Consider the following 144,179-nt stretch of genomic DNA (forward strand, 5'->3'; position numbering starts at 1 on the left):
AAACAATCATCCCTATTCAGTCAACTGTAAACGAAGAAGTCAAGTCTGGGATTTTTTTTATGACCCTCTAAAAATAAGCAACAACATAAAATGTCCGCCCTGTGAACATGAGCTGAAATCGAATCTCAAACCAAATACATGTGAAAGCAAAAAAAATCGAAATATATCAATTTAGAATTCAAAGAACGTCGTGTCCCCATCACACTTTTTAATTGTCTTTTTTCTTTTTTCTTTTTTTTTTGCATCGACACGCCTCAAAATCCTTCTGATGTGAGCGTTTTTAAAAAATCTTGGCTCTTTTGACTTTTTTGGGGGGTTCTTGGGACGGAAAAAATTGACGATGAATTGACAATATTTGCTGCTCAGAGCTGATGCCACGTTGTGTCACTCTTGTGCTTTCTGAAATGCGAGAGCCCTATTTGTCCATGCACGGCCAGCACTTTACGATAGCCTCTGCTGGTGAGAGTTGGCCATTGCAGCCTTCCATATGATTTCTTGTGACCCTCTAAAAATAATGAGATAAAATGTGCGTTGTGTGAACATGAGCTGCGCTTGAAACTACACCCAAATACAAGGAAAAGCAAAAAACAAAAATCTAAACGCACCAATTCAAAAGATAAATGAATGCCACGCCACCATCACACTTTTTCATGATTATTATTACAATTATTATTAATATCACTGCATAGGCAAGGCTCAAAATCCGCCTCATGTGAGCGTTTTTTCAAAAGATTTTCTTAATCTTGCTACTTCGGACTGGGCTTTTTTTTTTGGATATTGGGACAGAGAAACTTTATTATGTATTGACAGTGTTTGCTCTTCATCTCTTTTTCAACCTGGTGGACGCCCTCTCTTTGGCCGAGCATGACCTGATTTGTAGTCAGACGCCTCATGCATTGCGCCACGAACTCCACGAAATCAAACCACTATTTCTCTGTTCTCCTGTGGGGGAATTTGCCGCTCCCAAAAAGTTATTGTTACCTTTTTCAGTGTGGGATGGGCGCTTCTCTAATCAGTGCACCTGCCTCCCCGACACACCTGCGAGTCATTATCTCATCTGCCACTTGCAGCATAAAAGCCAGCCTGAAGAGCCACCCATTGTCACTTCGTCAGAGATCCTTCCTGCCGTGTCGACGACGCCGTACCGCTCCAGGATTCCTGCACTCCTCGAATTGATCATTTTGACTACCTTTCAGTTGTGACCACCTCGGCCTGTCTCGCTTACTGGCAATAAAACCCTTCTGTGCTTTTTGTGTCTGCGCGTGGTTCCTCTCTTCATCTCTCACGAAGCCGAACACTTTGCTTAACACCCGCGGTTCTCCCAGCGCTCCGCCCCAACATCCTCGTCGGAACAGCCTGAGCGCCGCAGCGGAGCAACTCCGGCTCGGCCGTGGGCAAAAACGGCTCTGTCCGAAATTTCTCACGGGCGGGCGTGAGCTGTTCCTCCGCTTCGCTTATCACACACACCACTCTCGGCCCTACCTGCCCCGCGCAACTCCGGCAGGGCCAAGCGGGTGGCATCGGTTCGGTCCCGGACCTTCGCGCGGTTTGATTCCCAAGTTTTTCTTCCCTTTGATTGCACACCGCGCCCCCTGTCCCTCAAAGCGAGGTGCATCTCTGGCGGAGCCGAGCGGGCAGCAGCTTTGCTCCCGGCAGGTCGTGTTGGTGTGCGCGAGGTCTTCCACCTCTTCGCTTGCAACACTCGCCTTTGCCGGCCCGCCAGGCACGGCGCAGCTCTGGCGGGGCCAAGCGACAGCGTCGGTTAGGTCCCGGGCGCAAAATCAAAAGGGAGGGTCGACACTGTGGACAAACAATGGACCCTAACACAAAGGGCAGAAAACTTCGACGCACACCCGCGCGACATTCTGTGAAGGAAAATACGCCACCCGCCTGACCTCGCCGGAGTTCCGCCGCGCCCGTCGGTCCAACGTGGCCCGGGTTGCAAGCGAAGTGGGTGAAAAGCTCACGGCCATCCTCGCGAAATATCGTACAATGCCGCTGCAAAACACGGCCCGGGCGCGGCTGCTCCTAGCGGATCGCAATGCAGCTCTGATCAGGGGGATCTTGCGGGAAGCCGGGAGGGGCGCGGGTGTCAAGCAACGGGCTAATAAACCTCGTCGAATACGCCCGCGACGGGCCGGTATAGAAGCGATGCCGCCAGTTTGTCCCCGCCGGAGCTCCTCCAAGCCAGGCAGGCCGAAAGTGGCGCGGGTTGACAACACAGGGTCCAAAACTTCAACGCACAACCAAGCGATCGTCCAGCTTTATGCAGCCTTGTACAAATTGTGTTTTCAAATTGTTCGCCCGAAACAGTTTTGTCACTCCCACAAGACAAACAAGCTATTTTTTTTCAGATGGCAGTGGAACTGATGAAGGCCTTCCCCAGACATTCCGTGCATCAATTTTAGAACATTATGCGGCGATGGAAAATAAGAGAACAAGACAATCGTCAGAAATACTGACCACAGCAGGTTTATTGGATGATGATCACCCATGCAAAAATGTTTAATTGTGGCATCCAGAAATGATGCCAAAGATATATTTTGTTTCAAACTACTTCATGAAGAGGAAGTGTTGATACCAGGGATGAATTCTGAAAGCTTATGAGAAAGTCATTTTTTATGACTTGTACCACAACGAAAAATCTCGTGTTATTCACTGCTCCGATGAAAATAAAATGTCAAGATAAAATTTCAATCCCATATTTACACACTGTGAATTTTAAGTTTAATGTTCACTGATATTCCGTCATGTTGTCGTATTTGTTCTCGCCATGCACTGTGGCATGCTCTAAATGGCAAAACCACCTGGAAAAGGTCCTCTGACAAAACGAGTGATTTTTACAATGGAAGAACACACAATTTATCTTGCATCGACATTGTCTTCATGATGCTTTGCATGCATCATTGAAATTGGGTTGGTTCAAGTAAAAGAAAAAATTTGAATTTTAAAAGCAACTTAGAGTTATCCTGATTGAAATTTCCGAACATATAATCTTGCGATGTTAGGGTTCTCTCCCCCCGGCCCCCTTTTGACGAGACCCAGTGCGAAAGGTGGTACCATGAGCAGTGTCTTGAGAAGAATTTGCATGAATTGAGCGGCCGAAGACTGGTATTGCTGCTGTGAGTGCACATCACAATGTTGGAAGTCATGTAGACCTATATCTAATTTTGTGAGTGTTGTTCTGGAAAAAAATTAATTCTCACAAGAAAATGACAGACATGTCAGCTGCTCAACCCGTATTGTTTTGTGTTTTTTGTTATTGTAAAGTGTCCTTGGGTGTCTTGAAAGGCGCTTATCAATAAAATGTATTATTAGTATTATTATTATTATTAAGTTGCCTACACTGGTAAAGTTTTTTAAAATTTGAGTTTTTATTGCTTTAAACGCATTTTCAGCCCGAGTTGAGCACGTTTTGTGAGTTTGAATGTATCTTCATAGGAATGAGTTGTGTGGTCAAATTAATGCTCATTTAGGCTTCAGGTGGTCATCCTGAACAAAATACATGTTGAAGTGTGTGCATAAGTCCTTTGGTTTAGGCGTGACACTCAATTTGAGTTTTTATTGCTTTAAATGCATTTTCAGCCCGAGCTGAGCACGTTTTGTGAGTTTGAATGTATCTTCATAGGAATCAGTTGTGTGGTCAAATTAATGCTCATTTAGGCTTCAGGTGGTCATCCTGAACAAAATACATGTTGAAGTGTGTGCATAAGTCCTTTGGTTTAGGCGTGACACTCAATTTGAGTTTTTATTGCTTTAAATGCATTTTCAGCCCGAGCTGAGCACGTTTTGTGAGTTTGAATGTATCTTCATAGGAATGAGTTGTGTGGTCAAATTAATGCTCATTTAGGCTTCAGGTGGTCATCCTGAACAAAATACATGTTGAAGTGTGTGCATAAGTCCTTTGGTTTAGGCGTGACACTCAATTTGAGTTTTTATTGCTTTAAATGCATTTTCAGCCCGAGCTGAGCACGTTTTGTGAGTTTGAATGTATCTTCATAGGAATCAGTTGTGTGGTCAAATTAATGCTCATTTAGGCTTCAGGTGGTCATCCTGAACAAAATACATGTTGAAGTGTGTGCATAAGTCCTTTGGTTTAGGCGTGACACTCAATTTGAGTTTTTATTGCTTTAAATGCATTTTCAGCCCGAGCTGAGCACGTTTTGTGAGTTTGAATGTAGCTTCATAGGAATTAGTTGTGTGGTCAAATTAATGCTCATTTAGGCTTCAGGTGGTCATCCTGAACTAAATAAATATTGAAGGTTGTGCATAAGTTCTTTGGTTTGGGCGTGACACTCAATTTGAGTTTTTATTGCTTTAATTGCATTTTCAGCCCGAGCTGAGCACTTTTTGTGAGTTTGAATGTATCTTCAGAGGAATGAGTTGTGTGGTCAAATTAATGCTCATTTAGGCTTCAGGAGGACATCCTGAACTAAATACATGTTGAAGTGTGTGCATAAGTCCTTTGGTTTCGGCGTGACACTCAATTTGAGTTTTTATTGCTTTAAATGCATTTTCAGCCCGAGTTGAGCACGTTTTGTGAGTTTGAATGTATCTTCATAGGAATGAGTTGTGTGGTCAAATTAATGCTCATTTAGGCTTCAGGTGGTCATCCTGAACAAAATACATGTTGAAGTGTGTGCATAAGTCCTTTGGTTTAGGCGTGACACTCAATTTGAGTTTTTATTGCTTTAAATGCATTTTCAGCCCGAGCTGAGCACGTTTTGTGAGTTTGAATGTATCTTCATAGGAATCAGTTGTGTGGTCAAATTAATGCTCATTTAGGCTTCAGGTGGTCATCCTGAACAAAATACATGTTGAAGTGTGTGCATAAGTCCTTTGGTTTAGGCGTGACACTCAATTTGAGTTTTTATTGCTTTAAATGCATTTTCAGCCCGAGCTGAGCACGTTTTGTGAGTTTGAATGTAGCTTCATAGGAATTAGTTGTGTGGTCAAATTAATGCTCATTTAGGCTTCAGGTGGTCATCCTGAACTAAATAAATATTGAAGGTTGTGCATAAGTTCTTTGGTTTGGGCGTGACACTCAATTTGAGTTTTTATTGCTTTAAATGCATTTTCAGCCCGAGCTGAGCACTTTTTGTGAGTTTGAATGTATCTTCAGAGGAATGAGTTGTGTGGTCAAATTAATGCTCATTTAGGCTTCAGGAGGACATCCTGAACTAAATACATGTTGAAGTGTGTGCATAAGTCCTTTGGTTTAGGCGTGACACTCAATTTGAGTTTTTATTGCTTTAAATGCATTTTCAGCCCGAGTTGAGCACGTTTTGTGAGTTTGAATGTATCTTCATAGGAATGAGTTGTGTGGTCAAATTAATGCTCATTTAGGCTTCAGGTGGTCATCCTGAACAAAATACATGTTGAAGTGTGTGCATAAGTCCTTTGGTTTAGGCGTGACACTCAATTTGAGTTTTTATTGCTTTAAATGCATTTTCAGCCCGAGCTGAGCACGTTTTGTGAGTTTGAATGTATCTTCATAGGAATGAGTTGTGTGGTCAAATTAATGCTCATTTAGGCTTCAGGAGGACATTCTGAACTAAATACATGTTGAAGTGTATGCATAAGTCCTTTGGTTTAGGCGTGACACTCAATTTGAGTTTTTATTGCTTTAAATGCATTTTTAGCCCGAGCTGAGCATGTTTTGTGAGTTTGAATGTATCTTCATAAGAATGAGTTGTGTGGTCAAATTAATGCTCATTTCGGCTTCAGGTGGTCATCCTGAACTAAATACATGTTGAAGTGTGTGCATAAGTCCTTTGGTTTAGGCGTGACACTCCATTTGAGTTTTTATTGCTTTAAATGCATTTTCAGCCCGAGCTGAGCACGTTTTGTGAGTTTGAATGTATCTTCATAAGAATGAGTTGTGTGGTCAAATTAATGCTCATTTCGGCTTCAGGTGGTCATCCTGAACTAAATACATGTTGAAGTGTGTGCATAAGTCCTTTGGTTTAGGCGTGACACTCCATTTGAGTTTTTATTGCTTTAAATGCATTTTCAGCCCGAGCTGAGCACGTTTTGTGAGTTTGAATGCATCTTCATAGGCATGAATTGTGTGGTCAAATTAAAGCTCATATAGGCTTCAGGAGGTCATCCTGAACAAAATACATGTTGAATGTGTGCATAAGTCCTTCAGTTTAGGTGTGACACTCAATTTGAGTTTTTATTGCTTTAAATGCATTTTCAGCCCGAGCTTGAGCGCGCTTTCTGACTTTGAATGTATCTTCATAGGAATGAGTTGTGTAGTCAAATTAATGCTCATTTAGGCTTCAGGAGGACATCCTGAACAAAATACATGTTGAAGTGTGTGCATAAATCCTCTGGTTTAGGCGTGACACTCAATTTGAGTTTTTATTGCTTTAAATGCATTTTCAGCCCGAGCTGAGCACGTTTTGTGAGTTTGAATGTATCTTCATAGGCATGAGTTGTGTGATCAAATTAATGCTCATTTAGGCTTCAGGAGGTCATCCTGAACAAAATACAAGTTGAAGTGTGTGCATAAGTCCTTTGGTAATCAAACAGCACGAAGGTCCGGGACCGAACGGATGCCACCCGCTTGGCCCCGCCGGAGCAGAAGTAAGATCGGGCGGCCCGAGCCCGAGCCCGAGCCCTACCCCTACCCGAACCCGACCGCCCTAAAATGTCCCTCATTGCTTCGGGTTCGGGGCGCACGGCACCCGTACGGCGGAGAGTATCCAGGGTTACCAGTGAAGCGGAGGAACATCTCACGCCCACCCGCGCGAAATGTCTTACCGAGTTGTTTATGCCCACGGCACCGCCGATGCTGCACCGTTTTGGCGCGAGGGACGCTCCAAACGAGGAGTTTGGGTCGAATGTGAATTAAAGTGTTAGGTTTCGTGAGAGATCAATACAAGAACCACACACAGACACCAAAAACGAAGAGGGGTTTTATTGCCAGAAAGTTGGTCAGGTCGAGGTGTAAACAACTGAAAGCTAGTCAAAATGATCACGTTGAGGAGTGCAGAAATGCTGGAGCGTAACGGCGTGGCAGCAGCTAGCTCGGCAGGAAGGATCGCTGACGAACTGGCAACGGGTGGCTGTTCACGCTGTCTTTTATGGTGCAAGTGGCAGATGAGATGAAGACTCGCACGTGTGTAGGGGAGGCAGGTGCACTGATTCGAGAGGCGCCCAGCCCACACTGAAAAAGAGACAAAAAAAGGGAGGGGCGGCACCGTGGACACACAATGGTTTCGAACGCAAAGGGCAGAAAACGTCGGCTTCCAGCCGCGCGACGTTCCGCGAACGAATACTGAATCGTATTGAGACACGTTATCCGTGGCATCATAAACTCCGCGAATTTAAGTCAACATCTCTCTGCTCCCAAATAAAACAATCATCCCTATTCAGTCAACTGTAAACGAAGAAGTCAAGTCTGGGATTTTTTTTATGACCCTCTAAAAATAAGCAACAACATAAAATGTCCGCCCTGTGAACATGAGCTGAAATCGAATCTCAAACCAAATACATGTGAAAGCAAAAAAAAATCGAAATATATCAATTTAGAATTCAAAGAACGTCGTGTCCCCATCACACTTTTTAATTGTCTTTTTTCTTTTTTCTTTTTTTTTGCATCGACACGCCTCAAAATCCTTCTGATGTGAGCGTTTTTAAAAAATCTTGGCTCTTTTGACTTTTTTGGGGGGTTCTTGGGACGGAAAAAATTGACGATGAATTGACAATATTTGCTGCTCAGAGCTGATGCCACGTCGTGTCACTCTTGTGCTTTCTGAAATGCGAGAGCCCTATTTGTCCATGCACGGCCAGCACTTTACGATAGCCTCTGCTGGTGAGAGTTGGCCATTGCAGCCTTCCATATGATTTCCTGTGACCCTCTAAAAATAATGAGATAAAATGTGCGTTGTGTGAACATGAGCTGCGCTTGAAACTACACCCAAATACAAGGAAAAGCAAAAAACAAAAATCTAAACGCACCAATTCAAAAGATAAATGAATGCCACGCCACCATCACACTTTTTCATGATTATTATTACAATTATTATTAATATCACTGCATAGGCAAGGCTCAAAATCCGCCTCATGTGAGCGTTTTTTCAAAAGATTTTCTTAATCTTGCTACTTCGGACTGGGCTTTTTTTTTTGGATATTGGGACAGAGAAACTTTATTATGTATTGACAGTGTTTGCTCTTCATCTCTTTTTCAACCTGGTGGACGCCCTCTCTTTGGCCGAGCATGACCTGATTTGTAGTCAGACGCCTCATGCATTGCGCCACGAACTCCACGAAATCAAACCACTATTTCTCTGTTCTCCTGTGGGGGAATTTGCCGCTCCCAAAAAGTTATTGTTACCTTTTTCAGTGTGGGATGGGCGCTTCTCTAATCAGTGCACCTGCCTCCCCGACACACCTGCGAGTCATTATCTCATCTGCCACTTGCAGCATAAAAGCCAGCCTGAAGAGCCACCCATTGTCACTTCGTCAGAGATCCTTCCTGCCGTGTCGACGACGCCGTACCGCTCCAGGATTCCTGCACTCCTCGAATTGATCATTTTGACTACCTTTCAGTTGTGACCACCTCGGCCTGTCTCGCTTACTGGCAATAAAACCCTTCTGTGCTTTTTGTGTCTGCGCGTGGTTCCTCTCTTCATCTCTCACGAAGCCGAACACTTTGCTTAACACCCGCGGTTCTCCCAGCGCTCCGCCCCAACATCCTCGTCGGAACAGCCTGAGCGCCGCAGCGGAGCAACTCCGGCTCGGCCGTGGGCAAAAACGGCTCTGTCCGAAATTTCTCACGGGCGGGCGCGAGCTGTTCCTCCGCTTCGCTTATCACACACACCACTCTCGGCCCTACCTGCCCCGCGCAACTCCGGCAGGGCCAAGCGGGTGGCATCGGTTCGGTCCCGGACCTTCGCGCGGTTTGATTCCCAAGTTTTTCTTCCCTTTGATTGCACACCGCGCCCCCTGTCCCTCAAAGCGAGGTGCATCTCTGGCGGAGCCGAGCGGGCAGCAGCTTTGCTCCCGGCAGGTCGTGTTGGTGTGCGCGAGGTCTTCCACCTCTTCGCTTGCAACACTCGCCTTTGCCGGCCCGCCAGGCACGGCGCAGCTCTGGCGGGGCCAAGCGACAGCGTCGGTTAGGTCCCGGGCGCAAAATCAAAAGGGAGGGTCGACACTGTGGACAAACAATGGACCCTAACACAAAGGGCAGAAAACTTCGACGCACACCCGCGCGACATTCTGTGAAGGAAAATACGCCACCCGCCTGACCTCGCCGGAGTTCCGCCGCGCCCGTCGGTCCAACGTGGCCCGGGTTGCAAGCGAAGTGGGTGAAAAGCTCACGGCCATCCTCGCGAAATATCGTACAATGCCGCTGCAAAACACGGCCCGGGCGCGGCTGCTCCTAGCGGATCGCAATGCAGCTCTGATCAGGGGGATCTTGCGGGAAGCCGGGAGGGGCGCGGGTGTCAAGCAACGGGCTAATAAACCTCGTCGAATACGCCCGCGACGGGCCGGTATAGAAGCGATGCCGCCAGTTTGTCCCCGCCGGAGCTCCTCCAAGCCAGGCAGGCCGAAAGTGGCGCGGGTTGACAACACAGGGTCCAAAACTTCAACGCACAACCAAGCGATCGTCCAGCTTTATGCAGCCTTGTACAAATTGTGTTTTCAAATTGTTCGCCCGAAACAGTTTTGTCACTCCCACAAGACAAACAAGCTATTTTTTTTCAGATGGCAGTGGAACTGATGAAGGCCTTCCCCAGACATTCCGTGCATCAATTTTAGAACATTATGTGGCGATGGAAAATAAGAGAACAAGACAATCGTCAGAAATACTGACCACAGCAGGTTTATTGGATGATGATCACCCATGCAAAAAAATGTTTAATTGTGGCATCCAGAAATGATGCCAAAGATATATTTTGTTTCAAACTACTTCATGAAGAGGAAGTGTTGATACCAGGGATGAATTCTGAAAGCTTATGAGAAAGTCATTTTTTATGACTTGTACCACAACGAAAAATCTCGTGTTATTCACTGCTCCGATGAAAATAAAATGTCAAGATAAAATTTCAATCCCATATTTACACACTGTGAATTTTAAGTTTAATGTTCACTGATATTCCGTCATGTTGTCGTATTTGTTCTCGCCATGCACTGTGGCATGCTCTAAATGGCAAAACCACCTGGAAAAGGTCCTCTGACAAAACGAGTGATTTTTACAATGGAAGAACACACAATTTATCTTGCATCGACATTGTCTTCATGATGCTTTGCATGCATCATTGAAATTGGGTTGGTTCAAGTAAAAGAAAAAATTTGAATTTTAAAAGCAACTTAGAGTTATCCTGATTGAAATTTCCGAACATATAATCTTGCGATGTTAGGGTTCTCTCCCCCCGGCCCCCTTTTGACGAGACCCAGTGCGAAAGGTGGTACCATGAGCAGTGTCTTGAGAAGAATTTGCATGAATTGAGCGGCCGAAGACTGGTATTGCTGCTGTGAGTGCACATCACAATGTTGGAAGTCATGTAGACCTATATCTAATTTTGTGAGTGTTGTTCTGGAAAAAAATTAATTTTCACAAGAAAATGACAGACATGTCAGCTGCTCAACCCGTATTGTTTTGTGTTTTTTGTTATTGTAAAGTGTCCTTGGGTGTCTTGAAAGGCGCTTATCAATAAAATGTATTATTAGTATTATTATTATTATTAAGTTGCCTACACTGGTAAAGTTTTTTAAAATTTGAGTTTTTATTGCTTTAAATGCATTTTCAGCCCGAGTTGAGCACGTTTTGTGAGTTTGAATGTATCTTCATAGGAATGAGTTGTGTGGTCAAATTAATGCTCATTTAGGCTTCAGGTGGTCATCCTGAACAAAATACATGTTGAAGTGTGTGCATAAGTCCTTTGGTTTAGGCGTGACACTCAATTTGAGTTTTTATTGCTTTAAATGCATTTTCAGCCCGAGCTGAGCACGTTTTGTGAGTTTGAATGTATCTTCATAGGAATCAGTTGTGTGGTCAAATTAATGCTCATTTAGGCTTCAGGTGGTCATCCTGAACAAAATACATGTTGAAGTGTGTGCATAAGTCCTTTGGTTTAGGCGTGACACTCAATTTGAGTTTTTATTGCTTTAAATGCATTTTCAGCCCGAGCTGAGCACGTTTTGTGAGTTTGAATGTAGCTTCATAGGAATTAGTTGTGTGGTCAAATTAATGCTCATTTAGGCTTCAGGTGGTCATCCTGAACAAAATACATGTTGAAGTGTGTGCATAAGTCCTTTGGTTTAGGCGTGACACTCAATTTGAGTTTTTATTGCTTTAAATGCATTTTCAGCCCGAGCTGAGCATGTTTTGTGAGTTTGAATGTATCTTCATAAGAATGAGTTGTGTGGTCAAATTAATGCTCATTTCGGCTTCAGGTGGTCATCCTGAACTAAATACATGTTGAAGTGTGTGCATAAGTCCTTTGGTTTAGGCGTGACACTCCATTTGAGTTTTTATTGCTTTAAATGCATTTTCAGTCCGAGCTGAGCGCGCTTTCTGACTTTGAATGTATCTTCATAGGAATGAGTTGTGTGGTCAAATTATTGCTCATTTAGGCTTCAGGAGGTCATCCTGAACAAAATACATCTTGAAGTGTGTGCATAAGTCCTTCGGTTTAGGCGTGACACTCAATTTGAGTTTTTATTGCTTTAAATGCATTTTCAGCCCGAGCTGAGCACGTTTTGTGAGTTTGAATGTATCTTCATAGGAATGAGTTGTGTGGTCAAATTAATGCTCATTTAGGCTTCAGGTGGTCATCCTGAACAAAATACATGTTGAAGTGTGTGCATAAGTCCTTTGGTTTAGGCGTGACACTCAATTTGAGTTTTTATTGCTTTAAATGCATTTTCAGCCCGAGCTGAGCACGTTTTGTGAGTTTGAATGTATCTTCATAGGAATGAGTTGTGTGGTCAAATTAATGCTCATTTAGGCTTCAGGTGGTCATCCTGAACAAAATACATGTTGAAGTGTGTGCATAAGTCCTTTGGTTTAGGCGTGACACTCAATTTGAGTTTTTATTGCTTTAAATGCATTTTCAGCCCGAGCTGAGCACTTTTTGTGAGTTTGAATGTATCTTCAGAGGAATGAGTTGTGTGGTCAAATTAATGCTCATTTAGGCTTCAGGAGGACATCCTGAACTAAATACATGTTGAAGTGTGTGCATAAGTCCTTTGGTTTAGGCGTGACACTCAATTTGAGTTTTTATTGCTTTAAATGCATTTTCAGCCCGAGTTGAGCACGTTTTGTGAGTTTGAATGTATCTTCATAGGCATGAATTGTGTGATCAAATTAATGCTCATTTAGGCTTCAGGTGGTCCTTCTGAACAAAATACATGTTAAAGTGTGTGCATAAATCCTTTGGTTTAGGCGTGACACTCAATTTGAGTTTTTATTGCTTTAAATGCATTTTCAGCCCGAGCTGAGCACGTTTTGTGAGTTTGAATGTATCTTCATAGGAATGAGTTGTGTGGTCAAATTATTGCTCATATAGGCTTCAGGAGGTCATCCTGAACAAAATACATGTTGAATGTGTGCATAAGTCCTTTGGTTTAGGTGTGACACTCAATTTGAGTTTTTATTGCTTTAAATGCATTTTCAGCCCGAGCTTGAGCGCGCTTTCTGACTTTGAATGTATCTTCATAGGAATGAGTTGTGTAGTCAAATTAATGCTCATTTAGGCTTCAGGAGGACATCCTGAACAAAATACATGTTGAAGTGTGTGCATAAATCCTCTGGTTTAGGCGTGACACTCAATTTGAGTTTTTATTGCTTTAAATGCATTTGTAGCCTGAGCTGAGCGCGCTTTCTGACTTTGAATGTATCTTCATAGGAATGAGTTGTGTGGTCAAATGAATGCTCATTTAGGCTTCAGGTGGTCATCCTGAACAAAATACATGTTGAAGTGTGTGCATAAGTCCTTTGGTTGAGGCGTGACACTCAATTTGAGTTTTTATTGCTTTAAATGCATTTTCAGCCCGAGTTGAGCACGTTTTGTGAGTTTGAATGTATCTTCATAGGAATGAGTTGTGTGGTCAAATTAATGCTCATTTAGGCTTCAGGAGGTCATCCTGAACTAAATACATGTTGAAGTGTATGCATAAGTCCTTTGGTTTAGGCGTGACACTCAATTTGAGTTTTTATTGCTTTAAATGCATTTTCAGCCCGAGCTGAGCATGTTTTGTGAGTTTGAATGTATCTTCATAGGAATGAGTTGTGTGGTCAAATTAATGCTCATTTAGGCTTCAGGAGGACATCCTGAACTAAATACATGTTGAAGTGTATGCATAAGTCCTTTGGTTTAGGCGTGACACTCAATTTGAGTTTTTATTGCTTTAAATGCATTTTCAGCCCGAGCTGAGCACGTTTTGTGAGTTTGAATGTATCTTCATAGGAATGAGTTGTGTGGTCAAATTAATGCTCATTTAGGCTTCAGGAGGACATCCTGAACTAAATACATGTTGAAGTGTATGCATAAGTCCTTTGGTTTAGGCGTGACACTCAATTTGAGTTTTTATTGCTTTAAATGCATTTTCAGCCCGAGCTGAGCATGTTTTGTGAGTTTGAATGTATCTTCATAAGAATGAGTTGTGTGGTCAAATTAATGCTCATTTCGGCTTCAGGTGGTCATCCTGAACTAAATACATGTTGAAGTGTGTGCATAAGTCCTTTGGTTTAGGCGTGACACTCCATTTGAGTTTTTATTGCTTTAAATGCATTTTCAGTCCGAGCTGAGCGCGCTTTCTGACTTTGAATGTATCTTCATAGGAATGATTTGTTTAGTCAAATTAATGCTCTTTTAGGCTTCAGGAGGCCATCCTGAACAAAATACATGATGAAGTGTGTGCATAAATCCTTTGGTTTAGGCGTGACACTCAATTTGAGTTTTTATTGCTTTAAATGCATTTTCAGCCCGAGCTGAGCACGTTTTGTGAGTTTGAATGTATCTTCATAGGAATGAGTTGTGTGGTCAAATTAAAGCTCATATAGGCTTCAGGAGGTCATCCTGAACAAAATACATGTTGAATGTGTGCATAAGTCCTTTGGTTTAGGTGTGACACTCAATTTGAGTTTTTATTGCTTTAAATGCATTTTCAGCCCGAGCTGAGCACGTTTTGTGAGTTTGAATGTATCTTCATAGGCATGAGTTGTGTGATCAAATTAATGCTCATTTAGGCTTCAGGAGGTCATCCTGAACAAAATACAAGTTGAAGTGTGTGCATAAGTCCTTTGGTAATCAAACAGCACGAAGGTCCGGGACCGAACGGATGCCACCCGCTTGGCCCCGCCGGAGCAGAAGTAAGATCGGGCGGCCCGAGCCCGAGCCCGAGCCCTACCCCTACCCGAACCCGACCGCCCTAAAATGTCCCTCATTGCTTCGGTTTCGGGGCGCACGGCACCCGTACGGCGGAGAGTATCCAGGGTTACCAGTGAAGCGGAGGAACATCTCACGCCCACCCGCGCGAAATGTCGTACCGAGTTGTTTATGCCCACGGCACCGCCGATGCTGCACCGTTTCGGCGCGAGGGACGCTCCAAACGAGGAGTTTGGGTCGAATGTGAATTAAAGTGTTAGGTTTCGTGAGAGATCAATACAAGAACCACACACAGACACCAAAAACGAAGAGGGGTTTTATTGCCAGAAAGTTGGTCAGGTCGAGGTGTAAACAACTGAAAGCTAGTCAAAATGATCACGTTGAGGAGTGCAGAAATGCTGGAGCGTAACGGCGTGGCAGCAGCTAGCTCGGCAGGAAGGATCGCTGACGAACTGGCAACGGGTGGCTGTTCACGCTGTCTTTTATGGTGCAAGTGGCAGATGAGATGAAGACTCGCACGTGTGTAGGGGAGGCAGGTGCACTGATTCGAGAGGCGCCCAGCCCACACTGAAAAAGAGACAAAAAAAGGGAGGGGCGGCACCGTGGACACACAATGGTTTCGAACGCAAAGGGCAGAAAACGTCGGCTTCCAGCCGCGCGACGTTCCGCGAACGAATACTGAATCGTATTGAGACACGTTATCCGTGGCATCATAAACTCCGCGAATTTAAGTCAACATCTCTCTGCTCCCAAATAAAACAATCATCCCTATTCAGTCAACTGTAAACGAAGAAGTCAAGTCTGGGATTTTTTTTATGACCCTCTAAAAATAAGCAACAACATAAAATGTCCGCCCTGTGAACATGAGCTGAAATCGAATCTCAAACCAAATACACGTGAAAGCAAAAAAAAATCGAAATATATCAATTTAGAATTCAAAGAACGTCGTGTCCCCATCACACTTTTTAATTGTCTTTTTTCTTTTTTCTTTTTTTTTTTGCATCGACACGCCTCAAAATCCTTCTGATGTGAGCGTTTTTAAAAAATCTTGGCTCTTTTGACTTTTTTGGGGGGTTCTTGGGACGGAAAAAATTGACGATGAATTGACAATATTTGCTGCTCAGAGCTGATGCCACGTTATGTCACTCTTGTGCTTTCTGAAATGCGAGAGCCCTATTTGTCCATGCACGGCCAGCACTTTACGATAGCCTCTGCTGGTGAGAGTTGGCCATTGCAGCCTTCCATATGATTTCCTGTGACCCTCTAAAAATAATGAGATAAAATGTGCGTTGTGTGAACATGAGCTGCGCTTGAAACTACACCCAAATACAAGGAAATGCAAAAAACAAAAATCTAAACGCACCAATTCAAAAGATAAATGAATGCCACGCCACCATCACACTTTTTCATGATTATTATTACAATTATTATTAATATCACTGCATAGGCAAGGCTCAAAATCCGCCTCATGTGAGCGTTTTTTCAAAAGATTTTCTTAATCTTGCTACTTCGGACTGGGCTTTTTTTTTGGATATTGGGACAGAGAAACTTTATTATGTATTGACAGTGTTTGCTCTTCATCTCTTTTTCAACCTGGTGGACGCCCTCTCTTTGGCCGAGCATGACCTGATTTGTAGTCAGACGCCTCATGCATTGCGCCACGAACTCCACGAAATCAAACCACTATTTCTCTGTTCTCCTGTGGGGGAATTTGCCGCTCCCAAAAAGTTATTGTTACCTTTTTCAGTGTGGGATGGGCGCTTCTCTAATCAGTGCACCTGCCTCCCCGACACACCTGCGAGTCATTATCTCATCTGCCACTTGCAGCATAAAAGCCAGCCTGAAGAGCCACCCATTGTCACTTCGTCAGAGATCCTTCCTGCCGTGTCGACGACGCCGTACCGCTCCAGGATTCCTGCACTCCTCGAATTGATCATTTTGACTACCTTTCAGTTGTGACCACCTCGGCCTGTCTCGCTTACTGGCAATAAAACCCTTCTGTGCTTTTTGTGTCTGCGCGTGGTTCCTCTCTTCATCTCTCACGAAGCCGAACACTTTGCTTAACACCCGCGGTTCTCCCAGCGCTCCGCCCCAACATCCTCGTCGGAACAGCCTGAGCGCCGCAGCGGAGCAACTCCGGCTCGGCCGTGGGCAAAAACGGCTCTGTCCGAAATTTCTCACGGGCGGGCGTGAGCTGTTCCTCCGCTTCGCTTATCACACACACCACTCTCGGCCCTACCTGCCCCGCGCAACTCCGGCAGGGCCAAGCGGGTGGCATCGGTTCGGTCCCGGACCTTCGCGCGGTTTGATTCCCAAGTTTTTCTTCCCTTTGATTGCACACCGCGCCCCCTGTCCCTCAAAGCGAGGTGCATCTCTGGCGGAGCCGAGCGGGCAGCAGCTTTGCTCCCGGCAGGTCGTGTTGGTGTGCGCGAGGTCTTCCACCTCTTCGCTTGCAACACTCGCCTTTGCCGGCCCGCCAGGCACGGCGCAGCTCTGGCGGGGCCAAGCGACAGCGTCGGTTAGGTCCCGGGCGCAAAATCAAAAGGGAGGGTCGACACTGTGGACAAACAATGGACCCTAACACAAAGGGCAGAAAACTTCGACGCACACCCGCGCGACATTCTGTGAAGGAAAATACGCCACCCGCCTGACCTCGCCGGAGTTTCGCCGCGCCCGTCGGTCCAACGTGGCCCGGGTTGCAAGCGAAGTGGGTGAAAAGCTCACGGCCATCCTCGCGAAATATCGTACAATGCCGCTGCAAAACACGGCCCGGGCGCGGCTGCTCCTAGCGGATCGCAATGCAGCTCTGATCAGGGGGATCTTGCGGGAAGCCGGGAGGGGCGCGGGTGTCAAGCAACGGGCTAATAAACCTCGTCGAATACGCCCGCGACGGGCCGGTATAGAAGCGATGCCGCCAGTTTGTCCCCGCCGGAGCTCCTCCAAGCCAGGCAGGCCGAAAGTGGCGCGGGTTGACAACACAGGGTCCAAAACTTCAACGCACAACCAAGCGATCGTCCAGCTTTATGCAGCCTTGTACAAATTGTGTTTTCAAATTGTTCGCCCGAAACAGTTTTGTCACTCCCACAAGACAAACAAGCTATTTTTTTTCAGATGGCAGTGGAACTGATGAAGGCCTTCCCCAGACATTCCGTGCATCAATTTTAGAACATTATGTGGCGATGGAAAATAAGAGAACAAGACAATCGTCAGAAATACTGACCACAGCAGGTTTATTGGATGATGATCACCCATGCAAAAAATGTTTAATTGTGGCATCCAGAAATGATGCCAAAGATATATTTTGTTTCAAACTACTTCATGAAGAGGAAGTGTTGATACCAGGGATGAATTCTGAAAGCTTATGAGAAAGTCATTTTTTATGACTTGTACCACAACGAAAAATCTCGTGTTATTCACTGCTCCGATGAAAATAAAATGTCAAGATAAAATTTCAATCCCATATTTACACACTGTGAATTTTAAGTTTAATGTTCACTGATATTCCGTCATGTTGTCGTATTTGTTCTCGCCATGCACTGTGGCATGCTCTAAATGGCAAAACCACCTGGAAAAGGTCCTCTGACAAAACGAGTGATTTTTACAATGGAAGAACACACAATTTATCTTGCATCGACATTGTCTTCATGATGCTTTGCATGCATCATTGAAATTGGGTTGGTTCAAGTAAAAGAAAAAATTTGAATTTTAAAAGCAACTTAGAGCTATCCTGATTGAAATTTCCGAACATATGATCTTGCGATGTTAGGGTTCTCTCCCCCCGGCCCCCTTTTGACGAGACCCAGTGCGAAAGGTGGTACCATGAGCAGTGTCTTGAGAAGAATTTGCATGAATTGAGCGGCCGAAGACTGGTATTGCTGCTGTGAGTGCACATCACAATGTTGGAAGTCATGTAGACCTATATCTAATTTTGTGAGTGTTGTTCTGGAAAAAAATTAATTCTCACAAGAAAATGACAGACATGTCAGCTGCTCAACCCGTATTGTTTTGTGTTTTTTGTTATTGTAAAGTGTCCTTGGGTGTCTTGAAAGGCGCTTATCAATAAAATGTATTATTAGTATTATTATTATTATTAAGTTGCCTACACTGGTAAAGTTTTTTAAAATTTGAGTTTTTATTGCTTTAAATGCATTTTCAGCCCGAGTTGAGCACGTTTTGTGAGTTTGAATGTATCTTCATAGGAATGAGTTGTGTGGTCAAATTAATGCTCATTTAGGCTTCAGGTGGTCATCCTGAACAAAATACATGTTGAAGTGTGTGCATAAGTCCTTTGGTTTAGGCGTGACACTCAATTTGAGTTTTTATTGCTTTAAATGCATTTTCAGTCCGAGCTGAGCGCGCTTTCTGACTTTGAATGTATCTTCATAGGAATGAGTTGTGTGGTCAAATTATTGCTCATTTAGGCTTCAGGAGGTCATCCTGAACAAAATACATCTTGAAGTGTGTGCATAAGTCCTTCGGTTTAGGCGTGACACTCAATTTGAGTTTTTATTGCTTTAAATGCATTTTCAGCCCGAGCTGAGCACGTTTTGTGAGTTTGAATGTATCTTCATAAGAATGAGTTGTGTGGTCAAATTAATGCTCATTTCGGCTTCAGGTGGTCATCCTGAACTAAATACATGTTGAAGTGTGTGCATAAGTCCTTTGGTTTAGGCGTGACACTCCATTTGAGTTTTTATTGCTTTAAATGCATTTTCAGCCCGAGCTGAGCACGTTTTGTGAGTTTGAATGCATCTTCATAGGCATGAATTGTGTGATCAAATTAATGCTCATTTAGGCTTCAGGTGGTCATCCTGAACAAAATACATGTTGAAGTGTGTGCATAATAAGTCCTTTGGTTTAGGCGTGACACTCAATTTGAGTTTTTATTGCTTTAAATGCATTTTCAGCCCGAGCTGAGCATGTTTTGTGAGTTTGAATGTATCTTCATAAGAATGAGTTGTGTGGTCAAATTAATGCTCATTTCGGCTTCAGGTGGTCATCCTGAACTAAATACATGTTGAAGTGTGTGCATAAGTCCTTTGGTTTAGGCGTGACACTCCATTTGAGTTTTTATTGCTTTAAATGCATTTTCAGCCCGAGCTGAGCATGTTTTGTGAGTTTGAATGTATCTTCATAGGAATGAGTTGTGTGGTCAAATTAATGCTCATTTCGGCTTCAGGTGGTCATCCTGAACTAAATACATGTTGAAGTGTCTGCATAAGTCCTTTGGTTTAGGTGTGACACTCCATTTGAGTTTTTATTGCTTTAAATGCATTTTCAGCCCGAGCTGAGCATGTTTTGTGAGTTTGAATGTATCTTCATAGGAATGAGTTGTGTGGTCAAATTAATGCTCATTTCGGCTTCAGGTGGTCATCCTGAACTAAATACATGTTGAAGTGTGTGCATAAGTCCTTTGGTTTAGGCGTGACACTCCATTTGAGTTTTTATTGCTTTAAATGCATTTTCAGCCCGAGCTGAGCACGTTTTGTGAGTTTGAATGCATCTTCATAGGCATGAATTGTGTGATCAAATTAATGCTCATTTAGGCTTCAGGTGGTCCTTCTGAACAAAATACATGTTAAAGTGTGTGCATAAATCCTTTGGTTTAGGCGTGACACTCAATTTGAGTTTTTATTGCTTTAAATGCATTTTCAGCCCGAGCTGAGCACGTTTTGTGAGTTTGAATGTATCTTCATAGGAATGAGTTGTGTGGTCAAATTAAAGCTCATATAGGCTTCAGGAGGTCATCCTGAACAAAATACATGTTGAATGTGTGCATAAGTCCTTTGGTTTAGGTGTGACACTCAATTTGAGTTTTTATTGCTTTAAATGCATTTTCAGCCCGAGCTTGAGCGCGCTTTCTGACTTTGAATGTATCTTCATAGGAATGAGTTGTGTAGTCAAATTAATGCTCATTTAGGCTTCAGGAGGACATCCTGAACAAAATACATGTTGAAGTGTGTGCATAAATCCTCTGGTTTAGGCGTGACACTCAATTTGAGTTTTTATTGCTTTAAATGCATTTGTAGCTTGAGCTGAGCGCGCTTTCTGACTTTGAATGTATCTTCATAGGAATGAGTTGTGTGGTCAAATGAATGCTCATTTAGGCTTCAGGTGGTCATCCTGAACAAAATACATGTTGAAGTGTGTCCATAAGTCCTTTGGTTTAGGTGTGACACTCAATTTGAGTTTTTATTGCTTTAAATGCATTTTCAGCCCGAGCTGAGCACGTTTTGTGAGTTTGAATGTATCTTCATAGGCATGAGTTGTGTGATCAAATTAATGCTCATTTAGGCTTCAGGAGGTCATCCTGAACAAAATACAAGTTGAAGTGTGTGCATAAGTCCTTTGGTAATCAAACAGCACGAAGGTCCGGGACCGAACGGATGCCACCCGCTTGGCCCCGCCGGAGCAGAAGTAAGATCGGGCGGCCCGAGCCCGAGCCCGAGCCCTACCCCTACCCGAACCCGACCGCCCTAAAATGTCCCTCATTGCTTCGGGTTCGGGGCGCACGGCACCCGTACGGCGGAGAGTATCCAGGGTTACCAGTGAAGCGGAGGAACATCTCACGCCCACCCGCGCGAAATGTCGTACCGAGTTGTTTATGCCCACGGCACCGCCGATGCTGCACCGTTTCGGCGCGAGGGACGCTCCAAACGAGGAGTTTGGGTCGAATGTGAATTAAAGTGTTAGGTTTCGTGAGAGATCAATACAAGAACCACACACAGACACCAAAAACGAAGAGGGGTTTTATTGCCAGAAAGTTGGTCAGGTCGAGGTGTAAACAACTGAAAGCTAGTCAAAATGATCACGTTGAGGAGTGCAGAAATGCTGGAGCGTAACGGCGTGGCAGCAGCTAGCTCGGCAGGAAGGATCGCTGACGAACTGGCAACGGGTGGCTGTTCACGCTGTCTTTTATGGTGCAAGTGGCAGATGAGATGAAGACTCGCACGTGTGTAGGGGAGGCAGGTGCACTGATTCGAGAGGCGCCCAGCCCACACTGAAAAAGAGACAAAAAAAGGGAGGGGCGGCACCGTGGACACACAATGGTTTCGAACGCAAAGGGCAGAAAACGTCGGCTTCCAGCCGCGCGACGTTCCGCGAACGAATACTGAATCGTATTGAGACACGTTATCCGTGGCATCATAAACTCCGCGAATTTAAGTCAACATCTCTCTGCTCCCAAATAAAACAATCATCCCTATTCAGTCAACTGTAAACGAAGAAGTCAAGTCTGGGATTTTTTTTATGACCCTCTAAAAATAAGCAACAACATAAAATGTCCGCCCTGTGAACATGAGCTGAAATCGAATCTCAAACCAAATACATGTGAAAGCAAAAAAAATCGAAATATATCAATTTAGAATTCAAAGAACGTCGTGTCCCCATCACACTTTTTAATTGTCTTTTTTCTTTTTTCTTTTTTTTTTGCATCGACACGCCTCAAAATCCTTCTGATGTGAGCGTTTTTAAAAAAATCTTGGCTCTTTTGACTTTTTTGGGGGGTTCTTGGGACGGAAAAAATTGACGATGAATTGACAATATTTGCTGCTCAGAGCTGATGCCACGTTATGTCACTCTTGTGCTTTCTGAAATGCGAGAGCCCTATTTGTCCATGCACGGCCAGCACTTTACGATAGCCTCTGCTGGTGAGAGTTGGCCATTGCAGCCTTCCATATGATTTCCTGTGACCCTCTAAAAATAATGAGATAAAATGTGCGTTGTGTGAACATGAGCTGCGCTTGAAACTACACCCAAATACAAGGAAATGCAAAAAACAAAAATCTAAACGCACCAATTCAAAAGATAAATGAATGCCACGCCACCATCACACTTTTTCATGATTATTATTACAATTATTATTAATATCACTGCATAGGCAAGGCTCAAAATCCGCCTCATGTGAGCGTTTTTTCAAAAGATTTTCTTAATCTTGCTACTTCGGACTGGGCTTTTTTTTTGGATATTGGGACAGAGAAACTTTATTATGTATTGACAGTGTTTGCTCTTCATCTCTTTTTCAACCTGGTGGACGCCCTCTCTTTGGCCGAGCATGACCTGATTTGTAGTCAGACGCCTCATGCATTGCGCCACGAACTCCACGAAATCAAACCACTATTTCTCTGTTCTCCTGTGGGGGAATTTGCCGCTCCCAAAAAGTTATTGTTACCTTTTTCAGTGTGGGATGGGCGCTTCTCTAATCAGTGCACCTGCCTCCCCGACACACCTGCGAGTCATTATCTCATCTGCCACTTGCAGCATAAAAGCCAGCCTGAAGAGCCACCCATTGTCACTTCGTCAGAGATCCTTCCTGCCGTGTCGACGACGCCGTACCGCTCCAGGATTCCTGCACTCCTCGAATTGATCATTTTGACTACCTTTCAGTTGTGACCACCTCGGCCTGTCTCGCTTACTGGCAATAAAACCCTTCTGTGCTTTTTGTGTCTGCGCGTGGTTCCTCTCTTCATCTCTCACGAAGCCGAACACTTTGCTTAACACCCGCGGTTCTCCCAGCGCTCCGCCCCAACATCCTCGTCGGAACAGCCTGAGCGCCGCAGCGGAGCAACTCCGGCTCGGCCGTGGGCAAAAACGGCTCTGTCCGAAATTTCTCACGGGCGGGCGCGAGCTGTTCCTCCGCTTCGCTTATCACACACACCACTCTCGGCCCTACCTGCCCCGCGCAACTCCGGCAGGGCCAAGCGGGTGGCATCGGTTCGGTCCCGGACCTTCGCGCGGTTTGATTCCCAAGTTTTTCTTCCCTTTGATTGCACACCGCGCCCCCTGTCCCTCAAAGCGAGGTGCATCTCTGGCGGAGCCGAGCGGGCAGCAGCTTTGCTCCCGGCAGGTCGTGTTGGTGTGCGCGAGGTCTTCCACCTCTTCGCTTGCAACACTCGCCTTTGCCGGCCCGCCAGGCACGGCGCAGCTCTGGCGGGGCCAAGCGACAGCGTCGGTTAGGTCCCGGGCGCAAAATCAAAAGGGAGGGTCGACACTGTGGACAAACAATGGACCCTAACACAAAGGGCAGAAAACTTCGACGCACACCCGCGCGACATTCTGTGAAGGAAAATACGCCACCCGCCTGACCTCGCCGGAGTTCCGCCGCGCCCGTCGGTCCAACGTGGCCCGGGTTGCAAGCGAAGTGGGTGAAAAGCTCACGGCCATCCTCGCGAAATATCGTACAATGCCGCTGCAAAACACGGCCCGGGCGCGGCTGCTCCTAGCGGATCGCAATGCAGCTCTGATCAGGGGGATCTTGCGGGAAGCCGGGAGGGGCGCGGGTGTCAAGCAACGGGCTAATAAACCTCGTCGAATACGCCCGCGACGGGCCGGTATAGAAGCGATGCCGCCAGTTTGTCCCCGCCGGAGCTCCTCCAAGCCAGGCAGGCCGAAAGTGGCGCGGGTTGACAACACAGGGTCCAAAACTTCAACGCACAACCAAGCGATCGTCCAGCTTTATGCAGCCTTGTACAAATTGTGTTTTCAAATTGTTCGCCCGAAACAGTTTTGTCACTCCCACAAGACAAACAAGCTATTTTTTTTCAGATGGCAGTGGAACTGATGAAGGCCTTCCCCAGACATTCCGTGCATCAATTTTAGAACATTATGTGGCGATGGAAAATAAGAGAACAAGACAATCGTCAGAAATACTGACCACAGCAGGTTTATTGGATGATGATCACCCATGCAAAAAATGTTTAATTGTGGCATCCAGAAATGATGCCAAAGATATATTTTGTTTCAAACTACTTCATGAAGAGGAAGTGTTGATACCAGGGATGAATTCTGAAAGCTTATGAGAAAGTCATTTTTTATGACTTGTACCACAACGAAAAATCTCGTGTTATTCACTGCTCCGATGAAAATAAAATGTCAAGATAAAATTTCAATCCCATATTTACACACTGTGAATTTTAAGTTTAATGTTCACTGATATTCCGTCATGTTGTCGTATTTGTTCTCGCCATGCACTGTGGCATGCTCTAAATGGCAAAACCACCTGGAAAAGGTCCTCTGACAAAACGAGTGATTTTTACAATGGAAGAACACACAATTTATCTTGCATCGACATTGTCTTCATGATGCTTTGCATGCATCATTGAAATTGGGTTGGTTCAAGTAAAAGAAAAAATTTGAATTTTAAAAGCAACTTAGAGTTATCCTGATTGAAATTTCCGAACATATAATCTTGCGATGTTAGGGTTCTCTCCCCCCGGCCCCCTTTTGACGAGACCCAGTGCGAAAGGTGGTACCATGAGCAGTGTCTTGAGAAGAATTTGCATGAATTGAGCGGCCGAAGACTGGTATTGCTGCTGTGAGTGCACATCACAATGTTGGAAGTCATGTAGACCTATATCTAATTTTGTGAGTGTTGTTCTGGAAAAAAATTAATTCTCACAAGAAAATGACAGACATGTCAGCTGCTCAACCCGTATTGTTTTGTGTTTTTTGTTATTGTAAAGTGTCCTTGGGTGTCTTGAAAGGCGCTTATCAATAAAATGTATTATTAGTATTATTATTATTATTAAGTTGCCTACACTGGTAAAGTTTTTTAAAATTTGAGTTTTTATTGCTTTAAATGCATTTTCAGCCCGAGTTGAGCACGTTTTGTGAGTTTGAATGTATCTTCATAGGAATGAGTTGTGTGGTCAAATTAATGCTCATTTAGGCTTCAGGTGGTCATCCTGAACAAAATACATGTTGAAGTGTGTGCATAAGTCCTTTGGTTTAGGCGTGACACTCAATTTGAGTTTTTATTGCTTTAAATGCATTTTCAGCCCGAGCTGAGCACGTTTTGTGAGTTTGAATGTATCTTCATAGGAATGAGTTGTGTGGTCAAATTAATGCTCATTTAGGCTTCAGGTGGTCATCCTGAACAAAATACATGTTGAAGTGTGTGCATAAGTCCTTTGGTTTAGGCGTGACACTCAATTTGAGTTTTGATTGCTTTAAATGCATTTTCAGCCCGAGCTGAGCACGTTTTGTGAGTTTGAATGTATCTTCATAGGAATGAGTTGTGTGGTCAAATAAATGCTCATTTAGGCTTCAGGTGGTCATCCTGAACAAAATACATGTTGAAGTGTATGCATAAGTCCTTTGGTTTAGGCGTGACACTCAATTTGAGTTTTTATTGCTTTAAATGCATTTTCAGCCCGAGTTGAGCACGTTTTGTGAGTTTGAATGTATCTTCATAGGAATGAGTTGTGTGGTCAAATTAATGCTCATTTAGGCTTCAGGTGGTCATCCTGAACAAAGTACATGTTGAAGTGTGTGCATAAGTCCTTTGGTTTAGGCGTGACACTCAATTTGAGTTTTTATTGCTTTAAATGCATTTTCAGCCCGAGCTGAGCACGTTTTGTGAGTTTGAATGTATCTTCATAGGAATGAGTTGTGTGGTCAAATTAATTCTCATATGGGCTTCAGGAGGTCATCCTGAACAAAATACATGTTGAAGTGTGTGCATAAGTCCTTTGGTTTAGGCCTTACACTCAATTTGAGTTTTGATTGCTTTAAATGCATTTTCAGCCCGAGCTGAGCACGTTTTGTGAGTTTGAATGTATCTTCATAGGAATGAGTTGTGTGGTCAAATTAATGCTCATTTAGGCTTCAGGTGGTCATCCTGAACAAAATACATGTTGAAGTGTATGCATAAGTCCTTTGGTTTAGGCGTGACACTCCATTTGAGTTTTTATTGCTTTAAATGCATTTTCAGCCCGAGCTGAGCACGTTTTGTGAGTTTGAATGCATCTTCATAGGCATGAATTGTGTGATCAAATTAATGCTCATTTAGGCTTCAGGTGGTCCTTCTGAACAAAATACATGTTAAAGTGTGTGCATAAATCCTTTGGTTTAGGCGTGACACTCAATTTGAGTTTTTATTGCTTTAAATGCATTTTCAGCCCGAGCTGAGCACGTTTTGTGAGTTTGAATGTATCTTCATAGGAATGAGTTGTGTGGTCAAATTAAAGCTCATATAGGCTTCAGGAGGTCATCCTGAACAAAATACATGTTGAATGTGTGCATAAGTCCTTTGGTTTAGGTGTGACACTCAATTTGAGTTTTTATTGCTTTAAATGCATTTTCAGCCCGAGCTTGAGCGCGCTTTCTGACTTTGAATGTATATTCATAGGAATGAGTTGTGTAGTCAAATTAATGCTCATTTAGGCTTCAGGAGGACATCCTGAACAAAATACATGTTGAAGTGTGTGCATAAATCCTCTGGTTTAGGCGTGACACTCAATTTGAGTTTTTATTGCTTTAAATGCATTTGTAGCCTGAGCTGAGCGCGCTTTCTGACTTTGAATGTATCTTCATAGGAATGAGTTGTGTGGTCAAATGAATGCTCATTTAGGCTTCAGGTGGTCATCCTGAACAAAATACATGTTGAAGTGTGTCCATAAGTCCTTTGGTTTAGGTGTGACACTCAATTTGAGTTTTTATTGCTTTAAATGCATTTTCAGCCCGAGCTGAGCACGTTTTGTGAGTTTGAATGTATCTTCATAGGCATGAGTTGTGTGATCAAATTAATGCTCATTTAGGCTTCAGGAGGTCATCCTGAACAAAATACAAGTTGAAGTGTGTGCATAAGTCCTTTGGTAATCAAACAGCACGAAGGTCCGGGACCGAACGGATGCCACCCGCTTGGCCCTGCCGGAGCAGAAGTAAGATCGGGCGGCCCGAGCCCGAGCCCGAGCCCTACCCCTACCCGAACCCGACCGCCCTAAAATGTCCCTCATTGCTTCGGGTTCGGGGCGCACGGCACCCGTACGGCGGAGAGTATCCAGGGTTACCAGTGAAGCGGAGGAACATCTCACGCCCACCCGCGCGAAATGTCGTACCGAGTTGTTTATGCCCACGGCACCGCCGATGCTGCACCGTTTCGGCGCGAGGGACGCTCCAAACGAGGAGTTTGGGTCGAATGTGAATTAAAGTGTTAGGTTTCGTGAGAGATCAATACAAGAACCACACACAGACACCAAAAACGAAGAGGGGTTTTATTGCCAGAAAGTTGGTCAGGTCGAGGTGTAAACAACTGAAAGCTAGTCAAAATGATCACGTTGAGGAGTGCAGAAATGCTGGAGCGTAACGGCGTGGCAGCAGCTAGCTCGGCAGGAAGGATCGCTGACGAACTGGCAACGGGTGGCTGTTCACGCTGTCTTTTATGGTGCAAGTGGCAGATGAGATGAAGACTCGCACGTGTGTAGGGGAGGCAGGTGCACTGATTCGAGAGGCGCCCAGCCCACACTGAAAAAGAGACAAAAAAAGGGAGGGGCGGCACCGTGGACACACAATGGTTTCGAACGCAAAGGGCAGAAAACGTCGGCTTCCAGCCGCGCGACGTTCCGCGAACGAATACTGAATCGTATTGAGACACGTTATCCGTGGCATCATAAACTCCGCGAATTTAAGTCAACATCTCTCTGCTCCCAAATAAAACAATCATCCCTATTCAGTCAACTGTAAACGAAGAAGTCAAGTCTGGGATTTTTTTTATGACCCTCTAAAAATAAGCAACAACATAAAATGTCCGCTCTGTGAACATGAGCTGAAATCGAATCTCAAACCAAATACATGTGAAAGCAAAAAAAATCGAAATATATCAATTTAGAATTCAAAGAACGTCGTGTCCCCATCACACTTTTTAATTGTCTTTTTTCTTTTTTCTTTTTTTTTTTGCATCGACACGCCTCAAAATCCTTCTGATGTGAGCGTTTTTAAAAAATCTTGGCTCTTTTGACTTTTTTGGGGGGTTCTTGGGACGGAAAAAATTGACGATGAATTGACAATATTTGCTGCTCAGAGCTGATGCCACGTTGTGTCACTCTTGTGCTTTCTGAAATGCGAGAGCCCTATTTGTCCATGCACGGCCAGCACTTTACGATAGCCTCTGCTGGTGAGAGTTGGCCATTGCAGCCTTCCATATGATTTCCTGTGACCCTCTAAAAATAATGAGATAAAATGTGCGTTGTGTGAACATGAGCTGCGCTTGAAACTACACCCAAATACAAGGAAAAGCAAAAAACAAAAATCTAAACGCACCAATTCAAAAGATAAATGAATGCCACGCCACCATCACACTTTTTCATGATTATTATTACAATTATTATTAATATCACTGCATAGGCAAGGCTCAAAATCCGCCTCATGTGAGCGTTTTTTCAAAAGATTTTCTTAATCTTGCTACTTCGGACTGGGCTTTTTTTTTTGGATATTGGGACAGAGAAACTTTATTATGTATTGACAGTGTTTGCTCTTCATCTCTTTTTCAACCTGGTGGACGCCCTCTCTTTGGCCGAGCATGACCTGATTTGTAGTCAGACGCCTCATGCATTGCGCCACGAACTCCACGAAATCAAACCACTATTTCTCTGTTCTCCTGTGGGGGAATTTGCCGCTCCCAAAAAGTTATTGTTACCTTTTTCAGTGTGGGATGGACGCTTCTCTAATCAGTGCACCTGCCTCCCCGACACACCTGCGAGTCATTATCTCATCTGCCACTTGCAGCATAAAAGCCAGCCTGAAGAGCCACCCATTGTCACTTCGTCAGAGATCCTTCCTGCCGTGTCGACGACGCCGTACCGCTCCAGGATTCCTGCACTCCTCGAATTGATCATTTTGACTACCTTTCAGTTGTGACCACCTCGGCCTGTCTCGCTTACTGGCAATAAAACCCTTCTGTGCTTTTTGTGTCTGCGCGTGGTTCCTCTCTTCATCTCTCACGAAGCCGAACACTTTGCTTAACACCCGCGGTTCTCCCAGCGCTCCGCCCCAACATCCTCGTCGGAACAGCCTGAGCGCCGCAGCGGAGCAACTCCGGCTCGGCCGTGGGCAAAAACGGCTCTGTCCGAAATTTCTCACGGGCGGGCGTGAGCTGTTCCTCCGCTTCGCTTATCACACACACCACTCTCGGCCCTACCTGCCCCGCGCAACTCCGGCAGGGCCAAGCGGGTGGCATCGGTTCGGTCCCGGACCTTCGCGCGGTTTGATTCCCAAGTTTTTCTTCCCTTTGATTGCACACCGCGCCCCCTGTCCCTCAAAGCGAGGTGCATCTCTGGCGGAGCCGAGCGGGCAGCAGCTTTGCTCCCGGCAGGTCGTGTTGGTGTGCGCGAGGTCTTCCACCTCTTCGCTTGCAACACTCGCCTTTGCCGGCCCGCCAGGCACGGCGCAGCTCTGGCGGGGCCAAGCGACAGCGTCGGTTAGGTCCCGGGCGCAAAATCAAAAGGGAGGGTCGACACTGTGGACAAACAATGGACCCTAACACAAAGGGCAGAAAACTTCGACGCACACCCGCGCGACATTCTGTGAAGGAAAATACGCCACCCGCCTGACCTCGCCGGAGTTTCGCCGCGCCCGTCGGTCCAACGTGGCCCGGGTTGCAAGCGAAGTGGGTGAAAAGCTCACGGCCATCCTCGCGAAATATCGTACAATGCCGCTGCAAAACACGGCCCGGGCGCGGCTGCTCCTAGCGGATCGCAATGCAGCTCTGATCAGGGGGATCTTGCGGGAAGCCGGGAGGGGCGCGGGTGTCAAGCAACGGGCTAATAAACCTCGTCGAATACGCCCGCGACGGGCCGGTATAGAAGCGATGCCGCCAGTTTGTCCCCGCCGGAGCTCCTCCAAGCCAGGCAGGCCGAAAGTGGCGCGGGTTGACAACACAGGGTCCAAAACTTCAACGCACAACCAAGCGATCGTCCAGCTTTATGCAGCCTTGTACAAATTGTGTTTTCAAATTGTTCGCCCGAAACAGTTTTGTCACTCCCACAAGACAAACAAGCTATTTTTTTTCAGATGGCAGTGGAACTGATGAAGGCCTTCCCCAGACATTCCGTGCATCAATTTTAGAACATTATGTGGCGATGGAAAATAAGAGAACAAGACAATCGTCAGAAATACTGACCACAGCAGGTTTATTGGATGATGATCACCCATGCAAAAAATGTTTAATTGTGGCATCCAGAAATGATGCCAAAGATATATTTTGTTTCAAACTACTTCATGAAGAGGAAGTGTTGATACCAGGGATGAATTCTGAAAGCTTATGAGAAAGTCATTTTTTATGACTTGTACCACAACGAAAAATCTCGTGTTATTCACTGCTCCGATGAAAATAAAATGTCAAGATAAAATTTCAATCCCATATTTACACACTGTGAATTTTAAGTTTAATGTTCACTGATATTCCGTCATGTTGTCGTATTTGTTCTCGCCATGCACTGTGGCATGCTCTAAATGGCAAAACCACCTGGAAAAGGTCCTCTGACAAAACGAGTGATTTTTACAATGGAAGAACACACAATTTATCTTGCATCGACATTGTCTTCATGATGCTTTGCATGCATCATTGAAATTGGGTTGGTTCAAGTAAAAGAAAAAATTTGAATTTTAAAAGCAACTTAGAGTTATCCTGATTGAAATTTCCGAACATATAATCTTGCGATGTTAGGGTTCTCTCCCCCCGGCCCCCTTTTGACGAGACCCAGTGCGAAAGGTGGTACCATGAGCAGTGTCTTGAGAAGAATTTGCATGAATTGAGCGGCCGAAGACTGGTATTGCTGCTGTGAGTGCACATCACAATGTTGGAAGTCATGTAGACCTATATCTAATTTTGTGAGTGTTGTTCTGGAAAAAAATTAATTCTCACAAGAAAATGACAGACATGTCAGCTGCTCAACCCGTATTGTTTTGTGTTTTTTGTTATTGTAAAGTGTCCTTGGGTGTCTTGAAAGGCGCTTATCAATAAAATGTATTATTAGTATTATTATTATTATTAAGTTGCCTACACTGGTAAAGTTTTTTAAAATTTGAGTTTTTATTGCTTTAAATGCATTTTCAGCCCGAGTTGAGCACGTTTTGTGAGTTTGAATGTATCTTCATAGGAATGAGTTGTGTGGTCAAATTAATGCTCATTTCGGCTTCAGGTGGTCATCCTGAACTAAATACATGTTGAAGTGTGTGCATAAGTCCTTTGGTTTAGGCGTGACACTCCATTTGAGTTTTTATTGCTTTAAATGCATTTTCAGTCCGAGCTGAGCGCGCTTTCTGACTTTGAATGTATCTTCATAGGAATGAGTTGTGTGGTCAAATTATTGCTCATTTAGGCTTCAGGAGGTCATCCTGAACAAAATACATCTTGAAGTGTGTGCATAAGTCCTTCGGTTTAGGCGTGACACTCAATTTGAGTTTTTATTGCTTTAAATGCATTTTCAGCCCGAGCTGAGCACGTTTTGTGAGTTTGAATGTATCTTCATAGGAATGAGTTGTGTGGTCAAATTAATGCTCATTTAGGCTTCAGGTGGTCATCCTGAACAAAATACATGTTGAAGTGTGTGCATAAGTCCTTTGGTTTAGGCGTGACACTCAATTTGAGTTTTTATTGCTTTAAATGCATTTGTAGCCTGAGCTGAGCGCGCTTTCTGACTTTGAATGTATCTTCATAGGAATGAGTTGTGTGGTCAAATGAATGCTCATTTAGGCTTCAGGTGGTCATCCTGAACAAAATACATGTTGAAGTGTGTGCATAAGTCCTTTGGTTTAGGCGTGACACTCCATTTGAGTTTTTATTGCTTTAAATGCATTTTCAGCCCGAGCTGAGCACGTTTTGTGAGTTTGAATGCATCTTCATAGGCATGAATTGTGTGATCAAATTAATGCTCATTTAGGCTTCAGGTGGTCCTTCTGAACAAAATACATGTTAAAGTGTGTGCATAAATCCTTTGGTTTAGGCGTGACACTCAATTTGAGTTTTTATTGCTTTAAATGCATTTTCAGCCCGAGCTGAGCACGTTTTGTGAGTTTGAATGTATCTTCATAGGAATGAGTTGTGTGGTCAAATTAAAGCTCATATAGGCTTCAGGAGGTCATCCTGAACAAAATACATGTTGAATGTGTGCATAAGTCCTTTGGTTTAGGTGTGACACTCAATTTGAGTTTTTATTGCTTTAAATGCATTTTCAGCCCGAGCTTGAGCGCGCTTTCTGACTTTGAATGTATCTTCATAGGAATGAGTTGTGTAGTCAAATTAATGCTCATTTAGGCTTCAGGTGGTCATCCTGAACAAAATACATGTTGAAGTGTGTGCATAATAAGTCCTTTGGTTTAGGCGTGACACTCAATTTGAGTTTTTATTGCTTTAAATGCATTTTCAGCCCGAGCTGAGCATGTTTTGTGAGTTTGAATGTATCTTCATAAGAATGAGTTGTGTGGTCAAATTAATGCTCATTTCGGCTTCAGGTGGTCATCCTGAACTAAATACATGTTGAAGTGTGTGCAGAAGTCCTTTGGTTTAGGCGTGACACTCCATTTGAGTTTTTATTGCTTTAAATGCATTTTCAGCCCGAGCTGAGCACGTTTTGTGAGTTTGAATGTAGCTTCATAGGAATTAGTTGTGTGGTCAAACTATTGCTCATTTAGGCTTCAGGAGGTCATCCTGAACAAAATACATGTTGAAGTGTGTGCATAAGTCCTTTGGTTGAGGCGTGACACTCAATTTGAGTTTTTATTGCTTTAAATGCATTTTCAGCCCGAGTTGAGCACGTTTTGTGAGTTTGAATGTATCTTCATAGGAATGAGTTGTGTGGTCAAATTAATGCTCATTTAGGCTTCAGGTGGTCATCCTGAACAAAATACACGTTGAAGTGTGTGCATAAGTCCTTTGGTTTAGGCGTGACACTCAATTTGAGTTTTTATTGCTTTAAATGCATTTTCAGCCCGAGCTGAGCACGTTTTGTGAGTTTGAATGTATCTTCATAGGAATGAGTTGTGTGGTCAAATTAATTCTCATATGGGCTTCAGGAGGTCATCCTGAACAAAATACATGTTGAAGTGTGTGCATAAGTCCTTTGGTTTAGGCCTTACACTCAATTTGAGTTTTGATTGCTTTAAATGCATTTTCAGCCCGAGCTGAGCACGTTTTGTGAGTTTGAATGTATCTTCATAGGAATGAGTTGTGTGGTCAAATTAATGCTCATTTAGGCTTCAGGTGGTCATCCTGAACAAAATACATGTTGAAGTGTATGCATAAGTCCTTTGGTTTAGGCGTGACACTCAATTTGAGTTTTTATTGCTTTAAATGCATTTTCAGCCCGAGTTGAGCACGTTTTGTGAGTTTGAATGTATCTTCATAGGAATGAGTTGTGTGGTCAAATTAATGCTCATTTAGGCTTCAGGTGGTCATCCTGAACAAAATACATGTTGAAGTGTGTGCATAAGTCCTTTGGTTTAGGCGTGACACTCAATTTGAGTTTTTATTGCTTTAAATGCATTTTCAGCCCGAGCTGAGCATGTTTTGTGAGTTTGAATGTATCTTCATAAGAATGAGTTGTGTGGTCAAATTAATGCTCATTTCGGCTTCAGGTGGTCATCCTGAACTAAATACATGTTGAAGTGTGTGCATAAGTCCTTTGGTTTAGGCGTGACACTCCATTTGAGTTTTTATCGCTTTAAATGCATTTTCAGCCCGAGCTGAGCACGTTTTGTGAGTTTGAATGCATCTTCATAGGCATGAATTGTGTGATCAAATTAATGCTCATTTAGGCTTCAGGTGGTCCTTCTGAACAAAATACATGTTAAAGTGTGTGCATAAATCCTTTGGTTTAGGCGTGACACTCAATTTGAGTTTTTATTGCTTTAAATGCATTTTCAGCCCGAGCTGAGCACGTTTTGTGAGTTTGAATGTATCTTCATAGGAATGAGTTGTGTGGTCAAATTAAAGCTCATATAGGCTTCAGGAGGTCATCCTGAACAAAATACATGTTGAATGTGTGCATAAGTCCTTTGGTTTAGGTGTGACACTCAATTTGAGTTTTTATTGCTTTAAATGCATTTTCAGCCCGAGCTTGAGCGCGCTTTCTGACTTTGAATGTATCTTCATAGGAATGAGTTGTGTAGTCAAATTAATGCTCATTTAGGCTTCAGGAGGACATCCTGAACAAAATACATGTTGAAGTGTGTGCATAAGTCCTTTGGTTTAGGTGTGACACTCAATTTGAGTTTTTATTGCTTTAAATGCATTTTCAGCCCGAGCTGAGCACGTTTTGTGAGTTTGAATGTATCTTCATAGGCATGAGTTGTGTGATCAAATTAATGCTCATTTAGGCTTCAGGAGGTCATCCTGAACAAAATACAAGTTGAAGTGTGTGCATAAGTCCTTTGGTAATCAAACAGCACGAAGGTCCGGGACCGAACGGATGCCACCCGCTTGGCCCCGCCGGAGCAGAAGTAAGATCGGGCGGCCCGAGCCCGAGCCCGAGCCCTACCCCTACCCGAACCCGAACCCGACCGCCCTAAAATGTCCCTCATTGCTTCGGGTTCGGGGCGCACGGCACCCGTTCGGCGGAGAGTATCCAGGGTTACCAGTGAAGCGGAGGAACATCTCACGCCCACCCGCGCGAAATGTCGTACCGAGTTGTTTATGCCCACGGCACCGCCGATGCTGCACCGTTTCGGCGCGAGGGACGCTCCAAACGAGGAGTTTGGGTCGAATGTGAATTAAAGTGTTAGGTTTCGTGAGAGATCAATACAAGAACCACACACAGACACCAAAAACGAAGAGGGGTTTTATTGCCGGAAAGTTGGTCAGGTCGAGGTGTAAACAACTGAAAGCTAGTCAAAATGATCACGTTGAGGAGTGCAGAAATGCTGGAGCGTAACGGCGTGGCAGCAGCTAGCTCGGCAGGAAGGATCGCTGACGAACTGGCAACGGGTGGCTGTTCACGCTGTCTTTTATGGTGCAAGTGGCAGATGAGATGAAGACTCGCACGTGTGTAGGGGAGGCAGGTGCACTGATTCGAGAGGCGCCCAGCCCACACTGAAAAAGAGACAAAAAAAGGGAGGGGCGGCACCGTGGACACACAATGGTTTCGAACGCAAAGGGCAGAAAACGTCGGCTTCCAGCCGCGCGACGTTCCGCGAACGAATACTGAATCGTATTGAGACACGTTATCCGTGGCATCATAAACTCCGCGAATTTAAGTCAACATCTCTCTGCTCCCAAATAAAACAATCATCCCTATTCAGTCAACTGTAAACGAAGAAGTCAAGTCTGGGATTTTTTTTATGACCCTCTAAAAATAAGCAACAACATAAAATGTCCGCCCTGTGAACATGAGCTGAAATCGAATCTCAAACCAAATACATGTGAAAGCAAAAAAAAATCGAAATATATCAATTTAGAATTCAAAGAACGTCGTGTCCCCATCACACTTTTTAATTGTCTTTTTTCTTTTTTTTTTTGCATCGACACGCCTCAAAATCCTTCTGATGTGAGCGTTTTTAAAAAATCTTGGCTCTTTTGACTTTTTTGGGGGGTTCTTGGGACGGAAAAAATTGACGATGAATTGACAATATTTGCTGCTCAGAGCTGATGCCACGTTGTGTCACTCTTGTGCTTTCTGAAATGCGAGAGCCCTATTTGTCCATGCACGGCCAGCACTTTACGATAGCCTCTGCTGGTGAGAGTTGGCCATTGCAGCCTTCCATATGATTTCCTGTGACCCTCTAAAAATAATGAGATAAAATGTGCGTTGTGTGAACATGAGCTGCGCTTGAAACTACACCCAAATACAAGGAAAAGCAAAAAACAAAAATCTAAACGCACCAATTCAAAAGATAAATGAATGCCACGCCACCATCACACTTTTTCATGATTATTATTACAATTATTATTAATATCACTGCATAGGCAAGGCTCAAAATCCGCCTCATGTGAGCGTTTTTTCAAAAGATTTTCTTAATCTTGCTACTTCGGACTGGGCTTTTTTTTTTGGATATTGGGACAGAGAAACTTTATTATGTATTGACAGTGTTTGCTCTTCATCTCTTTTTCAACCTGGTGGACGCCCTCTCTTTGGCCGAGCATGACCTGATTTGTAGTCAGACGCCTCATGCATTGCGCCACGAACTCCACGAAATCAAACCACTATTTCTCTGTTCTCCTGTGGGGGAATTTGCCGCTCCCAAAAAGTTATTGTTACCTTTTTCAGTGTGGGATGGGCGCTTCTCTAATCAGTGCACCTGCCTCCCCGACACACCTGCGAGTCATTATCTCATCTGCCACTTGCAGCATAAAAGCCAGCCTGAAGAGCCACCCATTGTCACTTCGTCAGAGATCCTTCCTGCCGTGTCGACGACGCCGTACCGCTCCAGGATTCCTGCACTCCTCGAATTGATCATTTTGACTACCTTTCAGTTGTGACCACCTCGGCCTGTCTCGCTTACTGGCAATAAAACCCTTCTGTGCTTTTTGTGTCTGCGCGTGGTTCCTCTCTTCATCTCTCACGAAGCCGAACACTTTGCTTAACACCCGCGGTTCTCCCAGCGCTCCGCCCCAACATCCTCGTCGGAACAGCCTGAGCGCCGCAGCGGAGCAACTCCGGCTCGGCCGTGGGCAAAAACGGCTCTGTCCGAAATTTCTCACGGGCGGGCGTGAGCTGTTCCTCCGCTTCGCTTATCACACACACCACTCTCGGCCCTACCTGCCCCGCGCAACTCCGGCAGGGCCAAGCGGGTGGCATCGGTTCGGTCCCGGACCTTCGCGCGGTTTGATTCCCAAGTTTTTCTTCCCTTTGATTGCACACCGCGCCCCCTGTCCCTCAAAGCGAGGTGCATCTCTGGCGGAGCCGAGCGGGCAGCAGCTTTGCTCCCGGCAGGTCGTGTTGGTGTGCGCGGGGTCTTCCACCTCTTCGCTTGCAACACTCGCCTTTGCCGGCCCGCCAGGCACGGCGCAGCTCTGGCGGGGCCAAGCGACAGCGTCGGTTAGGTCCCGGGCGCAAAATCAAAAGGGAGGGTCGACACTGTGGACAAACAATGGACCCTAACACAAAGGGCAGAAAACTTCGACGCACACCCGCGCGACATTCTGTGAAGGAAAATACGCCACCCGCCTGACCTCGCCGGAGTTTCGCCGCGCCCGTCGGTCCAACGTGGCCCGGGTTGCAAGCGAAGTGGGTGAAAAGCTCACGGCCATCCTCGCGAAATATCGTACAATGCCGCTGCAAAACACGGCCCGGGCGCGGCTGCTCCTAGCGGATCGCAATGCAGCTCTGATCAGGGGGATCTTGCGGGAAGCCGGGAGGGGCGCGGGTGTCAAGCAACGGGCTAATAAACCTCGTCGAATACGCCCGCGACGGGCCGGTATAGAAGCGATGCCGCCAGTTTGTCCCCGCCGGAGCTCCTCCAAGCCAGGCAGGCCGAAAGTGGCGCGGGTTGACAACACAGGGTCCAAAACTTCAACGCACAACCAAGCGATCGTCCAGCTTTATGCAGCCTTGTACAAATTGTGTTTTCAAATTGTTCGCCCGAAACAGTTTTGTCACTCCCACAAGACAAACAAGCTATTTTTTTTCAGATGGCAGTGGAACTGATGAAGGCCTTCCGCAGACATTCCGTGCATCAATTTTAGAACATTATGTGGCGATGGAAAATAAGAGAACAAGACAATCGTCAGAAATACTGACCACAGCAGGTTTATTGGATGATGATCACCCATGCAAAAAATGTTTAATTGTGGCATCCAGAAATGATGCCAAAGATATATTTTGTTTCAAACTACTTCATGAAGAGGAAGTGTTGATACCAGGGATGAATTCTGAAAGCTTATGAGAAAGTCATTTTTTATGACTTGTACCACAACGAAAAATCTCGTGTTATTCACTGCTCCGATGAAAATAAAATGTCAAGATAAAATTTCAATCCCATATTTACACACTGTGAATTTTAAGTTTAATGTTCACTGATATTCCGTCATGTTGTCGTATTTGTTCTCGCCATGCACTGTGGCATGCTCTAAATGGCAAAACCACCTGGAAAAGGTCCTCTGACAAAACGAGTGATTTTTACAATGGAAGAACACACAATTTATCTTGCATCGACATTGTCTTCATGATGCTTTGCATGCATCATTGAAATTGGGTTGGTTCAAGTAAAAGAAAAAATTTGAATTTTAAAAGCAACTTAGAGTTATCCTGATTGAAATTTCCGAACATATAATCTTGCGATGTTAGGGTTCTCTCCCCCCGGCCCCCTTTTGACGAGACCCAGTGCGAAAGGTGGTACCATGAGCAGTGTCTTGAGAAGAATTTGCATGAATTGAGCGGCCGAAGACTGGTATTGCTGCTGTGAGTGCACATCACAATGTTGGAAGTCATGTAGACCTATATCTAATTTTGTGAGTGTTGTTCTGGAAAAAAATTAATTCTCACAAGAAAATGACAGACATGTCAGCTGCTCAACCCGTATTGTTTTGTGTTTTTTGTTATTGTAAAGTGTCCTTGGGTGTCTTGAAAGGCGCTTATCAATAAAATGTATTATTAGTATTATTATTATTATTAAGTTGCCTACACTGGTAAAGTTTTTTAAAATTTGAGTTTTTATTGCTTTAAATGCATTTTCAGCCCGAGTTGAGCACGTTTTGTGAGTTTGAATGTATCTTCATAGGAATGAGTTGTGTGGTCAAATTAATGCTCATTTAGGCTTCAGGTGGTCATCCTGAACAAAATACATGTTGAAGTGTGTGCATAAGTCCTTTGGTTTAGGCGTGACACTCAATTTGAGTTTTTATTGCTTTAAATGCATTTTCAGCCCGAGCTGAGCATGTTTTGTGAGTTTGAATGTATCTTCATAAGAATGAGTTGTGTGGTCAAATTAATGCTCATTTCGGCTTCAGGTGGTCATCCTGAACTAAATACATGTTGAAGTGTGTGCATAAGTCCTTTGGTTTAGGCGTGACACTCCATTTGAGTTTTTATTGCTTTAAATGCATTTTCAGCCCGAGCTGAGCACGTTTTGTGAGTTTGAATGCATCTTCATAGGCATGAATTGTGTGATCAAATTAATGCTCATTTAGGCTTCAGGTGGTCCTTCTGAACAAAATACATGTTAAAGTGTGTGCATAAATCCTTTGGTTTAGGCGTGACACTCAATTTGAGTTTTTATTGCTTTAAATGCATTTTCAGCCCGAGCTGAGCACGTTTTGTGAGTTTGAATGTATCTTCATAGGAATGAGTTGTGTGGTCAAATTAAAGCTCATATAGGCTTCAGGAGGTCATCCTGAACAAAATACATGTTGAATGTGTGCATAAGTCCTTTGGTTTAGGTGTGACACTCAATTTGAGTTTTTATTGCTTTAAATGCATTTGTAGCCTGAGCTGAGCGCGCTTTCTGACTTTGAATGTATCTTCATAGGAATGAGTTGTGTGGTCAAATTAATGCTCATTTAGGCTTCAGGAGGACATCCTGAACAAAATACATGTTGAAGTGTGTGCATAAATCCTCTGGTTTAGGCGTGACACTCAATTTGAGTTTTTATTGCTTTAAATGCATTTGTAGCCTGAGCTGAGCGCGCTTTCTGACTTTGAATGTATCTTCATAGGAATGAGTTGTGTGGTCAAATGAATGCTCATTTAGGCTTCAGGTGGTCATCCTGAACAAAATACATGTTGAAGTGTGTGCATAAGTCCTTTGGTTTAGGTGTGACACTCAATTTGAGTTTTTATTGCTTTAAATGCATTTTCAGCCCGAGCTGAGCACGTTTTGTGAGTTTGAATGTATCTTCATAGGCATGAGTTGTGTGATCAAATTAATGCTCATTTAGGCTTCAGGAGGTCATCCTGAACAAAATACATGTTGAAGTGTGTGCATAAGTCCTTTGGTTTAGGCGTGACACTCAATTTGAGTTTTGATTGCTTTAAATGCATTTTCAGCCCGAGCTGAGCACGTTTTGTGAGTTTGAATGTATCTTCATAGGAATGAGTTGTGTGGTCAAATTAATGCTCATTTAGGCTTCAGGTGGTCATCCTGAACAAAATACATGTTGAAGTGTATGCATAAGTCCTTTGGTTTAGGCGTGACACTCAATTTGAGTTTTTATTGCTTTAAATGCATTTTCAGCCCGAGTTGAGCACGTTTTGTGAGTTTGAATGTATCTTCATAGGAATGAGTTGTGTGGTCAAATTAATGCTCATTTAGGCTTCAGGTGGTCATCCTGAACAAAATACATGTTGAAGTGTGTGCATAAGTCCTTTGGTTTAGGCGTGACACTCAATTTGAGTTTTTATTGCTTTAAATGCATTTTCAGCCCGAGCTGAGCATGTTTTGTGAGTTTGAATGTATCTTCATAAGAATGAGTTGTGTGGTCAAATTAATGCTCATTTCGGCTTCAGGTGGTCATCCTGAACTAAATACATGTTGAAGTGTGTGCATAAATCCTTTGGTTTAGGCGTGACACTCAATTTGAGTTTTTATTGCTTTAAATGCATTTTCAGCCCGAGCTGAGCACGTTTTGTGAGTTTGAATGTATCTTCATAGGCATGAGTTGTGTGATCAAATTAATGCTCATTTAGGCTTCAGGAGGTCATCCTGAACAAAATACAAGTTGAAGTGTGTGCATAAGTCCTTTGGTAATCAAACAGCACGAAGGTCCGGGACCGAACGGATGCCACCCGCTTGGCCCCGCCGGAGCAGAAGTAAGATCGGGCGGCCCGAGCCCGAGCCCGAGCCCTACCCCTACCCGAACCCGACCGCCCTAAAATGTCCCTCATTGCTTCGGGTTCGGGGCGCACGGCACCCGTACGGCGGAGAGTATCCAGGGTTACCAGTGAAGCGGAGGAACATCTCACGCCCACCCGCGCGAAATGTCGTACCGAGTTGTTTATGCCCACGGCACCGCCGATGCTGCACCGTTTCGGCGCGAGGGACGCTCCAAACGAGGAGTTTGGGTCGAATGTGAATTAAAGTGTTAGGTTTCGTGAGAGATCAATACAAGAACCACACACAGACACCAAAAACGAAGAGGGGTTTTATTGCCAGAAAGTTGGTCAGGTCGAGGTGTAAACAACTGAAAGCTAGTCAAAATGATCACGTTGAGGAGTGCAGAAATGCTGGAGCGTAACGGCGTGGCAGCAGCTAGCTCGGCAGGAAGGATCGCTGACGAACTGGCAACGGGTGACTGTTCACGCTGTCTTTTATGGTGCAAGTGGCAGATGAGATGAAGACTCGCACGTGTGTAGGGGAGGCAGGTGCACTGATTCGAGAGGCGCCCAGCCCACACTGAAAAAGAGACAAAAAAAGGGAGGGGCGGCACCGTGGACACACAATGGTTTCGAACGCAAAGGGCAGAAAACGTCGGCTTCCAGCCGCGCGACGTTCCGCGAACGAATACTGAATCGTATTGAGACACGTTATCCGTGGCATCATAAACTCCGCGAATTTAAGTCAACATCTCTCTGCTCCCAAATAAAACAATCATCCCTATTCAGTCAACTGTAAACGAAGAAGTCAAGTCTGGGATTTTTTTTATGACCCTCTAAAAATAAGCAACAACATAAAATGTCCGCCCTGTGAACATGAGCTGAAATCGAATCTCAAACCAAATACATGTGAAAGCAAAAAAAATCGAAATATATCAATTTAGAATTCAAAGAACGTCGTGTCCCCATCACACTTTTTAATTGTCTTTTTTCTTTTTTCTTTTTTTTTTTGCATCGACACGCCTCAAAATCCTTCTGATGTGAGCGTTTTTAAAAAATCTTGGCTCTTTTGACTTTTTTGGGGGGTTCTTGGGACGGAAAAAATTGACGATGAATTGACAATATTTGCTGCTCAGAGCTGATGCCACGTTGTGTCACTCTTGTGCTTTCTGAAATGCGAGAGCCCTATTTGTCCATGCACGGCCAGCACTTTACGATAGCCTCTGCTGGTGAGAGTTGGCCATTGCAGCCTTCCATATGATTTCCTGTGACCCTCTAAAAATAATGAGATAAAATGTGCGTTGTGTGAACATGAGCTGCGCTTGAAACTACACCCAAATACAAGGAAAAGCAAAAAACAAAAATCTAAACGCACCAATTCAAAAGATAAATGAATGCCACGCCACCATCACACTTTTTCATGATTATTATTACAATTATTATTAATATCACTGCATAGGCAAGGCTCAAAATCCGCCTCATGTGAGCGTTTTTTCAAAAGATTTTCTTAATCTTGCTACTTCGGACTGGGCTTTTTTTTTTTGGATATTGGGACAGAGAAACTTTATTATGTATTGACAGTGTTTGCTCTTCATCTCTTTTTCAACCTGGTGGACGCCCTCTCTTTGGCCGAGCATGACCTGATTTGTAGTCAGACGCCTCATGCATTGCGCCACGAACTCCACGAAATCAAACCACTATTTCTCTGTTCTCCTGTGGGGGAATTTGCCGCTCCCAAAAAGTTATTGTTACCTTTTTCAGTGTGGGATGGGCGCTTCTCTAATCAGTGCACCTGCCTCCCCGACACACCTGCGAGTCATTATCTCATCTGCCACTTGCAGCATAAAAGCCAGCCTGAAGAGCCACCCATTGTCACTTCGTCAGAGATCCTTCCTGCCGTGTCGACGACGCCGTACCGCTCCAGGATTCCTGCACTCCTCGAATTGATCATTTTGACTACCTTTCAGTTGTGACCACCTCGGCCTGTCTCGCTTACTGGCAATAAAACCCTTCTGTGCTTTTTGTGTCTGCGCGTGGTTCCTCTCTTCATCTCTCACGAAGCCGAACACTTTGCTTAACACCCGCGGTTCTCCCAGCGCTCCGCCCCAACATCCTCGTCGGAACAGCCTGAGCGCCGCAGCGGAGCAACTCCGGCTCGGCCGTGGGCAAAAACGGCTCTGTCCGAAATTTCTCACGGGCGGGCGTGAGCTGTTCCTCCGCTTCGCTTATCACACACACCACTCTCGGCCCTACCTGCCCCGCGCAACTCCGGCAGGGCCAAGCGGGTGGCATCGGTTCGGTCCCGGACCTTCGCGCGGTTTGATTCCCAAGTTTTTCTTCCCTTTGATTGCACACCGCGCCCCCTGTCCCTCAAAGCGAGGTGCATCTCTGGCGGAGCCGAGCGGGCAGCAGCTTTGCTCCCGGCAGGTCGTGTTGGTGTGCGCGAGGTCTTCCACCTCTTCGCTTGCAACACTCGCCTTTGCCGGCCCGCCAGGCACGGCGCAGCTCTGGCGGGGCCAAGCGACAGCGTCGGTTAGGTCCCGGGCGCAAAATCAAAAGGGAGGGTCGACACTGTGGACAAACAATGGACCCTAACACAAAGGGCAGAAAACTTCGACGCACACCCGCGCGACATTCTGTGAAGGAAAATACGCCACCCGCCTGACCTCGCCGGAGTTTCGCCGCGCCCGTCGGTCCAACGTGGCCCGGGTTGCAAGCGAAGTGGGTGAAAAGCTCACGGCCATCCTCGCGAAATATCGTACAATGCCGCTGCAAAACACGGCCCGGGCGCGGCTGCTCCTAGCGGATCGCAATGCAGCTCTGATCAGGGGGATCTTGCGGGAAGCCGGGAGGGGCGCGGGTGTCAAGCAACGGGCTAATAAACCTCGTCGAATACGCCCGCGACGGGCCGGTATAGAAGCGATGCCGCCAGTTTGTCCCCGCCGGAGCTCCTCCAAGCCAGGCAGGCCGAAAGTGGCGCGGGTTGACAACACAGGGTCCAAAACTTCAACGCACAACCAAGCGATCGTCCAGCTTTATGCAGCCTTGTACAAATTGTGTTTTCAAATTGTTCGCCCGAAACAGTTTTGTCACTCCCACAAGACAAACAAGCTATTTTTTTTCAGATGGCAGTGGAACTGATGAAGGCCTTCCCCAGACATTCCGTGCATCAATTTTAGAACATTATGTGGCGATGGAAAATAAGAGAACAAGACAATCGTCAGAAATACTGACCACAGCAGGTTTATTGGATGATGATCACCCATGCAAAAAATGTTTAATTGTGGCATCCAGAAATGATGCCAAAGATATATTTTGTTTCAAACTACTTCATGAAGAGGAAGTGTTGATACCAGGGATGAATTCTGAAAGCTTATGAGAAAGTCATTTTTTATGACTTGTACCACAACGAAAAATCTCGTGTTATTCACTGCTCCGATGAAAATAAAATGTCAAGATAAAATTTCAATCCCATATTTACACACTGTGAATTTTAAGTTTAATGTTCACTGATATTCCGTCATGTTGTCGTATTTGTTCTCGCCATGCACTGTGGCATGCTCTAAATGGCAAAACCACCTGGAAAAGGTCCTCTGACAAAACGAGTGATTTTTACAATGGAAGAACACACAATTTATCTTGCATCGACATTGTCTTCATGATGCTTTGCATGCATCATTGAAATTGGGTTGGTTCAAGTAAAAGAAAAAATTTGAATTTTAAAAGCAACTTAGAGTTATCCTGATTGAAATTTCCGAACATATAATCTTGCGATGTTAGGGTTCTCTCCCCCCGGCCCCCTTTTGACGAGACCCAGTGCGAAAGGTGGTACCATGAGCAGTGTCTTGAGAAGAATTTGCATGAATTGAGCGGCCGAAGACTGGTATTGCTGCTGTGAGTGCACATCACAATGTTGGAAGTCATGTAGACCTATATCTAATTTTGTGAGTGTTGTTCTGGAAAAAAATTAATTCTCACAAGAAAATGACAGACATGTCAACTGCTCAACCCGTATTGTTTTGTGTTTTTTGTTATTGTAAAGTGTCCTTGGGTGTCTTGAAAGGCGCTTATCAATAAAATGTATTATTAGTATTATTATTATTATTAAGTTGCCTACACTGGTAAAGTTTTTTAAAATTTGAGTTTTTATTGCTTTAAATGCATTTTCAGCCCGAGTTGAGCACGTTTTGTGAGTTTGAATGTATCTTCATAGGAATGAGTTGTGTGGTCAAATTAATGCTCATTTAGGCTTCAGGTGGTCATCCTGAACAAAATACATGTTGAAGTGTGTGCATAAGTCCTTTGGTTTAGGCGTGACACTCAATTTGAGTTTTTATTGCTTTAAATGCATTTTCAGCCCGAGCTGAGCACGTTTTGTGAGTTTGAATGTATCTTCATAGGAATCAGTTGTGTGGTCAAATTAATGCTCATTTAGGCTTCAGGTGGTCATCCTGAACAAAATACATGTTGAAGTGTGTGCATAAGTCCTTTGGTTTAGGCGTGACACTCAATTTGAGTTTTTATTGCTTTAAATGCATTTTCAGCCCGAGCTGAGCACGTTTTGTGAGTTTGAATGTAGCTTCATAGGAATTAGTTGTGTGGTCAAATTAATGCTCATTTAGGCTTCAGGTGGTCATCCTGAACTAAATAAATATTGAAGTGTGTGCATAAGTTCTTTGGTTTGGGCGTGACACTCAATTTGAGTTTTTATTGCTTTAAATGCATTTTCAGCCCGAGCTGAGCACTTTTTGTGAGTTTGAATGTATCTTCATAGGAATGAGTTGTGTGGTCAAATTAATGCTCATTTAGGCTTCAGGAGGACATCCTGAACTAAATACATGTTGAAGTGTGTGCATAAGTCCTTTGGTTTAGGCGTGACACTCAATTTGAGTTTTTATTGCTTTAAATGCATTTTCAGCCCGAGTTGAGCACGTTTTGTGAGTTTGAATGTATCTTCATAGGAATGAGTTGTGTGGTCAAATTAATGCTCATTTAGGCTTCAGGTGGTCATCCTGAACAAAATACATGTTGAAGTGTGTGCATAAGTCCTTTGGTTTAGGCGTGACACTCAATTTGAGTTTTTATTGCTTTAAATGCATTTTCAGCCCGAGCTGAGCATGTTTTGTGAGTTTGAATGTATCTTCATAAGAATGAGTTGTGTGGTCAAATTAATGCTCATTTCGGCTTCAGGTGGTCATCCTGAACTAAATACATGTTGAAGTGTGTGCATAAGTCCTTTGGTTTAGGCGTGACACTCCATTTGAGTTTTTATTGCTTTAAATGCATTTTCAGTCCGAGCTGAGCGCGCTTTCTGACTTTGAATGTATCTTCATAGGAATGAGTTGTGTGGTCAAATTAATGCTCATTTAGGCTTCAGGAGGTCATCCTGAACAAAATACATCTTGAAGTGTGTGCATAAGTCCTTCGGTTTAGGCGTGACACTCAATTTGAGTTTTTATTGCTTTAAATGCATTTTCAGCCCGAGCTGAGCACCTTTTGTGAGTTTGAATGTATCTTCATAGGAATGAGTTGTGTGGTCAAATTAATGCTCATATAGGCTTCAGGAGGCCATCCTGACCAAAATACATGTTGAAGTGTGTGCATAATCCTTTGGTTTAGGTGTGACACTCAATTTGAGTTTTTATTGCTTTAAATGCATTTTCAGCCCGAGCTGAGCGCGCTTTCTGACTTTGAATGTATCTTCATAGGAATGATTTGTTTAGTCAAATTAATGCTCTTTTAGGCTTCAGGAGGCCATCCTGAACAAAATACATGATGAAGTGTGTGCATAAGTCCTTTGGTTTAGGTGTGACACTCAATTTGAGTTTTTATTGCTTTAAATGCATTTTCAGCCCGAGCTGAGCACGTTTTGTGAGTTTGAATGCATCTTCATAGGCATGAATTGTGTGATCAAATTAATGCTCATTTAGGCTTCAGGTGGTCCTTCTGAACAAAATACATGTTAAAGTGTGTGCATAAATCCTTTGGTTTAGGCGTGACACTCAATTTGAGTTTTTATTGCTTTAAATGCATTTTCAGCCCGAGCTGAGCACGTTTTGTGAGTTTGAATGTATCTTCATAGGAATGAGTTGTGTGGTCAAATTATTGCTCATATAGGCTTCAGGAGGTCATCCTGAACAAAATACATGTTGAATGTGTGCATAAGTCCTTTGGTTTAGGTGTGACACTCAATTTGAGTTTTTATTGCTTTAAATGCATTTTCAGCCCGAGCTTGAGCGCGCTTTCTGACTTTGAATGTATCTTCATAGGAATGAGTTGTGTAGTCAAATTAATGCTCATTTAGGCTTCAGGAGGACATCCAGAACAAAATACATGTTGAAGTGTGTGCATAAATCCTCTGGTTTAGGCGTGACACTCAATTTGAGTTTTTATTGCTTTAAATGCATTTGTAGCCTGAGCTGAGCGCGCTTTCTGACTTTGAATGTATCTTCATAGGAATGAGTTGTGTGGTCAAATGAATGCTCATTTAGGCTTCAGGTGGTCATCCTGAACAAAATACATGTTGAAGTGTGTGCATAAGTCCTTTGGTTGAGGCGTGACACTCAATTTGAGTTTTTATTGCTTTAAATGCATTTTCAGCCCGAGTTGAGCACGTTTTGTGAGTTTGAATGTATCTTCATAGGAATGAGTTGTGTGGTCAAATTAATGCTCATTTAGGCTTCAGGTGGTCATCCTGAACAAAATACATGTTGAAGTGTGTGCATAAGTCCTTTGGTTTAGGCGTGACACTCAATTTGAGTTTTTATTGCTTTAAATGCATTTTCAGCCCGAGCTGAGCACGTTTTGTGAGTTTGAATGTATCTTCATAGGAATGAGTTGTGTGGTCAAATTAATGCTCATTTAGGCTTCAGGAGGACATCCTGAACTAAATACATGTTGAAGTGTATGCATAAGTCCTTTGGTTTAGGCGTGACACTCAATTTGAGTTTTTATTGCTTTAAATGCATTTTCAGCCCGAGCTGAGCATGTTTTGTGAGTTTGAATGTATCTTCATAAGAATGAGTTGTGTGGTCAAATTAATGCTCATTTCGGCTTCAGGTGGTCATCCTGAACTAAATACATGTTGAAGTGTGTGCATAAGTCCTTTGGTTTAGGCGTGACACTCCATTTGAGTTTTTATTGCTTTAAATGCATTTTCAGTCCGAGCTGAGCGCGCTTTCTGACTTTGAATGTATCTTCATAGGAATGAGTTGTGTGGTCAAATTATTGCTCATTTAGGCTTCAGGAGGCCATCCTGAACAAAATACATGATGAAGTGTGTGCATAAGTCCTTTGGTTTAGGTGTGACACTCAATTTGAGTTTTTATTGCTTTAAATGCATTTTCAGCCCGAGCTGAGCACGTTTTGTGAGTTTGAATGCATCTTCATAGGCATGAATTGTGTGATCAAATTAATGCTCATTTAGGCTTCAGGTGGTCCTTCTGAACAAAATACATGTTAAAGTGTGTGCATAAATCCTTTGGTTTAGGCGTGACACTCAATTTGAGTTTTTATTGCTTTAAATGCATTTTCAGCCCGAGTTGAGCACGTTTTGTGAGTTTGAATGCATCTTCATAGGCATGAGTTGTGTGATCAAATTAATGCTCATTTAGGCTTCAGGAGGTCATCCTGAACAAAATACAAGTTGAAGTGTGTGCATAAGTCCTTTGGTAATCAAACAGCACGAAGGTCCGGGACCGAACGGATGCCACCCGCTTGGCCCCGCCGGAGCAGAAGTAAGATCGGGCGGCTTGAGCCCGAGCCCGAGCCCTACCCCTACCCGAACCCGACCGCCCTAAAATGTCCCTCATTGCTTCGGGTTCGGGGCGCACGGCACCCGTACGGCGGAGAGTATCCAGGGTTACCAGTGAAGCGGAGGAACATCTCACGCCCACCCGCGCGAAATGTCGTACCGAGTTGTTTATGCCCACGGCACCGCCGATGCTGCACCGTTTCGGCGCGAGGGACGCTCCAAACGAGGAGTTTGGGTCGAATGTGAATTAAAGTGTTAGGTTTCGTGAGAGATCAATACAAGAACCACACACAGACACCAAAAACGAAGAGGGGTTTTATTGCCAGAAAGTTGGTCAGGTCGAGGTGTAAACAACTGAAAGCTAGTCAAAATGATCACGTTGAGGAGTGCAGAAATGCTGGAGCGTAACGGCGTGGCAGAAGGATCGCTGACGAACTGGCAACGGGTGGCTGTTCACGCTGTCTTTTATGGTGCAAGTGGCAGATGAGATGAAGACTCGCACGTGTGTAGGGGAGGCAGGTGCACTGATTCGAGAGGCGCCCAGCCCACACTGAAAAAGAGACAAAAAAAGGGAGGGGCGGCACCGTGGACACACAATGGTTTCGAACGCAAAGGGCAGAAAACGTCGGCTTCCAGCCGCGCGACGTTCCGCGAACGAATACTGAATCGTATTGAGACACGTTATCCGTGGCATCATAAACTCCGCGAATTTAAGTCAACATCTCTCTGCTCCCAAATAAAACAATCATCCCTATTCAGTCAACTGTAAACGAAGAAGTCAAGTCTGGGATTTTTTTTATGACCCTCTAAAAATAAGCAACAACATAAAATGTCCGCCCTGTGAACATGAGCTGAAATCGAATCTCAAACCAAATACATGTGAAAGCAAAAAAAATCGAAATATATCAATTTAGAATTCAAAGAACGTCGTGTCCCCATCACACTTTTTAATTGTCTTTTTTCTTTTTTCTTTTTTTTTTGCATCGACACGCCTCAAAATCCTTCTGATGTGAGCGTTTTTAAAAAATCTTGGCTCTTTTGACTTTTTTGGGGGGTTCTTGGGACGGAAAAAATTGACGATGAATTGACAATATTTGCTGCTCAGAGCTGATGCCACGTTGTGTCACTCTTGTGCTTTCTGAAATGCGAGAGCCCTATTTGTCCATGCACGGCCAGCACTTTACGATAGCCTCTGCTGGTGAGAGTTGGCCATTGCAGCCTTCCATATGATTTCCTGTGACCCTCTAAAAATAATGAGATAAAATGTGCGTTGTGTGAACATGAGCTGCGCTTGAAACTACACCCAAATACAAGGAAAAGCAAAAAACAAAAATCTAAACGCACCAATTCAAAAGATAAATGAATGCCACGCCACCATCACACTTTTTCATGATTATTATTACAATTATTATTAATATCACTGCATAGGCAAGGCTCAAAATCCGCCTCATGTGAGCGTTTTTTCAAAAGATTTTCTTAATCTTGCTACTTCGGACTGGGCTTTTTTTTTTGGATATTGGGACAGAGAAACTTTATTATGTATTGACAGTGTTTGCTCTTCATCTCTTTTTCAACCTGGTGGACGCCCTCTCTTTGGCCGAGCATGACCTGATTTGTAGTCAGACGCCTCATGCATTGCGCCACGAACTCCACGAAATCAAACCACTATTTCTCTGTTCTCCTGTGGGGGAATTTGCCGCTCCCAAAAAGTTATTGTTACCTTTTTCAGTGTGGGATGGGCGCTTCTCTAATCAGTGCACCTGCCTCCCCGACACACCTGCGAGTCATTATCTCATCTGCCACTTGCAGCATAAAAGCCAGCCTGAAGAGCCACCCATTGTCACTTCGTCAGAGATCCTTCCTGCCGTGTCGACGACGCCGTACCGCTCCAGGATTCCTGCACTCCTCGAATTGATCATTTTGACTACCTTTCAGTTGTGACCACCTCGGCCTGTCTCGCTTACTGGCAATAAAACCCTTCTGTGCTTTTTGTGTCTGCGCGTGGTTCCTCTCTTCATCTCTCACGAAGCCGAACACTTTGCTTAACACCCGCGGTTCTCCCAGCGCTCCGCCCCAACATCCTCGTCGGAAAAGCCTGAGCGCCGCAGCGGAGCAACTCCGGCTCGGCCGTGGGCAAAAACGGCTCTGTCCGAAATTTCTCACGGGCGGGCGTGAGCTGTTCCTCCGCTTCGCTTATCACACACACCACTCTCGGCCCTACCTGCCCCGCGCAACTCCGGCAGGGCCAAGCGGGTGGCATCGGTTCGGTCCCGGACCTTCGCGCGGTTTGATTCCCAAGTTTTTCTTCCCTTTGATTGCACACCGCGCCCCCTGTCCCTCAAAGCGAGGTGCATCTCTGGCGGAGCCGAGCGGGCAGCAGCTTTGCTCCCGGCAGGTCGTGTTGGTGTGCGCGAGGTCTTCCACCTCTTCGCTTGCAACACTCGCCTTTGCCGGCCCGCCAGGCACGGCGCAGCTCTGGCGGGGCCAAGCGACAGCGTCGGTTAGGTCCCGGGCGCAAAATCAAAAGGGAGGGTCGACACTGTGGACAAACAATGGACCCTAACACAAAGGGCAGAAAACTTCGACGCACACCCGCGCGACATTCTGTGAAGGAAAATACGCCACCCGCCTGACCTCGCCGGAGTTTCGCCGCGCCCGTCGGTCCAACGTGGCCCGGGTTGCAAGCGAAGTGGGTGAAAAGCTCACGGCCATCCTCGCGAAATATCGTACAATGCCGCTGCAAAACACGGCCCGGGCGCGGCTGCTCCTAGCGGATCGCAATGCAGCTCTGATCAGGGGGATCTTGCGGGAAGCCGGGAGGGGCGCGGGTGTCAAGCAACGGGCTAATAAACCTCGTCGAATACGCCCGCGACGGGCCGGTATAGAAGCGATGCCGCCAGTTTGTCCCCGCCGGAGCTCCTCCAAGCCAGGCAGGCCGAAAGTGGCGCGGGTTGACAACACAGGGTCCAAAACTTCAACGCACAACCAAGCGATCGTCCAGCTTTATGCAGCCTTGTACAAATTGTGTTTTCAAATTGTTCGCCCGAAACAGTTTTGTCACTCCCACAAGACAAACAAGCTATTTTTTTTCAGATGGCAGTGGAACTGATGAAGGCCTTCCCCAGACATTCCGTGCATCAATTTTAGAACATTATGTGGCGATGGAAAATAAGAGAACAAGACAATCGTCAGAAATACTGACCACAGCAGGTTTATTGGATGATGATCACCCATGCAAAAAATGTTTAATTGTGGCATCCAGAAATGATGCCAAAGATATATTTTGTTTCAAACTACTTCATGAAGAGGAAGTGTTGATACCAGGGATGAATTCTGAAAGCTTATGAGAAAGTCATTTTTTATGACTTGTACCACAACGAAAAATCTCGTGTTATTCACTGCTCCGATGAAAATAAAATGTCAAGATAAAATTTCAATCCCATATTTACACACTGTGAATTTTAAGTTTAATGTTCACTGATATTCCGTCATGTTGTCGTATTTGTTCTCGCCATGCACTGTGGCATGCTCTAAATGGCAAAACCACCTGGAAAAGGTCCTCTGACAAAACGAGTGATTTTTACAATGGAAGAACACACAATTTATCTTGCATCGACATTGTCTTCATGATGCTTTGCATGCATCATTGAAATTGGGTTGGTTCAAGTAAAAGAAAAAATTTGAATTTTAAAAGCAACTTAGAGTTATCCTGATTGAAATTTCCGAACATATAATCTTGCGATGTTAGGGTTCTCTCCCCCCGGCCCCCTTTTGACGAGACCCAGTGCGAAAGGTGGTACCATGAGCAGTGTCTTGAGAAGAATTTGCATGAATTGAGCGGCCGAAGACTGGTATTGCTGCTGTGAGTGCACATCACAATGTTGGAAGTCATGTAGACCTATATCTAATTTTGTGAGTGTTGTTCTGGAAAAAAATTAATTCTCACAAGAAAATGACAGACATGTCAGCTGCTCAACCCGTATTGTTTTGTGTTTTTTGTTATTGTAAAGTGTCCTTGGGTGTCTTGAAAGGCGCTTATCAATAAAATGTATTATTAGTATTATTATTATTATTAAGTTGCCTACACTGGTAAAGTTTTTTAAAATTTGAGTTTTTATTGCTTTAAATGCATTTTCAGCCCGAGTTGAGCACGTTTTGTGAGTTTGAATGTATCTTCATAGGAATGAGTTGTGTGGTCAAATTAATGCTCATTTAGGCTTCAGGTGGTCATCCTGAACAAAATACATGTTGAAGTGTGTGCATAAGTCCTTTGGTTTAGGCGTGACACTCAATTTGAGTTTTTATTGCTTTAAATGCATTTTCAGCCCGAGCTGAGCACGTTTTGTGAGTTTGAATGTATCTTCATAGGAATCAGTTGTGTGGTCAAATTAATGCTCATTTAGGCTTCAGGTGGTCATCCTGAACAAAATACATGTTGAAGTGTGTGCATAAGTCCTTTGGTTTAGGCGTGACACTCAATTTGAGTTTTTATTGCTTTAAATGCATTTTCAGCCCGAGCTGAGCACGTTTTGTGAGTTTGAATGTAGCTTCATAGGAATTAGTTGTGTGGTCAAATTAATGCTCATTTAGGCTTCAGGTGGTCATCCTGAACAAAATACATGTTGAAGTGTGTGCATAAGTCCTTTGGTTTAGGCGTGACACTCAATTTGAGTTTTTATTGCTTTAAATGCATTTTCAGCCCGAGCTGAGCATGTTTTGTGAGTTTGAATGTATCTTCATAAGAATGAGTTGTGTGGTCAAATTAATGCTCATTTCGGCTTCAGGTGGTCATCCTGAACTAAATACATGTTGAAGTGTGTGCATAAGTCCTTTGGTTTAGGCGTGACACTCCATTTGAGTTTTTATTGCTTTAAATGCATTTTCAGTCCGAGCTGAGCGCGCTTTCTGACTTTGAATGTATCTTCATAGGAATGAGTTGTGTGGTCAAATTATTGCTCATTTAGGCTTCAGGAGGTCATCCTGAACAAAATACATCTTGAAGTGTGTGCATAAGTCCTTCGGTTTAGGCGTGACACTCAATTTGAGTTTTTATTGCTTTAAATGCATTTTCAGCCCGAGCTGAGCACGTTTTGTGAGTTTGAATGTATCTTCATAGGAATGAGTTGTGTGGTCAAATTAATGCTCATTTAGGCTTCAGGAGGTCATCCTGAACAAAATACATGTTGAAGTGTGTGCATAAGTCCTTTGGTTGAGGCGTGACACTCAATTTGAGTTTTTATTGCTTTAAATGCATTTTCAGCCCGAGTTGAGCACGTTTTGTGAGTTTGAATGTATCTTCATAGGAATGAGTTGTGTGGTCAAATTAATGCTCATTTAGGCTTCAGGTGGTCATCCTGAACAAAATACATGTTAAAGTGTGTGCATAAGTCCTTTGGTTTAGGCGTGACACTCAATTTGAGTTTTTATTGCTTTAAATGCATTTTCAGCCCGAGCTGAGCACGTTTTGTGAGTTTGAATGTATCTTCATAGGAATGAGTTGTGTGGTCAAATTAATTCTCATATGGGCTTCAGGAGGTCATCCTGAACAAAATACATGTTGAAGTGTGTGCATAAGTCCTTTGGTTTAGGCCTTACACTCAATTTGAGTTTTGATTGCTTTAAATGCATTTTCAGCCCGAGCTGAGCACGTTTTGTGAGTTTGAATGTATCTTCATAGGAATGAGTTGTGTGGTCAAATTAATGCTCATTTAGGCTTCAGGTGGTCATCCTGAACAAAATACATGTTGAAGTGTGTTCATAAGTCCTTTGGTTTAGGTGTGACACTCAATTTGAGTTTTTATTGCTTTAAATGCATTTTCAGCCCGAGCTGAGCACGTTTTGTGAGTTTGAATGTATCTTCATAGGAATGAGTTGTGTGGTCAAATTAATGCTCATTTAGGCTTCAGGAGGTCATCCTGAACAAAATACATCTTGAAGTGTGTGCATAAGTCCTTCGGTTTAGGCGTGACACTCAATTTGAGTTTTTATTGCTTTAAATGCATTTTCAGCCCGAGCTGAGCATCTTTTGTGAGTTTGAATGTAGCTTCATAGGAATGAGTTGTGTGGTCAAATTAATGCTCATTTAGGCTTCAGGAGGTCATCCTGAACAAAATACATGTTGAAGTGTGTGCATAATCCTTTGGTTTAGGTGTGACACTCAATTTGAGTTTTTATTGCTTTAAATGCATTTTCAGCCCGAGCTGAGCGCGCTTTCTGACTTTGAATGTATCTTCATAGGAATGATTTGTTTAGTCAAATTAATGCTCTTTTAGGCTTCAGGAGGCCAACCTGAACAAAATACATGATGAAGTGTGTGCATAAGTCCTTTGGTTTAGGTGTGACACTCAATTTGAGTTTTTATTGCTTTAAATGCATTTTCAGCCCGAGCTGAGCACGTTTTGTGAGTTTGAATGCATCTTCATAGGCATGAATTGTGTGATCAAATTAATGCTCATTTAGGCTTCAGGTGGTCCTTCTGAACAAAATACATGTTAAAGTGTGTGCATAAATCCTTTGGTTTAGGCGTGACACTCAATTTGAGTTTTTATTGCTTTAAATGCATTTTCAGCCCGAGCTGAGCACGTTTTGTGAGTTTGAATGTATCTTCATAGGAATGAGTTGTGTGGTCAAATTAAAGCTCATATAGGCTTCAGGAGGTCATCCTGAACAAAATACATGTTGAATGTGTGCATAAGTCCTTTGGTTTAGGTGTGACACTCAATTTGAGTTTTTATTGCTTTAAATGCATTTTCAGCCCGAGCTTGAGCGCGCTTTCTGACTTTGAATGTATCTTCATAGGAATGAGTTGTGTAGTCAAATTAATGCTCATTTAGGCTTCAGGAGGTCATCCTGAACAAAATACAAGTTGAAGTGTGTGCATAAGTCCTTTGGTAATCAAACAGCACGAAGGTCCGGGACCGAACGGATGCCACCCGCTTGGCCCCGCCGGAGCAGAAGTAAGATCGGGCGGCCCGAGCCCGAGCCCGAGCCCTACCCCTACCCGAACCCGACCGCCCTAAAATGTCCCTCATTGCTTCGGGTTCGGGGCGCACGGCACCCGTACGGCGGAGAGTATCCAGGGTTACCAGTGAAGCGGAGGAACATCTCACGCCCACCCGCGCGAAATGTCGTACCGAGTTGTTTATGCCCACGGCACCGCCGATGCTGCACCGTTTCGGCGCGAGGGACGCTCCAAACGAGGAGTTTGGGTCGAATGTGAATTAAAGTGTTAGGTTTCGTGAGAGATCAATACAAGAACCACACACAGACACCAAAAACGAAGAGGGGTTTTATTGCCAGAAAGTTGGTCAGGTCGAGGTGTAAACAACTGAAAGCTAGTCAAAATGATCACGTTGAGGAGTGCAGAAATGCTGGAGCGTAACGGCGTGGCAGCAGCTAGCTCGGCAGGAAGGATCGCTGACGAACTGGCAACGGGTGGCTGTTCACGCTGTCTTTTATGGTGCAAGTGGCAGATGAGATGAAGACTCGCACGTGTGTAGGGGAGGCAGGTGCACTGATTCGAGAGGCGCCCAGCCCACACTGAAAAAGAGACAAAAAAAGGGAGGGGCGGCACCGTGGACACACAATGGTTTCGAACGCAAAGGGCAGAAAACGTCGGCTTCCAGCCGCGCGACGTTCCGCGAACGAATACTGAATCGTATTGAGACACGTTATCCGTGGCATCATAAACTCCGCGAATTTAAGTCAACATCTCTCTGCTCCCAAATAAAACAATCATCCCTATTCAGTCAACTGTAAACGAAGAAGTCAAGTCTGGGATTTTTTTTATGACCCTCTAAAAATAAGCAACAACATAAAATGTCCGCCCTGTGAACATGAGCTGAAATCGAATCTCAAACCAAATACATGTGAAAGCAAAAAAAATCGAAATATATCAATTTATTATTCAAAGAACGTCGTGTCCCCATCACACTTTTTAATTGTCTTTTTTCTTTTTTCTTTTTTTTTTTGCATCGACACGCCTCAAAATCCTTCTGATGTGAGCGTTTTTAAAAAATCTTGGCTCTTTTGACTTTTTTGGGGGGTTCTTGGGACGGAAAAAATTGACGATGAATTGACAATATTTGCTGCTCAGAGCTGATGCCACGTTGTGTCACTCTTGTGCTTTCTGAAATGCGAGAGCCCTATTTGTCCATGCACGGCCAGCACTTTACGATAGCCTCTGCTGGTGAGAGTTGGCCATTGCAGCCTTCCATATGATTTCCTGTGACCCTCTAAAAATAATGAGATAAAATGTGCGTTGTGTGAACATGAGCTGCGCTTGAAACTACACCCAAATACAAGGAAAAGCAAAAAACAAAAATCTAAACGCACCAATTCAAAAGATAAATGAATGCCACGCCACCATCACACTTTTTCATGATTATTATTACAATTATTATTAATATCACTGCATAGGCAAGGCTCAAAATCCGCCTCATGTGAGCGTTTTTTCAAAAGATTTTCTTAATCTTGCTACTTCGGACTGGGCTTTTTTTTTTGGATATTGGGACAGAGAAACTTTATTATGTATTGACAGTGTTTGCTCTTCATCTCTTTTTCAACCTGGTGGACGCCCTCTCTTTGGCCGAGCATGACCTGATTTGTAGTCAGACGCCTCATGCATTGCGCCACGAACTCCACGAAATCAAACCACTATTTCTCTGTTCTCCTGTGGGGGAATTTGCCGCTCCCAAAAAGTTATTGTTACCTTTTTCAGTGTGGGATGGGCGCTTCTCTAATCAGTGCACCTGCCTCCCCGACACACCTGCGAGTCATTATCTCATCTGCCACTTGCAGCATAAAAGCCAGCCTGAAGAGCCACCCATTGTCACTTCGTCAGAGATCCTTCCTGCCGTGTCGACGACGCCGTACCGCTCCAGGATTCCTGCACTCCTCGAATTGATCATTTTGACTACCTTTCAGTTGTGACCACCTCGGCCTGTCTCGCTTACTGGCAATAAAACCCTTCTGTGCTTTTTGTGTCTGCGCGTGGTTCCTCTCTTCATCTCTCACGAAGCCGAACACTTTGCTTAACACCCGCGGTTCTCCCAGCGCTCCGCCCCAACATCCTCGTCGGAACAGCCTGAGCGCCGCAGCGGAGCAACTCCGGCTCGGCCGTGGGCAAAAACGGCTCTGTCCGAAATTTCTCACGGGCGGGCGTGAGCTGTTCCTCCGCTTCGCTTATCACACACACCACTCTCGGCCCTACCTGCCCCGCGCAACTCCAGCAGGGCCAAGCGGGTGGCATCGGTTCGGTCCCGGACCTTCGCGCGGTTTGATTCCCAAGTTTTTCTTCCCTTTGATTGCACACCGCGCCCCCTGTCCCTCAAAGCGAGGTGCATCTCTGGCGGAGCCGAGCGGGCAGCAGCTTTGCTCCCGGCAGGTCGTGTTGGTGTGCGCGAGGTCTTCCACCTCTTCGCTTGCAACACTCGCCTTTGCCGGCCCGCCAGGCACGGCGCAGCTCTGGCGGGGCCAAGCGACAGCGTCGGTTAGGTCCCGGGCGCAAAATCAAAAGGGAGGGTCGACACTGTGGACAAACAATGGACCCTAACACAAAGGGCAGAAAACTTCGACGCACACCCGCGCGACATTCTGTGAAGGAAAATACGCCACCCGCCTGACCTCGCCGGAGTTTCGCCGCGCCCGTCGGTCCAACGTGGCCCGGGTTGCAAGCGAAGTGGGTGAAAAGCTCACGGCCATCCTCGCGAAATATCGTACAATGCCGCTGCAAAACACGGCCCGGGCGCGGCTGCTCCTAGCGGATCGCAATGCAGCTCTGATCAGGGGGATCTTGCGGGAAGCCGGGAGGGGCGCGGGTGTCAAGCAACGGGCTAATAAACCTCGTCGAATACGCCCGCGACGGGCCGGTATAGAAGCGATGCCGCCAGTTTGTCCCCGCCGGAGCTCCTCCAAGCCAGGCAGGCCGAAAGTGGCGCGGGTTGACAACACAGGGTCCAAAACTTCAACGCACAACCAAGCGATCGTCCAGCTTTATGCAGCCTTGTACAAATTGTGTTTTCAAATTGTTCGCCCGAAACAGTTTTGTCACTCCCACAAGACAAACAAGCCATTTTTTTTCAGATGGCAGTGGAACTGATGAAGGCCTTCCCCAGACATTCCGTGCATCAATTTTAGAACATTATGTGGCGATGGAAAATAAGAGAACAAGACAATCGTCAGAAATACTGACCACAGCAGGTTTATTGGATGATGATCACCCATGCAAAAAATGTTTAATTGTGGCATCCAGAAATGATGCCAAAGATATATTTTGTTTCAAACTACTTCATGAAGAGGAAGTGTTGATACCAGGGATGAATTCTGAAAGCTTATGAGAAAGTCATTTTTTATGACTTGTACCACAACGAAAAATCTCGTGTTATTCACTGCTCCGATGAAAATAAAATGTCAAGATAAAATTTCAATCCCATATTTACACACTGTGAATTTTAAGTTTAATGTTCACTGATATTCCGTCATGTTGTCGTATTTGTTCTCGCCATGCACTGTGGCATGCTCTAAATGGCAAAACCACCTGGAAAAGGTCCTCTGACAAAACGAGTGATTTTTACAATGGAAGAACACACAATTTATCTTGCATCGACATTGTCTTCATGATGCTTTGCATGCATCATTGAAATTGGGTTGGTTCAAGTAAAAGAAAAAATTTGAATTTTAAAAGCAACTTAGAGTTATCCTGATTGAAATTTCCGAACATATAATCTTGCGATGTTAGGGTTCTCTCCCCCCGGCCCCCTTTTGACGAGACCCAGTGCGAAAGGTGGTACCATGAGCAGTGTCTTGAGAAGAATTTGCATGAATTGAGCGGCCGAAGACTGGTATTGCTGCTGTGAGTGCACATCACAATGTTGGAAGTCATGTAGACCTATATCTAATTTTGTGAGTGTTGTTCTGGAAAAAAATTAATTCTCACAAGAAAATGACAGACATGTCAACTGCTCAACCCGTATTGTTTTGTGTTTTTTGTTATTGTAAAGTGTCCTTGGGTGTCTTGAAAGGCGCTTATCAATAAAATGTATTATTAGTATTATTATTATTATTAAGTTGCCTACACTGGTAAAGTTTTTTAAAATTTGAGTTTTTATTGCTTTAAATGCATTTTCAGCCCGAGTTGAGCACGTTTTGTGAGTTTGAATGTATCTTCATAGGAATGAGTTGTGTGGTCAAATTAATGCTCATTTAGGCTTCAGGTGGTCATCCTGAACAAAATACATGTTGAAGTGTGTGCATAAGTCCTTTGGTTTAGGCGTGACACTCAATTTGAGTTTTTATTGCTTTAAATGCATTTTCAGCCCGAGCTGAGCACGTTTTGTGAGTTTGAATGTATCTTCATAGGAATCAGTTGTGTGGTCAAATTAATGCTCATTTAGGCTTCAGGTGGTCATCCTGAACAAAATACATGTTGAAGTGTGTGCATAAGTCCTTTGGTTTAGGCGTGACACTCAATTTGAGTTTTTATTGCTTTAAATGCATTTTCAGCCCGAGCTGAGCACGTTTTGTGAGTTTGAATGTAGCTTCATAGGAATTAGTTGTGTGGTCAAATTAATGCTCATTTAGGCTTCAGGTGGTCATCCTGAACTAAATAAATATTGAAGTGTGTGCATAAGTTCTTTGGTTTGGGCGTGACACTCAATTTGAGTTTTTATTGCTTTAAATGCATTTTCAGCCCGAGCTGAGCACTTTTTGTGAGTTTGAATGTATCTTCATAGGAATGAGTTGTGTGGTCAAATTAATGCTCATTTAGGCTTCAGGAGGACATCCTGAACTAAATACATGTTGAAGTGTGTGCATAAGTCCTTTGGTTTAGGCGTGACACTCAATTTGAGTTTTTATTGCTTTAAATGCATTTTCAGCCCGAGTTGAGCACGTTTTGTGAGTTTGAATGTATCTTCATAGGAATGAGTTGTGTGGTCAAATTAATGCTCATTTAGGCTTCAGGTGGTCATCCTGAACAAAATACATGTTGAAGTGTGTGCATAAGTCCTTTGGTTTAGGCGTGACACTCAATTTGAGTTTTTATTGCTTTAAATGCATTTTCAGCCCGAGCTGAGCATGTTTTGTGAGTTTGAATGTATCTTCATAAGAATGAGTTGTGTGGTCAAATTAATGCTCATTTCGGCTTCAGGTGGTCATCCTGAACTAAATACATGTTGAAGTGTGTGCATAAGTCCTTTGGTTTAGGCGTGACACTCCATTTGAGTTTTTATTGCTTTAAATGCATTTTCAGTCCGAGCTGAGCGCGCTTTCTGACTTTGAATGTATCTTCATAGGAATGAGTTGTGTGGTCAAATTAATGCTCATTTAGGCTTCAGGAGGTCATCCTGAACAAAATACATCTTGAAGTGTGTGCATAAGTCCTTCGGTTTAGGCGTGACACTCAATTTGAGTTTTTATTGCTTTAAATGCATTTTCAGCCCGAGCTGAGCACCTTTTGTGAGTTTGAATGTATCTTCATAGGAATGAGTTGTGTGGTCAAATTAATGCTCATATAGGCTTCAGGAGGCCATCCTGACCAAAATACATGTTGAAGTGTGTGCATAATCCTTTGGTTTAGGTGTGACACTCAATTTGAGTTTTTATTGCTTTAAATGCATTTTCAGCCCGAGCTGAGCGCGCTTTCTGACTTTGAATGTATCTTCATAGGAATGATTTGTTTAGTCAAATTAATGCTCTTTTAGGCTTCAGGAGGCCATCCTGAACAAAATACATGATGAAGTGTGTGCATAAGTCCTTTGGTTTAGGTGTGACACTCAATTTGAGTTTTTATTGCTTTAAATGCATTTTCAGCCCGAGCTGAGCACGTTTTGTGAGTTTGAATGCATCTTCATAGGCATGAATCCTTTGGTTTAGGCGTGACACTCAATTTGAGTTTTTATTGCTTTAAATGCATTTTCAGCCCGAGCTGAGCACGTTTTGTGAGTTTGAATGTATCTTCATAGGAATGAGTTGTGTGGTCAAATTATTGCTCATATAGGCTTCAGGAGGTCATCCTGAACAAAATACATGTTGAATGTGTGCATAAGTCCTTTGGTTTAGGTGTGACACTCAATTTGAGTTTTTATTGCTTTAAATGCATTTTCAGCCCGAGCTTGAGCGCGCTTTCTGACTTTGAATGTATCTTCATAGGAATGAGTTGTGTAGTCAAATTAATGCTCATTTAGGCTTCAGGAGGACATCCTGAACAAAATACATGTTGAAGTGTGTGCATAAATCCTCTGGTTTAGGCGTGACACTCAATTTGAGTTTTTATTGCTTTAAATGCATTTGTAGCCTGAGCTGAGCGAGCTTTCTGACTTTGAATGTATCTTCATAGGAATGAGTTGTGTGGTCAAATGAATGCTCATTTAGGCTTCAGGTGGTCATCCTGAACAAAATACATGTTGAAGTGTGTGCATAAGTCCTTTGGTTGAGGCGTGACACTCAATTTGAGTTTTTATTGCTTTAAATGCATTTTCAGCCCGAGTTGAGCACGTTTTGTGAGTTTGAATGTATCTTCATAGGAATGAGTTGTGTGGTCAAATTAATGCTCATTTAGGCTTCAGGTGGTCATCCTGAACAAAATACATGTTGAAGTGTGTGCATAAGTCCTTTGGTTTAGGCGTGACACTCAATTTGAGTTTTTATTGCTTTAAATGCATTTTCAGCCCGAGCTGAGCACGTTTTGTGAGTTTGAATGTATCTTCATAGGAATGAGTTGTGTGGTCAAATTAATGCTCATTTAGGCTTCAGGAGGACATCCTGAACTAAATACATGTTGAAGTGTATGCATAAGTCCTTTGGTTTAGGCGTGACACTCAATTTGAGTTTTTATTGCTTTAAATGCATTTTCAGCCCGAGCTGAGCATGTTTTGTGAGTTTGAATGTATCTTCATAAGAATGAGTTGTGTGGTCAAATTAATGCTCATTTCGGCTTCAGGTGGTCATCCTGAACTAAATACATGTTGAAGTGTGTGCATAAGTCCTTTGGTTTAGGCGTGACACTCCATTTGAGTTTTTATTGCTTTAAATGCATTTTCAGTCCGAGCTGAGCGCGCTTTCTGACTTTGAATGTATCTTCATAGGAATGAGTTGTGTGGTCAAATTATTGCTCATTTAGGCTTCAGGAGGCCATCCTGAACAAAATACATGATGAAGTGTGTGCATAAGTCCTTTGGTTTAGGTGTGACACTCAATTTGAGTTTTTATTGCTTTAAATGCATTTTCAGCCCGAGCTGAGCACGTTTTGTGAGTTTGAATGCATCTTCATAGGCATGAATTGTGTGATCAAATTAATGCTCATTTAGGCTTCAGGTGGTCCTTCTGAACAAAATACATGTTAAAGTGTGTGCATAAATCCTTTGGTTTAGGCGTGACACTCAATTTGAGTTTTTATTGCTTTAAATGCATTTTCAGCCCGAGCTGAGCACGTTTTGTGAGTTTGAATGCATCTTCATAGGCATGAGTTGTGTGATCAAATTAATGCTCATTTAGGCTTCAGGAGGTCATCCTGAACAAAATACAAGTTGAAGTGTGTGCATAAGTCCTTTGGTAATCAAACAGCACGAAGGTCCGGGACCGAACGGATGCCACCCGCTTGGCCCCGCCGGAGCAGAAGTAAGATCGGGCGGCTTGAGCCCGAGCCCGAGCCCTACCCCTACCCGAACCCGACCGCCCTAAAATGTCCCTCATTGCTTCGGGTTCGGGGCGCACGGCACCCGTACGGCGGAGAGTATCCAGGGTTACCAGTGAAGCGGAGGAACATCTCACGCCCACCCGCGCGAAATGTCGTACCGAGTTGTTTATGCCCACGGCACCGCCGATGCTGCACCGTTTCGGCGCGAGGGACGCTCCAAACGAGGAGTTTGGGTCGAATGTGAATTAAAGTGTTAGGTTTCGTGAGAGATCAATACAAGAACCACACACAGACACCAAAAACGAAGAGGGGTTTTATTGCCAGAAAGTTGGTCAGGTCGAGGTGTAAACAACTGAAAGCTAGTCAAAATGATCACGTTGAGGAGTGCAGAAATGCTGGAGCGTAACGGCGTGGCAGCAGCTAGCTCGGCAGGAAGGATCGCTGACGAACTGGCAACGGGTGGCTGTTCACGCTGTCTTTTATGGTGCAAGTGGCAGATGAGATGAAGACTCGCACGTGTGTAGGGGAGGCAGGTGCACTGATTCGAGAGGCGCCCAGCCCACACTGAAAAAGAGACAAAAAAAGGGAGGGGCGGCACCGTGGACACACAATGGTTTCGAACGCAAAGGGCAGAAAACGTCGGCTTCCAGCCGCGCGACGTTCCGCGAACGAATACTGAATCGTATTGAGACACGTTATCCGTGGCATCATAAACTCCGCGAATTTAAGTCAACATCTCTCTGCTCCCAAATAAAACAATCATCCCTATTCAGTCAACTGTAAACGAAGAAGTCAAGTCTGGGATTTTTTTTATGACCCTCTAAAAATAAGCAACAACATAAAATGTCCGCCCTGTGAACATGAGATGAAATCGAATCTCAAACCAAATACATGTGAAAGCAAAAAAAATCGAAATATATCAATTTAGAATTCAAAGAACGTCGTGTCCCCATCACACTTTTTAATTGTCTTTTTTCTTTTTTCTTTTTTTTTTGCATCGACACGCCTCAAAATCCTTCTGATGTGAGCGTTTTTAAAAAATCTTGGCTCTTTTGACTTTTTTGGGGGGTTCTTGGGACGGAAAAAATTGACGATGAATTGACAATATTTGCTGCTCAGAGCTGATGCCACGTCGTGTCACTCTTGTGCTTTCTGAAATGCGAGAGCCCTATTTGTCCATGCACGGCCAGCACTTTACGATAGCCTCTGCTGGTGAGAGTTGGCCATTGCAGCCTTCCATATGATTTCCTGTGACCCTCTAAAAATAATGAGATAAAATGTGCGTTGTGTGAACATGAGCTGCGCTTGAAACTACACCCAAATACAAGGAAAAGCAAAAAACAAAAATCTAAACGCACCAATTCAAAAGATAAATGAATGCCACGCCACCATCACACTTTTTCATGATTATTATTACAATTATTATTAATATCACTGCATAGGCAAGGCTCAAAATCCGCCTCATGTGAGCGTTTTTTCAAAAGATTTTCTTAATCTTGCTACTTCGGACTGGGCTTTTTTTTTTGGATATTGGGACAGAGAAACTTTATTATGTATTGACAGTGTTTGCTCTTCATCTCTTTTTCAACCTGGTGGACGCCCTCTCTTTGGCCGAGCATGACCTGATTTGTAGTCAGACGCCTCATGCATTGCGCCACGAACTCCACGAAATCAAACCACTATTTCTCTGTTCTCCTGTGGGGGAATTTGCCGCTCCCAAAAAGTTATTGTTACCTTTTTCAGTGTGGGATGGGCGCTTCTCTAATCAGTGCACCTGCCTCCCCGACACACCTGCGAGTCATTATCTCATCTGCCACTTGCAGCATAAAAGCCAGCCTGAAGAGCCACCCATTGTCACTTCGTCAGAGATCCTTCCTGCCGTGTCGACGACGCCGTACCGCTCCAGGATTCCTGCACTCCTCGAATTGATCATTTTGACTACCTTTCAGTTGTGACCACCTCGGCCTGTCTCGCTTACTGGCAATAAAACCCTTCTGTGCTTTTTGTGTCTGCGCGTGGTTCCTCTCTTCATCTCTCACGAAGCCGAACACTTTGCTTAACACCCGCGGTTCTCCCAGCGCTCCGCCCCAACATCCTCGTCGGAAAAGCCTGAGCGCCGCAGCGGAGCAACTCCGGCTCGGCCGTGGGCAAAAACGGCTCTGTCCGAAATTTCTCACGGGCGGGCGCGAGCTGTTCCTCCGCTTCGCTTATCACACACACCACTCTCGGCCCTACCTGCCCCGCGCAACTCCGGCAGGGCCAAGCGGGTGGCATCGGTTCGGTCCCGGACCTTCGCGCGGTTTGATTCCCAAGTTTTTCTTCCCTTTGATTGCACACCGCGCCCCCTGTCCCTCAAAGCGAGGTGCATCTCTGGCGGAGCCGAGCGGGCAGCAGCTTTGCTCCCGGCAGGTCGTGTTGGTGTGCGCGAGGTCTTCCACCTCTTCGCTTGCAACACTCGCCTTTGCCGGCCCGCCAGGCACGGCGCAGCTCTGGCGGGGCCAAGCGACAGCGTCGGTTAGGTCCCGGGCGCAAAATCAAAAGGGAGGGTCGACACTGTGGACAAACAATGGACCCTAACACAAAGGGCAGAAAACTTCGACGCACACCCGCGCGACATTCTGTGAAGGAAAATACGCCACCCGCCTGACCTCGCCGGAGTTTCGCCGCGCCCGTCGGTCCAACGTGGCCCGGGTTGCAAGCGAAGTGGGTGAAAAGCTCACGGCCATCCTCGCGAAATATCGTACAATGCCGCTGCAAAACACGGCCCGGGCGCGGCTGCTCCTAGCGGATCGCAATGCAGCTCTGATCAGGGGGATCTTGCGGGAAGCCGGGAGGGGCGCGGGTGTCAAGCAACGGGCTAATAAACCTCGTCGAATACGCCCGCGACGGGCCGGTATAGAAGCGATGCCGCCAGTTTGTCCCCGCCGGAGCTCCTCCAAGCCAGGCAGGCCGAAAGTGGCGCGGGTTGACAACACAGGGTCCAAAACTTCAACGCACAACCAAGCGATCGTCCAGCTTTATGCAGCCTTGTACAAATTGTGTTTTCAAATTGTTCGCCCGAAACAGTTTTGTCACTCCCACAAGACAAACAAGCTATTTTTTTTCAGATGGCAGTGGAACTGATGAAGGCCTTCCCCAGACATTCCGTGCATCAATTTTAGAACATTATGCGGCGATGGAAAATAAGAGAACAAGACAATCGTCAGAAATACTGACCACAGCAGGTTTATTGGATGATGATCACCCATGCAAAAATGTTTAATTGTGGCATCCAGAAATGATGCCAAAGATATATTTTGTTTCAAACTACTTCATGAAGAGGAAGTGTTGATACCAGGGATGAATTCTGAAAGCTTATGAGAAAGTCATTTTTTATGACTTGTACCACAACGAAAAATCTCGTGTTATTCACTGCTCCGATGAAAATAAAATGTCAAGATAAAATTTCAATCCCATATTTACACACTGTGAATTTTAAGTTTAATGTTCACTGATATTCCGTCATGTTGTCGTATTTGTTCTCGCCATGCACTGTGGCATGCTCTAAATGGCAAAACCACCTGGAAAAGGTCCTCTGACAAAACGAGTGATTTTTACAATGGAAGAACACACAATTTATCTTGCATCGACATTGTCTTCATGATGCTTTGCATGCATCATTGAAATTGGGTTGGTTCAAGTAAAAGAAAAAATTTGAATTTTAAAAGCAACTTAGAGTTATCCTGATTGAAATTTCCGAACATATAATCTTGCGATGTTAGGGTTCTCTCCCCCCGGCCCCCTTTTGACGAGACCCAGTGCGAAAGGTGGTACCATGAGCAGTGTCTTGAGAAGAATTTGCATGAATTGAGCGGCCGAAGACTGGTATTGCTGCTGTGAGTGCACATCACAATGTTGGAAGTCATGTAGACCTATATCTAATTTTGTGAGTGTTGTTCTGGAAAAAAATTAATTCTCACAAGAAAATGACAGACATGTCAGCTGCTCAACCCGTATTGTTTTGTGTTTTTTGTTATTGTAAAGTGTCCTTGGGTGTCTTGAAAGGCGCTTATCAATAAAATGTATTATTAGTATTATTATTATTATTAAGTTGCCTACACTGGTAAAGTTTTTTTAAATTTGAGTTTTTATTGCTTTAAATGCATTTTCAGCCCGAGTTGAGCACGTTTTGTGAGTTTGAATGTATCTTCATAGGAATGAGTTGTGTGGTCAAATTAATGCTCATTTAGGCTTCAGGTGGTCATCCTGAACAAAATACATGTTGAAGTGTGTGCATAAGTCCTTTGGTTTAGGCGTGACACTCAATTTGAGTTTTTATTGCTTTAAATGCATTTTCAGCCCGAGCTGAGCACGTTTTGTGAGTTTGAATGTATCTTCATAGGAATCAGTTGTGTGGTCAAATTAATGCTCATTTAGGCTTCAGGTGGTCATCCTGAACAAAATACATGTTGAAGTGTGTGCATAAGTCCTTTGGTTTAGGCGTGACACTCAATTTGAGTTTTTATTGCTTTAAATGCATTTTCAGCCCGAGCTGAGCACGTTTTGTGAGTTTGAATGTAGCTTCATAGGAATTAGTTGTGTGGTCAAATTAATGCTCATTTAGGCTTCAGGTGGTCATCCTGAACTAAATAAATATTGAAGTGTGTGCATAAGTTCTTTGGTTTGGGCGTGACACTCAATTTGAGTTTTTATTGCTTTAAATGCATTTTCAGCCCGAGCTGAGCACTTTTTGTGAGTTTGAATGTATCTTCATAGGAATGAGTTGTGTGGTCAAATTAATGCTCATTTAGGCTTCAGGTGGTCATCCTGAACAAAATACATGTTGAAGTGTGTGCATAAGTCCTTTGGTTTAGGCGTGACACTCAATTTGAGTTTTTATTGCTTTAAATGCATTTTCAGCCCGAGCTGAGCACGTTTTGTGAGTTTGAATGTATCTTCATAGGAATCAGTTGTGTGGTCAAATTAATGCTCATTTAGGCTTCAGGTGGTCATCCTGAACAAAATACATGTTGAAGTGTGTGCATAAGTCCTTTGGTTTAGGCGTGACACTCAATTTGAGTTTTTATTGCTTTAAATGCATTTTCAGCCCGAGCTGAGCACGTTTTGTGAGTTTGAATGTAGCTTCATAGGAATTAGTTGTGTGGTCAAATTAATGCTCATTTAGGCTTCAGGTGGTCATCCTGAACTAAATAAATATTGAAGGTTGTGCATAAGTTCTTTGGTTTGGGCGTGACACTCAATTTGAGTTTTTATTGCTTTAATTGCATTTTCAGCCCGAGCTGAGCACTTTTTGTGAGTTTGAATGTATCTTCAGAGGAATGAGTTGTGTGGTCAAATTAATGCTCATTTAGGCTTCAGGAGGACATCCTGAACTAAATACATGTTGAAGTGTGTGCATAAGTCCTTTGGTTTAGGCGTGACACTCAATTTGAGTTTTTATTGCTTTAAATGCATTTTCAGCCCGAGCTGAGCACGTTTTGTGAGTTTGAATGTATCTTCATAGGAATCAGTTGTGTGGTCAAATTAATGCTCATTTAGGCTTCAGGTGGTCATCCTGAACAAAATACATGTTGAAGTGTGTGCATAAGTCCTTTGGTTTAGGTGTGACACTCAATTTGAGTTTTTATTGCTTTAAATGCATTTTCAGCCCGAGCTTGAGCGCGCTTTCTGACTTTGAATGTATCTTCATAAGAATGAGTTGTGTAGTCAAATTAATGCTCATTTAGGCTTCAGGAGGACATCCTGAACAAAATACATGTTGAAGTGTGTGCATAAATCCTCTGGTTTAGGCGTGACACTCAATTTGAGTTTTTATTGCTTTAAATGCATTTGTAGCCTGAGCTGAGCGCGCTTTCTGACTTTGAATGTATCTTCATAGGAATGAGTTGTGTGGTCAAATGAATGCTCATTTAGGCTTCAGGTGGTCATCCTGAACAAAATACATGTTGAAGTGTGTGCATAAGTCCTTTGGTTGAGGCGTGACACTCAATTTGAGTTTTTATTGCTTTAAATGCATTTTCAGCCCGAGTTGAGCACGTTTTGTGAGTTTGAATGTATCTTCATAGGAATGAGTTGTGTGGTCAAATTAATGCTCATTTAGGCTTCAGGTGGTCATCCTGAACAAAATACATGTTGAAGTGTGTGCATAAGTCCTTTGGTTTAGGCGTGACACTCAATTTGAGTTTTTATTGCTTTAAATGCATTTTCAGCCCGAGCTGAGCACGTTTTGTGAGTTTGAATGTATCTTCATAGGAATGAGTTGTGTGGTCAAATTAATGCTCATTTAGGCTTCAGGAGGACATCCTGAACTAAATACATGTTGAAGTGTATGCATAAGTCCTTTGGTTTAGGCGTGACACTCAATTTGAGTTTTTATTGCTTTAAATGCATTTTTAGCCCGAGCTGAGCATGTTTTGTGAGTTTGAATGTAGCTTCATAGGAATTAGTTGTGTGGTCAAATTAATGCTCATTTAGGCTTCAGGTGGTCATCCTGAACTAAATAAATATTGAAGTGTGTGCATAAGTTCTTTGGTTTGGGCGTGACACTCAATTTGAGTTTTTATTGCTTTAAATGCATTTTCAGCCCGAGCTGAGCACTTTTTGTGAGTTTGAATGTATCTTCATAGGAATGAGTTGTGTGGTCAAATTAATGCTCATTTAGGCTTCAGGAGGACATCCTGAACTAAATACATGTTGAAGTGTGTGCATAAGTCCTTTGGTTTAGGCGTGACACTCAATTTGAGTTTTTATTGCTTTAAATGCATTTTCAGCCCGAGTTGAGCACGTTTTGTGAGTTTGAATGTATCTTCATAGGAATGAGTTGTGTGGTCAAATTAATGCTCATTTAGGCTTCAGGTGGTCATCCTGAACAAAATACATGTTGAAGTGTGTGCATAAGTCCTTTGGTTTAGGCGTGACACTCAATTTGAGTTTTTATTGCTTTAAATGCATTTTCAGCCCGAGCTGAGCATGTTTTGTGAGTTTGAATGTATCTTCATAAGAATGAGTTGTGTGGTCAAATTAATGCTCATTTCGGCTTCAGGTGGTCATCCTGAACTAAATACATGTTGAAGTGTGTGCATAAGTCCTTTGGTTTAGGCGTGACACTCCATTTGAGTTTTTATTGCTTTAAATGCATTTTCAGTCCGAGCTGAGCGCGCTTTCTGACTTTGAATGTATCTTCATAGGAATGAGTTGTGTGGTCAAATTAATGCTCATTTAGGCTTCAGGAGGTCATCCTGAACAAAATACATCTTGGAGTGTGTGCATAAGTCCTTCGGTTTAGGCGTGACACTCAATTTGAGTTTTTATTGCTTTAAATGCATTTTCAGCCCGAGCTGAGCACCTTTTGTGAGTTTGAATGTATCTTCATAGGAATGAGTTGTGTGGTCAAATTAATGCTCATATAGGCTTCAGGAGGCCATCCTGAACAAAATACATGTTGAAGTGTGTGCATAATCCTTTGGTTTAGGTGTGACACTCAATTTGAGTTTTTATTGCTTTAAATGCATTTTCAGCCCGAGCTGAGCGCGCTTTCTGACTTTGAATGTATCTTCATAGGAATGATTTGTTTAGTCAAATTAATGCTCTTTTAGGCTTCAGGAGGCCATCCTGAACAAAATACATGATGAAGTGTGTGCATAAGTCCTTTGGTTTAGGTGTGACACTCAATTTGAGTTTTTATTGCTTTAAATGCATTTTCAGCCCGAGCTGAGCACGTTTTGTGAGTTTGAATGCATCTTCATAGGCATGAATTGTGTGATCAAATTAATGCTCATTTAGGCTTCAGGTGGTCCTTCTGAACAAAATACATGTTAAAGTGTGTGCATAAATCCTTTGGTTTAGGCGTGACACTCAATTTGAGTTTTTATTGCTTTAAATGCATTTTCAGCCCGAGCTGAGCACGTTTTGTGAGTTTGAATGTATCTTCATAGGAATGAGTATTGTGGTCAAATTAAAGCTCATATAGGCTTCAGGAGGTCATCCTGAACAAAATACATGTTGAATGTGTGCATAAGTCCTTTGGTTTAGGTGTGACACTCAATTTGAGTTTTTATTGCTTTAAATGCATTTTCAGCCCGAGCTTGAGCGCGCTTTCTGACTTTGAATGTATCTTCATAGGAATGAGTTGTGTAGTCAAATTAATGCTCATTTAGGCTTCAGGAGGACATCCTGAACAAAATACATGTTGAAGTGTGTGCATAAATCCTCTGGTTTAGGCGTGACACTCAATTTGAGTTTTTATTGCTTTAAATGCATTTTCAGCCCGAGCTGAGGACGTTTTGTGAGTTTGAATGTATCTTCATAGGCATGAGTTGTGTGATCAAATTAATGCTCATTTAGGCTTCAGGAGGTCATCCTGAACAAAATACAAGTTGAAGTGTGTGCATAAGTCCTTTGGTAATCAAACAGCACGAAGGTCCGGGACCGAACGGATGCCACCCGCTTGGCCCCGCCGGAGCAGAAGTAAGATCGGGCGGCCCGAGCCCGAGCCCGAGCCCTACCCCTACCCGAACCCGACCGCCCTAAAATGTCCCTCATTGCTTCGGGTTCGGGGCGCACGGCACCCGTACGGCGGAGAGTATCCAGGGTTACCAGTGAAGCGGAGGAACATCTCACGCCCACCCGCGCGAAATGTCGTACCGAGTTGTTTATGCCCACGGCACCGCCGATGCTGCACCGTTTCGGCGCGAGGGACGCTCCAAACGAGGAGTTTGGGTCGAATGTGAATTAAAGTGTTAGGTTTCGTGAGAGATCAATACAAGAACCACACACAGACACCAAAAACGAAGAGGGGTTTTATTGCCAGAAAGTTGGTCAGGTCGAGGTGTAAACAACTGAAAGCTAGTCAAAATGATCACGTTGAGGAATGCAGAAATGCTGGAGCGTAACGGCGTGGCAGCAGCTAGCTCGGCAGGAAGGATCGCTGACGAACTGGCAACGGGTGGCTGTTCACGCTGTCTTTTATGGTGCAAGTGGCAGATGAGATGAAGACTCGCACGTGTGTAGGGGAGGCAGGTGCACTGATTCGAGAGGCGCCCAGCCCACACTGAAAAAGAGACAAAAAAAGGGAGGGGCGGCACCGTGGACACACAATGGTTTCGAACGCAAAGGGCAGAAAACGTCGGCTTCCAGCCGCGCGACGTTCCGCGAACGAATACTGAATCGTATTGAGACACGTTATCCGTGGCATCATAAACTCCGCGAATTTAAGTCAACATCTCTCTGCTCCCAAATAAAACAATCATCACTATTCAGTCAACTGTAAACGAAGAAGTCAAGTCTGGGATTTTTTTTTATGACCCTCTAAAAATAAGCAACAACATAAAATGTCCGCCCTGTGAACATGAGCATCGACACGCCTCAAAATTCTTCTGATGTGAGCGTTTTTAAAAAATCTTGGCTCTTTTGACTTTTTTGGGGGGTTCTTGGGACGGAAAAAATTGACGATGAATTGACAATATTTGCTGCTCAGAGCTGATGCCACGTTGTGTCACTCTTGTGCTTTCTGAAATGCGAGAGCCCTATTTGTCCATGCACGGCCAGCACTTTACGATAGCCTCTGCTGGTGAGAGTTGGCCATTGCAGCCTTCCATATGATTTCCTGTGACCCTCTAAAAATAATGAGATAAAATGTGCGTTGTGTGAACATGAGCTGCGCTTGAAACTACACCCAAATACAAGGAAAAGCAAAAAACAAAAATCTAAACGCACCAATTCAAAAGATAAATGAATGCCACGCCACCATCACACTTTTTCATGATTATTATTACAATTATTATTAATATCACTGCATAGGCAAGGCTCAAAATCCGCCTCATGTGAGCGTTTTTTCAAAAGATTTTCTTAATCTTGCTACTTCGGACTGGGCTTTTTTTTTTTGGATATTGGGACAGAGAAACTTTATTATGTATTGACAGTGTTTGCTCTTCATCTCTTTTTCAACCTGGTGGACGCCCTCTCTTTGGCCGAGCATGACCTGATTTGTAGTCAGACGCCTCATGCATTGCGCCACGAACTCCACGAAATCAAACCACTATTTCTCTGTTCTCCTGTGGGGGAATTTGCCGCTCCCAAAAAGTTATTGTTACCTTTTTCAGTGTGGGATGGGCGCTTCTCTAATCAGTGCACCTGCCTCCCCGACACACCTGCGAGTCATTATCTCATCTGCCACTTGCAGCATAAAAGCCAGCCTGAAGAGCCACCCATTGTCACTTCGTCAGAGATCCTTCCTGCCGTGTCGACGACGCCGTACCGCTCCAGGATTCCTGCACTCCTCGAATTGATCATTTTGACTACCTTTCAGTTGTGACCACCTCGGCCTGTCTCGCTTACTGGCAATAAAACCCTTCTGTGCTTTTTGTGTCTGCGCGTGGTTCCTCTCTTCATCTCTCACGAAGCCGAACACTTTGCTTAACACCCGCGGTTCTCCCAGCGCTCCGCCCCAACATCCTCGTCGGAACAGCCTGAGCGCCGCAGCGGAGCAACTCCGGCTCGGCCGTGGGCAAAAACGGCTCTGTCCGAAATTTCTCACGGGCGGGCGTGAGCTGTTCCTCCGCTTCGCTTATCACACACACCACTCTCGGCCCTACCTGCCCCGCGCAACTCCGGCAGGGCCAAGCGGGTGGCATCGGTTCGGTCCCGGACCTTCGCGCGGTTTGATTCCCAAGTTTTTCTTCCCTTTGATTGCACACCGCGCCCCCTGTCCCTCAAAGCGAGGTGCATCTCTGGCGGAGCCGAGCGGGCAGCAGCTTTGCTCCCGGCAGGTCGTGTTGGTGTGCGCGAGGTCTTCCACCTCTTCGCTTGCAACACTCGCCTTTGCCGGCCCGCCAGGCACGGCGCAGCTCTGGCGGGGCCAAGCGACAGCGTCGGTTAGGTCCCGGGCGCAAAATCAAAAGGGAGGGTCGACACTGTGGACAAACAATGGACCCTAACACAAAGGGCAGAAAACTTCGACGCACACCCGCGCGACATTCTGTGAAGGAAAATACGCCACCCGCCTGACCTCGCCGGAGTTTCGCCGCGCCCGTCGGTCCAACGTGGCCCGGGTTGCAAGCGAAGTGGGTGAAAAGCTCACGGCCATCCTCGCGAAATATCGTACAATGCCGCTGCAAAACACGGCCCGGGCGCGGCTGCTCCTAGCGGATCGCAATGCAGCTCTGATCAGGGGGATCTTGCGGGAAGCCGGGAGGGGCGCGGGTGTCAAGCAACGGGCTAATAAACCTCGTCGAATACGCCCGCGACGGGCCGGTATAGAAGCGATGCCGCCAGTTTGTCCCCGCCGGAGCTCCTCCAAGCCAGGCAGGCCGAAAGTGGCGCGGGTTGACAACACAGGGTCCAAAACTTCAACGCACAACCAAGCGATCGTCCAGCTTTATGCAGCCTTGTACAAATTGTGTTTTCAAATTGTTCGCCCGAAACAGTTTTGTCACTCCCACAAGACAAACAAGCTATTTTTTTTCAGATGGCAGTGGAACTGATGAAGGCCTTCCCCAGACATTCCGTGCATCAATTTTAGAACATTATGTGGCGATGGAAAATAAGAGAACAAGACAATCGTCAGAAATACTGACCACAGCAGGTTTATTGGATGATGATCACCCATGCAAAAAATGTTTAATTGTGGCATCCAGAAATGATGCCAAAGATATATTTTGTTTCAAACTACTTCATGAAGAGGAAGTGTTGATACCAGGGATGAATTCTGAAAGCTTATGAGAAAGTCATTTTTTATGACTTGTACCACAACGAAAAATCTCGTGTTATTCACTGCTCCGATGAAAATAAAATGTCAAGATAAAATTTCAATCCCATATTTACACACTGTGAATTTTAAGTTTAATGTTCACTGATATTCCGTCATGTTGTCGTATTTGTTCTCGCCATGCACTGTGGCATGCTCTAAATGGCAAAACCACCTGGAAAAGGTCCTCTGACAAAACGAGTGATTTTTACAATGGAAGAACACACAATTTATCTTGCATCGACATTGTCTTCATGATGCTTTGCATGCATCATTGAAATTGGGTTGGTTCAAGTAAAAGAAAAAATTTGAATTTTAAAAGCAACTTAGAGTTATCCTGATTGAAATTTCCGAACATATAATCTTGCGATGTTAGGGTTCTCTCCCCCCGGCCCCCTTTTGACGAGACCCAGTGCGAAAGGTGGTACCATGAGCAGTGTCTTGAGAAGAATTTGCATGAATTGAGCGGCCGAAGACTGGTATTGCTGCTGTGAGTGCACATCACAATGTTGGAAGTCATGTAGACCTATATCTAATTTTGTGAGTGTTGTTCTGGAAAAAAATTAATTCTCACAAGAAAATGACAGACATGTCAGCTGCTCAACCCGTATTGTTTTGTGTTTTTTGTTATTGTAAAGTGTCCTTGGGTGTCTTGAAAGGCGCTTATCAATAAAATGTATTATTAGTATTATTATTATTATTAAGTTGCCTACACTGGTAAAGTTTTTTAAAATTTGAGTTTTTATTGCTTTAAATGCATTTTCAGCCCGAGTTGAGCACGTTTTGTGAGTTTGAATGTATCTTCATAGGAATGAGTTGTGTGGTCAAATTAATGCTCATTTAGGCTTCAGGTGGTCATCCTGAACAAAATACATGTTGAAGTGTGTGCATAAGTCCTTTGGTTTAGGCGTGACACTCAATTTGAGTTTTTATTGCTTTAAATGCATTTTCAGCCCGAGCTGAGCACGTTTTGTGAGTTTGAATGTATCTTCATAGGAATCAGTTGTGTGGTCAAATTAATGCTCATTTAGGCTTCAGGTGGTCATCCTGAACAAAATACATGTTGAAGTGTGTGCATAAATCCTTTGGTTTAGGCGTGACACTCAATTTGAGTTTTTATTGCTTTAAATGCATTTTCAGCCCGAGCTGAGCACGTTTTGTGAGTTTGAATGTAGCTTCATAGGAATTAGTTGTGTGGTCAAATTAATGCTCATTTAGGCTTCAGGTGGTCATCCTGAACTAAATAAATATTGAAGTGTGTGCATAAGTTCTTTGGTTTGGGCGTGACACTCAATTTGAGTTTTTATTGCTTTAAATGCATTTTCAGCCCGAGCTGAGCACTTTTTGTGAGTTTGAATGTATCTTCATAGGAATGAGTTGTGTGGTCAAATTAATGCTCATTTAGGCTTCAGGAGGACATCCTGAACTAAATACATGTTGAAGTGTGTGCATAAGTGCTTTGGTTTAGGCGTGACACTCAATTTGAGTTTTTATTGCTTTAAATGCATTTTCAGCCCGAGTTGAGCACGTTTTGTGAGTTTGAATGTATCTTCATAGGAATGAGTTGTGTGGTCAAATTAATGCTTATTTAGGCTTCAGGTGGTCATCCTGAACAAAATACATGTTGAAGTGTGTGCATAAGTCCTTTGGTTTAGGCGTGACACTCAATTTGAGTTTTTATTGCTTTAAATGCATTTTCAGCCCGAGCTGAGCATGTTTTGTGAGTTTGAATGTATCTTCATAAGAATGAGTTGTGTGGTCAAATTAATGCTCATTTCGGCTTCAGGTGGTCATCCTGAACTAAATACATGTTGAAGTGTGTGCATAAGTCCTTTGGTTTAGGCGTGACACTCCATTTGAGTTTTTATTGCTTTAAATGCATTTTCAGTCCGAGCTGAGCGCGCTTTCTGACTTTGAATGTATCTTCATAGGAATGAGTTGTGTGGTCAAATTAATGCTCATTTAGGCTTCAGGAGGTCATCCTGAACAAAATACATCTTGAAGTGTGTGCATAAGTCCTTCGGTTTAGGCGTGACACTCAATTTGAGTTTTTATTGCTTTAAATGCATTTTCAGCCCGAGCTGAGCACCTTTTGTGAGTTTGAATGTATCTTCATAGGAATGAGTTGTGTGGTCAAATTAATGCTCATATAGGCTTCAGGAGGCCATCCTGAACAAAATACATGTTGAAGTGTGTGCATAATCCTTTGGTTTAGGTGTGACACTCAATTTGAGTTTTTATTGCTTTAAATGCATTTTCAGCCCGAGCTGAGCGCGCTTTCTGACTTTGAATGTATCTTCATAGGAATGATTTGTTTAGTCAAATTAATGCTCTTTTAGGCTTCAGGAGGCCATCCTGAACAAAATACATGATGAAGTGTGTGCATAAGTCCTTTGGTTTAGGTGTGACACTCAATTTGAGTTTTTATTGCTTTAAATGCATTTTCAGCCCGAGCTGAGCGCGCTTTCTGACTTTGAATGTATCTTCATAGGAATGATTTGTTTAGTCAAATTAATGCTCTTTTAGGCTTCAGGAGGCCATCCTGAACAAAATACATGATGAAGTGTGTGCATAAGTCCTTTGGTTTAGGCGTGACACTCAATTTGAGTTTTTATTGCTTTAAATGCATTTTCAGCCCGAGCTGAGCACGTTTTGTGAGTTTGAATGTATCTTCATAGGAATCAGTTGTGTGGTCAAATTAATGCTCATTTAGGCTTCAGGTGGTCATCCTGAACAAAATACATGTTGAAGTGTGTGCATAAGTCCTTTGGTTTAGGCGTGACACTCAATTTGAGTTTTTATTGCTTTAAATGCATTTTCAGCCCGAGCTGAGCACGTTTTGTGAGTTTGAATGTATCTTCATAGGAATCAGTTGTGTGGTCAAATTAATGCTCATTTAGGCTTCAGGTGGTCATCCTGAACAAAATACATGTTGAAGTGTGTGCATAAATCCTTTGGTTTAGGCGTGACACTCAATTTGAGTTTTTATTGCTTTAAATGCATTTTCAGCCCGAGCTGAGCACGTTTTGTGAGTTTGAATGTAGCTTCATAGGAATTAGTTGTGTGGTCAAATTAATGCTCATTTAGGCTTCAGGTGGTCATCCTGAACTAAATAAATATTGAAGTGTGTGCATAAGTTCTTTGGTTTGGGCGTGACACTCAATTTGAGTTTTTATTGCTTTAAATGCATTTTCAGCCCGAGCTGAGCACTTTTTGTGAGTTTGAATGTATCTTCATAGGAATGAGTTGTGTGGTCAAATTAATGCTCATTTAGGCTTCAGGAGGACATCCTGAACTAAATACATGTTGAAGTGTGTGCATAAGTCCTTTGGTTTAGGCGTGACACTCAATTTGAGTTTTTATTGCTTTTAATGCATTTTCAGCCCGAGTTGAGCACGTTTTGTGAGTTTGAATGTATCTTCATAGGAATGAGTTGTGTGGTCAAATTAATGCTCATTTAGGCTTCAGGTGGTCATCCTGAACAAAATACATGTTGAAGTGTGTGCATAAGTCCTTTGGTTTAGGCGTGACACTCAATTTGAGTTTTTATTGCTTTAAATGCATTTTCAGCCCGAGCTGAGCATGTTTTGTGAGTTTGAATGTATCTTCATAAGAATGAGTTGTGTGGTCAAATTAATGTTCATTTCGGCTTCAGGTGGTCATCCTGAACTAAATACATGTTGAAGTGTGTGCATAAGTCCTTTGGTTTAGGCGTGACACTCCATTTGAGTTTTTATTGCTTTAAATGCATTTTCAGTCCGAGCTGAGCGCGCTTTCTGACTTTGAATGTATCTTCATAGGAATGAGTTGTGTGGTCAAATTAATGCTCATTTAGGCTTCAGGAGGTCATCCTGAACAAAATACATCTTGAAGTGTGTGCATAAGTCCTTCGGTTTAGGCGTGACACTCAATTTGAGTTTTTATTGCTTTAAATGCATTTTCAGCCCGAGCTGAGCACCTTTTGTGAGTTTGAATGTATCTTCATAGGAATGAGTTGTGTGGTCAAATTAATGCTCATATAGGCTTCAGGAGGCCATCCTGAACAAAATACATGTTGAAGTGTGTGCATAATCCTTTGGTTTAGGTGTGACACTCAATTTGAGTTTTTATTGCTTTAAATGCATTTTCAGCCCGAGCTGAGCGCGCTTTCTGACTTTGAATGTATCTTCATAGGAATGATTTGTTTAGTCAAATTAATGCTCTTTTAGGCTTCAGGAGGCCATCCTGAACAAAATACATGATGAAGTGTGTGCATAAGTCCTTTGGTTTAGGTGTGACACTCAATTTGAGTTTTTATTGCTTTAAATGCATTTTCAGCCCGAGCTGAGCACGTTTTGTGAGTTTGAATGCATCTTCATAGGCATGAATTGTGTGATCAAATTAATGCTCATTTAGGCTTCAGGTGGTCCTTCTGAACAAAATACATGTTAAAGTGTGTGCATAAATCCTTTGGTTTAGGCGTGACACTCAATTTGAGTTTTTATTGCTTTAAATGCATTTTCAGCCCGAGCTGAGCACGTTTTGTGAGTTTGAATGTATCTTCATAGGAATGAGTATTGTGGTCAAATTAAAGCTCATATAGGCTTCAGGAGGTCATCCTGAACAAAATACATGTTGAATGTGTGCATAAGTCCTTTGGTTTAGGTGTGACACTCAATTTGAGTTTTTATTGCTTTAAATGCATTTTCAGCCCGAGCTTGAGCGCGCTTTCTGACTTTGAATGTATCTTCATAGGAATGAGTTGTGTAGTCAAATTAATGCTCATTTAGGCTTCAGGAGGACATCCTGAACAAAATACATGTTGAAGTGTGTGCATAAATCCTCTGGTTTAGGCGTGGCACTCAATTTGAGTTTTTATTGCTTTAAATGCATTTTCAGCCCGAGCTGAGCACGTTTTGTGAGTTTGAATGTATCTTCATAGGCATGAGTTGTGTGATCAAATTAATGCTCATTTAGGCTTCAGGAGGTCATCCTGAACAAAATACAAGTTGAAGTGTGTGCATAAGTCCTTTGGTAATCAAACAGCACGAAGGTCCGGGACCGAACGGATGCCACCCGCTTGGCCCCGCCGGAGCAGAAGTAAGATCGGGCGGCCCGAGCCCGAGCCCGAGCCCTACCCCTACCCGAACCCGACCGCCCTAAAATGTCCCTCATTGCTTCGGGTTCGGGGCGCACGGCACCCGTACGGCGGAGAGTATCCAGGGTTACCAGTGAAGCGGAGGAACATCTCACGCCCACCCGCGCGAAATGTCGTACCGAGTTGTTTATGCCCACGGCACCGCCGATGCTGCACCGTTTCGGCGCGAGGGACGCTCCAAACGAGGAGTTTGGGTCGAATGTGAATTAAAGTGTTAGGTTTCGTGAGAGATCAATACAAGAACCACACACAGACACCAAAAACGAAGAGGGGTTTTATTGCCAGAAAGTTGGTCAGGTCGAGGTGTAAACAACTGAAAGCTAGTCAAAATGATCACGTTGAGGAGTGCAGAAATGCTGGAGCGTAACGGCGTGGCAGCAGCTAGCTCGGCAGGAAGGATCGCTGACGAACTGGCAACGGGTGGCTGTTCACGCTGTCTTTTATGGTGCAAGTGGCAGATGAGATGAAGACTCGCACGTGTGTAGGGGAGGCAGGTGCACTGATTCGAGAGGCGCCCAGCCCACACTGAAAAAGAGACAAAAAAAGGGAGGGGCGGCACCGTGGACACACAATGGTTTCGAACGCAAAGGGCAGAAAACGTCGGCTTCCAGCCGCGCGACGTTCCGCGAACGAATACTGAATCGTATTGAGACACGTTATCCGTGGCATCATAAACTCCGCGAATTTAAGTCAACATCTCTCTGCTCCCAAATAAAACAATCATCCCTATTCAGTCAACTGTAAACGAAGAAGTCAAGTCTGGGATTTTTTTTATGACCCTCTAAAAATAAGCAACAACATAAAATGTCCGCCCTGTGAACATGAGCTGAAATCGAATCTCAAACCAAATACATGTGAAAGCAAAAAAAAATCGAAATATATCAATTTAGAATTCAAAGAACGTCGTGTCCCCATCACACTTTTTAATTGTCTTTTTTCTTTTTTCTTTTTTTTTGCATCGACACGCCTCAAAATCCTTCTGATGTGAGCGTTTTTAAAAAATCTTGGCTCTTTTGACTTTTTTGGGGGGTTCTTGGGACGGAAAAAATTGACGATGAATTGACAATATTTGCTGCTCAGAGCTGATGCCACGTCGTGTCACTCTTGTGCTTTCTGAAATGCGAGAGCCCTATTTGTCCATGCACGGCCAGCACTTTACGATAGCCTCTGCTGGTGAGAGTTGGCCATTGCAGCCTTCCATATGATTTCCTGTGACCCTCTAAAAATAATGAGATAAAATGTGCGTTGTGTGAACATGAGCTGCGCTTGAAACTACACCCAAATACAAGGAAAAGCAAAAAACAAAAATCTAAACGCACCAATTCAAAAGATAAATGAATGCCACGCCACCATCACACTTTTTCATGATTATTATTACAATTATTATTAATATCACTGCATAGGCAAGGCTCAAAATCCGCCTCATGTGAGCGTTTTTTCAAAAGATTTTCTTAATCTTGCTACTTCGGACTGGGCTTTTTTTTTTGGATATTGGGACAGAGAAACTTTATTATGTATTGACAGTGTTTGCTCTTCATCTCTTTTTCAACCTGGTGGACGCCCTCTCTTTGGCCGAGCATGACCTGATTTGTAGTCAGACGCCTCATGCATTGCGCCACGAACTCCACGAAATCAAACCACTATTTCTCTGTTCTCCTGTGGGGGAATTTGCCGCTCCCAAAAAGTTATTGTTACCTTTTTCAGTGTGGGATGGGCGCTTCTCTAATCAGTGCACCTGCCTCCCCGACACACCTGCGAGTCATTATCTCATCTGCCACTTGCAGCATAAAAGCCAGCCTGAAGAGCCACCCATTGTCACTTCGTCAGAGATCCTTCCTGCCGTGTCGACGACGCCGTACCGCTCCAGGATTCCTGCACTCCTCGAATTGATCATTTTGACTACCTTTCAGTTGTGACCACCTCGGCCTGTCTCGCTTACTGGCAATAAAACCCTTCTGTGCTTTTTGTGTCTGCGCGTGGTTCCTCTCTTCATCTCTCACGAAGCCGAACACTTTGCTTAACACCCGCGGTTCTCCCAGCGCTCCGCCCCAACATCCTCGTCGGAACAGCCTGAGCGCCGCAGCGGAGCAACTCCGGCTCGGCCGTGGGCAAAAACGGCTCTGTCCGAAATTTCTCACGGGCGGGCGCGAGCTGTTCCTCCGCTTCGCTTATCACACACACCACTCTCGGCCCTACCTGCCCCGCGCAACTCCGGCAGGGCCAAGCGGGTGGCATCGGTTCGGTCCCGGACCTTCGCGCGGTTTGATTCCCAAGTTTTTCTTCCCTTTGATTGCACACCGCGCCCCCTGTCCCTCAAAGCGAGGTGCATCTCTGGCGGAGCCGAGCGGGCAGCAGCTTTGCTCCCGGCAGGTCGTGTTGGTGTGCGCGAGGTCTTCCACCTCTTCGCTTGCAACACTCGCCTTTGCCGGCCCGCCAGGCACGGCGCAGCTCTGGCGGGGCCAAGCGACAGCGTCGGTTAGGTCCCGGGCGCAAAATCAAAAGGGAGGGTCGACACTGTGGACAAACAATGGACCCTAACACAAAGGGCAGAAAACTTCGACGCACACCCGCGCGACATTCTGTGAAGGAAAATACGCCACCCGCCTGACCTCGCCGGAGTTTCGCCGCGCCCGTCGGTCCAACGTGGCCCGGGTTGCAAGCGAAGTGGGTGAAAAGCTCACGGCCATCCTCGCGAAATATCGTACAATGCCGCTGCAAAACACGGCCCGGGCGCGGCTGCTCCTAGCGGATCGCAATGCAGCTCTGATCAGGGGGATCTTGCGGGAAGCCGGGAGGGGCGCGGGTGTCAAGCAACGGGCTAATAAACCTCGTCGAATACGCCCGCGACGGGCCGGTATAGAAGCGATGCCGCCAGTTTGTCCCCGCCGGAGCTCCTCCAAGCCAGGCAGGCCGAAAGTGGCGCGGGTTGACAACACAGGGTCCAAAACTTCAACGCACAACCAAGCGATCGTCCAGCTTTATGCAGCCTTGTACAAATTGTGTTTTCAAATTGTTCGCCCGAAACAGTTTTGTCACTCCCACAAGACAAACAAGCTATTTTTTTTCAGATGGCAGTGGAACTGATGAAGGCCTTCCCCAGACATTCCGTGCATCAATTTTAGAACATTATGTGGCGATGGAAAATAAGAGAACAAGACAATCGTCAGAAATACTGACCACAGCAGGTTTATTGGATGATGATCACCCATGCAAAAAATGTTTAATTGTGGCATCCAGAAATGATGCCAAAGATATATTTTGTTTCAAACTACTTCATGAAGAGGAAGTGTTGATACCAGGGATGAATTCTGAAAGCTTATGAGAAAGTCATTTTTTATGACTTGTACCACAACGAAAAATCTCGTGTTATTCACTGCTCCGATGAAAATAAAATGTCAAGATAAAATTTCAATCCCATATTTACACACTGTGAATTTTAAGTTTAATGTTCACTGATATTCCGTCATGTTGTCGTATTTGTTCTCGCCATGCACTGTGGCATGCTCTAAATGGCAAAACCACCTGGAAAAGGTCCTCTGACAAAACGAGTGATTTTTACAATGGAAGAACACACAATTTATCTTGCATCGACATTGTCTTCATGATGCTTTGCATGCATCATTGAAATTGGGTTGGTTCAAGTAAAAGAAAAAATTTGAATTTTAAAAGCAACTTAGAGTTATCCTGATTGAAATTTCCGAACATATAATCTTGCGATGTTAGGGTTCTCTCCCCCCGGCCCCCTTTTGACGAGACCCAGTGCGAAAGGTGGTACCATGAGCAGTGTCTTGAGAAGAATTTGCATGAATTGAGCGGCCGAAGACTGGTATTGCTGCTGTGAGTGCACATCACAATGTTGGAAGTCATGTAGACCTATATCTAATTTTGTGAGTGTTGTTCTGGAAAAAAATTAATTCTCACAAGAAAATGACAGACATGTCAGCTGCTCAACCCGTATTGTTTTGTGTTTTTTGTTATTGTAAAGTGTCCTTGGGTGTCTTGAAAGGCGCTTATCAATAAAATGTATTATTAGTATTATTATTATTATTAAGTTGCCTACACTGGTAAAGTTTTTTAAAATTTGAGTTTTTATTGCTTTAAATGCATTTTCAACCCGAGTTGAGCACGTTTTGTGAGTTTGAATGTATCTTCATAGGAATGAGTTGTGTGGTCAAATTAATGCTCATTTAGGCTTCAGGTGGTCATCCTGAACAAAATACATGTTGAAGTGTGTGCATAAGTCCTTTGGTTTAGGCGTGACACTCAATTTGAGTTTTTATTGCTTTAAATGCATTTTCAGCCCGAGCTGAGCACGTTTTGTGAGTTTGAATGTATCTTCATAGGAATGAGTTGTGTGGTCAAATTAATGCTCATTTAGGCTTCAGGTGGTCATCCTGAACAAAATACATGTTGAAGTGTGTGCATAAGTCCTTTGGTTTAGGCGTGACACTCAATTTGAGTTTTTATTGCTTTAAATGCATTTTCAGCCCGAGCTGAGCACGTTTTGTGAGTTTGAATGTAGCTTCATAGGAATTAGTTGTGTGGTCAAACTATTGCTCATTTAGGCTTCAGGAGGTCATCCTGAACAAAATACATGTTGAAGTGTGTGCATAAGTCCTTTGGTTGAGGCGTGACACTCAATTTGAGTTTTTATTGCTTTAAATGCATTTTCAGCCCGAGTTGAGCACGTTTTGTGAGTTTGAATGTATCTTCATAGGAATGAGTTGTGTGGTCAAATTAATGCTCATTTAGGCTTCAGGTGGTCATCCTGAACAAAATACACGTTGAAGTGTGTGCATAAGTCCTTTGGTTTAGGCGTGACACTCAATTTGAGTTTTTATTGCTTTAAATGCATTTTCAGCCCGAGCTGAGCACGTTTTGTGAGTTTGAATGTATCTTCATAGGAATGAGTTGTGTGGTCAAATTAATTCTCATATGGGCTTCAGGAGGTCATCCTGAACAAAATACATGTTGAAGTGTGTGCATAAGTCCTTTGGTTTAGGCGTGACACTCAATTTGAGTTTTGATTGCTTTAAATGCATTTTCAGCCCGAGCTGAGCACGTTTTGTGAGTTTGAATGTATCTTCATAGGAATGAGTTGTGTGGTCAAATAAATGCTCATTTAGGCTTCAGGTGGTCATCCTGAACAAAATACATGTTGAAGTGTATGCATAAGTCCTTTGGTTTAGGCGTGACACTCAATTTGAGTTTTTATTGCTTTAAATGCATTTTCAGCCCGAGTTGAGCACGTTTTGTGAGTTTGAATGTATCTTCATAGGAATGAGTTGTGTGGTCAAATTAATGCTCATTTAGGCTTCAGGTGGTCATCCTGAACAAAGTACATGTTGAAGTGTGTGCATAAGTCCTTTGGTTTAGGCGTGACACTCAATTTGAGTTTTTATTGCTTTAAATGCATTTTCAGCCCGAGCTGAGCACGTTTTGTGAGTTTGAACGTATCTTCATAGGAATGAGTTGTGTGGTCAAATTAATTCTCATATGGGCTTCAGGAGGTCATCCTGAACAAAATACATGTTGAAGTGTGTGCATAAGTCCTTTGGTTTAGGCGTGACACTCAATTTGAGTTTTGATTGCTTTAAATGCATTTTCAGCCCGAGCTGAGCACGTTTTGTGAGTTTGAATGTATCTTCATAGGAATGAGTTGTGTGGTCAAATAAATGCTCATTTAGGCTTCAGGTGGTCATCCTGAACAAAATACATGTTGAAGTGTATGCATAAGTCCTTTGGTTTAGGCGTGACACTCAATTTGAGTTTTTATTGCTTTAAATGCATTTTCAGCCCGAGTTGAGCACGTTTTGTGAGTTTGAATGTATCTTCATAGGAATGAGTTGTGTGGTCAAATTAATGCTCATTTAGGCTTCAGGTGGTCATCCTGAACAAAGTACATGTTGAAGTGTGTGCATAAGTCCTTTGGTTTAGGCGTGACACTCAATTTGAGTTTTTATTGCTTTAAATGCATTTTCAGCCCGAGCTGAGCACGTTTTGTGAGTTTGAATGTATCTTCATAGGAATGAGTTGTGTGGTCAAATTAATTCTCATATGGGCTTCAGGAGGTCATCCTGAACAAAATACATGTTGAAGTGTGTGCATAAGTCCTTTGGTTTAGGCCTTACACTCAATTTGAGTTTTGATTGCTTTAAATGCATTTTCAGCCCGAGCTGAGCACGTTTTGTGAGTTTGAATGTATCTTCATAGGAATGAGTTGTGTGGTCAAATTAATGCTCATTTAGGCTTCAGGTGGTCATCCTGAACAAAATACATGTTGAAGTGTATGCATAAGTCCTTTGGTTTAGGCGTGACACTCAATTTGAGTTTTTATTGCTTTAAATGCATTTTCAGCCCGAGCTGAGCACGTTTTGTGAGTTTGAATGCATCTTCATAGGCATGAATTGTGTGATCAAATTAATGCTCATTTAGGCTTCAGGTGGTCCTTCTGAACAAAATACATGTTAAAGTGTGTGCATAAATCCTTTGGTTTAGGCGTGACACTCAATTTGAGTTTTTATTGCTTTAAATGCATTTTCAGCCCGAGCTGAGCACGTTTTGTGAGTTTGAATGTATCTTCATAGGAATGAGTTGTGTGGTCAAATTAAAGCTCATATAGGCTTCAGGAGGTCATCCTGAACAAAATACATGTTGAATGTGTGCATAAGTCCTTTGGTTTAGGTGTGACACTCAATTTGAGTTTTTATTGCTTTAAATGCATTTTCAGCCCGAGCTTGAGCGCGCTTTCTGACTTTGAATGTATCTTCATAGGAATGAGTTGTGTAGTCAAATTAATGCTCATTTAGGCTTCAGGAGGACATCCTGAACAAAATACATGTTGAAGTGTGTGCATAAATCCTCTGGTTTAGGCGTGACACTCAATTTGAGTTTTTATTGCTTTAAATGCATTTGTAGCCTGAGCTGAGCGCGCTTTCTGACTTTGAATGTATCTTCATAGGAATGAGTTGTGTGGTCAAATGAATGCTCATTTAGGCTTCAGGTGGTCATCCTGAACAAAATACATGTTGAAGTGTGTCCATAAGTCCTTTGGTTTAGGTGTGACACTCAATTTGAGTTTTTATTGCTTTAAATGCATTTTCAGCCCGAGCTGAGCACGTTTTGTGAGTTTGAATGTATCTTCATAGGCATGAGTTGTGTGATCAAATTAATGCTCATTTAGGCTTCAGGAGGTCATCCTGAACAAAATACAAGTTGAAGTGTGTGCATAAGTCCTTTGGTAATCAAACAGCACGAAGGTCCGGGACCGAACGGATGCCACCCGCTTGGCCCCGCCGGAGCAGAAGTAAGATCGGGCGGCCCGAGCCCGAGCCCGAGCCCTACCCCTACCCGAACCCGACCGCCCTAAAATGTCCCTCATTGCTTCGGGTTCGGGGCGCACGGCACCCGTACGGCGGAGAGTATCCAGGGTTACCAGTGAAGCGGAGGAACATCTCACGCCCACCCGCGCGAAATGTCGTACCGAGTTGTTTATGCCCACGGCACCGCCGATGCTGCACCGTTTCGGCGCGAGGGACGCTCCAAACGAGGAGTTTGGGTCGAATGTGAATTAAAGTGTTAGGTTTCGTGAGAGATCAATACAAGAACCACACACAGACACCAAAAACGAAGAGGGGTTTTATTGCCAGAAAGTTGGTCAGGTCGAGGTGTAAACAACTGAAAGCTAGTCAAAATGATCACGTTGAGGAGTGCAGAAATGCTGGAGCGTAACGGCGTGGCAGCAGCTAGCTCGGCAGGAAGGATCGCTGACGAACTGGCAACGGGTGGCTGTTCACGCTGTCTTTTATGGTGCAAGTGGCAGATGAGATGAAGACTCGCACGTGTGTAGGGGAGGCAGGTGCACTGATTCGAGAGGCGCCCAGCCCACACTGAAAAAGAGACAAAAAAAGGGAGGGGCGGCACCGTGGACACACAATGGTTTCGAACGCAAAGGGCAGAAAACGTCGGCTTCCAGCCGCGCGACGTTCCGCGAACGAATACTGAATCGTATTGAGACACGTTATCCGTGGCATCATAAACTCCGCGAATTTAAGTCAACATCTCTCTGCTCCCAAATAAAACAATCATCCCTATTCAGTCAACTGTAAACGAAGAAGTCAAGTCTGGGATTTTTTTTATGACCCTCTAAAAATAAGCAACAACATAAAATGTCCGCCCTGTGAACATGAGCTGAAATCGAATCTCAAACCAAATACATGTGAAAGCAAAAAAAATCGAAATATATCAATTTAGAATTCAAAGAACGTCGTGTCCCCATCACACTTTTTAATTGTCTTTTTTCTTTTTTCTTTTTTTTTTTGCATCGACACGCCTCAAAATCCTTCTGATGTGAGCGTTTTTAAAAAATCTTGGCTCTTTTGACTTTTTTGGGGGGTTCTTGGGACGGAAAAAATTGACGATGAATTGACAATATTTGCTGCTCAGAGCTGATGCCACGTTGTGTCACTCTTGTGCTTTCTGAAATGCGAGAGCCCTATTTGTCCATGCACGGCCAGCACTTTACGATAGCCTCTGCTGGTGAGAGTTGGCCATTGCAGCCTTCCATATGATTTCCTGTGACCCTCTAAAAATAATGAGATAAAATGTGCGTTGTGTGAACATGAGCTGCGCTTGAAACTACACCCAAATACAAGGAAAAGCAAAAAACAAAAATCTAAACGCACCAATTCAAAAGATAAATGAATGCCACGCCACCATCACACTTTTTCATGATTATTATTACAATTATTATTAATATCACTGCATAGGCAAGGCTCAAAATCCGCCTCATGTGAGCGTTTTTTCAAAAGATTTTCTTAATCTTGCTACTTCGGACTGGGCTTTTTTTTTTGGATATTGGGACAGAGAAACTTTATTATGTATTGACAGTGTTTGCTCTTCATCTCTTTTTCAACCTGGTGGACGCCCTCTCTTTGGCCGAGCATGACCTGATTTGTAGTCAGACGCCTCATGCATTGCGCCACGAACTCCACGAAATCAAACCACTATTTCTCTGTTCTCCTGTGGGGGAATTTGCCGCTCCCAAAAAGTTATTGTTACCTTTTTCAGTGTGGGATGGGTGCTTCTCTAATCAGTGCACCTGCCTCCCCGACACACCTGCGAGTCATTATCTCATCTGCCACTTGCAGCATAAAAGCCAGCCTGAAGAGCCACCCATTGTCACTTCGTCAGAGATCCTTCCTGCCGTGTCGACGACGCCGTACCGCTCCAGGATTCCTGCACTCCTCGAATTGATCATTTTGACTACCTTTCAGTTGTGACCACCTCGGCCTGTCTCGCTTACTGGCAATAAAACCCTTCTGTGCTTTTTGTGTCTGCGCGTGGTTCCTCTCTTCATCTCTCACGAAGCCGAACACTTTGCTTAACACCCGCGGTTCTCCCAGCGCTCCGCCCCAACATCCTCGTCGGAACAGCCTGAGCGCCGCAGCGGAGCAACTCCGGCTCGGCCGTGGGCAAAAACGGCTCTGTCCGAAATTTCTCACGGGCGGGCGTGAGCTGTTCCTCCGCTTCGCTTATCACACACACCACTCTCGGCCCTACCTGCCCCGCGCAACTCCGGCAGGGCCAAGCGGGTGGCATCGGTTCGGTCCCGGACCTTCGCGCGGTTTGATTCCCAAGTTTTTCTTCCCTTTGATTGCACACCGCGCCCCCTGTCCCTCAAAGCGAGGTGCATCTCTGGCGGAGCCGAGCGGGCAGCAGCTTTGCTCCCGGCAGGTCGTGTTGGTGTGCGCGAGGTCTTCCACCTCTTCGCTTGCAACACTCGCCTTTGCCGGCCCGCCAGGCACGGCGCAGCTCTGGCGGGGCCAAGCGACAGCGTCGGTTAGGTCCCGGGCGCAAAATCAAAAGGGAGGGTCGACACTGTGGACAAACAATGGACCCTAACACAAAGGGCAGAAAACTTCGACGCACACCCGCGCGACATTCTGTGAAGGAAAATACGCCACCCGCCTGACCTCGCCGGAGTTTCGCCGCGCCCGTCGGTCCAACGTGGCCCGGGTTGCAAGCGAAGTGGGTGAAAAGCTCACGGCCATCCTCGCGAAATATCGTACAATGCCGCTGCAAAACACGGCCCGGGCGCGGCTGCTCCTAGCGGATCGCAATGCAGCTCTGATCAGGGGGATCTTGCGGGAAGCCGGGAGGGGCGCGGGTGTCAAGCAACGGGCTAATAAACCTCGTCGAATACGCCCGCGACGGGCCGGTATAGAAGCGATGCCGCCAGTTTGTCCCCGCCGGAGCTCCTCCAAGCCAGGCAGGCCGAAAGTGGCGCGGATTGACAACACAGGGTCCAAAACTTCAACGCACAACCAAGCGATCGTCCAGCTTTATGCAGCCTTGTACAAATTGTGTTTTCAAATTGTTCGCCCGAAACAGTTTTGTCACTCCCACAAGACAAACAAGCTATTTTTTTTCAGATGGCAGTGGAACTGATGAAGGCCTTCCCCAGACATTCCGTGCATCAATTTTAGAACATTATGTGGCGATGGAAAATAAGAGAACAAGACAATCGTCAGAAATACTGACCACAGCAGGTTTATTGGATGATGATCACCCATGCAAAAAATGTTTAATTGTGGCATCCAGAAATGATGCCAAAGATATATTTTGTTTCAAACTACTTCATGAAGAGGAAGTGTTGATACCAGGGATGAATTCTGAAAGCTTATGAGAAAGTCATTTTTTATGACTTGTACCACAACGAAAAATCTCGTGTTATTCACTGCTCCGATGAAAATAAAATGTCAAGATAAAATTTCAATCCCATATTTACACACTGTGAATTTTAAGTTTAATGTTCACTGATATTCCGTCATGTTGTCGTATTTGTTCTCGCCATGCACTGTGGCATGCTCTAAATGGCAAAACCACCTGGAAAAGGTCCTCTGACAAAACGAGTGATTTTTACAATGGAAGAACACACAATTTATCTTGCATCGACATTGTCTTCATGATGCTTTGCATGCATCATTGAAATTGGGTTGGTTCAAGTAAAAGAAAAAATTTGAATTTTAAAAGCAACTTAGAGTTATCCTGATTGAAATTTCCGAACATATAATCTTGCGATGTTAGGGTTCTCTCCCCCCGGCCCCCTTTTGACGAGACCCAGTGCGAAAGGTGGTACCATGAGCAGTGTCTTGAGAAGAATTTGCATGAATTGAGCGGCCGAAGACTGGTATTGCTGCTGTGAGTGCACATCACAATGTTGGAAGTCATGTAGACCTATATCTAATTTTGTGAGTGTTGTTCTGGAAAAAAATTAATTCTCACAAGAAAATGACAGACATGTCAGCTGCTCAACCCGTATTGTTTTGTGTTTTTTGTTATTGTAAAGTGTCCTTGGGTGTCTTGAAAGGCGCTTATCAATAAAATGTATTATTAGTATTATTATTATTATTAAGTTGCCTACACTGGTAAAGTTTTTTAAAATTTGAGTTTTTATTGCTTTAAATGCATTTTCAGCCCGAGTTGAGCACGTTTTGTGAGTTTGAATGTATCTTCATAGGAATGAGTTGTGTGGTCAAATTAATGCTCATTTAGGCTTCAGGTGGTCATCCTGAACAAAATACATGTTGAAGTGTGTGCATAAGTCCTTTGGTTTAGGCGTGACACTCAATTTGAGTTTTTATTGCTTTAAATGCATTTTCAGCCCGAGCTGAGCACGTTTTGTGAGTTTGAATGTATCTTCATAGGAATCAGTTGTGTGGTCAAATTAATGCTCATTTAGGCTTCAGGTGGTCATCCTGAACAAAATACATGTTGAAGTGTGTGCATAAGTCCTTTGGTTTAGGCGTGACACTCAATTTGAGTTTTTATTGCTTTAAATGCATTTTCAGCCCGAGCTGAGCACGTTTTGTGAGTTTGAATGTAGCTTCATAGGAATTAGTTGTGTGGTCAAATTAATGCTCATTTAGGCTTCAGGTGGTCATCCTGAACTAAATAAATATTGAAGTGTGTGCATAAGTTCTTTGGTTTGGGCGTGACACTCAATTTGAGTTTTTATTGCTTTAAATGCATTTTCAGCCCGAGCTGAGCACTTTTTGTGAGTTTGAATGTATCTTCATAGGAATGAGTTGTGTGGTCAAATTAATGCTCATTTAGGCTTCAGGAGGACATCCTGAACTAAATACATGTTGAAGTGTGTGCATAAGTCCTTTGGTTTAGGCGTGACACTCAATTTGAGTTTTTATTGCTTTAAATGCATTTTCAGCCCGAGTTGAGCACGTTTTGTGAGTTTGAATGTATCTTCATAGGAATGAGTTGTGTGGTCAAATTAATGCTCATTTAGGCTTCAGGTGGTCATCCTGAACAAAATACATGTTGAAGTGTGTGCATAAGTCCTTTGGTTTAGGCGTGACACTCAATTTGAGTTTTTATTGCTTTAAATGCATTTTCAGCCCGAGCTGAGCATGTTTTGTGAGTTTGAATGTATCTTCATAAGAATGAGTTGGGTGGTCAAATTAATGCTCATTTCGGCTTCAGGTGGTCATCCTGAACTAAATACATGTTGAAGTGTGTGCATAAGTCCTTTGGTTTAGGCGTGACACTCCATTTGAGTTTTTATTGCTTTAAATGCATTTTCAGTCCGAGCTGAGCGCGCTTTCTGACTTTGAATGTATCTTCATAGGAATGAGTTGTGTGGTCAAATTAATGCTCATTTAGGCTTCAGGAGGTCATCCTGAACAAAATACATCTTGAAGTGTGTGCATAAGTCCTTCGGTTTAGGCGTGACACTCAATTTGAGTTTTTATTGCTTTAAATGCATTTTCAGCCCGAGCTGAGCACCTTTTGTGAGTTTGAATGTATCTTCATAGGAATGAGTTGTGTGGTCAAATTAATGCTCATATAGGCTTCAGGAGGCCATCCTGACCAAAATACATGTTGAAGTGTGTGCATAATCCTTTGGTTTAGGTGTGACACTCAATTTGAGTTTTTATTGCTTTAAATGCATTTTCAGCCCGAGCTGAGCGCGCTTTCTGACTTTGAATGTATCTTCATAGGAATGATTTGTTTAGTCAAATTAATGCTCTTTTAGGCTTCAGGAGGCCATCCTGAACAAAATACATGATGAAGTGTGTGCATAAGTCCTTTGGTTTAGGTGTGACACTCAATTTGAGTTTTTATTGCTTTAAATGCATTTTCAGCCCGAGCTGAGCACGTTTTGTGAGTTTGAATGCATCTTCATAGGCATGAATTGTGTGATCAAATTAATGCTCATTTAGGCTTCAGGTGGTCCTTCTGAACAAAATACATGTTAAAGTGTGTGCATAAATCCTTTGGTTTAGGCGTGACACTCAATTTGAGTTTTTATTGCTTTAAATGCATTTTCAGCCCGAGCTGAGCACGTTTTGTGAGTTTGAATGTATCTTCATAGGAATGAGTTGTGTGGTCAAATTATTGCTCATATAGGCTTCAGGAAGTCATCCTGAACAAAATACATGTTGAATGTGTGCATAAGTCCTTTGGTTTAGGTGTGACACTCAATTTGAGTTTTTATTGCTTTAAATGCATTTTCAGCCCGAGCTTGAGCGCGCTTTCTGACTTTGAATGTATCTTCATAGGAATGAGTTGTGTAGTCAAATTAATGCTCATTTAGGCTTCAGGAGGACATCCTGAACAAAATACATGTTGAAGTGTGTGCATAAATCCTCTGGTTTAGGCGTGACACTCAATTTGAGTTTTTATTGCTTTAAATGCATTTGTAGCCTGAGCTGAGCGCGCTTTCTGACTTTGAATGTATCTTCATAGGAATGAGTTGTGTGGTCAAATGAATGCTCATTTAGGCTTCAGGTGGTCATCCTGAACAAAATACATGTTGAAGTGTGTGCATAAGTCCTTTGGTTGAGGCGTGACACTCAATTTGAGTTTTTATTGCTTTAAATGCATTTTCAGCCCGAGTTGAGCACGTTTTGTGAGTTTGAATGTATCTTCATAGGAATGAGTTGTGTGGTCAAATTAATGCTCATTTCGGCTTCAGGTGGTCATCCTGAACTAAATACATGTTGAAGTGTGTGCATAAGTCCTTTGGTTTAGGCGTGACACTCCATTTGAGTTTTTATTGCTTTAAATGCATTTTCAGTCCGAGCTGAGCGCGCTTTCTGACTTTGAATGTATCTTCATAGGAATGAGTTGTGTGGTCAAATTATTGCTCATTTAGGCTTCAGGAGGCCATCCTGAACAAAATACATGATGAAGTGTGTGCATAAGTCCTTTGGTTTAGGTGTGACACTCAATTTGAGTTTTTATTGCTTTAAATGCATTTTCAGCCCGAGCTGAGCACGTTTTGTGAGTTTGAATGCATCTTCATAGGCATGAATTGTGTGATCAAATTAATGCTCATTTAGGCTTCAGGTGGTCCTTCTGAACAAAATACATGTTAAAGTGTGTGCATAAATCCTTTGGTTTAGGCGTGACACTCAATTTGAGTTTTTATTGCTTTAAATGCATTTTCAGCCCGAGCTGAGCACGTTTTGTGAGTTTGAATGCATCTTCATAGGCATGAGTTGTGTGATCAAATTAATGCTCATTTAGGCTTCAGGAGGTCATCCTGAACAAAATACAAGTTGAAGTGTGTGCATAAGTCCTTTGGTAATCAAACAGCACGAAGGTCCGGGACCGAACGGATGCCACCCGCTTGGCCCCGCCGGAGCAGAAGTAAGATCGGGCGGCTTGAGCCCGAGCCCGAGCCCTACCCCTACCCGAACCCGACCGCCCTAAAATGTCCCTCATTGCTTCGGGTTCGGGGCGCACGGCACCCGTACGGCGGAGAGTATCCAGGGTTACCAGTGAAGCGGAGGAACATCTCACGCCCACCCGCGCGAAATGTCGTACCGAGTTGTTTATGCCCACGGCACCGCCGATGCTGCACCGTTTCGGCGCGAGGGACGCTCCAAACGAGGAGTTTGGGTCGAATGTGAATTAAAGTGTTAGGTTTCGTGAGAGATCAATACAAGAACCACACACAGACACCAAAAACGAAGAGGGGTTTTATTGCCAGAAAGTTGGTCAGGTCGAGGTGTAAACAACTGAAAGCTAGTCAAAATGATCACGTTGAGGAGTGCAGAAATGCTGGAGCGTAACGGCGTGGCAGCAGCTAGCTCGGCAGGAAGGATCGCTGACGAACTGGCAACGGGTGGCTGTTCACGCTGTCTTTTATGGTGCAAGTGGCAGATGAGATGAAGACTCGCACGTGTGTAGGGGAGGCAGGTGCACTGATTCGAGAGGCGCCCAGCCCACACTGAAAAAGAGACAAAAAAAGGGAGGGGCGGCACCGTGGACACACAATGGTTTCGAACGCAAAGGGCAGAAAACGTCGGCTTCCAGCCGCGCGACGTTCCGCGAACGAATACTGAATCGTATTGAGACACGTTATCCGTGGCATCATAAACTCCGCGAATTTAAGTCAACATCTCTCTGCTCCCAAATAAAACAATCATCCCTATTCAGTCAACTGTAAACGAAGAAGTCAAGTCTGGGATTTTTTTTATGACCCTCTAAAAATAAGCAACAACATAAAATGTCCGCCCTGTGAACATGAGATGAAATCGAATCTCAAACCAAATACATGTGAAAGCAAAAAAAATCGAAATATATCAATTTAGAATTCAAAGAACGTCGTGTCCCCATCACACTTTTTAATTGTCTTTTTTCTTTTTTCTTTTTTTTTTGCATCGACACGCCTCAAAATCCTTCTGATGTGAGCGTTTTTAAAAAATCTTGGCTCTTTTGACTTTTTTGGGGGGTTCTTGGGACGGAAAAAATTGACGATGAATTGACAATATTTGCTGCTCAGAGCTGATGCCACGTTGTGTCACTCTTGTGCTTTCTGAAATGCGAGAGCCCTATTTGTCCATGCACGGCCAGCACTTTACGATAGCCTCTGCTGGTGAGAGTTGGCCATTGCAGCCTTCCATATGATTTCCTGTGACCCTCTAAAAATAATGAGATAAAATGTGCGTTGTGTGAACATGAGCTGCGCTTGAAACTACACCCAAATACAAGGAAAAGCAAAAAACAAAAATCTAAACGCACCAATTCAAAAGATAAATGAATGCCACGCCACCATCACACTTTTTCATGATTATTATTACAATTATTATTAATATCACTGCATAGGCAAGGCTCAAAATCCGCCTCATGTGAGCGTTTTTTCAAAAGATTTTCTTAATCTTGCTACTTCGGACTGGGCTTTTTTTTTTGGATATTGGGACAGAGAAACTTTATTATGTATTGACAGTGTTTGCTCTTCATCTCTTTTTCAACCTGGTGGACGCCCTCTCTTTGGCCGAGCATGACCTGATTTGTAGTCAGACGCCTCATGCATTGCGCCACGAACTCCACGAAATCAAACCACTATTTCTCTGTTCTCCTGTGGGGGAATTTGCCGCTCCCAAAAAGTTATTGTTACCTTTTTCAGTGTGGGATGGGCGCTTCTCTAATCAGTGCACCTGCCTCCCCGACACACCTGCGAGTCATTATCTCATCTGCCACTTGCAGCATAAAAGCCAGCCTGAAGAGCCACCCATTGTCACTTCGTCAGAGATCCTTCCTGCCGTGTCGACGACGCCGTACCGCTCCAGGATTCCTGCACTCCTCGAATTGATCATTTTGACTACCTTTCAGTTGTGACCACCTCGGCCTGTCTCGCTTACTGGCAATAAAACCCTTCTGTGCTTTTTGTGTCTGCGCGTGGTTCCTCTCTTCATCTCTCACGAAGCCGAACACTTTGCTTAACACCCGCGGTTCTCCCAGCGCTCCGCCCCAACATCCTCGTCGGAAAAGCCTGAGCGCCGCAGCGGAGCAACTCCGGCTCGGCCGTGGGCAAAAACGGCTCTGTCCGAAATTTCTCACGGGCGGGCGTGAGCTGTTCCTCCGCTTCGCTTATCACACACACCACTCTCGGCCCTACCTGCCCCGCGCAACTCCGGCAGGGCCAAGCGGGTGGCATCGGTTCGGTCCCGGACCTTCGCGCGGTTTGATTCCCAAGTTTTTCTTCCCTTTGATTGCACACCGCGCCCCCTGTCCCTCAAAGCGAGGTGCATCTCTGGCGGAGCCGAGCGGGCAGCAGCTTTGCTCCCGGCAGGTCGTGTTGGTGTGCGCGAGGTCTTCCACCTCTTCGCTTGCAACACTCGCCTTTGCCGGCCCGCCAGGCACGGCGCAGCTCTGGCGGGGCCAAGCGACAGCGTCGGTTAGGTCCCGGGCGCAAAATCAAAAGGGAGGGTCGACACTGTGGACAAACAATGGACCCTAACACAAAGGGCAGAAAACTTCGACGCACACCCGCGCGACATTCTGTGAAGGAAAATACGCCACCCGCCTGACCTCGCCGGAGTTTCGCCGCGCCCGTCGGTCCAACGTGGCCCGGGTTGCAAGCGAAGTGGGTGAAAAGCTCACGGCCATCCTCGCGAAATATCGTACAATGCCGCTGCAAAACACGGCCCGGGCGCGGCTGCTCCTAGCGGATCGCAATGCAGCTCTGATCAGGGGGATCTTGCGGGAAGCCGGGAGGAGCGCGGGTGTCAAGCAACGGGCTAATAAACCTCGTCGAATACGCCCGCGACGGGCCGGTATAGAAGCGATGCCGCCAGTTTGTCCCCGCCGGAGCTCCTCCAAGCCAGGCAGGCCGAAAGTAGCGCGGGTTGACAACACAGGGTCCAAAACTTCAACGCACAACCAAGCGATCGTCCAGCTTTATGCAGCCTTGTACAAATTGTGTTTTCAAATTGTTCGCCCGAAACAGTTTTGTCACTCCCACAAGACAAACAAGCTATTTTTTTTCAGATGGCAGTGGAACTGATGAAGGCCTTCCCCAGACATTCCGTGCATCAATTTTAGAACATTATGCGGCGATGGAAAATAAGAGAACAAGACAATCGTCAGAAATACTGACCACAGCAGGTTTATTGGATGATGATCACCCATGCAAAAATGTTTAATTGTGGCATCCAGAAATGATGCCAAAGATATATTTTGTTTCAAACTACTTCATGAAGAGGAAGTGTTGATACCAGGGATGAATTCTGAAAGCTTATGAGAAAGTCATTTTTTATGACTTGTACCACAACGAAAAATCTCGTGTTATTCACTGCTCCGATGAAAATAAAATGTCAAGATAAAATTTCAATCCCATATTTACACACTGTGAATTTTAAGTTTAATGTTCACTGATATTCCGTCATGTTGTCGTATTTGTTCTCGCCATGCACTGTGGCATGCTCTAAATGGCAAAACCACCTGGAAAAGGTCCTCTGACAAAACGAGTGATTTTTACAATGGAAGAACACACAATTTATCTTGCATCGACATTGTCTTCATGATGCTTTGCATGCATCATTGAAATTGGGTTGGTTCAAGTAAAAGAAAAAATTTGAATTTTAAAAGCAACTTAGAGTTATCCTGATTGAAATTTCCGAACATATAATCTTGCGATGTTAGGGTTCTCTCCCCCCGGCCCCCTTTTGACGAGACCCAGTGCGAAAGGTGGTACCATGAGCAGTGTCTTGAGAAGAATTTGCATGAATTGAGCGGCCGAAGACTGGTATTGCTGCTGTGAGTGCACATCACAATGTTGGAAGTCATGTAGACCTATATCTAATTTTGTGAGTGTTGTTCTGGAAAAAAATTAATTCTCACAAGAAAATGACAGACATGTCAGCTGCTCAACCCGTATTGTTTTGTGTTTTTTGTTATTGTAAAGTGTCCTTGGGTGTCTTGAAAGGCGCTTATCAATAAAATGTATTATTAGTATTATTATTATTATTAAGTTGCCTACACTGGTAAAGTTTTTTAAAATTTGAGTTTTTATTGCTTTAAATGCATTTTCAGCCCGAGTTGAGCACGTTTTGTGAGTTTGAATGTATCTTCATAGGAATGAGTTGTGTGGTCAAATTAATGCTCATTTAGGCTTCAGGTGGTCATCCTGAACAAAATACATGTTGAAGTGTGTGCATAAGTCCTTTGGTTTAGGCGTGACACTCAATTTGAGTTTTTATTGCTTTAAATGCATTTTCAGCCCGAGCTGAGCACGTTTTGTGAGTTTGAATGTATCTTCATAGGAATCAGTTGTGTGGTCAAATTAATGCTCATTTAGGCTTCAGGTGGTCATCCTGAACAAAATACATGTTGAAGTGTGTGCATAAGTCCTTTGGTTTAGGCGTGACACTCAATTTGAGTTTTTATTGCTTTAAATGCATTTTCAGCCCGAGCTGAGCACGTTTTGTGAGTTTGAATGTATCTTCATAGGAATGAGTTGTGTGGTCAAATTAATGCTCATTTAGGCTTCAGGTGGTCATCCTGAACAAAATACATGTTGAAGTGTGTGCATAAGTCCTTTGGTTTAGGCGTGACACTCAATTTGAGTTTTTATTGCTTTAAATGCATTTTCAGCCCGAGCTGAGCACGTTTTGTGAGTTTGAATGTATCTTCATAGGAATCAGTTGTGTGGTCAAATTAATGCTCATTTAGGCTTCAGGTGGTCATCCTGAACAAAATACATGTTGAAGTGTGTGCATAAGTCCTTTGGTTTAGGCGTGACACTCAATTTGAGTTTTTATTGCTTTAAATGCATTTTCAGCCCGAGCTGAGCACGTTTTGTGAGTTTGAATGTATCTTCATAGGAATCAGTTGTGTGGTCAAATTAATGCTCATTTAGGCTTCAGGTGGTCATCCTGAACAAAATACATGTTGAAGTGTGTGCATAAGTCCTTTGGTTTAGGCGTGACACTCAATTTGAGTTTTTATTGCTTTAAATGCATTTTCAGCCCGAGCTGAGCACGTTTTGTGAGTTTGAATGTAGCTTCATAGGAATTAGTTGTGTGGTCAAATTAATGCTCATTTAGGCTTCAGGTGGTCATCCTGAACTAAATAAATATTGAAGTGTGTGCATAAGTTCTTTGGTTTGGGCGTGACACTCAATTTGAGTTTTTATTGCTTTAAATGCATTTTCAGCCCGAGCTGAGCACTTTTTGTGAGTTTGAATGTATCTTCATAGGAATGAGTTGTGTGGTCAAATTAATGCTCATTTAGGCTTCAGGTGGTCATCCTGAACAAAATACATGTTGAAGTGTGTGCATAAGTCCTTTGGTTTAGGCGTGACACTCAATTTGAGTTTTTATTGCTTTAAATGCATTTTCAGCCCGAGCTGAGCACGTTTTGTGAGTTTGAATGTATCTTCATAGGAATCAGTTGTGTGGTCAAATTAATGCTCATTTAGGCTTCAGGTGGTCATCCTGAACAAAATACATGTTGAAGTGTGTGCATAAGTCCTTTGGTTTAGGCGTGACACTCAATTTGAGTTTTTATTGCTTTAAATGCATTTTCAGCCCGAGCTGAGCACGTTTTGTGAGTTTGAATGTAGCTTCATAGGAATTAGTTGTGTGGTCAAATTAATGCTCATTTAGGCTTCAGGTGGTCATCCTGAACTAAATAAATATTGAAGGTTGTGCATAAGTTCTTTGGTTTGGGCGTGACACTCAATTTGAGTTTTTATTGCTTTAATTGCATTTTCAGCCCGAGCTGAGCACTTTTTGTGAGTTTGAATGTATCTTCAGAGGAATGAGTTGTGTGGTCAAATTAATGCTCATTTAGGCTTCAGGAGGACATCCTGAACTAAATACATGTTGAAGTGTGTGCATAAGTCCTTTGGTTTAGGCGTGACACTCAATTTGAGTTTTTATTGCTTTAAATGCATTTTCAGCCCGAGTTGAGCACGTTTTGTGAGTTTGAATGTATCTTCATAGGAATGAGTTGTGTGGTCAAATTAATGCTCATTTAGGCTTCAGGTGGTCATCCTGAACAAAATACATGTTGAAGTGTGTGCATAAGTCCTTTGGTTTAGGCGTGACACTCAATTTGAGTTTTTATTGCTTTAAATGCATTTTCAGCCCGAGCTGAGCACGTTTTGTGAGTTTGAATGTATCTTCATAGGAATCAGTTGTGTGGTCAAATTAATGCTCATTTAGGCTTCAGGTGGTCATCCTGAACAAAATACATGTTGAAGTGTGTGCATAAGTCCTTTGGTTTAGGCGTGACACTCAATTTGAGTTTTTATTGCTTTAAATGCATTTTCAGCCCGAGCTGAGCACGTTTTGTGAGTTTGAATGTAGCTTCATAGGAATTAGTTGTGTGGTCAAATTAATGCTCATTTAGGCTTCAGGTGGTCATCCTGAACTAAATAAATATTGAAGGTTGTGCATAAGTTCTTTGGTTTGGGCGTGACACTCAATTTGAGTTTTTATTGCTTTAAATGCATTTTCAGCCCGAGCTGAGCACTTTTTGTGAGTTTGAATGTATCTTCAGAGGAATGAGTTGTGTGGTCAAATTAATGCTCATTTAGGCTTCAGGAGGACATCCTGAACTAAATACATGTTGAAGTGTGTGCATAAGTCCTTTGGTTTAGGCGTGACACTCAATTTGAGTTTTTATTGCTTTAAATGCATTTTCAGCCCGAGTTGAGCACGTTTTGTGAGTTTGAATGTATCTTCATAGGAATGAGTTGTGTGGTCAAATTAATGCTCATTTAGGCTTCAGGTGGTCATCCTGAACAAAATACATGTTGAAGTGTGTGCATAAGTCCTTTGGTTTAGGCGTGACACTCAATTTGAGTTTTTATTGCTTTAAATGCATTTTCAGCCCGAGCTGAGCACGTTTTGTGAGTTTGAATGCATCTTCATAGGCATGAATTGTGTGATCAAATTAATGCTCATTTAGGCTTCAGGTGGTCCTTCTGAACAAAATACATGTTAAAGTGTGTGCATAAATCCTTTGGTTTAGGCGTGACACTCAATTTGAGTTTTTATTGCTTTAAATGCATTTTCAGCCCTAGCTGAGCACGTTTTGTGAGTTTGAATGTATCTTCATAGGAATGAGTTGTGTGGTCAAATTATTGCTCATATAGGCTTCAGGAGGTCATCCTGAACAAAATACATGTTGAATGTGTGCATAAGTCCTTTGGTTTAGGTGTGACACTCAATTTGAGTTTTTATTGCTTTAAATGCATTTTCAGCCCGAGCTTGAGCGCGCTTTCTGACTTTGAATGTATCTTCATAGGAATGAGTTGTGTGGTCAAATTAATGCTCATTTAGGCTTCAGGAGGACATCCTGAACTAAATACATGTTGAAGTGTATGCATAAGTCCTTTGGTTTAGGCGTGACACTCAATTTGAGTTTTTATTGCTTTAAATGCATTTTCAGCCCGAGCTGAGCATGTTTTGTGAGTTTGAATGTATCTTCATAGGAATGAGTTGTGTGGTCAAATTAATGCTCATTTAGGCTTCAGGTGGTCATCCTGAACAAAATACATGTTGAAGTGTGTGCATAAGTCCTTTGGTTTAGGCGTGACACTCAATTTGAGTTTTTATTGCTTTAAATGCATTTTCAGCCCGAGCTGAGCACGTTTTGTGAGTTTGAATGTATCTTCATAGGAATGAGTTGTGTGGTCAAATTAATGCTCATTTAGGCTTCAGGAGGACATCCTGAACTAAATACATGTTGAAGTGTATGCATAAGTCCTTTGGTTTAGGCGTGACACTCAATTTGAGTTTTTATTGCTTTAAATGCATTTTCAGCCCGAGCTGAGCATGTTTTGTGAGTTTGAATGTATCTTCATAAGAATGAGTTGTGTGGTCAAATTAATGCTCATTTCGGCTTCAGGTGGTCATCCTGAACTAAATACATGTTGAAGTGTGTGCATAAGTCCTTTGGTTTAGGCGTGACACTCCATTTGAGTTTTTATTGCTTTAAATGCATTTTCAGTCCGAGCTGAGCGCGCTTTCTGACTTTGAATGTATCTTCATAGGAATGAGTTGTGTGGTCAAATTATTGCTCATTTAGGCTTCAGGAGGTCATCCTGAACAAAATACATCTTGAAGTGTGTGCATAAGTCCTTCGGTTTAGGCGTGACACTCAATTTGAGTTTTTATTGCTTTAAATGCATTTTCAGCCCGAGCTGAGCACGTTTTGTGAGTTTGAATGTATCTTCATAGGAATGAGTTGTGTGGTCAAATTAATGCTCATTTAGGCTTCAGGTGGTCATCCTGAACAAAATACATGTTGAAGTGTGTGCATAAGTCCTTTGGTTTAGGCGTGACACTCAATTTGAGTTTTTATTGCTTTAAATGCATTTTCAGCCTGAGCTGAGCATGTTTTGTGAGTTTGAATGTATCTTCATAGGAATGAGTTGTGTGGTCAAATTAATGCTCATATAGGCTTCAGGAGGCCATCCTGAACAAAATACATGTTGAAGTGTGTGCATAATCCTTTGGTTTAGGTGTGACACTCAATTTGAGTTTTTATTGCTTTAAATGCATTTTCATTCCGAGCTGAGCGCGCTTTCTGACTTTGAATGTATCTTCATAGGAATGATTTGTTTAGTCAAATTAATGCTCTTTTAGGCTTCAGGAGGCCATCCTGAACAAAATACATGATGAAGTGTGTGCATAAGTCCTTTGGTTTAGGTGTGACACTCAATTTGAGTTTTTATTGCTTTAAATGCATTTTCAGCCCGAGCTGAGCACGTTTTGTGAGTTTGAATGCATCTTCATAGGCATGAATTGTGTGATCAAATTAATGCTCATTTAGGCTTCAGGTGGTCCTTCTGAACAAAATACATGTTAAAGTGTGTGCATAAATCCTTTGGTTTAGGCGTGACACTCAATTTGAGTTTTTATTGCTTTAAATGCATTTTCAGCCCGAGCTGAGCACGTTTTGTGAGTTTGAATGCATCTTCATAGGCATGAGTTGTGTGATCAAATTAATGCTCATTTAGGCTTCAGGAGGTCATCCTGAACAAAATACAAGTTGAAGTGTGTGCATAAGTCCTTTGGTAATCAAACAGCACGAAGGTCCGGGACCGAACGGATGCCACCCGCTTGGCCCCGCCGGAGCAGAAGTAAGATCGGGCGGCTTGAGCCCGAGCCCGAGCCCTACCCCTACCCGAACCCGACCGCCCTAAAATGTCCCTCATTGCTTCGGGTTCGGGGCGCACGGCACCCGTACGGCGGAGAGTATCCAGGGTTACCAGTGAAGCGGAGGAACATCTCACGCCCACCCGCGCGAAATGTCGTACCGAGTTGTTTATGCCCACGGCACCGCCGATGCTGCACCGTTTCGGCGCGAGGGACGCTCCAAACGAGGAGTTTGGGTCGAATGTGAATTAAAGTGTTAGGTTTCGTGAGAGATCAATACAAGAACCACACACAGACACCAAAAACGAAGAGGGGTTTTATTGCCAGAAAGTTGGTCAGGTCGAGGTGTAAACAACTGAAAGCTAGTCAAAATGATCACGTTGAGGAGTGCAGAAATGCTGGAGCGTAACGGCGTGGCAGCAGCTAGCTCGGCAGGAAGGATCGCTGACGAACTGGCAACGGGTGGCTGTTCACGCTGTCTTTTATGGTGCAAGTGGCAGATGAGATGAAGACTCGCACGTGTGTAGGGGAGGCAGGTGCACTGATTCGAGAGGCGCCCAGCCCACACTGAAAAAGAGACAAAAAAAGGGAGGGGCGGCACCGTGGACACACAATGGTTTCGAACGCAAAGGGCAGAAAACGTCGGCTTCCAGCCGCGCGACGTTCCGCGAACGAATACTGAATCGTATTGAGACACGTTATCCGTGGCATCATAAACTCCGCGAATTTAAGTCAACATCTCTCTGCTCCCAAATAAAACAATCATCACTATTCAGTCAACTGTAAACGAAGAAGTCAAGTCTGGGATTTTTTTTATGACCCTCTAAAAATAAGCAACAACATAAAATGTCCGCCCTGTGAACATGAGCTGAAATCGAATCTCAAACCAAATACATGTGAAAGCAAAAAAAATCGAAATATATCAATTTAGAATTCAAAGAACGTCGTGTCCCCATCACACTTTTTAATTGTCTTTTTTCTTTTTTCTTTTTTTTTTTGCATCGACACGCCTCAAAATTCTTCTGATGTGAGCGTTTTTAAAAAATCTTGGCTCTTTTGACTTTTTTGGGGGGTTCTTGGGACGGAAAAAATTGACGATGAATTGACAATATTTGCTGCTCAGAGCTGATGCCACGTTGTGTCACTCTTGTGCTTTCTGAAATGCGAGAGCCCTATTTGTCCATGCACGGCCAGCACTTTACGATAGCCTCTGCTGGTGAGAGTTGGCCATTGCAGCCTTCCATATGATTTCCTGTGACCCTCTAAAAATAATGAGATAAAATGTGCGTTGTGTGAACATGAGCTGCGCTTGAAACTACACCCAAATACAAGGAAAAGCAAAAAACAAAAATCTAAACGCACCAATTCAAAAGATAAATGAATGCCACGCCACCATCACACTTTTTCATGATTATTATTACAATTATTATTAATATCACTGCATAGGCAAGGCTCAAAATCCGCCTCATGTGAGCGTTTTTTCAAAAGATTTTCTTAATCTTGCTACTTCGGACTGGGCTTTTTTTTTTGGATATTGGGACAGAGAAACTTTATTATGTATTGACAGTGTTTGCTCTTCATCTCTTTTTCAACCTGGTGGACGCCCTCTCTTTGGCCGAGCATGACCTGATTTGTAGTCAGACGCCTCATGCATTGCGCCACGAACTCCACGAAATCAAACCACTATTTCTCTGTTCTCCTGTGGGGGAATTTGCCGCTCCCAAAAAGTTATTGTTACCTTTTTCAGTGTGGGATGGGCGCTTCTCTAATCAGTGCACCTGCCTCCCCGACACACCTGCGAGTCATTATCTCATCTGCCACTTGCAGCATAAAAGCCAGCCTGAAGAGCCACCCATTGTCACTTCGTCAGAGATCCTTCCTGCCGTGTCGACGACGCCGTACCGCTCCAGGATTCCTGCACTCCTCGAATTGATCATTTTGACTACCTTTCAGTTGTGACCACCTCGGCCTGTCTCGCTTACTGGCAATAAAACCCTTCTGTGCTTTTTGTGTCTGCGCGTGGTTCCTCTCTTCATCTCTCACGAAGCCGAACACTTTGCTTAACACCCGCGGTTCTCCCAGCGCTCCGCCCCAACATCCTCGTCGGAACAGCCTGAGCGCCGCAGCGGAGCAACTCCGGCTCGGCCGTGGGCAAAAACGGCTCTGTCCGAAATTTCTCACGGGCGGGCGTGAGCTGTTCCTCCGCTTCGCTTATCACACACACCACTCTCGGCCCTACCTGCCCCGCGCAACTCCGGCAGGGCCAAGCGGGTGGCATCGGTTCGGTCCCGGACCTTCGCGCGGTTTGATTCCCAAGTTTTTCTTCCCTTTGATTGCACACCGCGCCCCCTGTCCCTCAAAGCGAGGTGCATCTCTGGCGGAGCCGAGCGGGCAGCAGCTTTGCTCCCGGCAGGTCGTGTTGGTGTGCGCGAGGTCTTCCACCTCTTCGCTTGCAACACTCGCCTTTGCCGGCCCGCCAGGCACGGCGCAGCTCTGGCGGGGCCAAGCGACAGCGTCGGTTAGGTCCCGGGCGCAAAATCAAAAGGGAGGGTCGACACTGTGGACAAACAATGGACCCTAACACAAAGGGCAGAAAACTTCGACGCACACCCGCGCGACATTCTGTGAAGGAAAATACGCCACCCGCCTGACCTCGCCGGAGTTCCGCCGCGCCCGTCGGTCCAACGTGGCCCGGGTTGCAAGCGAAGTGGGTGAAAAGCTCACGGCCATCCTCGCGAAATATCGTACAATGCCGCTGCAAAACACGGCCCGGGCGCGGCTGCTCCTAGCGGATCGCAATGCAGCTCTGATCAGGGGGATCTTGCGGGAAGCCGGGAGGGGCGCGGGTGTCAAGCAACGGGCTAATAAACCTCGTCGAATACGCCCGCGACGGGCCGGTATAGAAGCGATGCCGCCAGTTTGTCCCCGCCGGAGCTCCTCCAAGCCAGGCAGGCCGAAAGTGGCGCGGGTTGACAACACAGGGTCCAAAACTTCAACGCACAACCAAGCGATCGTCCAGCTTTATGCAGCCTTGTACAAATTGTGTTTTCAAATTGTTCGCCCGAAACAGTTTTGTCACTCCCACAAGACAAACAAGCTATTTTTTTTCAGATGGCAGTGGAACTGATGAAGGCCTTCCCCAGACATTCCGTGCATCAATTTTAGAACATTATGTGGCGATGGAAAATAAGAGAACAAGACAATCGTCAGAAATACTGACCACAGCAGGTTTATTGGATGATGATCACCCATGCAAAAAATGTTTAATTGTGGCATCCAGAAATGATGCCAAAGATATATTTTGTTTCAAACTACTTCATGAAGAGGAAGTGTTGATACCAGGGATGAATTCTGAAAGCTTATGAGAAAGTCATTTTTTATGACTTGTACCACAACGAAAAATCTCGTGTTATTCACTGCTCCGATGAAAATAAAATGTCAAGATAAAATTTCAATCCCATATTTACACACTGTGAATTTTAAGTTTAATGTTCACTGATATTCCGTCATGTTGTCGTATTTGTTCTCGCCATGCACTGTGGCATGCTCTAAATGGCAAAACCACCTGGAAAAGGTCCTCTGACAAAACGAGTGATTTTTACAATGGAAGAACACACAATTTATCTTGCATCGACATTGTCTTCATGATGCTTTGCATGCATCATTGAAATTGGGTTGGTTCAAGTAAAAGAAAAAATTTGAATTTTAAAAGCAACTTAGAGTTATCCTGATTGAAATTTCCGAACATATAATCTTGCGATGTTAGGGTTCTCTCCCCCCGGCCCCCTTTTGACGAGACCCAGTGCGAAAGGTGGTACCATGAGCAGTGTCTTGAGAAGAATTTGCATGAATTGAGCGGCCGAAGACTGGTATTGCTGCTGTGAGTGCACATCACAATGTTGGAAGTCATGTAGACCTATATCTAATTTTGTGAGTGTTGTTCTGGAAAAAAATTAATTCTCACAAGAAAATGACAGACATGTCAGCTGCTCAACCCGTATTGTTTTGTGTTTTTTGTTATTGTAAAGTGTCCTTGGGTGTCTTGAAAGGCGCTTATCAATAAAATGTATTATTAGTATTATTATTATTATTAAGTTGCCTACACTGGTAAAGTTTTTTAAAATTTGAGTTTTTATTGCTTTAAATGCATTTTCAACCCGAGTTGAGCACGTTTTGTGAGTTTGAATGTATCTTCATAGGAATGAGTTGTGTGGTCAAATTAATGCTCATTTAGGCTTCAGGTGGTCATCCTGAACAAAATACATGTTGAAGTGTGTGCATAAGTCCTTTGGTTTAGGCGTGACACTCAATTTGAGTTTTTATTGCTTTAAATGCATTTTCAGCCCGAGCTGAGCACGTTTTGTGAGTTTGAATGTATCTTCATAGGAATGAGTTGTGTGGTCAAATTAATGCTCATTTAGGCTTCAGGTGGTCATCCTGAACAAAATACATGTTGAAGTGTGTGCATAAGTCCTTTGGTTTAGGCGTGACACTCAATTTGAGTTTTTATTGCTTTAAATGCATTTTCAGCCCGAGCTGAGCACGTTTTGTGAGTTTGAATGTAGCTTCATAGGAATTAGTTGTGTGGTCAAACTATTGCTCATTTAGGCTTCAGGAGGTCATCCTGAACAAAATACATGTTGAAGTGTGTGCATAAGTCCTTTGGTTGAGGCGTGACACTCAATTTGAGTTTTTATTGCTTTAAATGCATTTTCAGCCCGAGTTGAGCACGTTTTGTGAGTTTGAATGTATCTTCATAGGAATGAGTTGTGTGGTCAAATTAATGCTCATTTAGGCTTCAGGTGGTCATCCTGAACAAAATACACGTTGAAGTGTGTGCATAAGTCCTTTGGTTTAGGCGTGACACTCAATTTGAGTTTTTATTGCTTTAAATGCATTTTCAGCCCGAGTTGAGCACGTTTTGTGAGTTTGAATGTATCTTCATAGGAATGAGTTGTGTGGTCAAATTAATGCTCATTTAGGCTTCAGGTGGTCATCCTGAACAAAATACATGTTGAAGTGTGTGCATAAGTCCTTTGGTTTAGGCGTGACACTCAATTTGAGTTTTTATTGCTTTAAATGCATTTTCAGCCCGAGCTGAGCACGTTTTGTGAGTTTGAATGTATCTTCATAGGAATCAGTTGTGTGGTCAAATTAATGCTCATTTAGGCTTCAGGTGGTCATCCTGAACAAAATACATGTTGAAGTGTGTGCATAAGTCCTTTGGTTTAGGCGTGACACTCAATTTGAGTTTTTATTGCTTTAAATGCATTTTCAGCCCGAGCTGAGCATGTTTTGTGAGTTTGAATGTATCTTCATAAGAATGAGTTGTGTGGTCAAATTAATGCTCATTTCGGCTTCAGGTGGTCATCCTGAACTAAATACATGTTGAAGTGTGTGCATAAGTCCTTTGGTTTAGGCGTGACACTCCATTTGAGTTTTTATTGCTTTAAATGCATTTTCAGTCCGAGCTGAGCGCGCTTTCTGACTTTGAATGTATCTTCATAGGAATGAGTTGTGTGGTCAAATTATTGCTCATTTAGGCTTCAGGAGGTCATCCTGAACAAAATACATCTTGAAGTGTGTGCATAAGTCCTTCGGTTTAGGCGTGACACTCAATTTGAGTTTTTATTGCTTTAAATGCATTTTCAGCCCGAGCTGAGCACGTTTTGTGAGTTTGAATGTATCTTCATAGGAATGAGTTGTGTGGTCAAATTAATGCTCATTTAGGCTTCAGGTGGTCATCCTGAACAAAATACATGTTGAAGTGTGTGCATAAGTCCTTTGGTTTAGGCGTGACACTCAATTTGAGTTTTTATTGCTTTAAATGCATTTTCAGCCCGAGCTGAGCACGTTTTGTGAGTTTGAATGTATCTTCATAGGAATGAGTTGTGTGGTCAAATTAATGCTCATTTAGGCTTCAGGTGGTCATCCTGAACAAAATACATGTTGAAGTGTGTGCATAAGTCCTTTGGTTTAGGCGTGACACTCAATTTGAGTTTTTATTGCTTTAAATGCATTTTCAGCCCGAGCTGAGCACTTTTTGTGAGTTTGAATGTATCTTCAGAGGAATGAGTTGTGTGGTCAAATTAATGCTCATTTAGGCTTCAGGAGGACATCCTGAACTAAATACATGTTGAAGTGTGTGCATAAGTCCTTTGGTTTAGGCGTGACACTCAATTTGAGTTTTTATTGCTTTAAATGCATTTTCAGCCCGAGTTGAGCACGTTTTGTGAGTTTGAATGTATCTTCATAGGCATGCATTGTGTGATCAAATTAATGCTCATTTAGGCTTCAGGTGGTCCTTCTGAACAAAATACATGTTAAAGTGTGTGCATAAATCCTTTGGTTTAGGCGTGACACTCAATTTGAGTTTTTATTGCTTTAAATGCATTTTCAGCCTGAGCTGAGCACGTTTTGTGAGTTTGAATGTATCTTCATAGGAATGAGTTGTGTGGTCAAATTATTGCTCATATAGGCTTCAGGAGGTCATCCTGAACAAAATACATGTTGAATGTGTGCATAAGTCCTTTGGTTTAGGTGTGACACTCAATTTGAGTTTTTATTGCTTTAAATGCATTTTCAGCCCGAGCTTGAGCGCGCTTTCTGACTTTGAATGTATCTTCATAGGAATGAGTTGTGTAGTCAAATTAATGCTCATTTAGGCTTCAGGAGGACATCCTGAACAAAATACATGTTGAAGTGTGTGCATAAATCCTCTGGTTTAGGCGTGACACTCAATTTGAGTTTTTATTGCTTTAAATGCATTTGTAGCCTGAGCTGAGCGCGCTTTCTGACTTTGAATGTATCTTCATAGGAATGAGTTGTGTGGTCAAATGAATGCTCATTTAGGCTTCAGGTGGTCATCCTGAACAAAATACATGTTGAAGTGTGTGCATAAGTCCTTTGGTTGAGGCGTGACACTCAATTTGAGTTTTTATTGCTTTAAATGCATTTTCAGCCCGAGTTGAGCACGTTTTGTGAGTTTGTTTGTATCTTCATAGGAATGAGTTGTGTGGTCAAATTAATGCTCATTTAGGCTTCAGGTGGTCATCCTGAACAAAATACATGTTGAAGTGTGTGCATAAGTCCTTTGGTTTAGGCGTGACACTCAATTTGAGTTTTTATTGCTTTAAATGCATTTTCAGCCCGAGCTGAGCACGTTTTGTGAGTTTGAATGTATCTTCATAGGAATCAGTTGTGTGGTCAAATTAATGCTCATTTAGGCTTCAGGTGGTCATCCTGAACAAAATACATGTTGAAGTGTGTGCATAAATCCTTTGGTTTAGGCGTGACACTCAATTTGAGTTTTTATTGCTTTAAATGCATTTTCAGCCCGAGCTGAGCGCGCTTTCTGACTTTGAATGTATCTTCATAGGAATGATTTGTTTAGTCAAATTAATGCTCTTTTAGGCTTCAGGAGGCCATCCTGAACAAAATACATGATGAAGTGTGTGCATAAGTCCTTTGGTTTAGGTGTGACACTCAATTTGAGTTTTTATTGCTTTAAATGCATTTTCAGCCCGAGCTGAGCACGTTTTGTGAGTTTGAATGCATCTTCATAGGCATGAATTGTTTGATCAAATTAATGCTCATTTAGGCTTCAGGTGGTCCTTCTGAACAAAATACATGTTAAAGTGTGTGCATAAATCCTTTGGTTTAGGCGTGACACTCAATTTGAGTTTTTATTGCTTTAAATGCATTTTCAGCCCGAGCTGAGCACGTTTTGTGAGTTTGAATGTATCTTCATAGGAATGAGTATTGTGGTCAAATTAAAGCTCATATAGGCTTCAGGAGGTCATCCTGAACAAAATACATGTTGAATGTGTGCATAAGTCCTTTGGTTTAGGTGTGACACTCAATTTGAGTTTTTATTGCTTTAAATGCATTTTCAGCCCGAGCTTGAGCGCGCTTTCTGACTTTGAATGTATCTTCATAGGAATGAGTTGTGTAGTCAAATTAATGCTCATTTAGGCTTCAGGAGGACATCCTGAACAAAATACATGTTGAAGTGTGTGCATAAATCCTCTGGTTTAGGCGTGACACTCAATTTGAGTTTTTATTGCTTTAAATGCATTTTCAGCCCGAGCTGAGCACGTTTTGTGAGTTTGAATGTATCTTCATAGGCATGAGTTGTGTGATCAAATTAATGCTCATTTAGGCTTCAGGAGGTCATCCTGAACAAAATACAAGTTGAAGTGTGTGCATAAGTCCTTTGGTAATCAAACAGCACGAAGGTCCGGGACCGAACGGATGCCACCCGCTTGGCCCCGCCGGAGCAGAAGTAAGATCGGGCGGCCCGAGCCCGAGCCCGAGCCCTACCCCTACCCGAACCCGACCGCCCTAAAATGTCCCTCATTGCTTCGGGTTCGGGGCGCACGGCACCCGTACGGCGGAGAGTATCCAGGGTTACCAGTGAAGCGGAGGAACATCTCACGCCCACCCGCGCGAAATGTCGTACCGAGTTGTTTATGCCCACGGCACCGCCGATGCTGCACCGTTTCGGCGCGAGGGACGCTCCAAACGAGGAGTTTGGGTCGAATGTGAATTAAAGTGTTAGGTTTCGTGAGAGATCAATACAAGAACCACACACAGACACCAAAAACGAAGAGGGGTTTTATTGCCAGAAAGTTGGTCAGGTCGAGGTGTAAACAACTGAAAGCTAGTCAAAATGATCACGTTGAGGAGTGCAGAAATGCTGGAGCGTAACGGCGTGGCAGCAGCTAGCTCGGCAGGAAGGATCGCTGACGAACTGGCAACGGGTGGCTGTTCACGCTGTCTTTTATGGTGCAAGTGGCAGATGAGATGAAGACTCGCACGTGTGTAGGGGAGGCAGGTGCACTGATTCGAGAGGCGCCCAGCCCACACTGAAAAAGAGACAAAAAAAGGGAGGGGCGGCACCGTGGACACACAATGGTTTCGAACGCAAAGGGCAGAAAACGTCGGCTTCCAGCTGCGCGACGTTCCGCGAACGAATACTGAATCGTATTGAGACACGTTATCCGTGGCATCATAAACTCCGCGAATTTAAGTCAACATCTCTCTGCTCCCAAATAAAACAATCATCACTATTCAGTCAACTGTAAACGAAGAAGTCAAGTCTGGGATTTTTTTTATGACCCTCTAAAAATAAGCAACAACATAAAATGTCCGCCCTGTGAACATGAGCTGAAATCGAATCTCAAACCAAATACATGTGAAAGCAAAAAAAATCGAAATATACCAATTTATTATTCAAAGAACGTCGTGTCCCCATCACACTTTTTAATTGTCTTTTTTCTTTTTTCTTTTTTTTTTTGCATCGACACGCCTCAAAATCCTTCTGATGTGAGCGTTTTTAAAAAATCTTGGCTCTTTTGACTTTTTTGGGGGGTTCTTGGGACGGAAAAAATTGACGATGAATTGACAATATTTGCTGCTCAGAGCTGATGCCACGTTGTGTCACTCTTGTGCTTTCTGAAATGCGAGAGCCCTATTTGTCCATGCACGGCCAGCACTTTACGATAGCCTCTGCTGGTGAGAGTTGGCCATTGCAGCCTTCCATATGATTTCCTGTGACCCTCTAAAAATAATGAGATAAAATGTGCGTTGTGTGAACATGAGCTGCGCTTGAAACTACACCCAAATACAAGGAAAAGCAAAAAACAAAAATCTAAACGCACCAATTCAAAAGATAAATGAATGCCACGCCACCATCACACTTTTTCATGATTATTATTACAATTATTATTAATATCACTGCATAGGCAAGGCTCAAAATCCGCCTCATGTGAGGGTTTTTTCAAAAGATTTTCTTAATCTTGCTACTTCGGACTGGGCTTTTTTTTTTGGATATTGGGACAGAGAAACTTTATTATGTATTGACAGTGTTTGCTCTTCATCTCTTTTTCAACCTGGTGGACGCCCTCTCTTTGGCCGAGCATGACCTGATTTGTAGTCAGACGCCTCATGCATTGCGCCACGAACTCCACGAAATCAAACCACTATTTCTCTGTTCTCCTGTGGGGGAATTTGCCGCTCCCAAAAAGTTATTGTTACCTTTTTCAGTGTGGGATGGGCGCTTCTCTAATCAGTGCACCTGCCTCCCCGACACACCTGCGAGTCATTATCTCATCTGCCACTTGCAGCATAAAAGCCAGCCTGAAGAGCCACCCATTGTCACTTCGTCAGAGATCCTTCCTGCCGTGTCGACGACGCCGTACCGCTCCAGGATTCCTGCACTCCTCGAATTGATCATTTTGACTACCTTTCAGTTGTGACCACCTCGGCCTGTCTCGCTTACTGGCAATAAAACCCTTCTGTGCTTTTTGTGTCTGCGCGTGGTTCCTCTCTTCATCTCTCACGAAGCCGAACACTTTGCTTAACACCCGCGGTTCTCCCAGCGCTCCGCCCCAACATCCTCGTCGGAACAGCCTGAGCGCCGCAGCGGAGCAACTCCGGCTCGGCCGTGGGCAAAAACGGCTCTGTCCGAAATTTCTCACGGGCGGGCGCGAGCTGTTCCTCCGCTTCGCTTATCACACACACCACTCTCGGCCCTACCTGCCCCGCGCAACTCCGGCAGGGCCAAGCGGGTGGCATCGGTTCGGTCCCGGACCTTCGCGCGGTTTGATTCCCAAGTTTTTCTTCCCTTTGATTGCACACCGCGCCCCCTGTCCCTCAAAGCGAGGTGCATCTCTGGCGGAGCCGAGCGGGCAGCAGCTTTGCTCCCGGCAGGTCGTGTTGGTGTGCGCGAGGTCTTCCACCTCTTCGCTTGCAACACTCGCCTTTGCCGGCCCGCCAGGCACGGCGCAGCTCTGGCGGGGCCAAGCGACAGCGTCGGTTAGGTCCCGGGCGCAAAATCAAAAGGGAGGGTCGACACTGTGGACAAACAATGGACCCTAACACAAAGGGCAGAAAACTTCGACGCACACCCGCGCGACATTCTGTGAAGGAAAATACGCCACCCGCCTGACCTCGCCGGAGTTTCGCCGCGCCCGTCGGTCCAACGTGGCCCGGGTTGCAAGCGAAGTGGGTGAAAAGCTCACGGCCATCCTCGCGAAATATCGTACAATGCCGCTGCAAAACACGGCCCGGGCGCGGCTGCTCCTAGCGGATCGCAATGCAGCTCTGATCAGGGGGATCTTGCGGGAAGCCGGGAGGGGCGCGGGTGTCAAGCAACGGGCTAATAAACCTCGTCGAATACGCCCGCGACGGGCCGGTATAGAAGCGATGCCGCCAGTTTGTCCCCGCCGGAGCTCCTCCAAGCCAGGCAGGCCGAAAGTGGCGCGGGTTGACAACACAGGGTCCAAAACTTCAACGCACAACCAAGCGATCGTCCAGCTTTATGCAGCCTTGTACAAATTGTGTTTTCAAATTGTTCGCCCGAAACAGTTTTGTCACTCCCACAAGACAAACAAGCTATTTTTTTTCAGATGGCAGTGGAACTGATGAAGGCCTTCCCCAGACATTCCGTGCATCAATTTTAGAACATTATGTGGCGATGGAAAATAAGAGAACAAGACAATCGTCAGAAATACTGACCACAGCAGGTTTATTGGATGATGATCACCCATGCAAAAAATGTTTAATTGTGGCATCCAGAAATGATGCCAAAGATATATTTTGTTTCAAACTACTTCATGAAGAGGAAGTGTTGATACCAGGGATGAATTCTGAAAGCTTATGAGAAAGTCATTTTTTATGACTTGTACCACAACGAAAAATCTCGTGTTATTCACTGCTCCGATGAAAATAAAATGTCAAGATAAAATTTCAATCCCATATTTACACACTGTGAATTTTAAGTTTAATGTTCACTGATATTCCGTCATGTTGTCGTATTTGTTCTCGCCATGCACTGTGGCATGCTCTAAATGGCAAAACCACCTGGAAAAGGTCCTCTGACAAAACGAGTGATTTTTACAATGGAAGAACACACAATTTATCTTGCATCGACATTGTCTTCATGATGCTTTGCATGCATCATTGAAATTGGGTTGGTTCAAGTAAAAGAAAAAATTTGAATTTTAAAAGCAACTTAGAGTTATCCTGATTGAAATTTCCGAACATATAATCTTGCGATGTTAGGGTTCTCTCCCCCCGGCCCCCTTTTGACGAGACCCAGTGCGAAAGGTGGTACCATGAGCAGTGTCTTGAGAAGAATTTGCATGAATTGAGCGGCCGAAGACTGGTATTGCTGCTGTGAGTGCACATCACAATGTTGGAAGTCATGTAGACCTATATCTAATTTTGTGAGTGTTGTTCTGGAAAAAAATTAATTCTCACAAGAAAATGACAGACATGTCAGCTGCTCAACCCGTATTGTTTTGTGTTTTTTGTTATTGTAAAGTGTCCTTGGGTGTCTTGAAAGGCGCTTATCAATAAAATGTATTATTAGTATTATTATTATTATTAAGTTGCCTACACTGGTAAAGTTTTTTAAAATTTGAGTTTTTATTGCTTTAAATGCATTTTCAGCCCGAGTTGAGCACGTTTTGTGAGTTTGAATGTATCTTCATAGGAATGAGTTGTGTGGTCAAATTAATGCTCATTTAGGCTTCAGGTGGTCATCCTGAACAAAATACATGTTGAAGTGTGTGCATAAATCCTTTGGTTTAGGCGTGACACTCAATTTGAGTTTTTATTGCTTTAAATGCATTTTCAGCCCGAGCTGAGCACGTTTTGTGAGTTTGAATGTATCTTCATAGGAATCAGTTGTGTGGTCAAATTAATGCTCATTTAGGCTTCAGGTGGTCATCCTGAACAAAATACATGTTGAAGTGTGTGCATAAATCCTTTGGTTTAGGCGTGACACTCAATTTGAGTTTTTATTGCTTTAAATGCATTTTCAGCCCGAGCTGAGCACGTTTTGTGAGTTTGAATGTAGCTTCATAGGAATTAGTTGTGTGGTCAAATTAATGCTCATTTAGGCTTCAGGTGGTCATCCTGAACTAAATAAATATTGAAGTGTGTGCATAAGTTCTTTGGTTTGGGCGTGACACTCAATTTGAGTTTTTATTGCTTTAAATGCATTTTCAGCCCGAGCTGAGCACTTTTTGTGAGTTTGAATGTATCTTCATAGGAATGAGTTGTGTGTTCAAATTAATGCTCATTTAGGCTTCAGGAGGACATCCTGAACTAAATACATGTTGAAGTGTGTGCATAAGTCCTTTGGTTTAGGCGTGACACTCAATTTGAGTTTTTATTGCTTTAAATGCATTTTCAGCCCGAGTTGAGCACGTTTTGTGAGTTTGAATGTATCTTCATAGGAATGAGTTGTGTGGTCAAATTAATGCTCATTTAGGCTTCAGGTGGTCATCCTGAACAAAATACATGTTGAAGTGTGTGCATAAGTCCTTTGGTTTAGGCGTGACACTCAATTTGAGTTTTTATTGCTTTAAATGCATTTTCAGCCCGAGCTGAGCATGTTTTGTGAGTTTGAATGTATCTTCATAAGAATGAGTTGTGTGGTCAAATTAATGCTCATTTCGGCTTCAGGTGGTCATCCTGAACTAAATACATGTTGAAGTGTGTGCATAAGTCCTTTGGTTTAGGCGTGACACTCCATTTGAGTTTTTATTGCTTTAAATGCATTTTCAGTCCGAGCTGAGCGCGCTTTCTGACTTTGAATGTATCTTCATAGGAATGAGTTGTGTGGTCAAATTAATGCTCATTTAGGCTTCAGGAGGTCATCCTGAACAAAATACATCTTGAAGTGTGTGCATAAGTCCTTCGGTTTAGGCGTGACACTCAATTTGAGTTTTTATTGCTTTAAATGCATTTTCAGCCCGAGCTGAGCACCTTTTGTGAGTTTGAATGTATCTTCATAGGAATGAGTTGTGTGGTCAAATTAATGCTCATATAGGCTTCAGGAGGCCATCCTGAACAAAATACATGTTGAAGTGTGTGCATAATCCTTTGGTTTAGGTGTGACACTCAATTTGAGTTTTTATTGCTTTAAATGCATTTTCAGCCCGAGCTGAGCGCGCTTTCTGACTTTGAATGTATCTTCATAGGAATGATTTGTTTAGTCAAATTAATGCTCTTTTAGGCTTCAGGAGGCCATCCTGAACAAAATACATGATGAAGTGTGTGCATAAGTCCTTTGGTTTAGGTGTGACACTCAATTTGAGTTTTTATTGCTTTAAATGCATTTTCAGCCCGAGCTGAGCACTTTTTGTGAGTTTGAATGTATCTTCATAGGAATGAGTTGTGTGGTCAAATTAATGCTCATTTAGGCTTCAGGAGGACATCCTGAACTAAATACATGTTGAAGTGTGTGCATAAGTCCTTTGGTTTAGGCGTGACACTCAATTTGAGTTTTTATTGCTTTAAATGCATTTTCAGCCCGAGTTGAGCACGTTTTGTGAGTTTGAATGTATCTTCATAGGAATGAGTTGTGTGGTCAAATTAATGCTCATTTAGGCTTCAGGTGGTCATCCTGAACAAAATACATGTTGAAGTGTGTGCATAAGTCCTTTGGTTTAGGCGTGACACTCAATTTGAGTTTTTATTGCTTTAAATGCATTTTCAGCCCGAGCTGAGCATGTTTTGTGAGTTTGAATGTATCTTCATAAGAATGAGTTGTGTGGTCAAATTAATGCTCATTTCGGCTTCAGGTGGTCATCCTGAACTAAATACATGTTGAAGTGTGTGCATAAGTCCTTTGGTTTAGGCGTGACACTCCATTTGAGTTTTTATTGCTTTAAATGCATTTTCAGTCCGAGCTGAGCGCGCTTTCTGACTTTGAATGTATCTTCATAGGAATGAGTTGTGTGGTCAAATTAATGCTCATTTAGGCTTCAGGAGGTCATCCTGAACAAAATACATCTTGAAGTGTGTGCATAAGTCCTTCGGTTTAGGCGTGACACTCAATTTGAGTTTTTATTGCTTTAAATGCATTTTCAGCCCGAGCTGAGCACCTTTTGTGAGTTTGAATGTATCTTCATAGGAATGAGTTGTGTGGTCAAATTAATGCTCATATAGGCTTCAGGAGGCCATCCTGAACAAAATACATGTTGAAGTGTGTGCATAATCCTTTGGTTTAGGTGTGACACTCAATTTGAGTTTTTATTGCTTTAAATGCATTTTCAGCCCGAGCTGAGCATGTTTTGTGAGTTTGAATGTATCTTCATAAGAATGAGTTGTGTGGTCAAATTATTGCTCATTTCGGCTTCAGGTGGTCATCCTGAACTAAATACATGTTGAAGTGTGTGCATAAGTCCTTTGGTTTAGGCGTGACACTCCATTTGAGTTTTTATTGCTTTAAATGCATTTTCAGCCCGAGCTGAGCACGTTTTGTGAGTTTGAATGCATCTTCATAGGCATGAATTGTGTGATCAAATTAATGCTCATTTAGGCTTCAGGTGGTCCTTCTGAACAAAATACATGTTAAAGTGTGTGCATAAATCCTTTGGTTTAGGCGTGACACTCAATTTGAGTTTTTATTGCTTTAAATGCATTTTCAGCCCGAGCTGAGCACGTTTTGTGAGTTTGAATGTATCTTCATAGGAATGAGTTGTGTGGTCAAATTAAAGCTCATATAGGCTTCAGGAGGTCATCCTGAACAAAATACATGTTGAATGTGTGCATAAGTCCTTTGGTTTAGGTGTGACACTCAATTTGAGTTTTTATTGCTTTAAATGCATTTTCAGCCCGAGCTTGAGCGCGCTTTCTGACTTTGAATGTATCTTCATAGGAATGAGTTGTGTAGTCAAATTAATGCTCATTTAGGCTTCAGGAGGATATCCTGAACAAAATACATGTTGAAGTGTGTGCATAAATCCTCTGGTTTAGGCGTGACACTCAATTTGAGTTTTTATTGCTTTAAATGCATTTTCAGCCCGAGCTGAGCACGTTTTGTGAGTTTGAATGTATCTTCATAGGCATGAGTTGTGTGATCAAATTAATGCTCATTTAGGCTTCAGGAGGTCATCCTGAACAAAATACAAGTTGAAGTGTGTGCATAAGTCCTTTGGTAATCAAACAGCACGAAGGTCCGGGACCGAACGGATGCCACCCCCTTGGCCCCGCCGGAGCAGAAGTAAGATCGGGCGGCCCGAGCCAGAGCCCGAGCCCTACCCCTACCCGAACCCGACCGCCCTAAAATGTCCCTCATTGCTTCGGGTTCGGGGCGCACGGCACCCGTACGGCGGAGAGTATCCAGCGTTACCAGTGAAGCGGAGGAACATCTCACGCCCACCCGCGCGAAATGTCGTACCGAGTTGTTTATGCCCACGGCACCGCCGATGCTGCACCGTTTCGGCGCGAGGGACGCTCCAAACGAGGAGTTTGGGTCGAATGTGAATTAAAGTGTTAGGTTTCGTGAGAGATCAATACAAGAACCACACACAGACACCAAAAACGAAGAGGGGTTTTATTGCCAGAAAGTTGGTCAGGTCGAGGTGTAAACAACTGAAAGCTAGTCAAAATGATCACGTTGAGGAGTGCAGAAATGCTGGAGCGTAACGGCGTGGCAGCAGCTAGCTCGGCAGGAAGGATCGCTGACGAACTGGCAACGGGTGGCTGTTCACGCTGTCTTTTATGGTGCAAGTGGCAGATGAGATGAAGACTCGCACGTGTGTAGGGGAGGCAGGTGCACTGATTCGAGAGGCGCCCAGCCCACACTGAAAAAGAGACAAAAAAAGGGAGGGGCGGCACCGTGGACACACAATGGTTTCGAACGCAAAGGGCAGAAAACGTCGGCTTCCAGCCGCGCGACGTTCCGCGAACGAATACTGAATCGTATTGAGACACGTTATCCGTGGCATCATAAACTCCGCGAATTTAAGTCAACATCTCTCTGCTCCCAAATAAAACAATCATCCCTATTCAGTCAACTGTAAACGAAGAAGTCAAGTCTGGGATTTTTTTTATGACCCTCTAAAAATAAGCAACAACATAAAATGTCCGCCCTGTGAACATGAGCTGAAATCGAATCTCAAACCAAATACATGTGAAAGCAAAAAAAAATCGAAATATATCAATTTAGAATTCAAAGAACGTCGTGTCCCCATCACACTTTTTAATTGTCTTTTTTCTTTTTTCTTTTTTTTTGCATCGACACGCCTCAAAATCCTTCTGATGTGAGCGTTTTTAAAAAATCTTGGCTCTTTTGACTTTTTTGGGGGGTTCTTGGGACGGAAAAAATTGACGATGAATTGACAATATTTGCTGCTCAGAGCTGATGCCACGTCGTGTCACTCTTGTGCTTTCTGAAATGCGAGAGCCCTATTTGTCCATGCACGGCCAGCACTTTACGATAGCCTCTGCTGGTGAGAGTTGGCCATTGCAGCCTTCCATATGATTTCCTGTGACCCTCTAAAAATAATGAGATAAAATGTGCGTTGTGTGAACATGAGCTGCGCTTGAAACTACACCCAAATACAAGGAAAAGCAAAAAACAAAAATCTAAACGCACCAATTCAAAAGATAAATGAATGCCACGCCACCATCACACTTTTTCATGATTATTATTACAATTATTATTAATATCACTGCATAGGCAAGGCTCAAAATCCGCCTCATGTGAGCGTTTTTTCAAAAGATTTTCTTAATCTTGCTACTTCGGACTGGGCTTTTTTTTTTGGATATTGGGACAGAGAAACTTTATTATGTATTGACAGTGTTTGCTCTTCATCTCTTTTTCAACCTGGTGGACGCCCTCTCTTTGGCCGAGCATGACCTGATTTGTAGTCAGACGCCTCATGCATTGCGCCACGAACTCCACGAAATCAAACCACTATTTCTCTGTTCTCCTGTGGGGGAATTTGCCGCTCCCAAAAAGTTATTGTTACCTTTTTCAGTGTGGGATGGGCGCTTCTCTAATCAGTGCACCTGCCTCCCCGACACACCTGCGAGTCATTATCTCATCTGCCACTTGCAGCATAAAAGCCAGCCTGAAGAGCCACCCATTGTCACTTCGTCAGAGATCCTTCCTGCCGTGTCGACGACGCCGTACCGCTCCAGGATTCCTGCACTCCTCGAATTGATCATTTTGACTACCTTTCAGTTGTGACCACCTCGGCCTGTCTCGCTTACTGGCAATAAAACCCTTCTGTGCTTTTTGTGTCTGCGCGTGGTTCCTCTCTTCATCTCTCACGAAGCCGAACACTTTGCTTAACACCCGCGGTTCTCCCAGCGCTCCGCCCCAACATCCTCGTCGGAACAGCCTGAGCGCCGCAGCGGAGCAACTCCGGCTCGGCCGTGGGCAAAAACGGCTCTGTCCGAAATTTCTCACGGGCGGGCGCGAGCTGTTCCTCCGCTTCGCTTATCACACACACCACTCTCGGCCCTACCTGCCCCGCGCAACTCCGGCAGGGCCAAGCGGGTGGCATCGGTTCGGTCCCGGACCTTCGCGCGGTTTGATTCCCAAGTTTTTCTTCCCTTTGATTGCACACCGCGCCCCCTGTCCCTCAAAGCGAGGTGCATCTCTGGCGGAGCCGAGCGGGCAGCAGCTTTGCTCCCGGCAGGTCGTGTTGGTGTGCGCGAGGTCTTCCACCTCTTCGCTTGCAACACTCGCCTTTGCCGGCCCGCCAGGCACGGCGCAGCTCTGGCGGGGCCAAGCGACAGCGTCGGTTAGGTCCCGGGCGCAAAATCAAAAGGGAGGGTCGACACTGTGGACAAACAATGGACCCTAACACAAAGGGCAGAAAACTTCGACGCACACCCGCGCGACATTCTGTGAAGGAAAATACGCCACCCGCCTGACCTCGCCGGAGTTTCGCCGCGCCCGTCGGTCCAACGTGGCCCGGGTTGCAAGCGAAGTGGGTGAAAAGCTCACGGCCATCCTCGCGAAATATCGTACAATGCCGCTGCAAAACACGGCCCGGGCGCGGCTGCTCCTAGCGGATCGCAATGCAGCTCTGATCAGGGGGATCTTGCGGGAAGCCGGGAGGGGCGCGGGTGTCAAGCAACGGGCTAATAAACCTCGTCGAATACGCCCGCGACGGGCCGGTATAGAAGCGATGCCGCCAGTTTGTCCCCGCCGGAGCTCCTCCAAGCCAGGCAGGCCGAAAGTGGCGCGGGTTGACAACACAGGGTCCAAAACTTCAACGCACAACCAAGCGATCGTCCAGCTTTATGCAGCCTTGTACAAATTGTGTTTTCAAATTGTTCGCCCGAAACAGTTTTGTCACTCCCACAAGACAAACAAGCTATTTTTTTTCAGATGGCAGTGGAACTGATGAAGGCCTTCCCCAGACATTCCGTGCATCAATTTTAGAACATTATGTGGCGATGGAAAATAAGAGAACAAGACAATCGTCAGAAATACTGACCACAGCAGGTTTATTGGATGATGATCACCCATGCAAAAAATGTTTAATTGTGGCATCCAGAAATGATGCCAAAGATATATTTTGTTTCAAACTACTTCATGAAGAGGAAGTGTTGATACCAGGGATGAATTCTGAAAGCTTATGAGAAAGTCATTTTTTATGACTTGTACCACAACGAAAAATCTCGTGTTATTCACTGCTCCGATGAAAATAAAATGTCAAGATAAAATTTCAATCCCATATTTACACACTGTGAATTTTAAGTTTAATGTTCACTGATATTCCGTCATGTTGTCGTATTTGTTCTCGCCATGCACTGTGGCATGCTCTAAATGGCAAAACCACCTGGAAAAGGTCCTCTGACAAAACGAGTGATTTTTACAATGGAAGAACACACAATTTATCTTGCATCGACATTGTCTTCATGATGCTTTGCATGCATCATTGAAATTGGGTTGGTTCAAGTAAAAGAAAAAATTTGAATTTTAAAAGCAACTTAGAGTTATCCTGATTGAAATTTCCGAACATATAATCTTGCGATGTTAGGGTTCTCTCCCCCCGGCCCCCTTTTGACGAGACCCAGTGCGAAAGGTGGTACCATGAGCAGTGTCTTGAGAAGAATTTGCATGAATTGAGCGGCCGAAGACTGGTATTGCTGCTGTGAGTGCACATCACAATGTTGGAAGTCATGTAGACCTATATCTAATTTTGTGAGTGTTGTTCTGGAAAAAAATTAATTCTCACAAGAAAATGACAGACATGTCAGCTGCTCAACCCGTATTGTTTTGTGTTTTTTGTTATTGTAAAGTGTCCTTGGGTGTCTTGAAAGGCGCTTATCAATAAAATGTATTATTAGTATTATTATTATTATTAAGTTGCCTACACTGGTAAAGTTTTTTAAAATTTGAGTTTTTATTGCTTTAAATGCATTTTCAGCCCGAGTTGAGCACGTTTTGTGAGTTTGAATGTATCTTCATAGGAATGAGTTGTGTGGTCAAATTAATGCTCATTTAGGCTTCAGGTGGTCATCCTGAACAAAATACATGTTGAAGTGTGTGCATAAGTCCTTTGGTTTAGGCGTGACACTCAATTTGAGTTTTTATTGCTTTAAATGCATTTTCAGCCCGAGCTGAGCACGTTTTGTGAGTTTGAATGTATCTTCATAGGAATCAGTTGTGTGGTCAAATTAATGCTCATTTAGGCTTCAGGTGGTCATCCTGAACAAAATACATGTTGAAGTGTGTGCATAAGTCCTTTGGTTTAGGCGTGACACTCAATTTGAGTTTTTATTGCTTTAAATGCATTTTCAGCCCGAGCTGAGCACGTTTTGTGAGTTTGAATGTAGCTTCATAGGAATTAGTTGTGTGGTCAAATTAATGCTCATTTAGGCTTCAGGTGGTCATCCTGAACAAAATACATGTTGAAGTGTGTGCATAAGTCCTTTGGTTTAGGCGTGACACTCAATTTGAGTTTTTATTGCTTTAAATGCATTTTCAGCCCGAGCTGAGCATGTTTTGTGAGTTTGAATGTATCTTCATAAGAATGAGTTGTGTGGTCAAATTAATGCTCATTTCGGCTTCAGGTGGTCATCCTGAACTAAATACATGTTGAAGTGTGTGCATAAGTCCTTTGGTTTAGGCGTGACACTCCATTTGAGTTTTTATTGCTTTAAATGCATTTTCAGTCCGAGCTGAGCGCGCTTTCTGACTTTGAATGTATCTTCATAGGAATGAGTTGTGTGGTCAACTTATTGCTCATTTAGGCTTCAGGAGGTCATCCTGAACAAAATACATCTTGAAGTGTGTGCATAAGTCCTTCGGTTTAGGCGTGACACTCAATTTGAGTTTTTATTGCTTTAAATGCATTTTCAGCCCGAGCTGAGCACGTTTTGTGAGTTTGAATGTATCTTCATAGGAATGAGTTGTGTGGTCAAATTAATGCTCATTTAGGCTTCAGGTGGTCATCCTGAACAAAATACATGTTGAAGTGTGTGCATAAGTCCTTTGGTTTAGGCGTGACACTCAATTTGAGTTTTTATTGCTTTAAATGCATTTTCAGCCCGAGCTGAGCACTTTTTGTGAGTTTGAATGTATCTTCAGAGGAATGAGTTGTGTGGTCAAATTAATGCTCATTTAGGCTTCAGGAGGACATCCTGAACTAAATACATGTTGAAGTGTGTGCATAAGTCCTTTGGTTTAGGCGTGACACTCAATTTGAGTTTTTATTGCTTTAAATGCATTTTCAGCCCGAGTTGAGCACGTTTTGTGAGTTTGAATGTATCTTCATAGGCATGAATTGTGTGATCAAATTAATGCTCATTTAGGCTTCAGGTGGTCCTTCTGAACAAAATACATGTTAAAGTGTGTGCATAAATCCTTTGGTTTAGGCGTGACACTCAATTTGAGTTTTTATTGCTTTAAATGCATTTTCAGCCCGAGCTGAGCACGTTTTGTGAGTTTGAATGTATCTTCATAGGAATGAGTTGTGTGGTCAAATTATTGCTCATATAGGCTTCAGGAGGTCATCCTGAACAAAATACATGTTGAATGTGTGCATAAGTCCTTTGGTTTAGGTGTGACACTCAATTTGAGTTTTTATTGCTTTAAATGCATTTTCAGCCCGAGCTTGAGCGCGCTTTCTGACTTTGAATGTATCTTCATAGGAATGAGTTGTGTAGTCAAATTAATGCTCATTTAGGCTTCAGGAGGACATCCTGAACAAAATACATGTTGAAGTGTGTGCATAAATCCTCTGGTTTAGGCGTGACACTCAATTTGAGTTTTTATTGCTTTAAATGCATTTGTAGCCTGAGCTGAGCGCGCTTTCTGACTTTGAATGTATCTTCATAGGAATGAGTTGTGTGGTCAAATGAATGCTCATTTAGGCTTCAGGTGGTCATCCTGAACAAAATACATGTTGAAGTGTGTGCATAAGTCCTTTGGTTGAGGCGTGACACTCAATTTGAGTTTTTATTGCTTTAAATGCATTTTCAGCCCGAGTTGAGCACGTTTTGTGAGTTTGAATGTATCTTCATAGGAATGAGTTGTGTGGTCAAATTAATGCTCATTTAGGCTTCAGGAGGTCATCCTGAACTAAATACATGTTGAAGTGTATGCATAAGTCCTTTGGTTTAGGCGTGACACTCAATTTGAGTTTTTATTGCTTTAAATGCATTTTCAGCCCGAGCTGAGCATGTTTTGTGAGTTTGAATGTATCTTCATAGGAATGAGTTGTGTGGTCAAATTAATGCTCATTTAGGCTTCAGGAGGACATCCTGAACTAAATACATGTTGAAGTGTATGCATAAGTCCTTTGGTTTAGGCGTGACACTCAATTTGAGTTTTTATTGCTTTAAATGCATTTTCAGCCCGAGCTGAGCACGTTTTGTGAGTTTGAATGTATCTTCATAGGAATGAGTTGTGTGGTCAAATTAATGCTCATTTAGGCTTCAGGAGGACATCCTGAACTAAATACATGTTGAAGTGTATGCATAAGTCCTTTGGTTTAGGCGTGACACTCAATTTGAGTTTTTATTGCTTTAAATGCATTTTCAGCCCGAGCTGAGCATGTTTTGTGAGTTTGAATGTATCTTCATAAGAATGAGTTGTGTGGTCAAATTAATGCTCATTTCGGCTTCAGGTGGTCATCCTGAACTAAATACATGTTGAAGTGTGTGCATAAGTCCTTTGGTTTAGGCGTGACACTCCATTTGAGTTTTTATTGCTTTAAATGCATTTTCAGCCCGAGCTGAGCATCTTTTGTGAGTTTGAATGTAGCTTCATAGGAATGAGTTGTGTGGTCAAATTAATGCTCATTTAGGCTTCAGGTGGTCATCCTGAACAAAATACATGTTGAAGTGTGTGCATAAATCCTTTGGTTTAGGCGTGACACTCAATTTGAGTTTTTATTGCTTTAAATGCATTTTCAGCCCGAGCTGAGCACGTTTTGTGAGTTTGAATGTAGCTTCATAGGAATTAGTTGTGTGGTCAAATTAATGCTCATTTAGGCTTCAGGTGGTCATCCTGAACTAAATAAATATTGAAGTGTGTGCATAAGTTCTTTGGTTTGGGCGTGACACTCAATTTGAGTTTTTATTGCTTTAAATGCATTTTCAGCCCGAGCTGAGCACTTTTTGTGAGTTTGAATGTATCTTCATAGGAATGAGTTGTGTGGTCAAATTAATGCTCATTTAGGCTTCAGGAGGACATCCTGAACTAAATACATGTTGAAGTGTGTGCATAAGTCCTTTGGTTTAGGCGTGACACTCAATTTGAGTTTTTATTGCTTTAAATGCATTTTCAGCCCGAGTTGAGCACGTTTTGTGAGTTTGAATGTATCTTCATAGGAATGAGTTGTGTGGTCAAATTAATGCTCATTTAGGCTTCAGGTGGTCATCCTGAACAAAATACATGTTGAAGTGTGTGCATAAGTCCTTTGGTTTAGGCGTGACACTCAATTTGAGTTTTTATTGCTTTAAATGCATTTTCAGCCCGAGCTGAGCATGTTTTGTGAGTTTGAATGTATCTTCATAAGAATGAGTTGTGTGGTCAAATTAATGCTCATTTCGGCTTCAGGTGGTCATCCTGAACTAAATACATGTTGAAGTGTGTGCATAAGTCCTTTGGTTTAGGCGTGACACTCCATTTGAGTTTTTATTGCTTTAAATGCATTTTCAGCCCGAGCTGAGCATCTTTTGTGAGTTTGAATGTAGCTTCATAGGAATGAGTTGTGTGGTCAAATTAATGCTCATTTAGGCTTCAGGTGGTCATCCTGAACAAAATACATGTTGAAGTGTGTGCATAAATCCTTTGGTTTAGGCGTGACACTCAATTTGAGTTTTTATTGCTTTAAATGCATTTTCAGCCCGAGCTGAGCACGTTTTGTGAGTTTGAATGTAGCTTCATAGGAATTAGTTGTGTGGTCAAATTAATGCTCATTTAGGCTTCAGGTGGTCATCCTGAACTAAATAAATATTGAAGTGTGTGCATAAGTTCTTTGGTTTGGGCGTGACACTCAATTTGAGTTTTTATTGCTTTAAATGCATTTTCAGCCCGAGCTGAGCACTTTTTGTGAGTTTGAATGTATCTTCATAGGAATGAGTTGTGTGGTCAAATTAATGCTCATTTAGGCTTCAGGAGGACATCCTGAACTAAATACATGTTGAAGTGTGTGCATAAGTCCTTTGGTTTAGGCGTGACACTCAATTTGAGTTTTTATTGCTTTAAATGCATTTTCAGCCCGAGTTGAGCACGTTTTGTGAGTTTGAATGTATCTTCATAGGAATGAGTTGTGTGGTCAAATTAATGCTCATTTAGGCTTCAGGTGGTCATCCTGAACAAAATACATGTTGAAGTGTGTGCATAAGTCCTTTGGTTTAGGCGTGACACTCAATTTGAGTTTTTATTGCTTTAAATGCATTTTCAGCCCGAGCTGAGCATGTTTTGTGAGTTTGAATGTATCTTCATAAGAATGAGTTGTGTGGTCAAATTAATGCTCATTTCGGCTTCAGGTGGTCATCCTGAACTAAATACATGTTGAAGTGTGTGCATAAGTCCTTTGGTTTAGGCGTGACACTCCATTTGAGTTTTTATTGCTTTAAATGCATTTTCAGTCCGAGCTGAGCGCGCTTTCTGACTTTGAATGTATCTTCATAGGAATGAGTTGTGTGGTCAAATTAATGCTCATTTAGGCTTCAGGAGGTCATCCTGAACAAAATACATCTTGAAGTGTGTGCATAAGTCCTTCGGTTTAGGCGTGACACTCAATTTGAGTTTTTATTGCTTTAAATGCATTTTCAGCCCGAGCTGAGCACCTTTTGTGAGTTTGAATGTATCTTCATAGGAATGAGTTGTGTGGTCAAATTAATGCTCATATAGGCTTCAGGAGGCCATCCTGAACAAAATACATGTTGAAGTGTGTGCATAATCCTTTGGTTTAGGTGTGACACTCAATTTGAGTTTTTATTGCTTTAAATGCATTTTCAGCCCGAGCTGAGCGCGCTTTCTGACTTTGAATGTATCTTCATAGGAATGATTTGTTTAGTCAAATTAATGCTCTTTTAGGCTTCAGGAGGCCATCCTGAACAAAATACATGATGAAGTGTGTGCATACGTCCTTTGGTTTAGGTGTGACACTCAATTTGAGTTTTTATTGCTTTAAATGCATTTTCAGCCCGAGCTGAGCACGTTTTGTGAGTTTGAATGCATCTTCATAGGCATGAATTGTGTGATCAAATTAATGCTCATTTAGGCTTCAGGTGGTCCTTCTGAACAAAATACATGTTAAAGTGTGTGCATAAATCCTTTGGTTTAGGCGTGACACTCAATTTGAGTTTTTATTGCTTTAAATGCATTTTCAGCCCGAGCTGAGCACGTTTTGTGAGTTTGAATGTATCTTCATAGGAATGAGTATTGTGGTCAAATTAAAGCTCATATAGGCTTCAGGAGGTCATCCTGAACAAAATACACGTTGAATGTGTGCATAAGTCCTTTGGTTTAGGTGTGACACTCAATTTGAGTTTTTATTGCTTTAAATGCATTTTCAGCCCGAGCTTGAGCGCGCTTTCTGACTTTGAATGTATCTTCATAGGAATGAGTTGTGTAGTCAAATTAATGCTCATTTAGGCTTCAGGAGGACATCCTGAACAAAATACATGTTGAAGTGTGTGCATAAATCCTCTGGTTTAGGCGTGACACTCAATTTGAGTTTTTATTGCTTTAAATGCATTTTCAGCCCGAGCTGAGCACGTTTTGTGAGTTTGAATGTATCTTCATAGGCATGAGTTGTGTGATCAAATTAATGCTCATTTAGGCTTCAGGAGGTCATCCTGAACAAAATACAAGTTGAAGTGTGTGCATAAGTCCTTTGGTAATCAAACAGCACGAAGGTCCGGGACCGAACGGATGCCACCCGCTTGGCCCCGCCGGAGCAGAAGTAAGATCGGGCGGCCCGAGCCCGAGCCCGAGCCCTACCCCTACCCGAACCCGACCGCCCTAAAATGTCCCTCATTGCTTCGGGTTCGGGGCGCACGGCACCCGTACGGCGGAGAGTATCCAGGGTTACCAGTGAAGCGGAGGAACATCTCACGCCCACCCGCGCGAAATGTCGTACCGAGTTGTTTATGCCCACGGCACCGCCGATGCTGCACCGTTTCGGCGCGAGGGACGCTCCAAACGAGGAGTTTGGGTCGAATGTGAATTAAAGTGTTAGGTTTCGTGAGAGATCAATACAAGAACCACACACAGACACCAAAAACGAAGAGGGGTTTTATTGCCAGAAAGTTGGTCAGGTCGAGGTGTAAACAACTGAAAGCTAGTCAAAATGATCACGTTGAGGAGTGCAGAAATGCTGGAGCGTAACGGCGTGGCAGCAGCTAGCTCGGCAGGAAGGATCGCTGACGAACTGGCAACGGGTGGCTGTTCACGCTGTCTTTTATGGTGCAAGTGGCAGATGAGATGAAGACTCGCACGTGTGTAGGGGAGGCAGGTGCACTGATTCGAGAGGCGCCCAGCCCACACTGAAAAAGAGACAAAAAAAGGGAGGGGCGGCACCGTGGACACACAATGGTTTCGAACGCAAAGGGCAGAAAACGTCGGCTTCCAGCCGCGCGACGTTCCGCGAACGAATACTGAATCGTATTGAGACACGTTATCCGTGGCATCATAAACTCCGCGAATTTAAGTCAACATCTCTCTGCTCCCAAATAAAACAATCATCACTATTCAGTCAACTGTAAACGAAGAAGTCAAGTCTGGGATTTTTTTTATGACCCTCTAAAAATAAGCAACAACATAAAATGTCCGCCCTGTGAACATGAGCTGAAATCGAATCTCAAACCAAATACATGTGAAAGCAAAAAAAATCGAAATATATCAATTTAGAATTCAAAGAACGTCGTGTCCCCATCACACTTTTTAATTGTCTTTTTTCTTTTTTCTTTTTTTTTTTGCATCGACACGCCTCAAAATTCTTCTGATGTGAGCGTTTTTAAAAAATCTTGGCTCTTTTGACTTTTTTGGGGGGTTCTTGGGACGGAAAAAATTGACGATGAATTGACAATATTTGCTGCTCAGAGCTGATGCCACGTTGTGTCACTCTTGTGCTTTCTGAAATGCGAGAGCCCTATTTGTCCATGCACGGCCAGCACTTTACGATAGCCTCTGCTGGTGAGAGTTGGCCATTGCAGCCTTCCATATGATTTCCTGTGACCCTCTAAAAATAATGAGATAAAATGTGCGTTGTGTGAACATGAGCTGCGCTTGAAACTACACCCAAATACAAGGAAAAGCAAAAAACAAAAATCTAAACGCACCAATTCAAAAGATAAATGAATGCCACGCCACCATCACACTTTTTCATGATTATTATTACAATTATTATTAATATCACTGCATAGGCAAGGCTCAAAATCCGCCTCATGTGAGCGTTTTTTCAAAAGATTTTCTTAATCTTGCTACTTCGGACTGGGCTTTTTTTTTTGGATATTGGGACAGAGAAACTTTATTATGTATTGACAGTGTTTGCTCTTCATCTCTTTTTCAACCTGGTGGACGCCCTCTCTTTGGCCGAGCATGACCTGATTTGTAGTCAGACGCCTCATGCATTGCGCCACGAACTCCACGAAATCAAACCACTATTTCTCTGTTCTCCTGTGGGGGAATTTGCCGCTCCCAAAAAGTTATTGTTACCTTTTTCAGTGTGGGATGGGCGCTTCTCTAATCAGTGCACCTGCCTCCCCGACACACCTGCGAGTCATTATCTCATCTGCCACTTGCAGCATAAAAGCCAGCCTGAAGAGCCACCCATTGTCACTTCGTCAGAGATCCTTCCTGCCGTGTCGACGACGCCGTACCGCTCCAGGATTCCTGCACTCCTCGAATTGATCATTTTGACTACCTTTCAGTTGTGACCACCTCGGCCTGTCTCGCTTACTGGCAATAAAACCCTTCTGTGCTTTTTGCGTCTGCGCGTGGTTCCTCTCTTCATCTCTCACGAAGCCGAACACTTTGCTTAACACCCGCGGTTCTCCCAGCGCTCCGCCCCAACATCCTCGTCGGAACAGCCTGAGCGCCGCAGCGGAGCAACTCCGGCTCGGCCGTGGGCAAAAACGGCTCTGTCCGAAATTTCTCACGGGCGGGCGTGAGCTGTTCCTCCGCTTCGCTTATCACACACACCACTCTCGGCCCTACCTGCCCCGCGCAACTCCGGCAGGGCCAAGCGGGTGGCATCGGTTCGGTCCCGGACCTTCGCGCGGTTTGATTCCCAAGTTTTTCTTCCCTTTGATTGCACACCGCGCCCCCTGTCCCTCAAAGCGAGGTGCATCTCTGGCGGAGCCGAGCGGGCAGCAGCTTTGCTCCCGGCAGGTCGTGTTGGTGTGCGCGAGGTCTTCCACCTCTTCGCTTGCAACACTCGCCTTTGCCGGCCCGCCAGGCACGGCGCAGCTCTGGCGGGGCCAAGCGACAGCGTCGGTTAGGTCCCGGGCGCAAAATCAAAAGGGAGGGTCGACACTGTGGACAAACAATGGACCCTAACACAAAGGGCAGAAAACTTCGACGCACACCCGCGCGACATTCTGTGAAGGAAAATACGCCACCCGCCTGACCTCGCCGGAGTTCCGCCGCGCCCGTCGGTCCAACGTGGCCCGGGTTGCAAGCGAAGTGGGTGAAAAGCTCACGGCCATCCTCGCGAAATATCGTACAATGCCGCTGCAAAACACGGCCCGGGCGCGGCTGCTCCTAGCGGATCGCAATGCAGCTCTGATCAGGGGGATCTTGCGGGAAGCCGGGAGGGGCGCGGGTGTCAAGCAACGGGCTAATAAACCTCGTCGAATACGCCCGCGACGGGCCGGTATAGAAGCGATGCCGCCAGTTTGTCCCCGCCGGAGCTCCTCCAAGCCAGGCAGGCCGAAAGTGGCGCGGGTTGACAACACAGGGTCCAAAACTTCAACGCACAACCAAGCGATCGTCCAGCTTTATGCAGCCTTGTACAAATTGTGTTTTCAAATTGTTCGCCCGAAACAGTTTTGTCACTCCCACAAGACAAACAAGCTATTTTTTTTCAGATGGCAGTGGAACTGATGAAGGCCTTCCCCAGACATTCCGTGCATCAATTTTAGAACATTATGTGGCGATGGAAAATAAGAGAACAAGACAATCGTCAGAAATACTGACCACAGCAGGTTTATTGGATGATGATCACCCATGCAAAAAATGTTTAATTGTGGCATCCAGAAATGATGCCAAAGATATATTTTGTTTCAAACTACTTCATGAAGAGGAAGTGTTGATACCAGGGATGAATTCTGAAAGCTTATGAGAAAGTCATTTTTTATGACTTGTACCACAACGAAAAATCTCGTGTTATTCACTGCTCCGATGAAAATAAAATGTCAAGATAAAATTTCAATCCCATATTTACACACTGTGAATTTTAAGTTTAATGTTCACTGATATTCCGTCATGTTGTCGTATTTGTTCTCGCCATGCACTGTGGCATGCTCTAAATGGCAAAACCACCTGGAAAAGGTCCTCTGACAAAACGAGTGATTTTTACAATGGAAGAACACACAATTTATCTTGCATCGACATTGTCTTCATGATGCTTTGCATGCATCATTGAAATTGGGTTGGTTCAAGTAAAAGAAAAAATTTGAATTTTAAAAGCAACTTAGAGTTATCCTGATTGAAATTTCCGAACATATAATCTTGCGATGTTAGGGTTCTCTCCCCCCGGCCCCCTTTTGACGAGACCCAGTGCGAAAGGTGGTACCATGAGCAGTGTCTTGAGAAGAATTTGCATGAATTGAGCGGCCGAAGACTGGTATTGCTGCTGTGAGTGCACATCACAATGTTGGAAGTCATGTAGACCTATATCTAATTTTGTGAGTGTTGTTCTGGAAAAAAATTAATTCTCACAAGAAAATGACAGACATGTCAGCTGCTCAACCCGTATTGTTTTGTGTTTTTTGTTATTGTAAAGTGTCCTTGGGTGTCTTGAAAGGCGCTTATCAATAAAATGTATTATTAGTATTATTATTATTATTAAGTTGCCTACACTGGTAAAGTTTTTTAAAATTTGAGTTTTTATTGCTTTAAATGCATTTTCAGCCCGAGTTGAGCACGTTTTGTGAGTTTGAATGTATCTTCATAGGAATGAGTTGTGTGGTCAAATTAATGCTCATTTAGGCTTCAGGTGGTCGGTCATCCTGAACAAAATACATGTTGAAGTGTGTGCATAAGTCCTTTGGTTTAGGCGTGACACTCAATTTGAGTTTTTATTGCTTTAAATGCATTTTCAGCCCGAGCTGAGCACGTTTTGTGAGTTTGAATGTATCTTCATAGGAATCAGTTGTGTGGTCAAATTAATGCTCATTTAGGCTTCAGGTGGTCATCCTGAACAAAATACATGTTGAAGTGTGTGCATAAGTCCTTTGGTTTAGGCGTGACACTCAATTTGAGTTTTTATTGCTTTAAATGCATTTTCAGCCCGAGCTGAGCACGTTTTGTGAGTTTGAATGTAGCTTCATAGGAATTAGTTGTGTGGTCAAATTAATGCTCATTTAGGCTTCAGGTGGTCATCCTGAACAAAATACATGTTGAAGTGTGTGCATAAGTCCTTTGGTTTAGGCGTGACACTCAATTTGAGTTTTTATTGCTTTAAATGCATTTTCAGCCCGAGCTGAGCATGTTTTGTGAGTTTGAATGTATCTTCATAAGAATGAGTTGTGTGGTCAAATTAATGCTCATTTCGGCTTCAGGTGGTCATCCTGAACTAAATACATGTTGAAGTGTGTGCATAAGTCCTTTGGTTTAGGCGTGACACTCCATTTGAGTTTTTATTGCTTTAAATGCATTTTCAGTCCGAGCTGAGCGCGCTTTCTGACTTTGAATGTATCTTCATAGGAATGAGTTGTGTGGTCAAATTATTGCTCATTTAGGCTTCAGGAGGTCATCCTGAACAAAATACATCTTGAAGTGTGTGCATAAGTCCTTCGGTTTAGGCGTGACACTCAATTTGAGTTTTTATTGCTTTAAATGCATTTTCAGCCCGAGCTGAGCACGTTTTGTGAGTTTGAATGTATCTTCATAGGAATGAGTTGTGTGGTCAAATTAATGCTCATTTAGGCTTCAGGAGGTCATCCTGAACAAAATACATGTTGAAGTGTGTGCATAAGTCCTTTGGTTGAGGCGTGACACTCAATTTGAGTTTTTATTGCTTTAAATGCATTTTCAGCCCGAGTTGAGCACGTTTTGTGAGTTTGAATGTATCTTCATAGGAATGAGTTGTGTGGTCAAATTAATGCTCATTTAGGCTTCAGGTGGTCATCCTGAACAAAATACATGTTAAAGTGTGTGCATAAGTCCTTTGGTTTAGGCGTGACACTCAATTTGAGTTTTTATTGCTTTAAATGCATTTTCAGCCCGAGCTGAGCACGTTTTGTGAGTTTGAATGTATCTTCATAGGAATGAGTTGTGTGGTCAAATTAATTCTCATATGGGCTTCAGGAGGTCATCCTGAACAAAATACATGTTGAAGTGTGTGCATAAGTCCTTTGGTTTAGGCCTTACACTCAATTTGAGTTTTGATTGCTTTAAATGCATTTTCAGCCCGAGCTGAGCACGTTTTGTGAGTTTGAATGTATCTTCATAGGAATGAGTTGTGTGGTCAAATTAATGCTCATTTAGGCTTCAGGTGGTCATCCTGAACAAAATACATGTTGAAGTGTGTTCATAAGTCCTTTGGTTTAGGTGTGACACTCAATTTGAGTTTTTATTGCTTTAAATGCATTTTCAGCCCGAGCTGAGCACGTTTTGTGAGTTTGAATGTATCTTCATAGGAATGAGTTGTGTGGTCAAATTAATGCTCATTTAGGCTTCAGGAGGTCATCCTGAACAAAATACATCTTGAAGTGTGTGCATAAGTCCTTCGGTTTAGGCGTGACACTCAATTTGAGTTTTTATTGCTTTAAATGCATTTTCAGCCCGAGCTGAGCATCTTTTGTGAGTTTGAATGTAGCTTCATAGGAATGAGTTGTGTGGTCAAATTAATGCTCATTTAGGCTTCAGGAGGTCATCCTGAACAAAATACATGTTGAAGTGTGTGCATAATCCTTTGGTTTAGGTGTGACACTCAATTTGAGTTTTTATTGCTTTAAATGCATTTTCAGCCCGAGCTGAGCGCGCTTTCTGACTTTGAATGTATCTTCATAGGAATGATTTGTTTAGTCAAATTAATGCTCTTTTAGGCTTCAGGAGGCCAACCTGAACAAAATACATGATGAAGTGTGTGCATAAGTCCTTTGGTTTAGGTGTGACACTCAATTTGAGTTTTTATTGCTTTAAATGCATTTTCAGCCCGAGCTGAGCACGTTTTGTGAGTTTGAATGCATCTTCATAGGCATGAATTGTGTGATCAAATTAATGCTCATTTAGGCTTCAGGTGGTCCTTCTGAACAAAATACATGTTAAAGTGTGTGCATAAATCCTTTGGTTTAGGCGTGACACTCAATTTGAGTTTTTATTGCTTTAAATGCATTTTCAGCCCGAGCTGAGCACGTTTTGTGAGTTTGAATGTATCTTCATAGGAATGAGTTGTGTGGTCAAATTAAAGCTCATATAGGCTTCAGGAGGTCATCCTGAACAAAATACATGTTGAATGTGTGCATAAGTCCTTTGGTTTAGGTGTGACACTCAATTTGAGTTTTTATTGCTTTAAATGCATTTTCAGCCCGAGCTTGAGCGCGCTTTCTGACTTTGAATGTATCTTCATAGGAATGAGTTGTGTAGTCAAATTAATGCTCATTTAGGCTTCAGGAGGTCATCCTGAACAAAATACAAGTTGAAGTGTGTGCATAAGTCCTTTGGTAATCAAACAGCACGAAGGTCCGGGACCGAACGGATGCCACCCGCTTGGCCCCGCCGGAGCAGAAGTAAGATCGGGCGGCCCGAGCCCGAGCCCGAGCCCTACCCCTACCCGAACCCGACCGCCCTAAAATGTCCCTCATTGCTTCGGGTTCGGGGCGCACGGCACCCGTACGGCGGAGAGTATCCAGGGTTACCAGTGAAGCGGAGGAACATCTCACGCCCACCCGCGCGAAATGTCGTACCGAGTTGTTTATGCCCACGGCACCGCCGATGCTGCACCGTTTCGGCGCGAGGGACGCTCCAAACGAGGAGTTTGGGTCGAATGTGAATTAAAGTGTTAGGTTTCGTGAGAGATCAATACAAGAACCACACACAGACACCAAAAACGAAGAGGGGTTTTATTGCCAGAAAGTTGGTCAGGTCGAGGTGTAAACAACTGAAAGCTAGTCAAAATGATCACGTTGAGGAGTGCAGAAATGCTGGGGCGTAACGGCGTGGCAGCAGCTAGCTCGGCAGGAAGGATCGCTGACGAACTGGCAACGGGTGGCTGTTCACGCTGTCTTTTATGGTGCAAGTGGCAGATGAGATGAAGACTCGCACGTGTGTAGGGGAGGCAGGTGCACTGATTCGAGAGGCGCCCAGCCCACACTGAAAAAGAGACAAAAAAAGGGAGGGGCGGCACCGTGGACACACAATGGTTTCGAACGCAAAGGGCAGAAAACGTCGGCTTCCAGCCGCGCGACGTTCCGCGAACGAATACTGAATCGTATTGAGACACGTTATCCGTGGCATCATAAACTCCGCGAATTTAAGTCAACATCTCTCTGCTCCCAAATAAAACAATCATCCCTATTCAGTCAACTGTAAACGAAGAAGTCAAGTCTGGGATTTTTTTTATGACCCTCTAAAAATAAGCAACAACATAAAATGTCCGCCCTGTGAACATGAGCTGAAATCGAATCTCAAACCAAATACATGTGAAAGCAAAAAAAATCGAAATATATCAATTTAGAATTCAAAGAACGTCGTGTCCCCATCACACTTTTTAATTGTCTTTTTTCTTTTTTCTTTTTTTTTTTGCATCGACACGCCTCAAAATCCTTCTGATGTGAGCGTTTTTAAAAAATCTTGGCTCTTTTGACTTTTTTGGGGGGTTCTTGGGACGGAAAAAATTGACGATGAATTGACAATATTTGCTGCTCAGAGCTGATGCCACGTTGTGTCACTCTTGTGCTTTCTGAAATGCGAGAGCCCTATTTGTCCATGCACGGCCAGCACTTTACGATAGCCTCTGCTGGTGAGAGTTGGCCATTGCAGCCTTCCATATGATTTCCTGTGACCCTCTAAAAATAATGAGATAAAATGTGCGTTGTGTGAACATGAGCTGCGCTTGAAACTACACCCAAATACAAGGAAAAGCAAAAAACAAAAATCTAAACGCACCAATTCAAAAGATAAATGAATGCCACGCCACCATCACACTTTTTCATTATTATTATTACAATTATTATTAATATCACTGCATAGGCAAGGCTCAAAATCCGCCTCATGTGAGCGTTTTTTCAAAAGATTTTCTTAATCTTGCTACTTCGGACTGGGCTTTTTTTTTTGGATATTGGGACAGAGAAACTTTATTATGTATTGACAGTGTTTGCTCTTCATCTCTTTTTCAACCTGGTGGACGCCCTCTCTTTGGCCGAGCATGACCTGATTTGTAGTCAGACGCCTCATGCATTGCGCCACGAACTCCACGAAATCAAACCACTATTTCTCTGTTCTCCTGTGGGGGAATTTGCCGCTCCCAAAAAGTTATTGTTACCTTTTTCAGTGTGGGATGGGCGCTTCTCTAATCAGTGCACCTGCCTCCCCGACACACCTGCGAGTCATTATCTCATCTGCCACTTGCAGCATAAAAGCCAGCCTGAAGAGCCACCCATTGTCACTTCGTCAGAGATCCTTCCTGCCGTGTCGACGACGCCGTACCGCTCCAGGATTCCTGCACTCCTCGAATTGATCATTTTGACTACCTTTCAGTTGTGACCACCTCGGCCTGTCTCGCTTACTGGCAATAAAACCCTTCTGTGCTTTTTGTGTCTGCGCGTGGTTCCTCTCTTCATCTCTCACGAAGCCGAACACTTTGCTTAACACCCGCGGTTCTCCCAGCGCTCCGCCCCAACATCCTCGTCGGAACAGCCTGAGCGCCGCAGCGGAGCAACTCCGGCTCGGCCGTGGGCAAAAACGGCTCTGTCCGAAATTTCTCACGGGCGGGCGCGAGCTGTTCCTCCGCTTCGCTTATCACACACACCACTCTCGGCCCTACCTGCCCCGCGCAACTCCGGCAGGGCCAAGCGGGTGGCATCGGTTCGGTCCCGGACCTTCGCGCGGTTTGATTCCCAAGTTTTTCTTCCCTTTGATTGCACACCGCGCCCCCTGTCCCTCAAAGCGAGGTGCATCTCTGGCGGAGCCGAGCGGGCAGCAGCTTTGCTCCCGGCAGGTCGTGTTGGTGTGCGCGAGGTCTTCCACCTCTTCGCTTGCAACACTCGCCTTTGCCGGCCCGCCAGGCACGGCGCAGCTCTGGCGGGGCCAAGCGACAGCGTCGGTTAGGTCCCGGGCGCAAAATCAAAAGGGAGGGTCGACACTGTGGACAAACAATGGACCCTAACACAAAGGGCAGAAAACTTCGACGCACACCCGCGCGACATTCTGTGAAGGAAAATACGCCACCCGCCTGACCTCGCCGGAGTTTCGCCGCGCCCGTCGGTCCAACGTGGCCCGGGTTGCAAGCGAAGTGGGTGAAAAGCTCACGGCCATCCTCGCGAAATATCGTACAATGCCGCTGCAAAACACGGCCCGGGCGCGGCTGCTCCTAGCGGATCGCAATGCAGCTCTGATCAGGGGGATCTTGCGGGAAGCCGGGAGGGGCGCGGGTGTCAAGCAACGGGCTAATAAACCTCGTCGAATACGCCCGCGACGGGCCGGTATAGAAGCGATGCCGCCAGTTTGTCCCCGCCGGAGCTCCTCCAAGCCAGGCAGGCCGAAAGTGGCGCGGGTTGACAACACAGGGTCCAAAACTTCAACGCACAACCAAGCGATCGTCCAGCTTTATGCAGCCTTGTACAAATTGTGTTTTCAAATTGTTCGCCCGAAACAGTTTTGTCACTCCCACAAGACAAACAAGCTATTTTTTTTCAGATGGCAGTGGAACTGATGAAGGCCTTCCCCAGACATTCCGTGCATCAATTTTAGAACATTATGTGGCGATGGAAAATAAGAGAACAAGACAATCGTCAGAAATACTGACCACAGCAGGTTTATTGGATGATGATCACCCATGCAAAAAATGTTTAATTGTGGCATCCAGAAATGATGCCAAAGATATATTTTGTTTCAAACTACTTCATGAAGAGGAAGTGTTGATACCAGGGATGAATTCTGAAAGCTTATGAGAAAGTCATTTTTTATGACTTGTACCACAACGAAAAATCTCGTGTTATTCACTGCTCCGATGAAAATAAAATGTCAAGATAAAATTTCAATCCCATATTTACACACTGTGAATTTTAAGTTTAATGTTCACTGATATTCCGTCATGTTGTCGTATTTGTTCTCGCCATGCACTGTGGCATGCTCTAAATGGCAAAACCACCTGGAAAAGGTCCTCTGACAAAACGAGTGATTTTTACAATGGAAGAACACACAATTTATCTTGCATCGACATTGTCTTCATGATGCTTTGCATGCATCATTGAAATTGGGTTGGTTCAAGTAAAAGAAAAAATTTGAATTTTAAAAGCAACTTAGAGTTATCCTGATTGAAATTTCCGAACATATAATCTTGCGATGTTAGGGTTCTCTCCCCCCGGCCCCCTTTTGACGAGACCCAGTGCGAAAGGTGGTACCATGAGCAGTGTCTTGAGAAGAATTTGCATGAATTGAGCGGCCGAAGACTGGTATTGCTGCTGTGAGTGCACATCACAATGTTGGAAGTCATGTAGACCTATATCTAATTTTGTGAGTGTTGTTCTGGAAAAAAATTAATTCTCACAAGAAAATGACAGACATGTCAGCTGCTCAACCCGTATTGTTTTGTGTTTTTTGTTATTGTAAAGTGTCCTTGGGTGTCTTGAAAGGCGCTTATCAATAAAATGTATTATTAGTATTATTATTATTATTAAGTTGCCTACACTGGTAAAGTTTTTTAAAATTTGAGTTTTTATTGCTTTAAATGCATTTTCAGCCCGAGTTGAGCACGTTTTGTGAGTTTGAATGTATCTTCATAGGAATGAGTTGTGTGGTCAAATTAATGCTCATTTAGGCTTCAGGTGGTCATCCTGAACAAAATACATGTTGAAGTGTGTGCATAAGTCCTTTGGTTTAGGCGTGACACTCAATTTGAGTTTTTATTGCTTTAAATGCATTTTCAGCCCGAGCTGAGCACGTTTTGTGAGTTTGAATGTATCTTCATAGGAATGAGTTGTGTGGTCAAATTAATGCTCATTTAGGCTTCAGGTGGTCATCCTGAACAAAATACATGTTGAAGTGTGTGCATAAGTCCTTTGGTTTAGGCGTGACACTCAATTTGAGTTTTTATTGCTTTAAATGCATTTTCAGCCCGAGCTGAGCACGTTTTGTGAGTTTGAATGTAGCTTCATAGGAATTAGTTGTGTGGTCAAACTATTGCTCATTTAGGCTTCAGGAGGTCATCCTGAACAAAATACATGTTGAAGTGTGTGCATAAGTCCTTTGGTTGAGGCGTGACACTCAATTTGAGTTTTTATTGCTTTAAATGCATTTTCAGCCCGAGTTGAGCACGTTTTGTGAGTTTGAATGTATCTTCATAGGAATGAGTTGTGTGGTCAAATTAATGCTCATTTAGGCTTCAGGTGGTCATCCTGAACAAAATACACGTTGAAGTGTGTGCATAAGTCCTTTGGTTTAGGCGTGACACTCAATTTGAGTTTTTATTGCTTTAAATGCATTTTCAGCCCGAGCTGAGCACGTTTTGTGAGTTTGAATGTATCTTCATAGGAATGAGTTGTGTGGTCAAATTAATTCTCATATGGGCTTCAGGAGGTCATCCTGAACAAAATACATGTTGAAGTGTGTGCATAAGTCCTTTGGTTTAGGCGTGACACTCAATTTGAGTTTTGATTGCTTTAAATGCATTTTCAGCCCGAGCTGAGCACGTTTTGTGAGTTTGAATGTATCTTCATAGGAATGAGTTGTGTGGTCAAATAAATGCTCATTTAGGCTTCAGGTGGTCATCCTGAACAAAATACATGTTGAAGTGTATGCATAAGTCCTTTGGTTTAGGCGTGACACTCAATTTGAGTTTTTATTGCTTTAAATGCATTTTCAGCCCGAGTTGAGCACGTTTTGTGAGTTTGAATGTATCTTCATAGGAATGAGTTGTGTGGTCAAATTAATGCTCATTTAGGCTTCAGGTGGTCATCCTGAACAAAGTACATGTTGAAGTGTGTGCATAAGTCCTTTGGTTTAGGCGTGACACTCAATTTGAGTTTTTATTGCTTTAAATGCATTTTCAGCCCGAGCTGAGCACGTTTTGTGAGTTTGAACGTATCTTCATAGGAATGAGTTGTGTGGTCAAATTAATTCTCATATGGGCTTCAGGAGGTCATCCTGAACAAAATACATGTTGAAGTGTGTGCATAAGTCCTTTGGTTTAGGCGTGACACTCAATTTGAGTTTTGATTGCTTTAAATGCATTTTCAGCCCGAGCTGAGCACGTTTTGTGAGTTTGAATGTATCTTCATAGGAATGAGTTGTGTGGTCAAATAAATGCTCATTTAGGCTTCAGGTGGTCATCCTGAACAAAATACATGTTGAAGTGTATGCATAAGTCCTTTGGTTTAGGCGTGACACTCAATTTGAGTTTTTATTGCTTTAAATGCATTTTCAGCCCGAGTTGAGCACGTTTTGTGAGTTTGAATGTATCTTCATAGGAATGAGTTGTGTGGTCAAATTAATGCTCATTTAGGCTTCAGGTGGTCATCCTGAACAAAGTACATGTTGAAGTGTGTGCATAAGTCCTTTGGTTTAGGCGTGACACTCAATTTGAGTTTTTATTGCTTTAAATGCATTTTCAGCCCGAGCTGAGCACGTTTTGTGAGTTTGAATGTATCTTCATAGGAATGAGTTGTGTGGTCAAATTAATTCTCATATGGGCTTCAGGAGGTCATCCTGAACAAAATACATGTTGAAGTGTGTGCATAAGTCCTTTGGTTTAGGCCTTACACTCAATTTGAGTTTTGATTGCTTTAAATGCATTTTCAGCCCGAGCTGAGCACGTTTTGTGAGTTTGAATGTATCTTCATAGGAATGAGTTGTGTGGTCAAATTAATGCTCATTTAGGCTTCAGGTGGTCATCCTGAACAAAATACATGTTGAAGTGTATGCATAAGTCCTTTGGTTTAGGCGTGACACTCCATTTGAGTTTTTATTGCTTTAAATGCATTTTCAGCCCGAGCTGAGCACGTTTTGTGAGTTTGAATGCATCTTCATAGGCATGAATTGTGTGATCAAATTAATGCTCATTTAGGCTTCAGGTGGTCCTTCTGAACAAAATACATGTTAAAGTGTGTGCATAAATCCTTTGGTTTAGGCGTGACACTCAATTTGAGTTTTTATTGCTTTAAATGCATTTTCAGCCCGAGCTGAGCACGTTTTGTGAGTTTGAATGTATCTTCATAGGAATGAGTTGTGTGGTCAAATTAAAGCTCATATAGGCTTCAGGAGGTCATCCTGAACAAAATACATGTTGAATGTGTGCATAAGTCCTTTGGTTTAGGTGTGACACTCAATTTGAGTTTTTATTGCTTTAAATGCATTTTCAGCCCGAGCTTGAGCGCGCTTTCTGACTTTGAATGTATCTTCATAGGAATGAGTTGTGTAGTCAAATTAATGCTCATTTAGGCTTCAGGAGGACATCCTGAACAAAATACATGTTGAAGTGTGTGCATAAATCCTCTGGTTTAGGCGTGACACTCAATTTGAGTTTTTATTGCTTTAAATGCATTTGTAGCCTGAGCTGAGCGCGCTTTCTGACTTTGA

This window comes from Hippocampus guttulatus, chromosome 11 (genome assembly GCF_054856545.1).
Source record: "Hippocampus guttulatus isolate MCC_2025c chromosome 11, RoL_Hgut_1.0, whole genome shotgun sequence".
Classification (NCBI taxonomy): domain Eukaryota; kingdom Metazoa; phylum Chordata; class Actinopteri; order Syngnathiformes; family Syngnathidae; genus Hippocampus; species Hippocampus guttulatus.